Source organism: Zonotrichia leucophrys, chromosome 18 (genome assembly GCF_028769735.1).
Source record: "Zonotrichia leucophrys gambelii isolate GWCS_2022_RI chromosome 18, RI_Zleu_2.0, whole genome shotgun sequence".
Classification (NCBI taxonomy): Eukaryota; Metazoa; Chordata; class Aves; order Passeriformes; family Passerellidae; genus Zonotrichia; species Zonotrichia leucophrys.
The window spans coordinates 5,476,706-5,619,401 of NC_088187.1; the positions used below are offsets into that span (position 1 = coordinate 5,476,706).

The following is a 142,696-nucleotide window of genomic DNA, read 5'->3' on the forward strand; positions in this document are numbered from 1 at the left end:
AAATGTTTACAAGCAACAGCAAAACTTGTTCTGAACAGAGATGGGAGTGTTGTGGGTGAAGCATCTCACCTGTAGAGCAGAACCCAGAGTCTCCTGGAGTTGGGAATGATCAACAGCCAGGTACCTGTGCTGTCCTGTGCTCATGGAAGTGACAAAGAGATACACACTCCACCAAGATAATTGCTGTTCTGGGCAGCTCACATCCCTTAAACATTTCAAATGGACCAAGAACCAGAAGAAGGAAAACTGTCTGGAAATAAAACCATAAAACCAAAAGGGAAAAAAAACCCCAAAACCACCCCCCCTCTCAAAAAAAAAAAACAAAAAAACCTACCAACCAAGAACAACAAACCCTCCAATTAAGAATTCAGAGCAGCATAAATACACCTTAGCAGAGGAACCAAAACACATTACAGTCCCCAGAGAAACCTGTGCTAATGGACAGCATTTCCAGTCCAAAAGAGGTAAAGTAACAAACATCTTTAAAGAAAGAGGAAAAATAAAGTGTAATTTCTAACTTATTTCAGGTATTTATTAAGGAGAATACTGTATAAAGTGCACAACTAGCTTTGTTTTGCAATCCAAACAAGAATGTACTGAGGCATTGTCAAGATTGCTCATTTCAATCTACAACACAGCCAAGAACAGGGGGAAACCTGAAATGCAGCTTTCATGTATTCACATTATTTTGGCCACTGAAGTTTTCAAAGTTCAACCTGCACTTGTGGCTTAACAAACAAAAAAGTGCCTGTCCTCTGAAGTGCAAGGTAAGAGTTAGAAGCACACACTGATATGGCCAAAAATTAGTAAGACAGAGAGTGAATCAGCAGAAACTGAAAAGGAGAGATCATCAATTGCCCTACTTGAGGGAAAAAGGGAAGGAGAAGAGGATTCCAGGGAGGACACTCAGCAAACCAAACCCTTCAGATGGTGCTGCAGTGCTCTGTGCAGGAGCTTAGGAGAGGCTCACAGCACACTGAGCTCTGCCAACACCAAGAATAAAACTGGAGTCCAAATTCCCAAATGTGCAGGGGAAGAGCAGCACAGAAATGTCACACCAGGAGCAGTGACCCTGAGCATGCAGCAGCCATGGCACTCCCACGGCCAACGTGCAAAGGATGCTGAGGGTTTGGAAAGGCTGATGAGGCAGCAGAGGATGGGTTGTGAAGGAATTTGCAAGACAGGAATGAACCTGTACTAGTAAAGAGGCCAACAGAAAAATGCAATAATAATATAGAAATAATAAACCAGAAAAATAACCACTGCAGCAATGTTACAAACATGCTCCAGGTAAGACTTTTCTGTGTCTCAGTTCGTATTTGTAAAGAGGAATATTGACTCCCAATGATTCAATCCCAGCATTTGGAGGATGGTGAACAAAAATCTGGAATAGCAGTAGAACAAAAGAAGGATGCAGTTCTGGGGAGAAAAAGACAGTAACAGTGAGATAAAATGGAGCAAAAGTGGGGATCAAATGAAATAGTGTGGTTTGGGATATTGTAGCTAAGACCACAGTAAACACTGAGTAAAGGCCACAGTGGTGAGAATCAAGATTTCTCCTGGATCTAAAGCAAGAATCTGAAGAATCTTTGCATTGTATGAAATGCTGAAAAAATATATTAACAGCAACACTGAATACTCCATCAGAAATAACAGCAGAAGAAAATAAATAACTTTTCAAAACCAGTCTCCAAACTACATAACACTATTTGCTAAGAGCTGTGTTGAATTTTTGGTGGTTTGCAGTTAAGGGTAACAGAAAAAAACTCAGATGGTACAGAAGTGCTGGGCACCTACATCTACACTGAATGCAATCTAGCATCACATATTCATGGCACCTTTGAAAATCAGGCTCCAAAAAGATAAAAGCCAAAATTTAATGGGACAAACCCAGTAATTAAAAATACCTAAAGTTGGTGATATTCACCTGAAGAAACCAACAAAGGAAATTTAAACCTGAATCCCAAGTAAACTATTAGAGGACTGTTTTTAAGGAGATTCTGTGGAAAAACACCTTGCATGAGCAGGAAAAATTTTAAACATCTCATTTATTCCTTGGAATACGACCTCCTTCTGTCATTGAGGGCACTCTGACAGCTAATGAGGTAGGTATAGTACAACCAAGTCTTTCCTGATTAAAAACTGTGATGGTAACACTTTCAAACTTACCAACTGGCCGACAACAGAAATTGTGAAAATGGGTTTATGTATCCCTGAGAGGGAGTATCAAACAGGAAGAACAGGAATCCTCTCCACAGATTTTGGGAGAAGGGCCATCACTTCACTGCCATGGTGAAAGACTGTTCTATGAAAGCAATGCATCCACACAACATTGCTGCAGGACCCACAGATTTTATAAATTGGGGAGCCAGGAAAGTGAATTGATTTGCCTATGGCCATGAGAGCAGTCAGTGACAGACCTGGGATTGGTGATCAGGACTTCCTTGCCTCCTGCATCATATTCAGTTATCTCCCTGCTGGCCAGAGGCTCTCTGCCTGCTGTTCTAACATACTGGATAGAGATAGTCATGCAAGGGGTGGAGCACAAAGTCACTGGAGAACAGGGCACGTTCTGTGCCAGGAAGCAGATTTCTCCTGGAAGCTGCGTGCAATTGGGAACCTCTGGTGGGAAGCACACATCTGATTTTTTTCACCCTGGAATGTCTGGTGCTTAAGGCTTAGCACAACGAGGACCATTGTAATGACTAAATGGAACAGAGATAGCCCATACAGGCATAAATTACAAGGTGTCTGTCTGGTAGTGAAACAACCTTTTCCCTATGCTCTTTTGACCCTTAAAACAAACGTTAGCCTGCTTAATTCAGTGGACTCATCACATCCAACCACAGATCAGTCTATATTTCCATGTCCACAGGTCGGATATCTCCAGTTTTGTGTTCTTTTACCCACAGTTCCCTGTCTTTGGCAGGATCCACTTTCCGAAGCAACTGATCCACGAGTTCTACTGTCTGAAATGAAGAAAACAAGAATCCAAATGTCAAGGGCACACTTCAGGCAGAGAGTCATTGCTCTGACATGCAGAGCAGCTGTGGGCATGCCTACACTGCATCTGCAGACAAGTGAGAGCTGCACGTACACGAGACTGGATGGACAAGACAGGTTTGGACGTGCAGCCTTGTGAGAGGGAGACTTGAAGAAGCAGAGACAGGTTTCCTGTGCCAGGCAGCAGCCAGGCAGCCTCTGATTCCTGTTCTGCACCTTACACCAAACACAACTGTACTGAGACAGCGTGCATCCCCCATACTTTAATATTTGATAAATGGCCAGTTTTCAATAAGGAAAAAATACATATATACTCCTTTTTCCAACAGTAAAACAATTCAGCATCTTCCCTGCACAAACAGAAGACCTCATGGAGTAGTGCATCATGCTGGGAGAGCTGATAATGGCTCATGCTGGCCAAATGTACCTCAGCTGGTTGTGTCTCCCTCAGGAAAGAGCTGCGTGAAATGTGATCAGAGAGCCCAGGACTGCGGGGAGGCAGCACAGCACTGCTGCAGACACCTCCCCCACATCCTCTGACAAAAGCCACTCAGAGCAGGCCAGGAGGGACCGTTCAGCTCAGCTGGAGGGCAGCGAAGGGCACAGAGAGCAAACAAAAGCACACTTACACTTTGGTTGAACATGTCTGTCTCGTGCCGCAGCTGTGTGTACTGGCACAGATGCTGCCGAATCATCTCCACCCTTTCGACTTCTAGTCTCTCAAGCTCCTGGACATGAAGAAAAACAAGTCCATATTTTTACTGGAACCTGAGCTCGGAGGCCCAGAGAAAGGAGGACACACAAAAGGCTGCCAGGAGGTGCCATACTGCCCCAGGGTCATGCTTTGGAGCTGGACTCTGTGGTTGCACATTCCTCTGCTCTGCAAAGAATAAGAAACAGCAAGCAACAGCAGTCATCTCAGCCTAGCAACAGAAAAGAAGGTCAAACCTTTCCAAAAGGCTCCAAAACTGAGACAACCAAGGCAGAGAGTGGAGGCACTGCCTTCAGAGATGCTGCAAGCAAGAGGGTTTCCTGCAGGAAGTTTTGTGTGCTTTATTGCTAGCTACAGAAATTCCAGTGATTCCCTGGGGCAGCAGAAAGCACACTGGGGGGATGGCTCAGAACACCCCCATTCCAACCAGACACCTGTCAGAGCACAGCTCACCAGATGCTGAGCTGGGACAAGCTTCCACCTTGCTCAGCTGGCAGTAAGCAGAACCCAGCAACACTTAAGTTGGAAATTCAGGCGATTTCTGTCTTTTCTCCTGACATTTCCTGCCTCCCTCTTCTTCTGAATTCTGATATTATACCCCAAAATCTGCATTTAGTCCTTCTGGACTGAATACACTGAGCACTATATGCAGTTTTGGGCACGAAAATACATTAAAAAAAAAAGACCTTAAGCTGTTAAGTGTCCAAAGCAGGGCCACAAAGACAAAAAAGGGGCTGGAGGGCCCTTAGGGAAGGCTCTGGTGAGATCCCACCTGGAGCCAGCTCTGGGCTTGGCAGCACAAGAAGGATGTGCAGCTTCTTTCTGGGTTAGGTCCAGAGGAAGCCAAAGGGATGCTCCAAGGCAGCTTGCAGCAAGCCAGGCTGAGACAAGTGAGGCTGTTAACTCTGCAGAAGAGATGGCTCTGGGGAGACTTCAAAGAAAATTGTGAAATTGTGGAACAGAAAAATTCATGAATGTATAAATGGATTTGGTGATTTATCATGTGTTTTTCTGTGTTTTCCCTGTGCATTACTTCATCCTTTTCAAGGACAATTTGAGTGTTCTGGCCCCTAAGCAGCCCTGAATTGGTTTAATGCCTTCTGCAAAGAAACAATTATTTCTTCTTTCCCCTACTGATGAGCTTTTCTTAAGACTGAGAGTGGGACAAACAATGTGAGATTTATCACCCCATTTTCCCCAGAGCTTTGCACTGAACTAGCTGTGAATGATGAATACTGGAGGCTATGACAATTCTGCAAGGGTAGCTTTAGATGTTACACACCAGAGTGGTGGTCACCATCTCCTCAAACCACTTGGACTGGGCTTGATTGTAAAGATCCACACAGCGCATCAGGTCATCCCCTGAAAGAGAAGAGACAACAACACATCAGTCTGGTCCAGCCAGAGCTCAGAAAGAAAGTGCAGGTCAGGTTTTGTAGACCTCAAGGGTTTGAAGATGAATCCTGGTGGAGCTCAGAGGAGTTCTGCTACATGGACCAACATTGCAACTAAATGCATGCACCTGATGTATGGCAAGAAAGCAGGTGACTAGGGAGAGAATTAATAGATTTTGAAAGAAAAATATAAGTATTAAGAGTAGTATTTTACAAGGTGCCCAGAAATATTAAAAAAATGCAAGTTACTTCAGTTAAAAAAAAAGCCATAGATGGGAAGCTGTATTTGAAAACTAAAGTAATTAAAATGGGAAATTGGCAATGGTGAGTTGTGGAACTGCAGGGCAGCTCTGTGTAGGTGAGACTGCAGTCTAAGGGGTCTCTGTCTCAAAGGAGAGGGATGCAGCAGGCCCCAGCTGTTGGATGAAGGGATGCTGATTTGCAGCCTCATGCATTCTCCAGCCTCTGCAGATGCCCAATTCCAGCTGAGCTCCAGCTCCTGTGATCAGGGCAATAACAGCAGAAGTTGCAGTTCTTTCCATTGTTTTCTTTGTTACAGGACTCTGCACTGATGAAGGGGGAAACACAGGCGGCAAATTTGGAAAACAATTTTCAGAGATTGCTGCTTTGCAGCTAGGAAATTCTCTTTGTTTCTTAAATGAGGCTCAATCTCTCTTTCCCTCTCTGATCTTCAGCTCCTCCTTGCATGTTCAATAAAAATTGATTATAAACAATTTCTAAGGACCCAAGGAACAAAGAGAGACTGTGAATTTTCAGGTGATAAACAACATCTCTTACAGAACCTCCAGTTGTTAAATCATAACTTTTCTTTCCCCTCAAATGATTGCCTGTAGACATGGCCACACTCCCAGAACTCTTCCCAGACTCCTATCCTGAAGTTTTAAAATCCTCGGAACTCTGAAGGACCACTCTGCCAAGGAACAGCCTTTGTTGGAGGGATGAAACATGGGAGGCCTAGCTAAAACTTATTTTCAGCCAAGGTACTGAGCTGCATGTATCAGCTCTGCAGATCTCAAAAAGTTCCTGATGGATCCTGCAGATGTGGCTTGAGCCTCTGCAAAACATGCACAGGTCACAGCAACTGGCTGTATCCTCAGTACAGGACAGCACACACTACTATATCCTCGGTATTCCCAGAAGAGAAATTATTTTAGTCACTGAGTAGCAGAGGGGAAAAAACCGAAAAACATCACTTTCAAGGAAAAAGACAGTAATAGTAAGTGTAATAGGCACCCACCAAGTTGTGGGTGAGTGTGATTTAGGAATGAACCAAGGAAGGAACTGTGATTTATGGAAGAAACACCCTCAGCTAAGCTTCTCTGAATCTGACTTTGGAAGTTCACAAACACTCAGTAATCTAAGGACACCTTCATGAGACAGATAACTCACCCTACTTCTGCTGTTCTCACCTCAATTATCAATAATTTGTGACATCTGAGTCAGAAAAACTAGGCTTGTTTCTTCTGAGGATTTAACATCACACAGATCTGTAACATGGTTCACTTTGACTTTTGTAGCAATCACATTCTCTGAAAAAAATCCCTCTGCCCAGGATTTCTCTCCTGGGAAGCTGAGAAGCCTCAGAGAAAAGGAGAACAATTTTTATCTCATTTGCTTCTCCGGTGTTTTGCTCACATGTGGAATGTGTTTGGAGATTGCTCCATTGGATTCTGCTGTGAGTTGATTTCACTCTTTGGCCAATCAGAGCCAAGCTGTGTCCAGACTCTGGAAAGAGTCAGGAGTTTTCATTATTATCTTTTTAGCATTCTGTATGCATCCTTTCTGTATTCTTTAGTATATTATAGCATTCTTTAATATAATATAGTATCATCAAGTAATAAATTATCCTTCTGAGAACATGGAGTCAGATTCATCATTCCTCCCTGCCATAGGGGGTCTCTGCAAGTACAACAGCCTTTGTTTTTACAACATTAAAACCAAGCACCACGTGGATGGATGGATGGATGGATGGATGGATGGATGGGAGTCCCCCTGGCTCTTGCTGCGTGCTGACAGACACAGGTACTCACCTGCCTGGGTGGACTTCCGTCTGGCCTTCTTGATTTCCTCTTCTGTCTTGTTGCTGAGTTTCACCTCTAGCTGCTGTGTTTTCATTTCCAGATCCTTCTGCCTCTCTGTCAAGGCTTTCCGGGCCTTGGAGGAATGAGGAAGAGTCAGAAGTTACAGAGAAGAAGATCTGGCAGTTGCTTTCAGCCACCTAGGACTCCTTCTCACAAGTGGTTCTCAGCAACTGTGCATGGAACTGGGTCCTAACAGGGATTCAGGCTCTTACAAAACCATGGAGTTCACAAAAGTGTCCTGTGACCACAAAGGGGTCACCACCAACAAATCACAAATGCATCTGAACTCTTCACAGTCTTAGAAAGGCAAAGGACTAATAGCATCATCAGGCTCTCCTGTTTCTTAATAGCTTTCTCATTATTTCTGGAAGAAAAGAGAGCTGGAGCTTCTTTCAAATGTCTTAAACAGCATCATTACCAGGACACCTCTTCCATTCACTTTTCTTAGGATCTGAATTGTTGAAGTAATTTCAAGTATCTTAGAAAATTTGTCTTTAAGTAAGTTTTGGTCTCAGTGTACATCCATCACAACTAACAACAGGAACCTAATTCAGAAAAACTTTCTCAGGTTCATGCCAACAGTAGAAATCAAGAACCTGAGGCCTGGTTACAACTGATGACTTGAACTACTTTACTTAGAAGTTCTTCAAGCTGTTAAAACCTGATTTATCAGTACAAATATATATTATACATGTAAATTAGTAAAGTACCTTAACAAATAAACACTGTTACATGCAGGCTGATAAATAGACAAAAATCACTTGTTTTGCATGGATTTGTTATAAAACATGTCACATTTGTTCTTTATATTGTAGCAGTGTTTCAAACTAATTTGGATGACTGATTTTCTTAGAACTTTGCAGTTTTTTACAGTCACACCAGCCTAAATGCTACAGCTCTGCTGAAACATTCCTGGAATTTTTTCCATGTGCAGTTCTGAGGCCCTGGTGGGTCCTGCAGGTCTGGAGAGGGAGCTGCAGGAGAGCAATCTGTGAGGGCTGAGAGCTCCACAGGCACTGCAGTCACAGCTCTTCCTTCTTCCCAGGGTTATTCCTAATTCACTACTCCCAATGTTGCTACTGAGTTGCTTTGCAGATAGGAGTGTGAAGAACTTGGTGTTCTGCAGAAAAATGCCTTCCTTGCAGACACTCAGCCTAAGGACCTTGTGTATCCTGCCACAGTTCTGTCCCTGGGGAACTCCTGCTGAGCTTTAATGAAAGCACAAACAGCTTTGGGGATGACTGGGAATGGTATTTTCCTCTCCAATTTACACCCAAAAGCAAACTCATGAGGATACAATTTGGCAGCTGAGGCATAAGCATCCCTAATTCTACCAGCTGCTGCTGGGAGATCACATTTTGTGGTCTAACTCCCTCCACCACGACCTCAGCCACCTCCTGGCTGGTGTCACATCAGCCCATTACTGGCTGCTGCTGCTGCTGCTGTGTGGGTTTTTACAGTGAGGATGTTGCTTGGGAAGGGTTTGTGATTTGCCAGGCCAGGGTCCAGCTGCTTTTGGCCACTGAGCCAGGTGAGCCTCTGACCTGACCCTGCTGCCATTCTAAGGCAAGGTGCTCTACATTTTGAGAACAATAGATGCACACTAATAAGAAGTATTTGCATCAATTTTATTGCCCCAAGCTGGCAAGGGGAGGATGAACCAAAAAGCCACTTCAGCAATGTTTGTCCCTCACTTCCCAGATCTCAGTTAAACACCAAACTATTTCTGGGGTTGGGCAAAGCACAGCAAACAGCTGTGGCATTCACATTCCCTGAACAGAGAGACATAATTCCCTCTCGCAGAGTTTTTCCCTGGAGAAGCACAGAGAGAAGAAGAGAAAAACAATTCTTATCTCTACTTGCTGCTCCTGTTGTTTTGCACATGTAGAATGTGTTAGGAAGATTGTTTACCTGAAGTGATTTGTCAATTGGATTCTGCTGAGATTTGTTTTGTTTCCTTGGCCAATCACTCAAAGCTGTGTCCTAGCTTTCTCAGACAGGAGTTTTCTTTAGTATCTTTTAGTATTCTTTAGTATTCTTTGTAGTATACAAAGAATACTAAGAGATACTAAAGTAGTATTGTAGTATACAAAGAATACTAAAGAATAGTAGTCTTTTAAAGAATAGTAAGAATTGTAATCTTCAATATAGTATAGTATAATGTAATATAATATAGTTTAATAAAGCAATTATTCAGCCTTCTGAATCAATAGAGTCAGATATCAATCATTCCCTGCACCAGGGGCACCCTCATTTCAATAAACAGTGAAAGCCCTCAGCAGGAACAGCTGTGACAGAGCTGAAGCTCTCCAAGGCGCAGCTGCTCTGCTCAAAGCAGCAGTTTGGTGTGTCTCAAAGCCTGCAGGCTGCTCCTGCTCCCACCTTCTCCACAGCCGTGTAGCGGCTGGCCAGGTGCTTCCGCAAGTCCGCGATGTGGTGGTCACACTTCTTCATGTCCTTCTTGAAGTTCTCTCTGAAGTTCAGCAGGGGCTTCTCCACCTCACTCTGGAGCTGGAAATGAAAATAAAGGAAGAACTGAGGAGCCAGGCAGCAATTCCTGGCTCTGCACAGAACCACAACTGGAAAAAACCTCCAAGATCATCAAGTCCCATCGTCAACCCAGGTGTGGCATACACCTTCTCTGAAATAATCACTTTGCCCAGGATTTTTCTCCTGGGAAGCTGAAAAGCCTCAGAGAAAAGGAAAACAATTCTTATCTCTTATTTGCTTCTCCTGTGTTTTGCTCATGTGGAATGTGTCTGGAGAGCATTTATCCAACAGGTGATTGTATCATTGGATTCTGCTGTGAGTAGTTTTGATTCATTGGCCAATCAGGGCCAAACTGTGTCAAGACTCTGGAAAGAGTCACAAGCTTTTATGATTATTATTATCATCATAATTATTATTATTTCATTATTTTTATTATTATTTTCATTATTATCTTTTTAGCATTTAGTATGTACCCTTTCTGTATCCTTTAGTATAGTTAGTATAGCATTTTTTAATATAATATAGTATCATAAAGTAATAAATTATTATCTCTCCATCTGAGAACATGGAGTCAGATTCATCATTCCTGCCCTCATCAGGCATTTCCTGGCAAATACAATACCCAGGGCTGCCAGGTCCACCATTAAACCTTGCCCCTAAAGTGCCACATCCACATTGTTGTTTGCACACAAACAGTGGGAAGGATTTGGAGGATGCTACAGGAGTTTCTGTGCAGAGTTTAAGAAGTAAAATAATGGAAAAGCCCCTCTCAACCTGGCCTGCCTACACACACACATCACTCCAAGGTGCATTTCTTCCTTTTGGAAAACAATTCAGGAGGACAATGGGGAGCAAAAAGTGTTTCACTAATTACAGCCCTGATGTCGAAGTTTAAGGCAGAGCAGTGGGTTACCAAGGCAGCAGCTGGTTGCCTGAGTAACCTCTGCTGAATTGCTTACAAATGGTGCAGAGCTATAATTTTCCTCCAGAACATGGCTGTGGTGCTGAGATATCTGCCACTGAATTGAACTTGAACACCCACAGAGGTTAACAGAATGCAACAGGATTCAAGAGCATGTCATATGTGGTGGAAAAAGCCCAGATAAATACCATAATTTGTAAAAGAAATCTCCTTGGGCATCACAGATAAAACCCCAAAATAACGTGATGCTCCCAGCAGACTTTTGAGAAAGGCTAATGGTACAAAAAAAGCCAGAATTCTGGTTCTCTTCCTTTCTGACAGGTAGAGTAGATTCTTGTTGAGAAGCCAAATATTGCTTTTCATTTCTTCCTTTGCAGAAGTGAATTGTACAAGTACTAGTTCAATTTACTGCTGGAACACAGAGTCCAGGTGAACAACATCTAAAATCAGTTTTACTTTTTAATGAAAAATTAAAGCTAGATGTGTTTTGATTTACTCAGCAGGCAGACTAAACTGATTTTGGGAGGAAGATTGGACAGAGTTTCAGCAAGTTTGTTCACCAACTTATTAATTCTCCTAAAATTGTACCACACGCCTGTGTATTTCCCCCACTAACATGCACTGAAGGGAGAGGCCCACCAATACAGGGAAACATATTTGGAAAAGAAAGAACCATTTACCTTAGAAGAAAATTTGAGATGAACCTCTGCTTCATCAGCTAAACTCTTCTTGAGCTGAGCCCAAGCTTCTCCCAGCGTGCTGAAGGAAGAGCAGGACAATGATCAGTCCCTTCCCCACCTCTCCTTGTGGATCTGTCAGGGAAATCTGGCACGACACTTTGTACCATATCTTGATCAGCAAAACCATAGAAAAGGGTAATAGAAATCTGAGAAAATGCCCAACCTTTGTGACCAAGGCAGAATTGTGTTGGCATTGTTTGCAGCAGATCTTTGCAAACCCAGTTCATGACAATCTCCACTGACAGAGACACCAGAGCCTCCCTAAGCAAGACCCTTCAGCATCTCATCTTCATCATAACAAAGTTTCCACCAATGCAGCTTTTTCTACCTCTTCTACTTTACACCCTACTTCAGAGAGCAGATTTTCACTTCAGGTGAAAAGTCGTGGAAAAGCTTTTCAGCACTTGAAAATTTCTCTGTTGTCTTTTTCTTTCAGATTATTTCCAGGACAGTGGCAGCTGAGGCAAACTCCTCCAGATCCTTTACAACAGCCCAGACTGCTCCTAAAGCACCATAACCAAAACTACACTGTCCCCAGTACAGTGCAACTCCAGGGGCTAAACTGGTAACAGATTATTTTGTATCAGACACTCTTTCTTCTACATATTTCAATGTGATTGCCTTTTTAGACAACAGCATGAAGTTGTTGATGAATAAGCTTGTGATTCACTATAGCCAGATCCTTCTCCCACAAAGTGTTATGTAACTGTATCTTTCACATCCTGTAAAAGTATAAAACCCGCTGCTTTGTCCTCATTAAAATGCATCTTAGTTTTTTTTTTTTTTCAGTTAATTTCTCAATTTTAACACAAGAATTCTGAATTGCAACCTTTTCCTCAAGTTACACATACCAACCCTCCTAGCTCTGTCACATCTCTGGATACAGTAAATCCATAATTTCTTCTATTACAGGTTGTTCATTACAAAAACATTTTAAAACGCCCTGGACTTAGGACAAACCCTTTGGGATGTCATTCCTCAGCTACTTTCTGCAGTTTAGTTTCTGTAAGCAGTGGGTTTTTCCTACCTAGTTTTTTGCACATTAAGCTTTATTTAGGCCACCATTTCTCTTGTCTGCCTACGAGAATCTCCCATCACAAAAAGCAACACTAAATAAAGAGCTGTGAGGCTTGACCTACTCTTTTACTCCATCACTGAAGGAATTTAGGTTGGCTTGGCATGGCTCTTTATGCATATACAACAATTGCATCTAATTTTTCCCCTAAGTGGAAGTTTGATGGTTTACTCCACCACTTTGCACAGGTTAAATAAAGCTGAATGATCTACAATTCCTGGCTCCTTCTATCTCTTCCCTATCCCCTTTTCAAGGATAATGAGATTTGACTGTTCCTGATAGCCTGAAAAATCACCTGTCACCTGCAATCTCAAACTAATGATCTGTCACCTCTGATGCTGCTGCAAGGCCTTGAGTCCTCAAATGTGGTGTTCATCAGTTAAACAACTCAGACACACCTACAGAATATTCCTCCTTCCCTGAGGTCCTCTCCCACTGCCCATTTCCCACTGACACTACCCCTGTTATCTGGGAGAGCATCACTGGACAGTGCTCTCAGCTCCATGTCCTTTCCAGCTTTCTACTTCAACATTTCTTAGGCTTGAGTGTTCATTCCCTCTCTTTTCACCTACTTTGTTTCCTTCCCTTTCATTTTTTCAGTCATTCCCTCCTTTTCCCATTGGGGGTAGGAGAAAGTGGAAGGAAGATGTGGGAGGAAGTGGGTTTAGCTTTGCTAGATCAGCTGAGCATCCAGCCCTAAGGAGAAAGGAGGACAGAAACCATTCCCAGTGTACTCAGGGCAGTAACAGCCCAGTTATCCTCTTGGAATTTCTGTCCTTGCCTCCTGGAAGCTGAGCAAAACACCTCATGCAGCTTCAGTGCCAAAGGTGAGGACAGTCATTTCCAGCTTGGCCTTCAGAGCTCAGAGGGTTTGTGGTGAAACACACAGAGCCACCAAGTTCTGATCCCTCAGCAGTGGTGCCTTTGCATTAATACTGAAAAACTGCAATTCAGGCTGAACTGCACTGCCTAATGTCTTCTTAATAACTTCCCAAGTGTGAAAACGTTGGAAATAAGCAGCAGTCTGCTGCCTTTCTTGAAGTGCCAGTACCCTGATGAGAAGAGACTTTTTTATCCTCCCTCTTGTCTGTGCTGCTCTGATTGTACCAGCATTGACCTTACACAGCTACTCTCAGTAGTGTGTATATATAGATATACATATATATTCTGTATGTTCTTCCATTTTCAAAGTATTTTAGTACACATACATGCTAATCCTGGAAGGAACCAGTCCTGCCTACAACAAGGACAGCATATAAACCTGATTGGAAATGCAACTTCTCAGTAACTGTACCGTTACTGTACTGTACTGTACTTCTCAGTAACAACCTAAAAAAAAAAACCCAAACAAACAACTCTGAAGCAATTACATCTTCCCTAACATGCCCAGGGTGCTAATCTAAATAAACCTCTACTCAGAGGGAGAGAGCTGGGGAAAATTACTTGTACCTGTGTGGGAGAAATGCCTTTTATATTAAAATTCGTCTTCTGTGAAATTCACAGAGACACACTTACCCTTCTTCCTGAGCAGCCAAGGAATTCTGAGACAGTTTGGACAGGTTCTTAGCATATTCCTCCTCAATCTTTATCCTACACTCACATACACACAGAGAGAAAATAAAAAGACAGCAGTAAGTAAGCTTTAAGGCAGAAACCCACACACATAATTTCAAGAAATTCTCTGCATTTTAACAGATTTTGCCACAGGAATTTTCCTTTCAGTTTCCAGGGCTTGGCAGCACTGGTTTGATGAGCAGTCTTCTCCCCCCATATGCTAAAAATGCAGAGGCAAGAGCAGGGCTATATGCAGGATGGCATGTGAGACAAAATTAGCTGAAGAAGCTCCAGTTCTGGAGAGCAAGTAACAAGGACAGAGTGTTTCTGCTCTGCTGTCTGCAAAACCAGGAGCACGTGCTTCAGTCTGCTGTGAAATGTGAGGCTGCACATCCTTGAGGCAAAAACGAAGGAGTGCAGCCACCCAGGAAAAACCCAGATGAGATTTGGGGGGATGAAGTGCACCTTCCTTGGGGACAGCAAATGCTTCCTGCTCTCTGTGATGGGTGACAATCATGGCAGGGATGTGGCAGCAGCTTCGGGCACCAGCACATGGCTGGTGCAGCCCCTTCCTCTCACTCACTGCCCTGTGCTGGTCTTCACCCACCTGGAGGCACCAGGACAGGAGCTGAGCTTGCCAGGGGCAAGGGAGCAGAGCAGGAAAGGCGTGACAGTGCTCACAGGGGTCTGAGGATGGGGGAAGAGATGAGGATCTGACTCCGTGTTTCAGAAGGCTGATTTATTATTTTATGAGATATATTAAAACTATACTAAAAGAATAAAGGATTTCATCAGAAGGCTGGCTAAGAATAGAAAAAGAAAGAATGATAACAAAAGCCTGTCTCAGACAGAGTCTCCGAGCCAGCTGACTGTGATTGGCCATTAATTAGAAACAACCACATGAGACCAATCACAGATGCACCTGTTGCATTCCACAGCAGCAGATAATCAATGTTTACATTTTGTTCCTGAGGCCTCTCAGCTCCTCAGGAGGACAAATCCTAAGGAAAGGATTTTCATAGAATGTGTCTGTGACAGAAAGGTGCTGCCACACAGCCCCACAGGGAGGAATGGGCCACTGCTGGTGCAGAGGGATGGGAATCCTGCCTGGAACCCTCTCCTGCTGCCAGTGAAACAACTGCAAGGTGCCCATGCTCCCAGCCACAGCAAACACTTGTCTGTTCACTGGTTTTCAACCCAGCTTGCTCAACAGAACATTTCTGAGAGAACTGTGAAGCCCCCAGATAGAAAAACTCCTGATTCTGCGCCAGCTGTGCACAAAACCCGCTCTGAAGTATCTTTATTTGTCCATGCACACAGCCTCAGAAGGTGGGGTATTTCTGGCAGGCCCCTTTGCAGGAGCTGCTTCAGCAAGTGCCCTTTTGTGGGGCGCATTTGAGATAAAAAGAAGTACTTTTTGTGCCCACACTCAAATAATTTCAGTCATGACATATTATGGTGGATGAAAAAAAACTAGAGAGCTGCAAAGGGAGGCGAAGATGATCTGATGTGACTGCCATGCAAGAAGGAACTAAATAGATTAAGACAACAGGGGGAACAGGGAGAAAAGGTGGTAGAGGATATCTGACAGACAGCTCCATAATTCCCACTAAGGGAAGACTGTGACTGAGTCTTTTTACACTGTTCCTCCAGATTAGGAGGGAACAATGGAATTATCAGACAACAGAAGCATAATTATTTTTCCTGTAGCACAGAGACTGCAGAAATCTTCCATAAATTGCTCAGACAAACAGTGAAAGGTGCATATATGGATCTGCTGAACATGGCAGAAATGAAATAATCTTTCTGTAACTTCCATCCAGACTCTGTTCACACTCAATTCCCAACATTTCTTTTTGTTCCCAGCACACAGTGGGTCTTTTCCTTCCTCTGCTGAGGACAGCCATGCCTCCCCACAGTGTCAGAGCTGCTCTCCTTGCTCTCTCTAATTTCACACCAACTTTCCTTTCCTCTTGAATGCTTCCTGCTTTTATTTCTGTCAAATTTCATTATATACTGCTTCCTTTGAAGAACCTTCCCCCTCTTTTCCCTTGCTATTGTAATTCTGCTTGCCTTCTCATCCTCTCCCTTAGCATTCCTATTTCTCAATTGCACTTTTAATGTTCCAGGTTGTTCTTTTTTCTACCTCTGGTAGAAGAAAGAACAACCTGGAACATTAAAAGGTTCCTTTTGTAGTATTTGTTCATTCCATTGGTCACACTCTAACTGCCTCTTGGATTATCTGATGTCAAAGACTACAGAAACCTCACGTGAGTGTATCTGCCACCATTATTGCCTGTGACACTTTGCATTTTCCCACTGCTGCCACATCCCTAGCATGAAAATAAAGGTGAGAGGGAGAAACAAAACAAATTATAAATGAAACTATCTGCAAGTTCTGCCCAACTGAACTGCACCCTGAGAAGGCTCTGGGGAGAGCTCAGAGCTTCTGACAGTGCTTAAAGGAGAGATGGAGAGGGACTGGGGACAAGGGATGGAGGGACAGGACACAGGGAATGGCTCCCAATGCCAGAGGGCAGGGATGGATGGGATTTTGGGAACTGGGAATTGTTCCCTGGCAGGGTGGGCAGGCCCCGGCACAGGGTGGCTGCCCCTGGATCCCTAGCAGTGCCCAAGGCCAGGCTGGATGGGACTGGGAGCACCTGGGACAGTGGGAGGTGTCCCTGCACTTACAGATGGCAAGGGGCTGGAATGAGATGATCTTTAATGTCCCTGCCATCCCAAACCATCCTTTGGTTCTGTAACCAAGCTCAAAGTGATGTTTTTTTTTTAAATCTTCCTCTAGGAAACTGTGCCTATGCTCCATGTGAACAAATTGCTTCTGTACTTTTCAGACAAAATATTTCCCTTTTAAACATCACCTCCACTCTGCTTCTCTCCTGTTTATACTTTTTCCTTGAATCTGCTGCTTAAAACCTTCTTGGTTCCCTCTGACAGACAGCCTTAGTGCAATACAACTCAGACAAGTGAGAGCTGGAGCAGCCTGGAAAGTGTGGATGAACGCTAAAGAAATATTAAATCTTCAGTAAGAACTTGCAGCAAACCTTTTATGCAGTTTAAGCCTTAACATATTTAAGGAATATCTAAATTGGGGAAAAAACAATTGCAATAAAGATTTAATTTGATAGCCAAGTGCTAATTACCTTTCTCGAACAAACTCTGCCATTTCTTTCTGCATTTGTTTCCCTTTAAGCTGCTTTTGAAGAAGAATTTCAAATCCCGACACTGTGTTGTTCCCTTGTGAGTCCTTCTTGTCTGCCTGAAAGAAATAAAAGGAAGTTCAGCAAAAACCTTTGGAGGCCAAACACCCACAGAGATTTGGCTCCCAGCAGTGGTGCCTGAGGGATCCTGCCCTTAGAGCAGCTGTGGCTACAGCACCTCAGACCCTCTCAAAGAAATACCCCAACTTCCTTCTTGCTCATTTTTTTTAGTTTAAAAAGGGAAGTTTTACAATTATCTTTAGCCAGAAAAGGATGCTGTGGGGGCCAAAGCAGCAACCCTGCTGTCATTCCTGCCCAGCACCTTTCACAGCTGGGTAAGGTGAGCCCCAAGGGCTCAGCCTGCCCAATGCAGGAGCCCTGGAACAAGAGAACACTCCAGGGGCAGAGGGTAGGACAGGGCTGCTCCTCCCAGCCCTAAAACACCTTTAGCAGCCTGCCAACTGTGATTTTTACTGAGGAAAACTGAGCCAGTCTGCATAAATCTACTGTAAAACAAGGCAAACCCATCCCACAGATTGCCACCACACATCCCATTCCTCACTGCCTGTTTCTCACACAGCTCCTTGCTCCACTGGCTTCAAGAACCAACACAGTTTTCTCTCTGCTTCCCTATTTCATTTCTTTCCCTCTTCCAATACCCAAACTCTCAGAGAACATCTCCCCCAGTGCTGCTCTGATCCCCCTCGTGCTGCACAAGCAGCCAGAGGAAAATGCCAGATTAATCAAGGCAGGAGACTGGCAGGGTGCCCTGCCAGGCACCAGCAGGCTGAGACAGTGGGAGAAGTGGAGATGATGGAGGAAGGAGAATTGAGCTGTGGGCAGAGCATGACAAGGCCAAAGAGGAAATTCCTGGAAGCAGAGTTATGAGAGGATAAAAGTCTGCAAGAAATAAGGAGCTGTGAGTAGAGTTTCACTGAAATCAAGATGTGACCAAGCCATGGAACCAAGCACAGGCTGAGCTTGAACAGGGAGGACCAAACAAGGCAGGAACTTCTGTGAGACATGTACAAAATAATCAGTCTGTACACCATTAATGACTTAGGGCCCACTGGGATCAGAAGACTGGAAGGAACTGAAGAAATGTTGTGGTAACGTGACAATTTTCAAACATGTGTATTTTTTTTCAGTGTATTTTAGCATTGCCCTGCCATCAGCACTGAGCAGGCACAAAGGGACATTCTGCTGGGTCTCCAACACTGACACTTTTTATTAAAAGGGAAACACTTCAACAACCAATAACTGAAAACACACATGACATTCCTAAAAGCTTCATTGCTGCTTCCTTTTGTAGTATTTGTTCATTCCATTGTATTTTCCTCTCACTGCCCAGAAAAACATTCAAGTGGAAGGAAAGTTTTCCACTGGAAGACCATTTTCTATCAGCTCCACACTCCAAGGACCACAGCATCATTTTCATGTGACTCAGGAGCCTGAAAACAGACCTGGGCACAAGGGGGCACACACAGAACCAGCCATGGAAGACTCTGCATGCTCCAGGCTGCATTAAAACTACCCAAGCTATAAATTGGCCTGTCCCTCACAAACCTCACCGTACAAAGAAGGCATTCATTGTCTGACCTCTGGGATACCCTGTGGAGGGAGCTGTACAATTTAACAAAGAGTTTTTAACTTGCTTTAGAAGGGGCACCCCCTGCTTCCTTGTGCATCCCTGGCTCTCATGCTCTGGGAACACGGGAATCACATTCCCTGCCAGCCACTCTGCTATCCATGGAGCTGGGGTAAGTCCAGAGGAGGCCACTGAGCTGGAACACATCTGCTCTGAAGACAGGCTGAGAAATGGAGGCTGCTCAGCCTGGAGAGGAGAAGGCTCTGGGGAGAGCTCAGAGCCCCTTGCAGGGCCTCAAGGGGCTCCAGGAGAGATGGAGAGGGACTGGGGACAAGGGATGGAGGGACAGGACACAGGGAATGGCTTCCCACTGCCAGAGGGCAGGGCTGGATGGGATATTGGTAAGGAATTCTTCCCTGTGAGGGTGGGGAGGCCCCAGAGCAGCTGTGGCTGCCCCTGGATCCCTGGAAGTGTCCAAGCCAGGATGGAGCTTGGAGCAGACTGGGACAGTGGGAGGTGTCCCTGCCATGGCAGGGGTGGAACAGGGTGGGTTTTAAGATCCCTTCCAACCCAAACCAGTCTGGGATTGTGGGATTCTATTCCCTTCCTCCTGCACTGCCCTTTTGCCTGTGCTATTTTGAAGTATGTGGCTTCTCCTACATCCTCCCTATTTCCTGAGCAAATCCATCTCCTGGGAACTGCCCTTGCCTTTCCTTCTCTGACGGATCAGTCACATCTCAGACTGGTCAGATGTTTCCAGGAGATCTTCCCTGGCATCCCCAGTCTCTGCGGTACTCCCTGAACACACTGTATCTCAGCCCAAATTCTCCTTTACCTTGTAGCACAAATCAAGCTGTTTATTCCACTTTCTTGGAAGCTCTGGAGCTGCATGTGGCATGTGGCTGGCTGCCCACTTACCCAGAAATAATCACAGTAGCTCCACTCTGAAGGTTTCAGCAACTGCTGCTCTGGCATTACGTCAGGGTGGGGGAAAGTCACACAGTTGATCTGTTAAAAAAAATACAAAAGCGAAAAAAAAGGAGAGTTAGACAGTAATGAAATGTAGCTGTTAATGAGAAATACGTAAATAAAAAGTTATATCCATCAGAAAATCCGCAGTGAAGGCATGCCAGGGCAGAAAAACTGCTTGTTGCATGGAAACAGCCAAGTATTCCCAGAATGCTGCTTTCTGCAGGCAGGAGTGTTGGCTCAGAGGGAAATCAACTACCCATTGCACATGAGGAAAACCTGCTGCATTTGGAAAGCACCACACAGGGAGTTCTCCCAAATCCCTGAAAACTGTGCTAAAAACCCTGATGTGAAACACCCTGAGCACCAGAGAGCACTGTCAGTGCAAAACACCCTTGGCTATGCCATCTCCTACAGGATGCCAAAGAAAAGGAATTATTTTATCAGTGCACAGCCCTCCAATCTGTGTCTAAGACCTTTTCAGATGGAAGTGATGCTCTGGGTAGAAAGGAGCAGGGGCTCTCTGGAGCCATGAACCTTCAGTGTTCACAGAGATCAGTCAGACAGGACTCATCACACGCTCATTAAACAACAGCATCAGAAAATCCAAGCACTCATTAAGCTATCCCAGTGGAACACTGCAGCCTCCTATCAGCACAGTGAAGGCAATGAGCACCACAGCTACAGCAGAACATTCTGCAGAACAACCCTGGACACAGCTGAGCCTCCCAGAGCAAGCACCAGCACGAGTCAGAGCTCAGTGCCAGTTTGTAATGCTCACCCCAAATCCCTGCTGGGCAAGTTCCCCAAAATCAGCCCCTCTCAGGCTCATGGGAACACTAAAAGCACTTGATTCATCAAGGGATCAAGAGGTATTGGGGTTGGGATGTCACAGATGTATCTGTATGGGGGTGGGGGTTTGTTTTGGATCAGTTAACTCACAGGAAATCCACACAAATCTGTGGGTAGGGTTAGCACAGCTGCACAGGCAGACCCAAAGGCATGCAGTGAATCTGCCTCTGGGCTATCCAGAGAGGATCAGAAAGGATGTGGCTGCTGACGCAGCACAAACCCACCACCCCAGAGCACAGCAGACAAAGCCTTCAGCTGATACAAGCTGCTCCTACAAACCCACACTGGTTCTGCTGCCTCTGCCCAGGCTGGAGCTTCAGCAGCTGCCCTGTAACAGTGCAGGAGCTTGCTCTACATAAACCACCCTGCCAGAGCTTGCCAAGCCCATCCCAAAGCAGGCTGAGCACCCTGAACCTGTGCTGTCTTTGGCTGTCACCTCAGCTAGATCCTAAACCATGTGTCTTGCCTTCCAGCTCCCACCAGGCTCCAAACTGACCTGAAAGTCAGAAAATTGGGCTCTGCAGGCAGTGACCATGCACTGGGGATCCTGCACCTCCAACCAGAGCCAGAATCTCCAGCCAGAGGCACAATGTCCAGTCAGAGCTGGCATCTCCAGCCAGAACCAGCATCTCCAGCCAGAGCTGGCATCTTCAGCCAGCCAGAACCAGCATCTCCAGCCAGAGCCAGCACCCTCAACCAGAGCAGGCACCTCCATCCAACTATGGAATTTTTATAGTATTTCTAGAGTTTTGAAAATTTTCACAGCTGGCCTCCACTAGCCACAGGGTGCCAAGCACACCCAGCACTGCAAACATCTTCCCTGTTCCCTTGGATTCCCCAGCAGAAGAGTCATGCACCAGCTCAGTTGAGAGCAGGATGGCCATGCTCTAACCAACTGCATCTCCCAAGTGTGTTCTGCAGCCTTTAACAGAAGTCTGGCAATCACAGAGTCATAGAAATATAGAATATCTTGAGTTGGATCATTGTGTTGTGGCACTGCACACCAGGACAGGGAGGTGATCTGCAGTGAGTGGCACAGGAGTTGTATCCTGCAGCTGAAAAATCTGCAAAGAGAACCAGCATGGGAAATTCCCACTCCCTGCTAAAGGCAGTGCCTGTTTCACAAAAGCTGAATCTGTGTCAGCTGGAAGCTGCTGATTAGAGATGTGACAGTGAGTGTCCATGTCCTGAAGCAATAACCACAGAGTCACTGGAAAGGCCAGGGCTGGACTGGTGACAGTGTCTCACTGCAGTGCACAGAACTCCAGGAATGCAGCACCAAGTGGAACAGTGAGTGTGTACATCAGCAGGTGATGAAAGCAGGGTTAATTCAAGTGTTTCTCAAAGTTTAAGGAATAAATCAAAATATTCTTCACTTCTCTAAAGGCTGAATTGTCTGGAAATGATGCTGAATTGTCCGGGAAGACTCATGAGGCCATTTGGGTCTAGTATCCCTTTTAAAAGGGAATTGGTGCCAGAATCAAAAAATAAACTCAGAAGCTTTTACAATCTTAAAAACAAACAAACACACAAACAAAAATATTATGGTAAACAGAATTTAACAGAATTTACATCTTTTTACACTAAGTCCCAGCAGGGGGCATGAAAATTTTCTAAACTCTAGAAATACTGCTAAAAATTCCATAGGACTACACAGGTAATCCTCTTTCTTTCCTTTCATTACCCCAGATTGCTTACACTCAAACAAGAGCTCTTGGATTGGTATTTCCCAGCATTTCCCAGCAGGAGGGGAACACCAGGCTGGCACTGAGCAGCAGTGGTGTGACAGTGTGGCATTCCCTCCTCTGAAATGCTCCTTTTCTTGCCTCTAAAAGCAAAAAGAGCTGAAAAAACTGCACTCAGCTTCACCAGCTTGGTGCCACTGATGAGCTGAGTGATGTGAGGACAGCCAAAGCACCTGGGATGATGTCCCCATGTTTGACAGCTCCATCAGTCCCATGGACAGTGACACTCCATGCCAAGGAGCACTGCCCTCACTAATTTTGAGAGATCACACTTTGCTCACATTCCTGAGAGCTGTCCGGGCTCCATGCAAGCTCCAAATCCAGACCTGTGGCACTGTGGATATTTGAATAATGCTGACTTGCCAGCAAGGCCTAACAAAAGCTTGCAGAAGGTGACTATTAGAGCTGTAATTGCCAGGAAGAAACAAAACAAATTAAAACAGGTCTCTCAGATAATGATGGAATCACAGAGCATGAAGAGAAAACAAGGTGTGATGACCTGCATTGCATTCCCACAAGCTCCACTGGGACAGGTGAGGTGATAATCAGCCTCACCATGATATTAAGTTCTTATGCAGCCTCTTTGTCAAAATAATGGCTATTGTCAGCTTGCAACAAAGCAAAATTAATAACAAGACAGCAGCAGGGTAAAACCCCAAGGAAGAGCTGAACAAACCTGCCAGGGGACAGCAGCTTGTCTTTCCAGCTGCCATGGGCCAGGAGTGGCACCAGAAAACCTGTCTGGGAGCCACTGGATTAAAGGGGACAGCAGGATCAGAGTCAGAGAAGGAAAAAAACACAGTGACAAACAAAGCTTGGTGGAGGACACACACAGAGGGGATCAAACAAGCAGCACAAATGCATTTCTCTTGACAAGCTGTATGCCAAACTCGATGGATTAAAATACTTTTGCTTGTATACAGATCATGAGCAAATGCAATTATACCCTTAACAGCTGAATATTCCAGCTCCTATTTCCCACAAGGAACTGGCAATAATGACAAAATGAGCTGTTTATGGTGTAGGTGACTCTTAATTATGTCTGAGACACAAAAGGGTGACAGAAGAGGAACAGACCCAGGGAGCCAGGTGAATGCACAGGATTTGCACAGGAACAACAAACTTTGTTGGGCTGGACATGCACATTAATCTCCTGGATTTCAGAGTCTCTACAGGCTTTGAAGTCACTCACCAGTAAATGAGACATTGCCAAGCAACAAGAATAAAACACGAATAATTTGATCAAAGCTTAGATAATCAACTACATGTTTATTACATCAGTCACAACATAAATAAATGAGCAGAGAGCAGGAGAACTTACTGTGCCACACTCACGTGATTAAAGCAGGGCAACATTTTTGCTTATCTCTTCAACTTAAAAATGCACATTACTTTTTGATTTCTACACATTCTCAGCACCTTAAACACAGAGGAGCTGTCCCAGATTGCCTCACTTCAGTATGTTCTTTACAATTTCAGCTGAAACCCAAAAAGTACAACATCCAACATTGAGTTCATATGGCAAATGGAACCATTTGGGTAAAAAAAGCCAAATGCAAAGGCTGGAGAAGAGCTTGGGCAGCCTGAACTCTCCCCAGACAGGGAAGCCCAGAAATGCCTAGGCTGTGTCTGGGCAGCTTCAACACCATGAGTTTGCCCTGGGTTTTAGCTCTGGTAGGGTGATGCTGCAGCTATGGTACCACAGAAGGGAAGAACAGACAATTCAAGTCCTCACTGTTAACAAATCCATTGATTCCTTCCTATTTCAAAGGAAAGATTCTGCCAAAAGTGTGGAGGAGCCCTCTCCACTTGGTCTATCTGTAGAATGGTTCAGAGATAATTCAGGCCCCTGCCCAACCAGGGCTTTTGTGACAGTATCTACCATAGTCAGCCCCAGGGCACAGGGGGAACCTGGGCTGAACCTGTGCTCATCACAGCCCTGTGTGTGTCACACTTGCCAGACACAGAGCAGAGAGCAGGAAATCCCAAGTTCCTGTGCACAGGCTGCCCCTCTTCCCATCTGCAGCACTGTTCACTGACGTGGCCAGCACATGCAATCCAAACACCAGCATTTTCCAGGTCCTGCACTATCCCAACAAGGCACGAGAGAATTTTGAAGAAAAAAACCCACACTCAGAAATACCTTATAATCAGGCAGCTTTCCTGCTCTTCCAAGTAACACACAGCTCTGTTCCTCAGGTGAAATCTCCCTGTACATTCTGCATTTAACTCTCCTTCACCTATTGTAAATATCTCCAGCTTCCACAGACCAGAGGCTTCAGGAATCAGCCAGCAAACCATCCAGCCTTAAAACAGCAAGTGCACCTTGAAATTAATTGTAAAACCAGCAAAGACCACACATCTACAGTTTCATAACTCTGATATACCCAGCTGGAGTTTCTCCTCCAAAGAAGATGGAAGACCATGTCAGTAACATTCACTGACCAAAGAGAAAACACCAGATTATTCTGGTTGGTTGCACACAGATGGGAAATACTCCAGCTCCACCTGCCTTGAGGGTTTCCAGAAGCTGTGCTGCTAAATGCCACTTGGATGCAGAGGAGGCAGATGCATCCTGAGGAAGATGCTCCCACTCCTCTGCTGAAGGCGATGACGCAGCAGCAGCTTGGCTGGACATCACCTGATGTCTGCAGCTTGTGTGCCACAGGATTTCGCTTTGAAGGGAGGTTTCCTGGACCAAAAGCCTCAAAGTAGATCACAGAATTCCCCTCTGCAAGAAGAGGTTGTGCCTGAGCACAGCTACAGAGCAAGGAAAAGCATCTGACAGCAAACTAAGGACATGCCCTGCAGCTCTGCTGAGCAGAACATCAGCTTGAGTGGCACTGAGCACACAGAACCTCCTAGGAGACAGTGAAAAACACTTCCACTGTTTTACAGTTTACACTCCTTATGAGATTCATTTTTCACAATGCTGCCTTGATGGAGGCAATGGCTTGGAGCAAACAGCTGTTAAAATTAGCTTATTTTTGTCTATCTGATTCATCCCACTTGAAAGCTTTGGGCTTCTGCAGGAGAAACGCACAGCCAGTGACCCTGACATAACACACAGTTTGCTTTGCAGATGTTACCTGATGGCACATGGGACAGCAAATATGGAAAACCATCCTGACAGAACAGCCTGAGCCCTCAGCCCTGTAAGGAACAGGGACTGCAGAAAACAAGCTCTCCTCCTCTTGTGCTCATGCACCCCACCCTGTGTGACCATGCCTAGTCCCTCTGGACACAATGCTCAGCCCATGATTTATCTCAACCCCCCAATCTGAGCAGGCAGGAGCTGCTTTCAAGGGCTGGGACATGTCTCCTGCCCCAGCCACTGCAGCCCTGGAACAGCTGATTCTCCCAGACATCTACAAAAATGCCTGAACATCCAGATTTGTACTTGCTTCAAAGCACACCACGCTCTCAAAATACCAATTACCAGTACTAACATTGGTAACAACCTATTTTTATAACTAAAATCACTGATTAAAGTGGGTTTTTTTTTTCAAAAACTGTTGAAGATTTCCCCCTCCTGCCCCAGAACACTGTACCTGCATGGCAGTGGCTGACTCACATCTCAGTCAGAGACACTACTTCTATGTGCTCCTTTTGAGCCCTGGTCTCTGTCACCAGCAACCCAGCCCACTAATGAATAAATCTGCAGGCTGCACGTGACAATGCAGACAACAATCTCCTTCTCATAGTAACACTAACAAGGATGTATAATTTTAAATTATTCCTTTTGTTCTCAGGGACTTGATACCCTGCCAATACTTGCAGCTGCAAGAATTGCCTCTCTTTTATTGCCGAAAATTAATTTATCTGTTCATTTCTTCTGATTTCCATTTGAATAAAACTTTCTATTACTAGCCACTTTCATTCATCTATTTTGATTTCCCTTCTGGTTTTAATCACCTGTCCTGCACTGAAGAGCTCACAAGTGCTAATTGTGTTCCAGATGAGGTCACCAAGCACACTAAAGTTATTAATGTCTGTAAAGTGAGATACATCATACAACTGAGAACATTTCCATTCATAACACAGAATCATAGGATGGCTTAGGCTGGAAGGAACATTAAAGCCCATCTTGTTCACCCCTCTGCCATGGCAAGGACACCTTCCACTATCCCAAATTGCTCCAAGCCCATTCCAACCTGGCCTTGAACACTAGCAGGGATCCAGGGGCAGCCAGAGCTGTACCAGGGCCTCCCCACCCTCACAGGGAAGAATTTCTTCCTACTAGCTAACCTAAATCTTCTTTCTTTCAATTTTAAACTTCTCCCTGTCCTGTCACTACATGTTCTTGTAAAAAGTCTCATCATTGAGCCAGTTATACTTAATTATAAAGACTAAAAGTAAATGTAAGATTAACTTCACACTGAAATATAAAACCTTTGCCTGTACTTTCCATCAGAAATCGTTAATTGGACACTCTGGCACAAGAAACTTCCTAGACACCTCAAATACAGATTGGGAAAAAAAATCTTGCTGTCTGTCTTCCTCTAACTCTTCAGTCCTTCTCCCAGTACACTGTTGTGGAGATGATCAGATGAGGAAGTTTTTTCAGGACACCTGGTCAGAGTGCCAGGCACCTCTTTAGGCACCGCATTACGTCCTGCTCATCCTGGAACCACCACTATTCCACGGAAAACCTTACCTGGACCCCAGCACAGGGCAGCAATCCCAAACCCTCCGTGGGTTTAGCGGCGATTGAACACCAAAACGCTGCGGGGGCAGGATGCTCCAGCACGGGGTGCCCAGCAAGGAATCCCCGCGGTCCCCCCAGCCCCGGTGCCTGATGCTCAGCATGGAATGCCCGCGGTCCCCCATTCCCACTGCCTGGAATCCCCGCGCTTGCCCAGCTCCGGTGCCCATCACGGAATCCCCGCAGCCCCGGTGCTCATCACGGAACCCCCGCGGTCCCCCAGCCTCGGTGCCCAGCATGGAATGCTCGCGGCTCCCCATTCCCACTGCCCAGAATCCCCGCGGTCCCCCAGTCCCAGTGCCCATCACGGAATCTCCGCAGCGCCGGTGCCCATCACGGAATCCCCGCGGTTGCGAAGCCCGGTGCCCAGCATGGGATGCCCGCGGTTCCCCATCCCCACTGCCCGGAATCCCTGCGGCTCCCCTAGTCGCAGAATACCCCCAGCCCCGGTGCCCAGCACGGAATCCCCGCGGTCCCCTAGTCGCGGTATCCGGTGCCCAGCATGGAATCCCCGCAGACCCGGTGCCCATCACAGAATCCCGCGGTCCTGCAGTCCCGGTGCTCTGCACGGAACCCCGCAGCCCCGATGCCCATCACGAACCTTCCGCGGTCCCCCAGTCCCGGTGCCCATCACGGAATCCCCGCGGCCCCGGTGCCCATCCCGAACCCCCCGCGGTTCCCCAGCCCCGGTGCCCACCATGAATCCCCCAGCCCCGTGCCCCGCTCTCACCGTCAGGCTGCTCTCCTTGCTCTGCCGCCGCGGCGCCGCCGGGGAGCCCGGGCTCTGCGGAGGGAAGCGGAGCGCATCATCGCGGCCGCTCTCGGAGCCCAGCATGGCTGCGCGGGGCGGGGAGAGGCGGGTCCCATGGCTCGGCTCGGCTCGGCTCGGCCCGGGAGGCAGGCAGGGACGGAGGGAGGGGGAGCTGCGGGAGGCCCCGGCTCGCTGCTCCGCCTCTCCCGCCCCCGCCGAACCGAGCGCGGCGCCGGGGCTGGGACGGTGGCACCAAGAGTGCCCTGCCACGCCGTGGGATGGTGGCGTGACACCCCCCTGAGGACAGGGACAACAGTCTTGGTGTCCCATGGGTGGCACTTTGCTTTGCTGGGTGCGAGAATGGGGACAGGGATGGGGACAGCCACTGCTGGACACCACCACTGATGGTGACAGTGTCCTGCCATCAGGCAGCTCCTACCTGTCTGTGGAATGGTGGCATCATAACCCCCTGGGGACTGGGACACAAATGTGCCCCAGTGCCCCCTGTCCCTGTCGCAGGTCCCTGGTGGGGCTCAGATGCTGTGACTGCTCCTGGCATCATCTGGAACTCCCACCCCAAATCCCACCCGGTGCTCGTCCTGGGACTCCACACCCAGCAGCAGCAAGGTGCCAGCACCACACACGTGCAGTTCCGCGGCTGTTCTGCTGTCCCCTTGGTGGCAGTTGCGACAACTTGAACGGGCAGCATTTAGCTGCTCTCTAGGAAGCCATAAACAAGGTCTGGCTGAGTGCCCAGCACAGCATAGCTCCGCGTTGTTCTCAGTTGTGGCTTTTCCCCCCACCCCCTGACCTGTTTCCAAGAAATGTGGCTGAGCTTGCTGGAGGGACCTTGCCAGCATTTGTTTGCATGGTGGCTGCTGCCCAGGCCCAAGAAAGCATCCTGGCCAAAGCTTAGGAGCTGCTCCACAGTGGGAGACAGCCCGTGCCAGGAACAGACAAGGAAGCAGTCAAAGCAGAGCAGCTTAGGATGGCCCAAGACACACAAGGAGAGAGAGAGACGGGCCAAAAAGACTTTGAGGGGTATGCAGAACAGCTTCTTGCAACCACAGGTTTATGGTCAGATGCTTTCCTTACTCAGGACTCTTCTGCAGAAGCTGCCTCAGCCCCCAGGAAAAGCAGTTTCCCAAGAGGGCGTAGACACAAGCTGTTCTGAGAATTAATGCCACCAGCAGCCAGTCAGGGATTCACAACTAATTCAAAGCAGGTTCAAAGCGGGGATGAAGCCAGGAGTTCAGTTTGGAAAAACCTGTAATAAAGGAGCAGTGGAAAGAAAGTACCATGGAGGCGATGAAGGGAGTGAGAAAAGCCATGAGAGGGATTTCTGACAGGCTGATGCTTGAGTCAGCCGAGCAAAGACTGCAAAGGCTGAGAGAGCCTGGAGAAGAGAAGGCTCCAGGAAGACCTCAGTGGAAACTTTCAGTACATGAGGTCAGTCTACAAAAAGCTGGAGTGATAGAAAAAGGAGGAATGGCTTCCCACTGACAGAGGGCAGGGTTAGATGGGACAGGAGGAAGAAATTTTCCTGTGAGGCCCTGGCACAGGGTGCCCAGAGCAGCTGTGGCTGCCCCTGGATCCCTGGCAGTGCCCAAGGCTGGGCTGGACAGGGCTTGGAGCAGCCTGGGACAGTAGAAGGTGTCCCTTCCATGGCAGGGGTGACACTGGATGGGCTTCAGAGTCTCTTCCACCTGAACCATTCTGTGACTCCTCATGTATCTCAGATGTAAATTTGAGTATAAAGGTGTCTGTGAATTTGAGTAAGACTCAGCAGTGTAAAAACAGAGGGTGGCAAATGTTGCTACAAAGGAAATTCTGCAGAAGTTAATCTGTGTTCCATGCCAACTACAAAAACATGGGAGTCAGATGCCTTGAGAAATTAATTTTTTTTTTTTTTGCAAAAGGATTCACAAGGGACTTTTTGAAGGAAGTCACAGCCTACAAGTTTCTCTGGGTTCTCTGAGAGAGTCACAGTAGATATGTGGACAGGGGTGTCTGGTAATGCACTACATCAGATTCTAAAATGCTTCTGACCTAGTTTAGGTGCTCACTGCCTCCAGCCCAGGCAAACTGCTCAGAGAAACAGCAGCACAGGGAGTTAGTACAAGATGTTTGATGTAGAAGAAACAGAGAATCCAAAGAGCTGGACTGTATAATGAGAAATGCCATGAATCTAAACCAGGAATACTGACCGAGGTGAAAGGAACCACTTAAGAGTCAGCATGTGAGAAAAGAGGGTCAAGGCAAAGTGGGACCATTGTCAGACAACACAAAACTTAGCCCAAGAAACAGAGAATGTCAGAGACACTGAGAGCACCAGGCAGGCCAGGTCCACATGGCAGCAGCCCACCAACCAACCAGGCATTTCCCCAGGGGTATTTAGCACTGTGAAAGGAATCACCACTTTCATAGAGAAAGGAAACAGAAAAGTCAGGTCTGGGACCACTGGGGGAAACGCCAGAGGGTGGGGAAGTGTGATCCACCAGCTGTGGCAGTCACATGGTCATATGGGGATGTTTTGGCAGGGAGCAAAGAGTTTCATGGGAGGAGCTGGAAGAGGGCCCTGTGCTGCATCTGCATCCCCACATCTGTGGGGAAGAATTTCCCAGGGATATGACGTGTTGCAAGCAAAAGTGCAGAGATATTTATTGGAAATTTGGACAAAGGCAAGGGAGGTGCACAGGTCAGCATCCTGTAGGTTAACTTGGGGTGATGTGCTGGGTGAGGCACTGAGGAGGGGCTGTGAAAGGACAGGCCAGAGTGGATGAAGTCATTGAGAAAAAAGCTTTGGATGAATTCTTTGTGAATACTGTCTTTGGGAGGGAAAGCTGGAGCTGCAGGAAAATACAATGAGATACAGACATGGGCGGATGTGCAAATGTAAAGAGAGGACTGTGCTGGACACAGGCCCAGGGTTCAGGCTGGAGTGGCAGAAAAATTCATAGGGTTGCTAATAGTGACTGAAGTGGCCTGGTGGATTTTTCAGAAAGGAGTGATAGGACAAAAATTCCAAAGGATCTTGGCTTTTTTTACAGTTTTACCAGCTGGACACAAAGCCTAACTATACTACACACAACAAATCTGTCTGATCTGAGAGTTTCTAAAAGAAAATGACCTCTTGACTTCTTGCTCTGGGTGGATTCCTCAACTACTTAGAAACCCATTTATTCTTGGATCCTGCTGTTTGGCTTTTCCCCAAAAGCTTACCTGGGTGTCCCCACTGGGCTTTCGGAGGCTCGCGTGACCCGAGTCGAGCTGGTGCACTGGGGACCCAGAGATGTAGTAGCCATTCACTGCAAGAACAGAGGACAGTTAGCAGGCTTGCTGCTGATAGCCAGGGAAATTTAAGATTTAAATTTAAATTTAAAAATTAATCCCATATGCACAAATTTAAAAATTAATCCCATAACTGAATTTGCAGATATAGATCACAGTGTTTAAGGCTTAGTTGTATTTCTCATTACCCTACTGTGATTTGATGGGTAATAGATTAAACATTTTTCTGAGTGGAGTGTGTTTTGCCCATGACCACAATGAGTGATGTCTCCCTGCCCTTATCCCAACCCTTTTGTTGTAGTTTTCACCCCCATCCACCTGAGGAAAAGAGTGACAGAGTGGCTTGCTGGGCACCTGGCATCCACTAAAAGTACTGGTCCAAGGGAGTTTTCATGTCAAGAAAGCAAGCCTTGCAAGATGTTTCTGGTTCCTGGAACTATAAATTGCGTTTTCTTTTTAATATACTGAGTAATGCTCAAACTAGTGTTGAAACAAGATACTCAACTACATTATAAATCCTTTGGTCACAATGAAATACACAATCTTCACACAAACTACTAGGAGGGAAAGCTCCACCATGTTTGCTCTGCTACACTCTCACAACCATGTAGGCTGGAGAAGAGAAGGGTCTGGGGAGACATTAGAGCCTGACAGGGATACAGGAGAGCCAGAAAGGGACATTAGGCAGGAGTCTGGAGTGACAGGACAAGGAGCAATGGCTTTAAGCTGTGGGACGATAGACTGAGATCAGAGATTAAGAGACAATCTGTGAGGGTGGTGAGGCCCTGGCACAGGGTGCCCAGAGAAGCTGTGGCTGCCCCTGGATGCCTGGAAGTGTCCAAGGCCAGGCTTGGAGCATATTCCATCACCTGGGACAGTGGAAGGTGTCCCTGCAATGGCAGGTGGGTGGAATGAGACGATCTTTAAGGTCCCCTCCAACCTGAACCATTCCATGATTCTATATGTCCATCAAGTCCCTCTCCCACTGTATCACAGCACTCTCCTTTGCTTTGCTGAATGGTGGAGGAGCAGATTCAGCCAGGCACAGCATCAGACAGTACCTGCAGAACTCTTCTGTGACACAGGGCTCTTGGGAGTGCCCGGCACACTGCTCGGCCGCTCCCACGTCGTTTCTGTGAAGGGAAACACCAGTGTCAGGCTGATGGAGGCTTTGGTACACATACCAGAGTTATGACACATAAACCAGTGGTCTGACCCTCACTGCCCTCTGAACCAGGTTCTCACCCTGTGAGGAAGATGCCTGCACCTCCCTGCCCTTCCTCTCTCCCCTCATCTCTTCCTGCCACAGCTGCCAGCTGGGCTGGGTGGAGACAGAGCAGGCTGAAGCTGCATCACTGGTTCTTCCAGGTCACTGCCTGGGAACACTCACCTGGCTGCACTGGCTGCCTTTCCAGCTGCACTGAAGGCCAGCCCAGCCTGGACACTGCCTGCAGCCCACTGTGGGCACTGCCAGGTGCCAGCCTTGGTCCTCAGCCTGGGGACAGAGTGCCTCTGCCCCTGCTCTCTCCATGGAAGGCAGCTGTGAGTGACTCACAGATGTGCTTTCAGTCATACACACAAGACTTAGCACCTTTTTTCCCCCCAAAAAAAATATTTCCCTGGAAAATTTCCTTTTTTCCACTCAAGTCACTTAGCAGCTGGAAGATGCAAGCGTTTGTCACACCAGCTGTGACACTCCAAAGGCTGCTGTTGCTGCTTTCCCCCCTCAGTTGACTCTGTAGTTTTACCTTTCTGCTCCTTTTCTCAGCAAATGGAAAATTGATTTTGACCACATGCTGAAGACAGAAGATTTAAGTGCAAAACTTTTTAGAAGTTGTGAGCAGAAGACAGTGGAGTGAGAGCAGCACCATCCACAGAAGTCCAGCCAGGAAGCCCAAGGAACCATTCCTTTTGAATGCACGTCTCAGTTCCCAATCAACTAAACAAAACTGATTGCCAGATGGTATCAATAAGAAAATTAGCAAGTCATAATAGTCATAATAAGAAAATTAGCAAGTAAAAAAGTCTGGGGACTACTTTGGTTGCTTCATTTGAAACTGCTGTTTCCCAAATCCCAATCAGCAACCATCTAATTCTGCCAAAGCCTGAAACCCTGCACCTGTGTCAATATTCTGGATGAACATGGTCAGGAAGTGATGGAGGAGAGCCCTTGAGGATTTTAGAGCTGGCAGTGAACACCTCTCTCAGGGCAAAAAAGTCTTCCTGTCCTGGGTCAGTGCTTATTTAGGCATCAAGCAGGATGTTAATATGATTCAAGAACCGTAAAAAAACTATTTTTACATATAGATTCATGCACATATGTATATACATATATGTATTTATATGCATATAAATGTCTATGTGTGTATATATATGCACAGAAGTGTCCTCAAGGGTTGTGTGAGGTTCCTTATTTCAGAAAGAACTCAGGATTACAGATCCCAAATGGAAGCAGGTGCCACCCACACACCTGTACATGCCCTGGCCCTCCCCATCCTTCCCCTCTCACCCCCTCCCTAAGCCACAGCATGCTTTTGACTGCAAAGAAAAATACTTTGAGCTTTTTCTTCCATTACAAGTGCAAAACCTGAACTAGAAGCTTTGCTGAATCACAAGGGAATATTTAAATTTTAGCTTGTTTTTGTGAACTGGGTAGTAAGTAAATAAATTCCATGCTAGGTCAATAAAGAAGCACTGAGAAGTGTCTTAACTAAACAGAAGCAAAATCAAATGCAAAGAGTTGTCTTTTATGAGTCAGCTTGTCTTGGCTTACAATCCACAAGTGCATGGTTAAATAAATTCTAATTTCCATTTACTGTAAGGCAAAGGTAAATAACAGTACCCAGGTGTGTGGTGGTGTTCACAGGGGTCCCAGGACGAGAGAAGAGATGAGAATCTTGACTCCATGTTTCAGAAGGCTGATTTATTATTTTATGATAAAAAGAAAATTTTATACTAAAACTATATTAAAAGAATAGAAGAAAGGATTTAATCAGAAAGCTAGCAAGGAAAGGAAAGGAATGATAACATAATCTTGTGACTGACCAGAGAGTCTGAGACACCTGGACTGTGATTGGCCATTAATTAAAAACAACCACATGAGACCAATCAAAGATGCACCTGTTGCATTCCACAGTAGCAGATAATATTTGTTTAAATTTAGTTTCTGAGGCCTCTCAGCTTCTCAGGAGAAAAAATCCTAGTGAAAGGATTTTTCAGAAAATATGTCCGTGACACAGGTGTCTTGTAGATTATTTTTATTTTAAAATGTTGATTAATTAATAATGTGAGTTGAGATTTGTGGGAAGGGACTGTGATGCCCACTAATGCTGAGCCCCAGTGCAGTCAGTGAAGAAATGTTTTTTTGCCAGCACTGACTTTGATGTTAGCAGTAAAACAAGCTACCTTCCTATTTGGCTTGGGGGTTTCACACTTGTCTCCAGCACTTTTGAGACCCTGCAGAGGAATGCACCTAAAAACCCACCAAATATATATGAAATGTAATTAATTGGTTAAAGAGCTGTGGCTCAGTCAGCCAGAGCATGGTGCTAATAAATGAAGGTTGTGGGTTTGATCCCTGTATGGGCCATTCACTCCAGAGCTGGACTCGATGATCCTTGGGGGCCCTTCCAACTCAGAATGTTCTGGGATTCTGTGACAATCACCAGCTGCTCCTTGTAACTGGTCTCTGCTCTGCCTGCTGGCTGTTGTGGAGCTGCTGTGCCTCATTCCTCCCCTGTGCCACACAGAGGACCCAGACACATAACTTCAGGGCAGAAAATTCACACATGAAAGAGCAGTGCCCAGCGGTTAGCAGATTTGTGAATCCAATCCAAAACATTCAGTGTCTTGACAAATTTTCCAAAATAAAATGACTTTGGAGTTAAGCACGTTGAAAAACAAAGAAAAAAACCCAATGCTATAAAATGCATTAAATAGAAAAAACATCTTTAATTAGGTAGGAAATGAACAAGAGTGTTTTAACTCCATTTATTTTGAGCATTAGGAGGAAAAAAAATCTCCTTCTGTGCAGGGATTATTGTGGCAGCTCAAGCAAGGACAGGAACTAATCTGGATCAGGACTGCATGGCTGGAATGCCATCTACTGGAAGCAACTACGTTTACCAAGGTAAAACTGTGACATTACAGATTTCTCTGCAGCTCAGTCATGATTAGAAGTGAGAGTGGGGATTAGAAGTGAGTGGGGGGAGATGGCTTTTTTTTTTACAGAGACACAGAGAAGGCTTGTTGAGAGATAATGCACTGTCTGATCCAGCAAAGGCACAGTCCTGTCTGGGACTACCAGCACAATCCTGGTGCTTGGAAAATCAGAAGGCTGCTTGTAACCCTGTGGTAAAACAGTGATCATGGCTTTAAGGACAGATTCCATACTGGCCCAGATTTTACATCCCACACAGTTTTCCCCAGAGGATGTTCCAGTCAAGCTGCAGCCTTGCACTCTGGGTGCAACTTAGCACTGGCAGACCAACACCAGCAAGTTCTGTCCTCCTTGATCAGCCACATGTTAATTAGACTATTTAGGCAGTGTGGGGAAGGAATAAGCAGCAGTTTCCTTGAGAGAGATGACCCAGCAGACAATTCTTGACTGTGAAGGAGGGCTGTGAACAAAAACAAGTACTGCAGCCCTGCAAGATCCCCAAGGCCAGGGCCAGGAGCCATCTGGTCTGGTGGAACGTGTCCCCTGCAGGGAGCTGGCACAAGGTCCCTTCCAACCCAAGCCACTCTGTGGCTCTGTGGAATTGAGTTAGTGAACAGCAAGGCAGGAGAAAACCACTTGTTAAAACTGCAATGACGTAGTAAAAGGAAAAACAATTATGAGATCCAAGCTCCAGCGGCCAATGGAACCAGAGAGGGTTTTCACAGAAGTGGAGAAACATTTCCTACCAGAGGAAAAGTGGAAACCTTTGTGGTGTTTGGGGGGAGCAAGTTCACTCCTGTTTGGCAGAATGAGAAATGACATGATGTGTCAGAGAGCCACACACTCTGGGAATTGTGTTCTGAGAATATCCTGAAGCAGACAATTTTTGTGATCACACCATGACTGCTGAAGAATGAATTGTTGGTCCCTCTTCCATGAATTCAGCAGCACTCTAAGCTCAAAGGAGCTGCTTTCCAGTTTGAACATACATCAGCCAAAGGTCAGGGCTTTATGTACCAGCAAAACCCCTCACAAATGTGCTTATATTCCTTTCATTTTAGTACCTCAGCTTGGTGTCATGTGTAGTTCCATTTCTGGAGCTAAATGCTCCATAGTTTCATTATGGAGCCATGGAGAAGGCACCATGCAGGAGTTCCTGAATTGTTGTGTCCACGTGGAATGGAGAGGTGCTTGTCACCACCTCCACAGCACAGGAAAAGCTGCTGACAAGAGCTCTCACTTGATCTTTCAAAATGATTACTGGGATATCCACCATGCCCCTCCTTTTGCAAACACCATGTGACAAAAGGGAGCCCTTCACTGCAGGCTTAGCAGGGATAATAATGCTATTTCCAGCACTTTCTGAGACATGCTTTGTTTTTCTAGGTTTTAGGCCACTTTACCAAGGCAGCTTCCTATAACCACCCTTTAGCTGTATCAGAGGGAAATGTTACTGAAACATTTTAACTGTATGAGAAAAAATACGTAATAAAAATGCTTGACATCTCTTTGGTGTCTCCACAGATGACTTAATCTTTGAGCTGCAGTTCATAAGTTTAGCGGGAGCAGGAGCTGACCATAGCTGGTGAGGCATGAATAAAACCCCTCAACTCAGAGAACTTCCAAGAAAATGACCTCTTTCAGCCACACATTTCAGGACTGACCCAGAACTTAATGTTGCAGGTAGCATTTCACTAATGATGCTTGTGAAGATAAGAATATATGGACTTTAATTAGGATCAAGATAACACAAAACCAGAAGTTCTGCTTTCCAGGAAATAAAATGCTGTTTAGTAAATGGGAAGGAGCAGTAAGCCACACAAACACTGGTGTCACAAGTACACAACTCATCTCTAATGTGATGGGCAAGGTAGCTGCAGTGCTATTGTTTGACTAATGCAAGAGGTATTGCAGCTGCAGCCCATCAGAGAATTTCTTCAGCATAATGAAATATTTTCTTGCTGAATCTACCACCCACACACAATTGAAAACCCCTCCTACAGGCACTGAGTAACTCATTAACCACGTAGTGGCTGTGCATTCTGGGCACTTTGTGCTTTGCCATGGCAGGGATGGCTCTGGATGTTGCACAAGGAATTACCCAGCTGTATTTGTCACTGGTGTACACTCATCCCTCCTGTGGCAAGGCCATGCTCAGGAAACCTTGGGTGCACTGAAATTGCCTTGGGTTTCACTGTGCAGGCTGTATCCAGCTCAGAGGTTCTTACAATGGTTTCAGGATTGAACCTGCTTTAAAGGATGATAAATGTGGAGTGTTTGTCTGGTGGGATATCAAGGGGAGACAGACAGGAATGTGCTGTTCGTCACCTCTGCACATCTGTTTGTTCCAGGGTCACCTCAATTCCTTCATTACTGGTCCTCCCAGCATTTTTCTTCCACATAAGAACACTGTCTTATATATTCTATTTATTTCCAGTTAAGAACCAATTCTTTGTGGGTTTGTTTGTTTTTTTTTTTCTGTAAAGACAATGAAAATTAGACCACACAACAACACATGGTGGAAATACTGTTACAGTCAGATAAGATCACAAAATCACGAAATAATCTGAGTTGGAAGGGACCCAGAAGGATGATGGAGTCAGACTCTAAGGTGAGTGGCCCAAATGGGGATCAAAGCCACAACCCTGCCATTATTAGCACCCTGCTCTGACCAACTGAGCAAATCTCAGGGTCAAGATGTACAACAAAGGCAGATCATCCCAGTGTGGAAGGACATTAACCACTGCAAACAATGGTGACAATAATAGTAGTGCCTCACAAGAAGGGAGGCATCTGCTGTATTTTGAAGGCTCAGAAGAATGAAGATTTTACTTGACCCTAAAATCCCACTTCCCCTCCTCAGGAATGTGAATGGATATTTGTGTTACCACTTCTGAATAGTTCAAGCACCAAGAGCAATAAAACAATTTAAGCCAAAAAAAGACTTGTGCACTGAGGCAGAGAAGATGCTGCACCAGGCAAGGTCAGAAAGACAAGCTGTTGAACAGACAGGTGACCCAACACCTCTTTTCTTTAGGAGGAGAGCACAGAATTACACACAGGGCTCATCTGGGGAGCAGCACAGAGCTCCACCACACCAAATCTTGTACACAGATGACCTTCCTCAAAGGCTGTGTCCCTCCCTGCTGCCATCCCAGCAGATGCTGTGGTGTGGAGCCCACCCTCTGCTGCTGCCTGGGGACATTCCTGCCTGATCCTGCCTTTCCCTGGAGAGCTCAGGGCAGGACAGTCCATGGAGGCACAGGACCTGCCCCAAAACACAGCGGGAAGATCCAGCACAGCTGCAAATGAGAAGCACAAATGAAATGCTCCTCTGAACTCATATTAAGATTCTTTGACTCAGACAACCAGAAAAAGCAAACCAGCAGATGAGTGACAAGAGCCTGGTTAAACATGATGATTGTAAAAATTGGGGAAATACAAAGACAACAAATAAAGAACAACTTCCATTGAAGGCATTTGTCAGTTTCTATACTGATAAATATTTTCATGTAGTTGAGGCCTTACAGACTGAAACCAACAGGCCTGGCAGGGATTTCAGGAAGTCCTACTGCCCCTGCACTATACCAGAGAAGGCCAACCATGAATTTTCATGGTTTTGCATAACCTGCTCTGGTGATACAGACTCCCAGGCAACTCTGCACTCCCACACTTCACTCCCAACAGAGCTTGGAAGGGTTAGCTGTCCTGGCTGCAATTGAAATGTGTTCTAGAGATGAAAATTGAAGTGGAAATTGAAATGTTCTGGTGGTGACAGGCATTGCAAACAGCATTCTCCTGAATGGCAATTGATGCACTTTAAGCCTGCTTCCACAACCCTGCCCACATCTTTGCTTTCTAAGGGCAGACATCCCCAATCTCTCAGCATTTACCCACAGGCTATGTTTTCCACATCTTCCATCACTTTTGCTACTCTCTCCTGGGCTTTATCCAGCTGACTCACATATTTCCTGAAGTGTAGAGTCCAAACAAGATAAAATATTCCAGCTGAGGCATTATAATTTCCTTGTAAAGTTGGAGGCTTACTTCATGCCTCACAGACAACACTCCTATTTATACAATGGAAAATGCTGGCTGGTTTGTACTAACACAACACTGCTGGCTCTCACTCAACTTCAGATCCTCCAGAGCCCCAATGTCTTCATCTGTAAACTGTTCCATTGCCTGTCTTTGCCACTTAATTATTTCTGGTGAAATCTCTGATCTTAAATGCATCTTTACTGAACAGCATCCTCCTATTCCAGAGTGATTGTGAATTCTGAGCCTGTTCTGTGCAGGAGAGAACACCGTGTTCCCTCCCAGCTCCAGTTAAAAGTTATATTTTGAATAAGTGCTCTCAATGTCAACATGCCATTCATCACCGGAAATGCTGCCTGGAATGGATTCTCGGGCAGATCACTGCAGGATTCCCTTCAGCACAAACTCCCCCTGGACAAGGGACCATTGATGACCATGCTCTGAGGATGAGCTGGCAAACAGTTTTGCAGCAGCTCATTTTAATTTAACTATGGTTGCTGCTGTGTTTTTCCCTTTAGTCAGCTTTCAAACTGCCTTTGTTGCTTTTAAGACCTGTTTTCCCATCAATGAAATGCCTTCCTTCACACAGGTCTCCTTCCCACAGACCCTGCTTGGATGCTGGGTAAATGTTTAGCCGCAGTCCCACCCCATGAGCAGACCCACACCTCCTCTCACCAGAGCCTTTCAATGATGGAAGTGGCTTTAGGATTAGTCTGGTGAAGAGATTCTCATCTAAACAGAACTTGAATAAGTGATCCCTGCAGCAAGGCTCAGAACACAGAAACAAACCCCACTTCCACCCTCTCTCACACACTGTTATTCTGAGAACCACACAGCACTGCAATGGTTGAGAGCACAACCACAGGTGGGTTGGGCATTCTCCTGAGAAAGACTGGATGGAAGTGACCTCTGGAAGTGTTCAGCCCAGCTTCTCTGAGCAGGATCACTGCTAACAGCAGATCAGCCACAGCTCTGGCCAGCCAGTTTCTGAGATTTTCCAAGGACGGAGATTCCCCCGCCTCCCTGGTCAGCCTGTGCCAAAGTTATCCTCCCTTCCTAAAGGAATCAGAAATCTCCTGATTGCTGGCCTGAGCTCCCAGGCAGGATATGGCAATTGGCCTTTGTTATATTACTTGTAACTTTTCTGAGTGAAATACAAAACTGACTGACATTATGGAGAAATTTAGTCCCAGTCCCCCACCTTTCTGAGACAGGGTCTCTGTGATAAGAGCTCTTATCACAAGAGAAACTGATTCTGCCTCTTACTGATTTTACTGGCCTCAACCCAGTGAGTATGGGTCCATCCCAGTGATGGCTCAGAACTGAGTATAATCATCTCCTGCCCTGCATTTGAACTGCAGTGGGGATGGGTATCTAAAATCCGCTGATCACCCCAGCAGTGCAGGGGATGCTGCCCACCAGCCAGAGCAAACTGTGCTTGGAAATGGAGGCAGAGTTAAATGGAAATGAACTTTCTTGATGGAGAGTCCTGAGATGTGAGTGCATCAAGCTCCAGTAAATAATGACTTAGCAAAGTCCTGGGCCAAAAGCTTCTGCAATGAAACACATCAGCCCCTGAACAGACCATGAAGTGCCCACTGCTCTCCTCTGTGAGATAAAGGAATGCCAGAGGCCACTCCTGATGGCTCCAACTTCCCTGTGAACAAGGTCAGCTCCCACTGTCCTCTCCTTCCTGTCACCCTGGCATTCTCCTTGCTACAGAAATGTGGATTTGCTGGTCACAAGACCCTGTTTTGCAATGCTGCTGTGAGCTCACGATGAGAGGAGCAGGTCGACACAGAGTCTCGGGTGAACTGGAGGTGGTACAAGTTTGACAGGTCTTGAGCAGGTGATAAGATCATGAGTTCAGTCTGCTTCTCAACATGACAGGGAATAGAACACACAAATACAGACTGAAAGCTTTGTCTGTGCTGTCCCAATACATGTGTTTTTTCTTTCCTTGTCTCCATGGACAAGCTGAGTGCGACCTTCATCATTTCTGTTTTGCCCAATGGTGCTTTAGTGGTATCTGATGTTCTATCAAACTATTTTACATGGATGTGTATATATAGACATAAATATCTCCATGCAAAGGAAATAGGGAATGTGGTAAAAACTGTATCGTTAACAGTGTTTCAGATTCTAAAACATTTACGACAGGGGCACTTCTACTCTACACTCTCTGTCTTTTGTCAATGTTTCAGATATCTTCTGATGATCAGAATCAAGATGACAGAGTATCATAATCTTCTTGTATTTTCTTTCAGGTATGGTGTCAGGATCATGTTGCTCTGCAGCTACTTTTGTTATCAAAATCAACTATCAAGATGACTTCCTGAAACAGATCTGGGCTGGTATGGTGAAACATGTACTGGAAAGCTGTGCCATTCACATTTCTGAAAAATCCATTTGCCCAGGATTTTTCTCCTGGGAAGCTGAGAAGCCTCAGAGAAAAAGGAAAACGATTCTTATCTCATTTGCTTCTCCTGTGTTGTGCTCACATGCGGCATGTGTTTGGAGATTGTTTACCAACAGATGATTGTTTCATTGATTTTCTGGTGTCAGTTGTTTTCATTCACTGGCCAATCAAGTCCAAGCTGTGTTGAGAATCTGGGGAGAATCACAACTTTTCGCTATTATCTTTTTAGCCTTCTCTAAGTATCCTTTCTGTATTCTTTAGTATAGTTTAGTATAGCATTCTTTAATATAATATGTATAATAAAATAATAAATTATCCTTCTGAGAATATGGAGTCAGATTCATCATTCCTTCCTTCATCTGGAGGGAACCCAAATCCAATAGGAAGCCACTCCCACTTACCATTTGTGAAGGTGTTCACGTAGTACCTGCGGCCCTGGGGAGACATGTAGCTCTGCCAGCCTGGGGGAAGGTGCCCGTTCAAGGTGTCTTCTCCTGGCTGAGGAGTTGCCTTTCTGGGTTTCTGCTGAGAAAAGAAAAAAAAAAAAGAAAAAAACCTGTTAAGTCAATATCTAGATAACATAAAGTCTAACCAGACACACAGCTGGAAGGAAATGATGTGGTTTGGCATTCTACAGATTCCAATATACCCAAAGAATTTCAGTCCATTTCTCTCTTCATCTGTGCTAGCTTCATACAGAACAGGAAACAACATTGCCCTGGAGAAATCACCCTTTGGGACAGAAATTAACCCCTCTGTATTTCATGTCCCAAGAACACGTGGAGCTGTCCAAGAAAATTACTCTGGTTGAGCAGAAAAATGCAAAACATGAAATGATCAAACGTCTGAGAAAGAGAGGCAGGCATCTGGCCCTCCTTTACCTTCCCATGGATACACCAGTGGGTCACAGCACTGATCATGGAAGTGCTGTCACAATTTATTTCACAGGGGCACCATCACCTGAACCACAAAACCAAACTCTGTCCCAGTAAACTCCTCTGGATGGCACGGAGTACTGGAACAAATGCTGGGACAGCTCCTCCACCATGGCATTATTGGTCCCCTGTTACTGTTTGCAAAAGCACACTGAAGAAAAGTAAACTGCAGTGGGGGAGTGAACCAGCTCCGGAAGGATAGGGCAGCAGGTTGGTTCCATCATATTCCCTTCATGGATATCTGACCTTGAAAACAACAAAGATACTCCAGACTATCTCTGCTGTGCATGAGCACCTCACAAAGAGGAGTCTGGGGTAATCCAGCCCTGGGTTGTGTTTCAGAAGATCCAGATTTCACATATTTCTGCTGCACCCCCACTGTTTCTGTACCCAACACCTTCTTTTCCTTTTGGAACTGAAGTCCCTCCATTCCCACTCCCCCTTTTCCTTAATTTGACCCTACAGTGATTCCATGTGCCAAGCAGGTCACCATTAAGCTCAGATCACTTCAGGGGCCCATGGTGTTCCTCCACTTTGCACAGTAAGCACCAGAGCCCTGCCAGGACAGATATTAGCAGTTTGCTCAAGGGAAGCTCTGAATTGCCCCAAGATCCTTTCAGTCACATTTTCAGAGTGCTCCATGTGTCTCTGCTGCACTGCAGGAAAAGCAGAGCTCTTTCACAGGTCAGTGCCATGGCTGTATTCTTAAACTAAGAGACAGATGGGGATGGTATACAGTAAACACCAGCAAATGTTGGATGGAAACAGTATAAAAAGCAAAGTTAACCCAGTGTTTCAGCTGTAGTCCCTGCCAAAATGTGCATCATTTTAAAAAGCACACAAGCATTACATTTTGCAGTTGCTAATTCTTTTTTTTTGGTTAATAATATTTCTACCTTTGCTTTTGATTTTGCCAATCAAGAAATGCTGTGAGCACAGCAGTCTCTATCAATGACAGACAAGAGGGAATCTCAGCACGGCCAAATGCTGAAGCTCTTGCAAACAATGAGGAAACAGTTTGCTTTTATGTGCATGCATTGTGGTTTAGCTCCAGCCAGCAACTCAGCACTACACAGCCACCCACTCCCTGCCTCCCACCCCTGGGATAGGGAGGAGCACCAGAAAAAAAAGTGAAATTCGTGAGAGGAGAACAGTTTAATCACTGAAATAAAGTAAAAGATAATGATAATAATAACGATAATGATGATAATAACAAAGAAACAGGAGGAAACAAAAAGAGAGAGGAATAAAACCCAGGAAAGACAAGTGATGCACAGTACAATTGAACAGCCATACCCAGCCCTTCCCTGAGCAGCATTCAGCCCCTCCTAGCCAGCTCCCCCAGCTCTGTGGTGTGGAATATCCTTTTGGACAGTCCTGGCCTTGCTCCCTCCTGGCTCCTTCTGCAGCTCCTGCTGGCACAGGACACTGAGCCCTCCATTTAGGGTTGAGCACCAACTAAAACATCAGGGCGTTATCAACGTTATTCTCACACTGAATCCAAACTCAGCACTGTGCCAGCTGCTAGGAAGAAAACTAACTGTACTTCAGCTGAAACCAGGACAGCATGGAGTATGTGTGGATCTCTTCCCTTTGTTTGAGACAGGAATGTGACCCAGCTCACTGTCAGGCAGGACTCATCCCCCCACGGAGGCTGCAGAGGAAAATCCACTCAATGCTGGGACCACTCCTGTGTTAGAGCCCCTAAATGGTCCCAGTGCAATCCCCTCCCAACAACACTTGGACTCCAACTCCTACAGCAGCTTTAGAGGGAAAGAGGAACTGAAAATGCCATAGGGGAGGAACAGAAGAAGAAACAAAACGTGACTTCATACAGGTTTCCTCACAGAATCACAGAATCACCAACTGGTTTGGACTAGAAGGGACCTTAAAGATGATCTCATTCATCCCCCCTGCCATGGGCAGGGACACCTTCTACTATCCCAAGCTCCAGCCTGGTCTGGGACACTTCCAGGGATCCAGGGGCAGCCACAACTTCTCTGGGCAGCCTGAGCCAGGCCCTCAGCACCCCCACAGTAAAGAATTTCTTCTTAATGTCTTAATCTGCACCTACCCTCTCTCAGTTTGAAGCCATTCCCCCTGGCCATATCACTACAAGCCCTATTCTCTTCATGCAGGAGCCCAGGATGCTCTGGCACAGATAGAGTGGGATGATGAGATCTGGGATAGATGCACATGGCCCTGGGCATTATAATTACAATGCATTAGTACATAATTTAGGCACACTCAGCAAGCCATCCTTTCAGCAATGAGAGTGCCACAGAGGCCATCGTGGGTAGCACATTGTCCCTTTTCTGCCAAAACAGGAGATCTGAGGAAAAGGAGAGATTTTCTTGCTCTGTTTTTCTCAGCAGACACAGCCCTGCTCCAGCCAGGCCATCTGCAGCCCCTTCTTTCACCAGCACAGCTAAACCAGGACCCTGTTTGCACACCTCTGTGGGAGAAGCTTTGGTTAGTGTGGCATGGGACAGGGCCATGGGACTGCACAGGTGACTGGCAGGCAGTGTTCCAAGAGGCCAGCTCCACATCTGGCACAGCTCCACATCTGGCACAGCAGCCACAGACAGGCTCCAGAGCTCTCCAAACCCAGCTCCCTGCAGGGCACCCCTGCTCCCAGCCACATGGGCCAAGGAAAGTGCTTAGAGGTACCCATGTGCAGATGCACCTCTTCCTTAGATCAGCAACACTGGGCTGTTACTTTGATTTCTTGTTCCTGTTTTAGGGGAATTATTGCCAGGATAATTTCTGAGAACAGTAAATCACAACAGAGGATGTCTGCATGGAGAGGAGAGGTGTCAGCAGAGAGCATTGCAAACCAGCAAAGAGAGAGCAGCAGGCAGGGACTGGAAAATGAAGAAAAACTCAGCTTGAAAAGAATCTGCCAATCATGAGGATAAGTATCAGGGCTTACCACGGAGCTGTACACTTCTTGTTGTTCCTCCATCAAGATTAAGTGCCTCTTTCTAGAAGTTCTGCTGTATTCCAATAAAGAGAAAAAGGCAGGAGCCTGACACCTCAGGCTGGGTGGGCTTGCAGTCCCTTCTGCTTTCTAAACCTTCCAACTCCCACAGAGCCTTTGAGCTCAGAAACGTTCAGGCCACTCCCCTCACTGTCACTGCTGGAAGTGTCACCAGCTGGTGTCACCATGGTGGTGGACAGGCAGATCTGGACCCAGAAAGGATGTCTGCAACACAGCTCGAGGAAACAGGAAACCTGAACAATGTGAGCAGCAAACGTGTGACCCCAGTGAAATCCTCCTCCATCTGTGCTGGGGGGCTGGAAAAGGGATCAAAGTGTCTCACAGAACATCAAAATCCAACAGCACAAGCACTTCTCTCCCACGAGATTTCCTAGGATGAGAATTGTGTGTAGCAGGGGAATATACAAGAGCCAGCCACCCAACAGGTCTGCTCTGTGGGACAAGGGATGGTTTTTGTCTGCTGCCTACAGAAACACAGGGATGGAATTCTCCTGATAAATGCACAGCAGAGAGCAAACAGAAATGAGCAACAAATGGGCACTGGTGCGATTCAGCACCAAAGAGAGATGAGAGAGAGAGTTAGCAGAGGCAAGCACATGGAATAACAACAGATCTGTGGGTTTAACTCCCCTAATCCAGCACAGCAGCACTGACAAGAGACAGAAGGATTTGCTGTTTAGCTCAGAGCACACAAACCTGACCATTCCTCTGCTTCTTTCCCTGCATCCATGAGCACTGGGCAAGCGATGGCAATGAGAGAACAACCTGTGTGGGCAGAGAGCCACCCCAGAGGGCCACAACCCTGACCAGGAAATAAATAGTGTTCCATCTGTGTGCTGCTGTACACTGATGGTCTAGAAGCATGTCTGAAGAGAAGGACAGAAGGACAACTCAGTCAGACATCCTTGATGCTTCACATGGAGAAGAGCAGCAGCCAGGGGCTGCCTGGCAGAGCTCTGACATTTTTGTCTGGCTGGGCCAGCCCTGAACAAGGCAGCAGGGAGGTGCTGAGTGCCTATCCCACTCCATCTCTTCTGACTTTCTGACTGTTCTCCTTCTCTTTCCTGGAGTTCTTGATCAAGTTAGCAGCAGCACAACTCATTCTGTTCCTTTGGAAAATCCCTTGGCATTGAGATTCTGTTCCAGGGGTGGAAAAAAGCCAAAGAGAGTTTTATGCAGCAAAGTGGGGTAACAGGGAGTTACACACATCAGTTCAATCCATGATGACTTGACCCTGAGGCAAGTTCTGCCTTGCTCAATAGAGGAAAATGACTTCCCATTTTCAAACTGCAGGAAATCCCCATTCTCCTTCAAAGAGGGATCCTAGGGAGGAAACATCTGTGTGTTGACAAGGCTGAGCTCCCTGAAGATGTATGGGCTTGCACAGTGCTCCAGCACAGCTCACACCAGGAGCAATTCCCAACACACAGCTCCAGGGAAAGGAAAGCAAAACAATCCCAAAACCACAAATTCAGGCCTAGAGCAACCTGATCTAACTCTGAACAAGGGGCTGGACTAGAGGCCTCCAAGAGCCCCTTCCAATTTAAATTTTGTGATTTTGTGATCCTATTTCAGCAGAGCATGCAAATGAAGAGGAGCCTCTGGCTGTGGGACAGGGCTGGAGGGCAGCATCAGCACAGCCACCTGCTGCTGCCACCTGTGCAGTCACACTTGCAGGCCCAGCAGCACAAGGAAAGGCCACAGTGCCCAAACAAGCAGTGCTGGAGGATCACTGGTGACAGAAAAATGGGCAAACCATGGAGGGGAAACTTCCTGCAAGGAGCAATGCAAGGATACAGCATGAATGGATGAATCTGCCCCAGAGCAGCCTCTGTGCTATGGGGAATAGCTTGCTCTGCACTGATAACACTGAGCTTATCTTTCTGTCTAACTGCAGTTTGTGTGATCACTGAGCTTTGAAAAGGTGTCTGTCAGTCCTGGTGCAGAAAAGGCAGAACCACAGAATCACAGAATGGTTTGGGCTGGAAAGGACCTCAAAGCTCCTCTCATTCCAGCCCTATGCCATGGACAGGGACAACTTCCACTATCCCAGGCTGCTCCAATCCCTGTCCAACCCAGCCTTGGACACTGCCAGGGATGGGGCAGCCACAGCTCCTCTGGACAACCTGTGCCAGGGCTTGCCCACCCTCAGAGTGAAGAATTTCTCCTTAAAAGCTCATCAAAACCTGCTCTCTGTCACTCCAAAGTCCCTCTCCAACTGTCCTGGAGCCCCTTCAGGTACAGAAGGGTGCTGTATGGTGCAGTTAAAGAAGAGGGGTCTGTGTTTGGCTCCAGCTGAGGCCTGTCCCAGCCTGAGCCCTGGCTCAGGACAAGGCCTGGGGCACCCCCAAACCCCTCCGCCCTACCCACAGCCTCTCTGTGCCTCGTACTTTGAGTCATTCTGTATTTTGTTCATTTTTATGCAATCTTTCTTGCTCAACATTTGGTTTCCATGGAGTCACATACACTGTGTGAAACAGACTTATATATAGAAAGTGGAACGGGTCATATGATCGGTCCTGGTTGCCATGGCAACCAGCACAGCTCCCCTCGGGCTGAATAGGATGGCACATTCTGCTGGGGACAAGTCACCCTCCATGGGTGGCCCTGCCCTGCAGTGCCATCCCTCTGCTCTGGGCACCATCCTCCCGTGCCACCAGAGGCCAGTCCCCCTCCTGGGCTGAGCTGGAGCATCTCAGAGTGCTGAGGTTGAAGCTGTGTGCTGAACCATGCCCAGCACATCCCCACATTCCACTTTAGCTGGGCAGCTCTCACTTCTCCCAGTTTTAAAAACCTCCTTGTGCTAATAAGCTTCCTCTGTGCTATGGCACTCTGCTTCACTCCTTCTTCTTCATAAATAACTCCTGCATCTCCCTGCAGCTGCTGTCTGTGACCTTGTTCACAGAGGTTCTTGGATGAGGGAAGAGAACGTTGACTCTATGTTTCAGAAGGCTTGATTCATTATTTTACTATATATATTACATTATAACTATATATATATATATATATATATATATATATATATAACATTATACTAAAAAGAAATAGAAGAAAAGGTTTCCTCAGAAGGCTAGCTAAGAATAGACTAGAAAAGAATGATAACAAAAGGCAGCTCTCTCGGACTCTATCCGAGATAGCTCGGCCTTGATTGGCCATTAATTATAAACAACTAAGATGGGCCAATCAAAAATCTACCTGCTGCATTCCACAGCAGCAGATAACCATTGTTTACATTTTGTTCCTGAGGCTTCAGCTTCTCAGAAGGGGAAAAAAATATTAAGAAAGGATTTTCACAAAGAGATGTCTATGACAGCTGTCTCCTTGGATGCCATCTCTGTCTCCTTGGATGCCATCTCTGCCACCTTCCCAGCAGCTGCAGGTGGCTGTGACCAGGAGGGAAGGGTGGCCAGCTCTCCCATATCTCTGCACTCCTCTGTCTGGTTTGGCTCTGGAACACAGTGTGCATGCTTCCCAGCCAGCTCTGCCTGGTCCCCAGCCAGACCCACAGCTGCCAAAAGCCTCCCTTGTCACCCACCCAGGTCCCTGGCTGTGGCACAGGCATGTGCCCAGCACTTTGCTGTAATGTAAGGCACATGAAAAGCACTGTGTTAGCAGAGAAGGAGCCTTCTGGGAGTAGGATATTTTTCTCCATCAGTACCATAAATGAGGGAGAAACAAGCTGCTTCTGAAGGTACATGACCCAAGGAGATGGAGTGGGTGATGTTTTCTGCCTCAGCGCTGTGTGAGAGACCAAAATGCGTGGGAAGAGAAATCCTCTGACCTGTGAATCCCATCCTGACCCCTTCAAAATAGGAGCTGTCAAACCAGAAGGGAAAAAATCTGAGTAACTGCAGTGCAGCTCAGCCCTCTCCCTCCCTTCCCAACATGTGCCTGGTGCACAGAGCCATGTGCCAGACTGGGAAGGTCCCAGCAGGGAGCTGCAGCTGAGCCTGGCCCTGGTGGGTGACGTGGGGCTCCTGGCACAGGTCTGCTCCGGATCCTGCCACAGACGATGCTCACTCCCTGGCACAGCAGCACTCAGGGAGTGCCTGGCTACAGCAATCACTGGGCTTGGCTGAGGAGGCAGGCTAGGCAGGTGTAAGGAGTAGGAAGCATAAAAATAATGGCAGGATTGAGATTCAGTGTGGAGAAAGAGCAGTGGGAGTGGGGCCCTGATTTGAAGAGGGTGGTTAGCAAAGAGACAATAAAAAGCCTTTGATAGCAGGGATTTGGGGAGTGGTAAGGGAGCAGGAGGGTGAGAGCAGCCTGCAAAGGACAGCCCGGCTGTCAGCCTCCTCTGCCTCTTGCTCTGCCTGAGCTCTGCTCCCTCTCCTGTGCTCCTTTCTCTGGCTGCTCTCAGGGGGTGACAGCATTCAACACTTTGTGACAAGGGTGCAGAGATCTGGCACTGAAAGAGCAACCAAGAAGGGGGAGATGAAGCACCACGCTCTCACCAGGTGCCAAAGATGATGGACAGCCACATGGGAACATGTCCACAGTGACCATAGGGAGCTCAGGAATCACCCCCAGGAAAACACACAGTTGTTTTTCCCTTCTATGCTAACAGACAAATCATTAATGAACAAATCTGTCCAATTCCCTTTGAGCAGCCCCTCTCCTGTATCCAGCTGAGCCATGCACAGCCAGGTGATGGCCAGACTGACACTGGACAGGAAAAAAGCTGTGGGTGATCACATCAGGCAACCATGAGGATGCAGCTTCTACAGCACGGCCCTGGAAAGCCAGTGAGGGGTCCTGTAGACAGACTGCTGCAATATCAGGAAAAATTTCTTCACCAGAAGGGTTGTGAGGCATTAGGAGAGGCTGCCAAGGCAAGTTGTAGAATCACTGTCCCTGGAAGTGCCCAGACAGTGAGCAGGTGTGGGGTTTAGGGACATGGTTCAGTGCTGGGTTAATGGGGGACTTGATGATCTCAGAGGACTTTTCCATCCTTAGGGGATCTGTGATTCTGTGAAGGGCCCAGCTCCACAAACAACAGAGCAGAGAGAACAGGAACAGAACACAGAGAGCCAGTGATAGGAGCTGAGATAATCTAATCTCACAAACACAGCACTCTGTGCAGTCACCCCTGTGGTGAGAGCCATCAGGGCCTTGCTCTGGGGTGACAATCATCACAGAGAGCCACAGGAAAGGTTCTCCAGACCACTGAGGGACAGAGGGATGCAGGGAAAGAGGTGTTATACAAGACAAGGGATGATGAGGGGTGGGTGGTTAGAGGAAAAAACAAAGATGGGGAAGGGATGAAACCAGTGAAGGGTAGGAGAATTCAAGGGACCAGTTAAATAGGCAGCTGGTGATGACATTTGTCTGTCTATGCCCTGACTGGTGGCTGCAGTCTGTCCTGTCTAAGAAACAGGTACTGAAAAGGGGCAGATGTTGGCATCAACAGCGGCCTTGGACACTCCTGTGGGGAGTCAGCACATGAACCACCCAGAAGTGAAAAGTCCAGTGAAAGAATGCCAGAAGGCCTGGGCTGATGCCTCTTACCCATTCCCAAGCATATCTGTGACCAGCTGCCCCCTGAAACATGGAGCAAACCCTCCCAGCAGCCAGTTCCCCTGAAGGAATCCAGGAGTTTTTCTGAATTAGCTGTAGTCTTTTTCCTTCTTCCCCAAAAGAAATACAGAAGTTAGCACACTCGCATTCTGTTTTCCTTTCAGCACCAATGTTTCTTGCTGTTCAGAGAGTTAACATTTGGAATCTCCTTTGCCAACCAGCAGAGTGGCTATGGGCTCTGGAGGTCCAGGCATGGTTCATCTGCCAGGACACAGCCAGCACACTGAGTGCCCTGCTCTGCTGTTTTTCTGCCATCAGAAAATGAAGCCATGCTGTCTCCCTGCCACAATGTCTCAAAAGAACAGGATGTGGCCAGCTGGGACAAAGCTGATTTCTCAAGAGATCCAGAGCTGCCATGAGCACAGTTTCATGTTTCTATGCAAAAGCTCTGCATGCTGCTGTGCAAACTCAGCCCACTCCGATGTGACAGAGTTTGACATGAAGTACTTTGGTCACAGCCCCATCCCCTCAGTGGGATGGACACCCAGAGCTCTGCCACAGGCTGTCAGAGCTGCCTCTCCTGGACACTAAGGCTTCCCCAAGCAGGAGTTATCACACCATGGCTTGGTAGGGTAGGAATGGGCAGAGGATGAGGCACATGCCAGCCCTCCTAGAGCCCTGTGCTGTGCCAGGGCAGCCCAGGAGCAGCAGGAGCCCTCCTGCCTTCTGTGGAACCCCCAGTGCTCCAGGGGAGCTGAGCTGGGACCTGCAGGCTGTGCCAGGAGGGGGGAATGGCCACTGAGGACACTGACCCTTCCCCTGACCAAGGGCTCAGGGCCCTGCAGGGCTGAGCAGGGCGTGTTTGGTCACCCAGGGATTCTGCAGGAGCCAGAGAACAGCAGGAGATCCTGTACTCAACCACTGCAATGACATGTGGATTGTAAGGCTGTAAAAGCCCAGGGATTCCTTTGTTCAGGGCTGTTTCTAGCACTGTACCACTCAATTATTAAGTTATTATCTTCCCAGAACTGGATGCCTGAGACTCTGCTGTGGGAAACCTGGAGCAGAGAAGTTTTTCAACAAGCTTCACCCTTCTCAGGAGGGATGTGCCACTCTGTCTCTGACACCAGCATCTGGTATGAGGCAGAGCACCAGGGCCAAGTACTCTGAAGGGCTGTGTTGTTCTGCCATCCAGGGACAACAGGGCCATTGTTGAGCAGACCTTGTACTGTCAGAGTCACCCCCAGAAGCACAGAGAGTCACAAGCGCAGACCAAGCCAGCTGCAGCATTACTGCTTGTCTCCAGTTTGGAATGGCCTGCTGTGGGGACAAATCCCTCCCTGGGTGACTGCAGAGCGTGGCACACCAGCGAGATGGTCAGAGGCAAGGGAGGCAGCCAGGGAGCTGGGGGCATGCCGCCTGCTCCAGGTGCTCTGCCCCTGAAGGGTGACTGGAAGCAGTTAAAAAATAAACTCCCCACAGATTAAATTGGCTGTCTGATCCCCCTGCCTGGGCTGTGGCATGAAAAAGGGGGGTAGAAAAGTCACCCTCAGCAGGCTTGAGGGCAAACAAAGAGCTGGGCAGCATGGCTGCCTTCTGGAATTCTTGTGCCTGTGAGTGCAGCTGAGCTTGGAGGAATGGAACATCTGGGAATAAAGCCAAATGTTTTAATGTGGGGCCTCCAGCCTGTGCACTGCAGGCAGCTCAGCCTGGCTGAGTGCTCTGTCTACCTGTGCTGCAATCCTCCTGCTGCATCCTCTGCAAGCCCAGCAGCTGGATGCAATTCCAAACAATGCAGTTCCAGCATCCTCTCTCCCATCTGTGCCAGGGCATCCCTTCATGTGCTTCATTTCTCACACATCACTAGGGTTTTAACAAGCCACACTACTGCTGGGTTCTGCAGCTTCCCAGACACAATAAAATCACTTGATAACAACTAATAATTAGTGTCCTTTCAGGAAGGAAGGGATTCTCCCTTAAAATAGAGACTCCCTCCCACATTCACACACAAGTATGCAGAGCAGAGCTAAGGCACAGCAACCTCAAACCTTGCTGCAGTCATCTGCCAAAAACATGAATTTACAGAAACACTCCGGAGCAAGTAATGCACCTATAAGTTAGAAAAGCAAGTAAAAGCATCATAGATAAGTTTCTGGAGATCTTGTCATGTATTCTTCTCATGGGAAGTTAATAAAAGGACATTCTGAGAGTGTCCAAAGAATAATCCCTGTTAGTTTTCTGTATTTATCACAGAATGCTTTGGGTTGGAAGGGACATCAAAGCTCATCCCACTCCAACTCACTGCCATGGGCAGGGACACCTTCCACCAGACCAGACTGTCCAAGCCCTGCCCAACCTGGCCTTGGACACTTCCAGGGATAGGGCATTAATTTATTTAACCACTTTTAAAAAGCCTTTAACTAATATTCTCGCTGTTAGGAAGAATGTTGGACAACGTGCCTGAGAACCCTATGTTTAATGATCCACATTTCTGATAATTTTATTATAATTACTATCTAAAACCCCATGAAATTAAAACAAAATTGCAATAGTTAGCTCAGATTCTGTTCCTGGCCCCAGGCCATGAGCAATCTTTTGGCATATTATAGTTACACTTTCCTCTACTTTAAAATGAAATTTGCTTCCTCCTGTTGCTGTGGTTGGGCAGTTCCCTGCTTTACTACTTTTTCAAGCAGCAACCTTTTACTTACAAACACCCTCAATTCCTCTTGAATGGTGTTTCCCTGCAGAGGAAATCTGTTCCCTGGATTAAACGGCCCTCCATGACCAAAACTTTGGGAACCTCAGATGCAGAGAAAGCAGCAAAATGGCCAAGACACAAAGTGCTGCCAGATGCACATTCCTGCGCCCTCCCTTGTAATCTCTCTCAGGCGTGGGGAATGTGGCTGTTGTGCCTGTAACCCCGCAGCACAATGCACTCACACAGACACACCACCTCCATTTTTTCATTTCTGCTGCTGCTACAAATGTTAATAAACTAGCAAACAAACAAACAACAAAATAAAGCACGGGAGGGAGGTCATTCTGAGCCCTTGGCATGCCTGAAGGAGGCTGCAGGAGCTGTGGCTCACCCTGCCTGCTGCTGCGGCCAGACAGACAGACAGACAGACAGACAAGCAGCCAGGCAGACAAACAGGCAGCTCTGAGAGCAGGGGATGTGGCCATGCCTGCTGGCAGGACAGGGTGGCACAGGAAGGCCAAGGGGCTCTGGGGGCAGTGCAGAATGCTTGGTGCCCCTCTCAGCGGGGATGCAGGCTCCAGCAGGGCCCAGCAGGCAGGGACAGCCCCACTGACACCAATCCCTGCACCTGCAGCATTTCCAGGGCCCCTCTCTGAGGATGCCAGTGTGGGGCTGCCTCTGTACCCTGACAGGAGACTGAGATGGCCCTCAGAAAAACGAAAATCTTCTCCACCAGGCTCAGCCACTCTGGGGGCTGCTCAGGCAGGACCACAGCTATCTCTGCCTGCCTGCCCCAGTCCTGTCCCACAGCAAGATGTGGGCAGCCACATCAGAGCTGTTTGTTGGCCGAGATCAAGGCCAGCCTGTGTGTGACACCCAGGTAAAGCAGCCCCAGGTGGGCAGAGCAGCAGAGGGTCTCCAGTGCTCTGCTCCCCTCTTCCCTGTGCTCCTGGAAAGAACTGAGCTGGCTCTCATCAACCCAGCAGCACCAGCAGCTCTCTGCAGCTGCTGTCCCCTCTCCAGCACCCCTGCACAGTGGCTCTGCTCCCTCTGGCCTTTCTGATTTGGAGGAGGACACAAGCAGAGGACACCTGTGTGTTTCTCCCACATGCAACCTTCCCAGGGCTTTAATGTGAGCAGCCATTTCACCAGACCAGGCAATGAACTGAATGCCTCTTATCTCTGGCTGAAATTAAAGGGTTTGTTCACATTTACCTTCTAATTAGTGGCCTACCTCTGAGGTAAAAAACCTGTTTCTTGTCCTCACAGCTGCTGCTCCTGGCCCTCTACACACTGAAGGGAGCTCAGATCTCCTTTTCCTGGTTTGGCTCTTTTTAATGAAACTCCATTCATCTGAGAAGAAGAATATCCAGGTCACCACATTTGTGCAGTGGAATTCCTTCAGTCCTGGTCCACATAAAAACAGAATAACACTGAAGGCAGCACATTGCCAGTGATGGGGAGGACTGCAGAGATGAGGGATGGCAAAGGCAAACCTCAGGGAAAGGCTGGGAGTGGCAGCAGTGACAGCTGAGCAGAAAACCTGCTGCTGGGACAGGACCAACTGCACAGGGGTCAGGTGCATGCAGAAAAAAAAATGGAGCAGGCAGAAACACCCAGGAAATATCAATTCAATATTCAGCTTGGAAAAAGCGCAAATAGGAGCAAACAGCCCTGAAAAAAGCCAGCAGGGGGAAATCACGGGGAACAGTTATTGATGGATTTTAATTTTCTCTGTGCAGTAACTGAGCATCCTCAGAAGAGCACAATGAATGTCACTGGGTCCCTCCACCCCCTCTCTTTTCCCAGTCAGTCTCCTATCTCACTGGATAAAGATGCTGAATAAAATGGCCATTTTAAAACTGCCTGGCACCTCAATCCCTGGGCTATCCTGCCAAGAGGACTTCCAAGCATTTCCAACGTGGTCCAGACACTGCTGCATACTCCTGATTCATCAAACCACACACTCAAAGCAGATAAAGAAAATCTATTGTTTTGATAGCTCTACACCTAGCAAGTTAATCTTGTTTATGGAATTGGGGATTTCAATATCTGTCTTCCTCCTATGTCCATTACAGCATATAATTACCTGTTACTGCATCAGTGAATTTGAATAATTGTAATACAGAAACGTCAGAAGTCACTGGGAATGGGAAGCCTTTGTGCATGTAAGAGAAGGAACCCTTTACACTGCTTTTAAATTAAAAAAAGCTGCCAGTTATTCCTATGACAAGCAGAGAAGTGTAGGCGCAGAAGTAGATAAAATCAGCAGAGAAACATTAGCAGCAACAGGAAATAGTTTATAAATGTGTATTAAGAGGAAGGCCAAGTAAAAGAACCAGTGGAAGCTCAGCAGAGGAGAGCTACCCATGAATGACCATGTTCAGGATACTCAACAAAATGTCATTTATTAATAAAGCCCTCCATCATCAAGTTAATACCAGCTACAAAGATTTCATCCTGCAATAGGGTAAGAATAACTTGGAGAACCCTGAGATTGATAGACATTTGAAGAACTGGCTCATAATCTCAGAGCATTTGCTAATTTTCTCTGAGAATCCATGGAAAATCTAGTCCAAAAGAGAGTAAAAACTGGAGATCTAGGAAAAAATGACCTGAACAGAAAGAGAAAAAAAGTAGTTTAATAGAGGGCAGGAATAAAGAATGAAAGGGGAGTGTCTTGGACATGCCAAAAAGAAAAGGGGGGGGGGGGTTTATTTTCCCATCCCTCAAAGGAGAGAGGAAAATGAATTTAACCTGCAGATGGGAAGGTTCAGGATGGAGCTGGTATCAAAGCCACAGTAAAGGTTGAATTTCTTTAAAAAATACCAAATAACTCTTTATAAGAAATGATGTAGGTATTATTCAGCCTTTCTGAAGCAAAGGAGTGAGCCTGTGACTGGAGTATAAGGTACACATATGTATCCTCAGCAGCTGTTCCCAAAGATTACACCATGCTGACATTCCACTGGGACATGGCTTGGAACGGACACGTTTGATATGAAAATAGAAACATTATTTAAAGTATGACATCATGCATTAAAAAGAAAATAAAACCTAATAGAAATAATCTCATGATTTAATAAGAAAATGTTGCTTAAGAAAGATCAACACTTGGAGCTTAAAGTTAAGAATTGGGGTGGGGATGCTACAGTTTTTCTGATTATTTCTGATTATTCTGATTTCTGGTATTATTAAAGGTTTCATTCACAATGAAACCTTTAATAATACCAGCACAGCAAAGGTGCTTTCTGGCCACCCTGCACTACCTGGACACCATCACCTCCAAGAGCCATAAAGAAATCATTCCTAGTCTCTAAACCCTCTCCACATGAACCTCTGCAAGCTTTTGCATGTGAATTACAGTAGTATTTGCAGCTGAGGTATTCTGAAGCCTGGGACTGCAAAAAAAAGATTAAACTAGAGAAAACAAGAAAGTTCTGTTGAGTCTGCCAATTATATTCCACTACTTTAAATGGGATTTTTAAGTCCATGGGGTTTTTAAGTCATCTTTTCTGAAAAAGGTAGAATTCAATTTTTTAATCTACACTTGACATAAAAATAAATGATCACAAATTTCCAGATCACAAGCTGCTACCCTGTGAAGAGCATGAAAAAGCCAGTATTGCAGCACAGCCTCTGGAACAGCTAATCCAGCAGCCATGGAAACACTCTTTGGATGTTACCCAGAGCACCAAGCTCCTACAGGGTCCCTTCTGTCAGGAGCTCCTTCTGCTCAGGGCACCTCCCTGTTTGTGCTACTTCCCTTCTGAGACTTCCAGTGAAGTCCTGGGGAACCTCCCTGTGCCACCTGTGGTGCTGCACCCAGCTGCCTGAACACTTGAACACTTGTGCTGGGCTCAGGCAGATGCAAGGTGGGGGAAAAAAACCAAACTTATGGGAAAATTTAATTCAAACCCAAGAGCTGCTTTCTGGGCTGTAAAAATCATATTTGCACCTTCCTGCTCTGCTGCAGCAGCCTTGTTTGTGGAGGAGGGAATGGGGAGGCTGAGCACAGCCCTGCATTTGCAGCAGGTCCCACCTCCTGGACACCAAACCTTGGCCTCATGCCCGGGAGAAACGCAGGAGGATGCAGAACAGATGCTGAATTCAAGCTCCAGATTGATAACAACACCCTCAGGCTCCTGCTCTCTGACTTAGCAAGAGAAGAACAGCTTGGCAAGACACAAAAACTACATCTCAGTTTGGTTCCTTGTGGGGATTGCCATCCAGCCTGTTTGAGCATATCCACGGGCAGAGCTGCTCCAGCCACGATGCAGAGCTCAGCTGAGCAGGTGCTCACAGCTCTCTGATCACCAGGGAGAAGAAGAACCCAGCTCCTTCAGCCTGGACACCTGAAAAAGCATTGGAGAGTCTGACCTCAGGAGTTTCTCTTCCTCAGCTGGCCAGAAAAATCAGTGTTCTGTCTTTTTGAAATAAGGATGAGCTTGTTCTTGTCTGCAGGATTAAGAAGTTCCTGCCCCAAGGCTTCTCACCTGTCCATGCTGGAACACAGCAGCACAAACAATCCTTGGAGCTTATGAGAACCTGCCATGCCCCTGGACACCCTGTGCTGGCGCTTCTGGTGGCTCCTGGGGCAGCAGGATGGTGACAGCACACACAGCAGCTCCTGAGGAAGTGTCTGGTGCTTGACTCCATGCAGAGAAGAAGAAACTGCAGCCATGTCCATCAGTTTCTGCCCCTGAGCTGCTCACCTGGCACAGGAGGTTGGTTTATTCTCCTCTCCTGGAGGCTGAAAATGATCCAGTGACACCAAACACACACAGCCCCCATCAGGCAGGGAGGAGCCCCTGCTCACCCCATCTCAGATTTCCACTGGTGTGATGGTGTTCACAGGGGTCCAAGGATGAGGGAAGAGATGAGGATCTGACTCCATGTTTCAGAAGGCTGATTTATTATTTTATAATATATATTATATTAAAACTGCACTAAAAGAATAGAAGAAAGGGTTTCATCAGAAGGCTAGCTAAGAATAGAAAAAGAAGGAATGATAACAAAAGCTTGTGTGTCAGACAGAGTCTGAGCCAGCTGACTGTGATTGGCCATTAATTAGAAACAACCACATGAGACCAATCACAGATGCACCTGTTGCATTCCACAGCAGCAATTTTTACATTTTTTTTTCTTGAGGCTTCTCAGCTTCTCAAGAAGAAAAATCCTAAAGAAAGGATTTTCCATAAAAGATGTCTGTGACACACTGGCGAGCTCTGGGCAGCTCCTGCCAGGCATAAACCCACACCAATCCCCCCTGGAGAAATCAGCATCTCCTGCATCACCTGCACAGAAGGGCTGGACTCCTGTGTCAGGAGGTGGGAGCAGCCCTGTCAGTGCCCAGGCTCTGGTGCCACCTGTGCCACCTTCCCCTGTGTGCTCCAGCTGCTCCAGCCCCATCCAGAGCAGCACAGGACACACTCAGCTTTCCTGGAGACCAGGCTGCTGCAGCCACAGGGGATCAGGGCAGGCACTGGCAGCCAGCAGGGTCTGGCCCCTCTGCCCACCCTCAGTGTCCACTCTGGACAGGTCCTGCTGCTCGGTGGCCTCGGGAGCTCACACACACAGAAGCCACCCCCGGAAAACACCAGCCCTGGGAGCTGCACCAGTGCATGGGGGGAGGCTCAAGAGGCCTTCCTGGGGCTGCTGCTTGGTGCAGATGAGGTTAAGGTACCATGAGAGGATTAAAAGGGAGCCCAGAGCATTGCCATGTCTTCACCTGCCCAAACACCCTTCTCACAACTCCCAGTATTTCTGTGCCTGCTGCCGAATTGGAACAAAGCATCCCAGCAGCCTTGGATGTGCAGGATGGCACTGCCTGTGCACATCTGCAGCCCCCAAAAGCAGTGCCTGCCTTTCCCACCCTCACTGGCATTCGGAGGGGTCAGCAGAGCAGGGCTGCTCCTGCTGCAGCAGCTCTGGGCTGCTCATTCCACGTTCCTGTCACTGACTGCATTAAGGGGAAGAAGTTGGTAGGATTACAGAAGGAATGTTTTTTGGTGAATTTTGCACAGCTGCAGGATCTCACCATGTGAAGAAAAATAATACCTGTTTTATTTGAGGGAAATCTGAGAGGTTATCTTGGGTTTGGCCTCCCTCTAGGAGTTGTCTTGCACGCTTAAACGTATTGAATCTAGTGCCTAATTAATCCCACTCTGCTACACAATGGCAGCACATTTCAGTGCATTATATCATTATAATAACACAGAGAACTGAAACTATGCTGTAACTTGTGGTTGCTGTTCCTCAGGCTGGGCTCCTGACAGAGGGAACCTCTGGAGCTGAAGGATATTTTCTCAGCAAGCTCTGAACAAAAGTTGTAAATTTCAAAAGTGGAAATGTTACATTTCAAAAGTTGTAACATTTCATGATCTCCACTGAAAGAGAAAAGTCTTTAGACAGGAAACAGGGCTGAGATCAAAATTAGTGTTACAGGAATAGCTTTCAGATCTGGCCTGCTCTTTTCTGGGGTGGTAAATTTAACTCCTTCCACTGAAGATATTGCCTTACTACTGCTGCCTTACTAGGAGCTGCAGCCTAGCACAGAGAGGGGGAAAATGAACAATAATGAAGAATTTATACATTTATAAACACAGCCATTTTATTTAGTTATAAATAAATAAGAAGAAACTGTGGAAGTTTCTTCTTCTTTCACAGCCTTAAGAAGAAACTGTGGAAGTTGTCAAGGAAGGCAACATCATAAATAAAATAAAAAGCCTATAGGAGACGAAAAAATTGTGTCCTACATTGTGATGAACAGCAATTCAATTGTACTTAGGAATATTCTGATAAGGCAGCTGAAGTAGTTATACATTATGTGATAAAGAGGGACAATTGTTGCTCTCCACAGAGCAGAATGAGACATCCTAGATGTACAGGCTATCAAAAGCCAAGCTGTGACCTTATTTATTAAAACTAGTAAATAAGTTAGTGAAAAAAAAATAGTAAAGGAATAAGTATTTTGAAGGGTTTTAGCTGCCTACATCTCAACCCATAAGAAGCTAGTGGGTGTGTGCCCTTTGAGCTGTGTGCCACCCAGAGTCACAATGACAAACCATGGCCTAAATCCAGCCTGGTGCCATCCCTGGCAGGCAGAACCCCTCTGGCAGCTGTCTGATGGTGCCAGTGCTGCATTTCTGTGGGGTTACAGGTGTGCACCCCAAGCAGGTACCCCCAGAGATACTGAAAGGAGCAGCTCCAAGATCTCCCTGACACAGAGCAAAGCTCAGCAGCCACAATCATTGGGGTTTCAAGTAAAGCACTGATGGCTCAGATTGATTTTGGCTCTTCCAAAGGAGGGGTGTGCCCCAGAGGATGAAGGTGCAGGGTGGTTGAAGTGTGACTCCTCAGAGCTAAGAGCAGAAACCTTTATGAGGCTCTCTCTTGGTGCTGAGGAGCAAACATCCCATCCCTGCACAGGGAGGGATGTGCAGGTCACATCAACCTCCCCAGAACATTTCCCTGCCACAGGGAAAGGAGGAGTGAAAGGTTCTCAAGGTCACTTTCCTCTAACCACAGGCGAACACTGGATGCTCCAGCACTGAAAGCAATAACAAATTCCCTACCACACCAGTGAATGTTGGGATTTGTTCACTCCAGGGCCTGACTCTGGGCTGGAAATAGTCTGTAGCTTCTGAGTGGCTCTTCAGAGGCTGCCAGGGCACAGCTCTGACCCCAGGCAGGGCATTGGAGCTCCTGCTGCAGGAGGCAGCAGAAGGGAGGAGAGGGCTCAGCCCTGCAGCTCTAACACCATTGCATACAGCAGGGACGCACACACAGAGCACTGACAGTGCTAACACAGCCATTCCTGCTCGTGTATTTCTGATTCTAAAATCACAAAAGAGCCATTTCCAGAGACTCACATCTTGCCCAGCAAAAAGCTGCTTCGTTCAGTGCAGCCAGCTTCATTCCATGTGTCACCAAAATCCCTGTGGGCAAGCTTAGAAGACTGTGATACAAAGACCTGAGCATCACTGGGTAGAGATCTGTGATCAAGCTCTCTGACCTAACTGAGTAAAAAAATGCAGTGAGGGCTGAAGCATTCAGCATTCTCAGCTCCTTTCCCCTTTCATGTGCTACTTGAGGTTGGTGGTCTCCATCTGTGGGTTCCCCTTCCCCAGTGTGGGGCTCCAGTGTGGCCAGCACACCTCCTCTCCTCCTCCAGCAGAGTCCCACCTCAGAGATGGGACAGTCCCACCCCCAAACCGACAAGATTCCCAAGGATGGTATCAGAGACATGCTGGAAGATGCCCTGTTCCATGAGCAGGCACACAGAGCACTGGCCAAGGGATCACAGTGTGCTGGGAACACTGATTTGCACCAGCAAAACCTCCTCCCCAGCACTGCCAGCAGAATTTGCCACAGTCCCATCCCTGAGATGAATTATGTTGCTGGCCCATGATTATGTTTTTGGCAAGCACTGAGGGAAAGCTTTGTCCCTCACTGAAGATTCATATTCAGCCTCAGTAAATGGTGCTGGGCAAGAGCAGAGCAGGGAGCTGGGGTGAGGGATCCCCAAACCCTGGGGCAGTGCAGCTCAGAGGAACTGTGCACAGGGGTCCACTGACTCCGGTTCATTGCAAAATTATTGTCCAAAAGATGATTTAAACATGATTTCTTTTTGGAAATACTTGAAGTTCTATTCTCCATTCTGTAACAGACTGAGGTTATTCCCAGTCTTCATTTGGTCTCAGTTATCAATAATCATCAGCAGTCTGCAGTGCAATGAGACAAGTCACAGGCTCTCCTAAATCTTGCTATTGAGAGTGATTACTTGGCCTTGGGTAATGAATTAGTCCTATTATACAGCAGCTGGCACAGTAGAAGCTAATCTGCTGCTCAGGCAGCTCATTACATGGGCAGGGCTGGAAGTGCTCAGCTGTGTGCTGCACACACAGCCCTCAGCAGCATTTTTAAACTGAATTCTGCACACAGTTCTTCAGGACTACAAAACAAACTATGTCTATCAAACCAGTTTCTGTCTGTTCCTTTCTGAGTTAAGCATTTGCTCACTCCTTGGAAATACAATTCTTCTTCTGTGCAATTTCTACATGGCACCTTGCCATATCTGTATCAAATCCAAACTCTGTTAATTCTTCATTCTCTGTCAGCCCTTGCAAACTCTGTCACTCCTCATCTCCATTTTTCTCCTCCAAACTCCTCTGTACCAATTATTCCATCCACCCCACTACCAAATCCTTGCCAGCTCTGCCTCTTTTACAACCAAATTTCACTTCTGTAGCAACTGGAACTGCTCCTGTACTGCAGTAGCTTATCACTGCAGGTCTGGCTTTGTGGTTTTGTGGAAATGGCTCAAGGAGGAACATTTCAGCACACTGCAACTGCAGGGTTTCATTTGGAAACGCGAGCAAAGGGCTAAATAAGTGAATTAGAAAGGATCAGGAAGACAAAGCAGATCCAGGCAGCCAATTTAAAAGAACATTCTGAAAATGCTTATGGATGACCACAGTCAAACTAAGCAGAATGACAGAATAAATTCAATAGCAATGTTGTAGCCATGGTGGCAGGAGCAGCTCTGTGTGGTACTCTTGGGAGTGCTGATACCTGTTGTCAGACCAGGTGTGCTTGTGACAGCATAAACTCCTTTCTATGAAGACCTCCAGGAGAAAAGAAGCAGACAAGGACTGAGAAAACTACTATACAAAATAAGAAATAGATAAGCCAGAAGGCAAAGAGCAGAAACAAAATGAGTCTTCCTCAAACCAAAGGCGAGCCACAAAAGTCTGGTTATGTGGCTGAGGAGTGATGATGCAAGTCACTCAGACAATTCAGGAAGGTGAGAAATGTCTTGTAAATATGTTCAGGTTATACATGATTGTTTACACGAGCTCTGAGCTCAAACAGCAGGCAACAACACAGCAAACAAAACACACAGGGAATAAATGCAAAACATTGCATATGGAGGTAATAACTGAAATCCTATTGTACTTTTCATGTCCCGAACAATGTCAAGCTCAGAGATCCTTGTTCCTTCCCTCAGACTTCCACAAAAGCTGTCTTTTAGCAGGCCAGGGAGCTGCTCCACGTTAACCCCTTCCATGCTTCCATTCCACTGCTGCATTTTTCTCAAGCAGTCTCAGAGCTGCTGGGCCTGTCCCTGGTGAAAGGGCTGTGAGGGTGAACAGAAGCCACAGGCAGGGACACTGCAGGTGCAGTAAACAATGACATTTAACCCTGAGCTAGCAAATTTCAAGGAAGTTGTTACTGTGATTCCAAGTAAAACAAAGGGGAAAGTTTGGGAAGACCACATGAACAGCTTGAGACTCTTATTTTTGTTCCTCTGATCCCTCCCCACTCTCACACCTTTCTCCTTTTTACCCCCTGATGGACTTGCTGAGTGTGTTTTCATATTTTTCAAATATGAAAATTCAGTACTTATGGGACAGTTTGATTATTCCAGGCTCCATTTCCAGCCCAGAGGAGCTCCTGCTTTCTCTTGTCTGTGATGAGCTAAAGCCTTTCAGCTCGCCCCTGCTTTGGCAACGCTGATCCTCTGCAGCTTTCACATCTGCTGTGTCCCTTCTTTCACACACCTTCCTTATGGATTTTGGTCTGTTCCTCTTTACAATACAAAACCCCAGGTCTTCCCAAGACTTATTACATCTAATTTCCTGTTATTGAGGGCTTTTTCCACAGTGTAAAGAGAGGCAAAGAACTGATGGATGTGGGCACGGGAAGTGATAGCCAGCAAAGGAGTTAAAGTTGGGAAGATTTAGTTCCTGGAGACTGTGGCAGCAGAGGCCATTCCAAGTGCCACAGAGCTGGGAAAGCCCTGAGAGATCTGTGCAGTAAACAAACCCAGGGCTCAAACAAACACTGGAAGACCACGGTGCTTTTGCTGCCAGCATCACAGTGGGAATATCTGTGGCTCAAGAACAGCCTGCACAGTCTGCTCTTACCAACCACCAATGTAGGAAAAATGCCAGACAGGTCTCAAAGAAAGGTTTTCAACCTTTGCATCTGCACCTGTTGAGGAGCTCAAAGATTAGTGCCCAAAGTCATCTGTCAGTCAGCCTAAATTAACTCCAAAGTGCCTCATGCTGATGGCTGAGCACTGAGGGGATTGCTCACAAATGCTGACAAAAGTGGATGTTAAAAGATGCTGGCCTGTTCTGCTGCCAGATATACTCTACAAAATGCAGAGTGGCAGCTCCTGAGTAACCCATGGCACCCCTTTCTGGAATGTGCCAGCAAAAAAGCAAACCACAGATGTACTAGCCTAGTACAAAGGCTATTTTGATAGCGTGATGTGGAAAACTGGATTACTAGTACAAGCAAAAAGCTTTCTCTGCTATTCCATATGCCTGTAAAAGCACTGCTCCCCAGGGCAGTCACCACAGCAGGTACTGAGAGCCCACAGCAGGGAGGGAGCCTGGGGAAAATGTACAGCCTGCTGTCCCTCTCCATCACAAGTGCACTTGTGCAGCTATGGCAGGTATGCAAGGGGCTCTGCCATGCCTCACCCCATGCTACAGACTGAGCCTGCTCACCTGCCCTGCAGGTACAGAGCAAACCTGTGAACAGCCCTGCCTCATACCAGCCCTGCACAGCAGCTCCTTCAACAGCTACTGCTTTACACAGTGGAGTGACACAAAAAATTCCAAATACGCTTAAGCACACTTAAATTTTTCAAGACAAACACTAATTGAAGCACAGACTTGGAAAACAGTGGCTGAGCAAACTGTTGGCCCTGGTTTCACACTGTTCTGCATACTCTTGGGCTCATACCAATAAAATGGAGTGTGACAGGTTATTAAATATGGCAAATGACACTTTGAAGTGACATGAACTGGTGACAGTGTGCAAAGCAGAGTGTGGGGACCACCAATTCCATTATGCTGCTCTCGGGTTTCCCCAGGTGTGTCCCTGTCTGCAAAGGCAGAGCTGTGCAGGGTCCTGGGAATGAGCACACAGGGAGCAGCCACTGCCCCCCAGCAAATTGGGAGATTTCAGCAATCTGCCTTGCACAGGGAGCAAGGCACAGTCCACAAGTGCTGGATGCTGAGAAAGCTGCCCACAATGAGGGCTCCCTGGAGGTGTCAGAAATCAGAGAAAGAAACATCAGTGCCTTATGTCAAACACCCCAAACTTAGTAGTGGCTGGCTCCCTTTGCTGTCAATGGAGGGAACAGGAAGAACACACACAAAGTGAGAAACTCCTCCTGCCCTCAGTTGTAGCATGGCCACAATGAAAACAACTGCAACAGACCCAAATATTTTCAAAACAGACACTACCTGCTGCTGTTACTGTGGAGCTTCTCCAAAACAGACAATGTCCTATCTTTGGGATAGCACTTGGCATCAGCAGGCAGAAAAAATAACAAAAACAAAATAACAAAATAACAAAAAACAAGTCCTGAGAACACACTCAGACATTTCAGATTCTGCTAATGAGCATTGGGGCACAATACTGAAAATAATGTGCTTCATGGGCATAAGCAACCATGGAAGATAAGGAATCATGGAGCATAAAACACAGGTTTAATCTGGTTAGTTAAATGACTAGTTAATTCTACCTGGTCATTTATTATCCCACAAGTAAAAGTGAAATAAGTAGAGAAAACTAAATCCTATCAAAGCTGCCAGAATCTTCTGGTCTTGATTACACAGCCAAATTTTCCATTTTGAACATGAAAATAAAGCTTTGTTTTTAGAAAATAAGTATCTGGCATTTTCTCATTATTCCTACTGTGTCTTTTTAAATGACATTCAGTACAGAGTGCTGTGTGGTACATTCAGCACCTCTGTTTGTGGCAAAACACTCAAGGCACTGAAGGTGTAATTTGCACTCAAGCTGGAAAGTGAGACTTGAGCTCCCCATATTTGCTGCTGCAGAAATCACTCTTGTAGTTTTCTACAGGACTTGTGCCCCATTCAGAGCACAGAATGAGCTGGAAATTCTTTAGGGAACAAAGCAATCTTCAAGTGAGTCTTTAAATGATCCACATTTTTCATGGTTGCTCCATATCACCCTTAAATTGCAGGTGCACAGCAACTCATTTAATCCTGCACATCTAGAAGGCAGACATCTGCAGGGAGACTGTTTTTAGACTCTTTTTGTAATCCACAGGCCATAAGAGACATTCCAGTTTAAGCCTTCCATGGCACTTTTTCATCTTTTAGCTAAGGATAAAGGAAAAACATCCTTAAAAAATTCTGTCCAATGCAATTTTTGTAAGGCCAGCAGTGTGATTGTTCTCACCTGCTGCAGAAGCAGCACCCATGAGCCCAGCTTCTGCAACACCCCAACTTCTGCAGGGGACAGAAGGGCTCATAAAAAATACCACAACCATCTTTAAGACCCTTCTCTGCACAAAGTTTGGCTATTTTTGGTACTATTCAGTTTTTACATTTTATCTGTAACTCCAACAGAGCGAGACAGTTATTGCTAGATGGATAACAGGGATTGTGAACTGCAGCCTCACATCCCCTTCACATTCTCCTGGGGCTTTAAATTCCCTCAGAACTTGATTAAAGAGCGATTTTCTGGCAGCAAAACATAATTTCCTCACCCTTTTATATTTGATTTCATTCACATTTGCCAGAAATATCAGTGGTCAGATGATCACAAGCTTCAACTCTCAAAAATACAGAAAGTCAAAGACAGAAAAAAGCCTGTGTGAAACTAAACCACAAGGCAATACCACAGAATTCTCATTGTCACTTCTCTCACAAGCACTCTGAACAACAGTTTGCTGTTGAATCACGCAGAGCAGACCGGCCTCAGCGTCTGTGAGCACTGAACTTTGGGAACTTCACCTTTTCCCTGAGACAACACCCACAGCAGGTCCCATCTACACAAATCTCTACCACAAAAATCTCTCCCTCTGCCCTCATTAGGGAGCCAGCCCTGCACCAAGAGAATGAAAACCAACCTACACCAGGAGAAATGTCATCCCCACCTCAGTTGTGGCTGCTGCCCCAGCACCAGCTCCAGGGGCAGCAGAATGGCCAGAACACTCAGGATGGTGTCACCTGCACCCCTGGGCAGGAGACAGGAGACAGATAGACCAGCCTGGCAGTGATGCCATCCACTCTGGGGGCTCAGCACCCACAGCCTCACCACACCAGATTAAACACCAGATTCCTTCCCCAGCACCCAAGACTACAGACTGGAGCATTACTTGCTCCACAGAATGTCCTCAGAAAAAAGCAGTGGCAGCAGTCACATCTGTGCCTGAGATCATCACATATTCCCTCACAAGAGTTCTTGTGGCTCTTCATGAATTTTATGTTAAGCTGATTTTTGAGTGGGGAGGTGGAAGAATGAGAGAGAGTGAGACAAAAAACTCCAAGGATGTAGAAAAACCTTCTGAGAAAGCAAATCAGCATTTCTGTGTGCAGGAGATAAGGACACCATGCACAAATAGCTCAGGGCTCAGGTACCCACAGCCATCCAGGTGCACACACAACTTTTTTCTCCCCTTTGTGCATCAGGAAAAGCTCTGTTGCAACAGGTACCAACACACTCTCCCTTTTAATATCTATCACTCACATCATACAGCCCCCAGGATGGCAGAGAGCAGTTTAGCACAGAAATCCTCGACACATTTGCTGCTATTACAAAATAAATAAAAAAATAAATAAATAAAAGGCTCTGTATTTAAATTTTATTTTTTTAAAAAGCTCTTAAAAAACAAAATTAAAATAAAATTTTAATTTCTGTGCATTCCTTTTATCCTTTTTTTCTACGACTCCCCAGGCACCACGAAGGAAGCAGTCTGTGCCGTGCCATGCCATGCTTCCTGCAGCTGGATGTGCAACAACCTCCAGGCTCAGCTGCTTGCACATCTCCACCTGTCCCAGGCTGGTTTAGGTGAGGTGAGGATTACACAGCAGTGGAAGCAGTGAACGATCTGTCTGACAGCTGCAGGTGAAGCCTGCACCAGGGAGAAGAAGCACACCATTCCTTCCTTCCTGAGTGCCTCACAGTTCTGGTAAATCAAGCTGTGGAGTGCAGATAAGATCAGTGGCAGCTCGCTCAGTCAGATTCCAGAGCCACCTCCATCCATTCTGGAAGCACACGCTGTGCTTCATACAGAGCCTTACATCTGTGGGATGACTGAAGCTATAAAAAGTGCTGACAATTTCCAGCAAATCTGCATATGTTGCTGCTGCTGCTGCTTATATAAGTGATTTCTAGTTAAGTACAAATACAAAAAAACCAAGGGCCAAAAATAGGTTTTCAAAGAAACCACTTGCAAATGTGACTGAATGATCCATCTCTCCAACACTCCAAAAATCACTTGTCTAGAAAAAGCAGACGCAACAGAGGTTTCTCCAGAGGGTCCCATGCAAAGCACCTCCTGGAACACACACTCCCCCACTTTATCAACATCTGTGCTGCCCTGCACCATGAAGGTTGTCACAAACTGGAGCACCTGAGCCTTGTGCCAGGTTGCTCTTATATCTGGAGCTGTAGAGATCTCTCTACACACATCACCATCCCAAGCACCCTGAAGCAGCTGGGGTGAGGAGGCAGCCAGCCTCAGGGTAAGGAACAGGAGCTGTTGAGAAATCCCTCAGTGCATCACACACCACACTGGCTCTGTGCTCACCACCTCCTCACCTGCATCTGCACAGAGTCCCTCTTGCTCCAGGCTGGGAAGGACAATTGCTTCACCTGGGGCTGTGACAGTCTGGTACTGAGGGGCCCTGTAGGGCTCTGCTCAATGCTCAAAAGGTCAGGCAAAAATATAAAGCACACAGGAGGGAGGAAAGGGTCAGCAAATCCCAGATTTGCAGGTCTCACAGCTGCCATAGCTATTAATCACCAAAAGAGAGGTGAGGGTTGAAGCTGATGGTATCTACTCAATAGGATATGGATCAACAACATCCTCCTTCCCTGAGCCCTTCAGCTTGCAGAAGGATGATGGAAAAGCAAAACCAAACTGACAGCAGTCTTCAGGATTGCTCTAGAGTCCATGGATTCTCACGCTCAGGAAATGGAAATACTGCTTAGGAACCACTTCTCCATTAACCTACTGTCTACAGCAGTGTAAGGAACTGCACTTGGTTTTCCAGCATAAGGAAGGCAAGGACACGCTGGAGAGAGTCCAGCAATGGGCCATGAGGATGATTAAGAGTCTGGAGCATCTGTCATACAAAGACAGGCTGAAAGAACTGGGACTGTTTAGCATCAAGACATGAAGGCTTGAGAGGGATGTTATCAATGTGAATAAAAATCTGTGTGTGGGACAGTAAAAAAATGATATAGACTGTTCTCAGTGATACCCAGGAAAAGGATGAGCTGCAATGGACACAGATTTAAACAGGGAAACTCCCTTGAAAGTGACACAAATTCCTTTAAAGGACACAAGAAAAGACTGTGAGGGTAGTTAGACACTGGAATACACTGTCCAGAACAGTGTGTCCACCCTTGCACACACTGAAAACCCAACAGACACAGCCAGGCAAGCCAGACTAGCTGATCTCCAAAGGTCCTTTCCAACCCAGTGATTCTGTGATTAAAACCACAGCAGCCTCCTCAACTGCTCCCAACCAGCCCAGCCTCAGGGAACCCATCTGGAACCCCCCCACGAAGCCAATACCCTCCCTTTCTCCCTTTGCTCTCTGCTCTTCATCAGTTTTTGGTTTATGCTCCCTCTTTCCTCCCTGACAGCAGCATCCTCTCCAGAGCTCACAGAGACATGCCGTTTCTGGCTTGTCCCTACCATGAGATCCTCCAGCTCTCACTGCTTCCATCACTGCCTTGAGCAGGATGCTTTCCTGCCATCCCTGTTTTCCTCTAACCTTCCACTGTGGGCTTGCAGCAGCCACAGGAGCAGGAATGAAAACAATGCCAGATGTCTTTATCTCTTTACCTCTCTGTGTCTCTCTTGCCCCATATTTACCACATTTTTGGTCCTTTCCTTGATCTTCTGTGATGAATTAATTGAAAAGACATTTTTGCTAGCAAAAGAACACAGGAGGCAGCAAAGGCAACAGTCCCTCAGGAGCACCCATCTCTTTGTTTCCTGGGGCTTTGTTTCCTGGAAGCCACGTTCCAGAAAAGGCTCCAGAGAGAGCATCAGTAGTTGCTGGGGTAAACTGGGCACAGGGAAATGAGGGCAGGACAGAGGGAGAGAGCAACATCTTCCTCTTCAAACAATGTGTGGTAAAGTTCAGCTGAGGACAGAGCACTGAACCTTGCTGAGCTCTGCAGGCCAGGGCCACCCAAAGCCCGTGGAAGGGCTGGCTGGTACAGGAAGGGGACTGATGTCCATGGCCCCACCTGGACAGGCACTGTCACCACCTCCCTGACACCAGTTCCCATGTCAGTGTGGCTGGGCAGGGACTCAGATCAGAGAGCAGAGAAGGACAGAATTCCTGTTGTGGTGTCTTTCAGTTAGATCAAGTCCCTGAGCACGCTGCACACAAGGGATAAGCTACCTATAGAGAAGGGAAAGGCTACCTGAACAGAGAGACAGAGCCATGAGAGACAGACACACACAGAGCTTCCTTCTCACACATCTACCCTGATGTGTGCCAAGTACCTGTGGTCCCATGGATTTGGTTCATTGGCTCTCATTTGATGTATTTTTTAACTCCAGCTCATAGTCCTTATTAGGTACCATCTCTGGAGAAAAGGAAAACATGATCTAGAGTGAACACAATCAGCCCTTGCCATTTTTCTTTTCCTTTCTTCCCTTCTTCCTTTCTTTCTTTTTTTGCCCAAGAAAAAGGGGGTCAGGCTGTGTGGACAAGTAGTCTCCACCTAAGCTATCAGTGATACACAAGCCAAGGGTCAGAAAAGCACATTTTGGGGCTGTGGGCACTGATCTGAGCATGGTGAAACTTGCTCAAACTTAAGCAGAGAAACAAGAGTTTCTGACAGGAAAGCAAAATTTTGGTATTTTGATGCAGTTCCCCACTGCCTCTGCTGAGCAGAATCTTCCACATCTCATGATACATTTTTCCTCAAGCAACTCCCAGATTCCTAGATGTGTAAACATTTAGCAATTTGTGAAACCACAAACATTCACGTTTCTCAATAAATGATTTTGTAGGTGGCGAAACTGACAAACAATAGGACTCTCAATTCTGAAACTAACGAAAGAAATCCCAAGTGTGTCAGTTGCACGGGAAAGTCCACGACCTCACTCCTGTAGCACTACGTGGGCAAGTCTTACTTCTACTTTCCTATCTTTCCAGGAAAAAGAATAAGAAACAGGAAATCAATGGAAGCATCATGGATTTGGACAAGAGAAATGAAAAGTCAGCACCAGATTTGTGGGCAAAATGTCCTTTTGCACAGCATCTTTTGCTCACAGAGCATTGCTCTAGATGCAGCTGCTGGGCAGGTTTTGCTCAGGACTCTGCTTCCTGCTTCTCTGGATTCCCTGGGAGGTGTGCATGGAAAACTGGGGATGGGCATTGCCTGCCTTGCATATAAGCAAAGCAGGCTGGCTGATTCCCCTTGGAAGGGGAGGACAAGCAGAGGCTGACCTGAGAAATGAGCTGTGAATGGCTTCAGCCCAGTCAATGAAGGGAAATGCTTCCCAACACCACTGCCATGCCCACAGCCTCGGAGTAAGTTCCAAATGACAACAGGGCATGGCCAGCAAGGAGAGGACTGATGGGATCATGGCAAATTCCTGCTTTAGTGCACGAGATGTTTCAGAATTCACACGCAGAAATTGTGAAGGAACTCTTCATGGACATATTTTTTACCCTCACATGGAGTCTTGTTTGCACGGACTGAAAGCCATAAACACATTCAGGCACAAGCAGTCCCGAGGTGGGAATCCAACTGTCATCCCAGCTGTCAGGGCCCTGAAAATGAATGAAGCTGACAGAACTTTTCAGTATCCTACAGAAAGTCCATGGGTCTGCACAAGCAGCCTTAACCCTGAGCCATGCCAAAGGTGGGGCAGTGAGGTTCTGCAGCTGGCTGGGGAACTCCTGGAACAGAGGGAGAGAAGAGATGGCTCCAGGGAGAATTTAGAGAATCTTCCACTACCTACAGGTACTGGGGAAGGACATTGGAGAGGGGCATGGAGTGAAGGGGGAATGGCTTCAAGCTGAAGAAGGGCAGATTTACATTAGACATTAGGAAGAAATTCTCCTTTGCAAGGGTGGTGATGCCCAGAAAACCTGTGGCTTCTCCTGGAAGTGTCCAAGGCCACGTTGGACGGGACTTGGAGCAGCCTGGTCTAGTGGAAGGTGATGCTCATGTGAGAGTGGGTGTAATGGGACGATCTTTAAGGTCCCTTCCAACCCAACCCATTCTGTGATTCCATCATTCTAGACCTGAATCACCTCTTCCACAGCATAAAGGCATCACATGTTCAGTGAAAGGAAATGAGAATTGCCCAGCATCCGACCCTTGTGAGGGACGGGCAGGGGCTGCATCACCGCAGCCTCTGACTCCTGCTGCTGTTCAGCCACTGTGAAAAGCCAAGCGTCCGGAGCGCCCGCAGCTCGTCACACACCTCAGCTCTGCTCTCCATGGCTACAGCCACAAGCACCGAACGCTCCGGCTGCCGGAGCGAGGCCGGGCAAGCGGATTCCTACAGCACCCGGCAGCCTCAGTTCGGGGTGCCGGGGCTCAGCGATGCTGAGGGGATCCGACAGCAGCACGGGCATGGCCCCGTGTGGCCTCGGGACACCTGTCTGGGGCACAGCGACGCTGAAGGGGGATCCGACAGCAGCACCGCCATGGCCCCGTGTGCCCCCGGGGCAGGAGAACAGCGATGCTGAGGGGGGGTCCAACAGCAGCACGGCCATGATCCCGTGTGCCGGGACACCTGCCCGGGGCAGGGGAACAGCGATGCCGAAGGGGAATCCAACGGCAGGACCTCCATGGCCCCGTGTGCCCCCGGGACCGCCGGTTCCCCCGCGGGACATCCCCGGGCCGGCCCCTCCCGCCCGGCGCAGCCCCGGCCCCGGTCCTACCTCCAGCAGCTGGACGTAGCTGGCCGGGAACCATCCGCGCAGCCCGTCCTCCTTCTGCCCTTCCCACCAGCCGCCGTCTGGCACCTGCAGCACCGTGATCAGCTCGCCCGCCGCGAAGCGCAGCCCCTGCCGGTGCCGCTCCCCGGAGAAGGGGTACAGCGCCTGGCAGCGGGTCCCCGACATCCCTGCGGGACGCGCCCGCCGCCGCCGCCGCCGCTCCGCGCCCGCCCCGCTCGGCTGAAGGGGCCCCGCTCCGGCCCGGCGGGCGCCAGGCGCGGGCAGCGCGGGCAGCGGCAGCCGAGCAGCCCCGGCGCCGGGCGCCCACGGGCACCGCCGGCTCGGGGTGGGGCGGGAGAGGCGGGACGGGCTGGGCGAGGGGAGGAGGGCGAGGGAGGGAGGAGGAGTGCCGGGAGGAGGGGGAGAGCGGGAGAGGGGAGGGAGGGAGCGGCGGGAGGAGCGGTGCGCGCTGCGCGGGGCGGGCGGTGCGTGCGGCGCCGGTGTCGGCGGGACGGGACAGCGAGAGGGAGCGCGAGTGAGTGACCCGAGGGGCGAGGCGGGGGGACGGCGTGGCGGAGAGGGCACGGGGAGCACCGCTGTGTGCGACAGGGACCGTTCCGAGGGACTCTGTGTGCTCCACACCCCTCTGTGTATCCGTGTGACGGACACTGTTCCGAGGGACTGTGTGTGCTCCGCACCTCTCTGTGTATCCGTGTGACAGACACTGTTCCGAGGGACTGTGTGTGCTCCACACCCCTCTGTGTATCCGTGTGACGGACACTGTTCCGAGGGACTGTGTGTGCTCCACACCTCTCTGTGTATTTGTGTGACACACTGTTCCGACGGACTCTCTGTGTTCTGCCTGTGCTCTCCACACCTCTTCTGTATGGCTGTGTGCGACAGACACTGTTCCGAGGGATGCTCTGTGTGCTCCACACCCCTCTGTGTGCGACAGACACTGTTCCGAGGGATGCTCTGTGTGCTCCACACCCCTCTGTGTGACTGTGTGCGACAGACACTGTTCTGAGGGACTCTGTTCTGCCTGTGTGCTCCACACCCCTCTGTATGGCTGTGTGTGACGCTGTTTCGACAGACTCTCTGTGTTCTGGCTGTGTGCTCCACACCCCTCTGTATGGCTGTGTGTGACAGGCACCGTTCCGAGGGATGCTCTGTGTGCTCCACACCCTTCTGTGTATCTGTGTGTGACAGACACTGCTCTGAGGGACTCTCTGCTTGTGTGCCCCACACCCCTCTGTGTGTGTCTCTGTTTGTGTGTGTGTGGGACAAATGCTGTGTCACCCCGTGGGTGCGTTAGTGATGTCCACCTGTAGGTCTGTGAGAGGCAGCCGTGTTTGTTACAACAAACACCTGTGTGTGTCAGTGGCAGGCAGCAAATGTGACACTGAGTGTGCCTGAAGCGTGTGTGACGCTGTGTGTTTGTCACCTGTTTGTGTGTGCAGCGCCTGTGTGAGATGGTGGGTGAAGCACCATGCATGTCCAACACCTACTCTATGACCCTGAATCAGACACTGTGTGTGTTTGGAGAGAATGATGTCTGTGTGAGTGTGAGACACCTCTGATGTGGGACACTCACTGTGCGTGTGCGTTTGTCACACACGATCCAGGGTGTCAGATAAAGACCTTATGTGACACACCTGAGCACGTGTGAAGTGCGTGTGTGACACATCCTCAAGTGCAGCACCTGTGTGAGTGCACACCTTGCTTCATGTGTGTGTGACTGCAGCTCGTGTGTGAATTTCACATGTGTGAGCACCTCTGTGTGGCAGTCTGGTTTGTGGCCTTTCTCCTGGACCTTTCAGAAGGTGGCTTTCCATGTAGCTGTCCTTCATTTAGCACAGATGGGAGCTGAGCTCTGCAGGGTGTTTTATTAGGATTCTTTCAAAAATTTTCAGCCTTTTTTCACAGTTCTATTTTTGATTCTCTGGATTGTGATGAATTGCTTAAAATCATCCCCTTTTGATATGTATTTAAACTGATAACTACTGATCTATGATCCATTATGTGGTATTATCACAGCAGCTGTGCCTTGCTTGGCAAAACTGCACAGACCTGATATCATGGCACACATCCAGGTACATCTATTAGCAGTATTCTCTAACAATGCCATTTATAGATGGCAAGAACTGAAATCAAAACAAAATCCTCTCTTTTTCTAAAGCATATACAAACCCAGCTTTGCTATGTTGCAACTCATATCCACATAGTTTAAAGCATTCACGTAAAATAATTTATTTTGGTTTGAATATTGCATTTCTTATGTTTGATGTTGACAGAATGGTTCAGTATTTTCTTTGGTTTATTCTTTGATATTTTCTTCCTCTACTTTCAACTTGGTTTTTTCTCACTATCTCCCTTTCTAATATTTTTGCAGGCTCCTGTTCTTCTTTGCAGGACCTCTCTTGATGGGAAGGCCTCTAGCAGTCAGTCCTAGGGTTGTCTCCTCCCTGAAGCCTTTACAAACTTTAGCTTTTTAGCAGGCAAACCCAAATGTAAACACTTGCCTAATTTTTATTTTAAATTTTCTTTCTAATCCTGTTACTATGGCTTGCCTTTGGCTTGTGTACGAAGTCTGTAAGCTGAAAACCTTTTAGTCACTGGAGGTAAATATCTCTTGAACAGTTCCATAAATAATCCTCATTTTATGTTGGAGATAATGACCAGGTTGGGCTCTCTTGAGCTGTGTCTAGTTCTTCTCCTCAGCTTGCAGGATGGCTTTGCTTCCTGAGCAGAGAGCAGCTCTTGCCAAAGGCTTGGCTGGACCTGTGCTTGCTTCTGCATCATGTAATATCTGTGTTGTGAAGGATGTTAAATGGGGACAAGCTTGGTGTGTGAGGAGAATTATTTCTGAGCATAGGCATCTTTTTATCTAGCATATCAGAGCCAGGGTTATGATGAGGTACAGAAGCCATCCCAGAACAAATCCTAGTGTAAAGAAATGCTGTCTGGGAATGAGAAAGAGCCAACTTCATATAACACTGCAGAAAACCTCCACTGTGGTCGTCCAGTCAGAGAGAGAGAGCTCATACCATGATTTCACTGCTTGTTCTTGGGCCTTAAAATGCCACCACTGGAACAAGTCCTGTGCAGATGGGCAGATTTCCTGAAGAGGGCCCTAAGAACATCCTGGGAGTACCAGAAGAAGGCTCACACCTGACACCTGTAGGAGCAGCATGGTCAATTTTTTTTTTTTTTGTTGTTCAAAGCAGTGTTTGATAATCTGTCTAGCCTGTGAAAAAGATCTAAATGACTCCAGCTGTCTTCTCAGAACAGATCCTGCAGAGCTCCGATGAGAATGGGTTAGCACAGGTGTATGGGAGAGCTTGATAACCAAGATGGATTGGAAATTCATATGAATGATGGATTGGACATTTTCATGAATAATTGATTTGCCATACCTGCTTTCAAGAGGCAGCACCACCACATCTTCTGAGGCCGGGAACCAGGAAAGAAAGAGACTAAAAAGAAGCCACATGCAGCACTGGATCTTTAAATGACCTTTGATATCTAAGAGACTACAGAAATTAATTCTGGTTTTGGAGAGCAAATGTTCTGAGCGTGTACACAGAAGATACTTTCAGTTGTTAAAAGGCTTAAAAGTTTTTGGTGGAAGGGGCCATTCTCAGTGCTTTAAACAGTCAAAATACAGAACAGATCCAGGAGCTCAGAACAAAACTTCATCTGGTCTACAGTCTCGTTTTGGTCATTGACTCACAGAGAATGAATGTCCTAGACCAGACACTCATGAGAATCACATTTGGAAGTTTAGGCATCCAGGACTTCAAACATTCTCAGCAGAGGACTTGGATTTATGAGTCATGTTCATCTGATCAAATATGTGATTCAAACATGAATTTTTTAAAAAGCGCCAAAGGCTACAGCTTGGCTTTACCTTTGGTTTCTGCTTTTAGAAGTTTTTCAGATGGCTCTGCTGACCTTGGAATTCCCTTTGTACAAGTTCAACCCTGAAAATGAAGTCAGATTTGCAGTGCCCTGCCTGGCTGTGGTTGTAGTAAAATTTTGTGATGTTCCAAGGCAGGTTTAGTCATCTTTGTCTAAGTAGTGCCCAGAGCTGTATCTACTATTTTAGAATCAGACATAAACAAGTGTATTCTCTGTCTATAAATGGACAGGGGTATTACATGAACAACAGCTTGTGGTGATTCACATGGGAATCAACTGGATGTTTCTGCCAGAATAATTCACCTGGAGAGATGACTGCTTCCATTCACTTCCTTTCTTGGAAGCAGGCTGAGAATAACAAACTGTTCCGATAACATCAGCCTAATTCCAGTCAACATATTTCCTACTGAGAGGCAGGGCAGGCCCCACCCTGCTGCATGACAGGCAGTAATTGGGCCTAGAAATGTGACTCATAACTCTGACACTTTGCCTCGGAGTTAGGTGTCAGCAGCCGCCAGTTGTCACAAACCCCTCTTTGAAACAGTGATGCCAAACCTTCTCTCCAGCAGTTCAGTGTTCACCTCTCACTTCTTGGGGCTCTGAAAAACCTCAGTCTCTGCTGTGTGTTTCTATTAGATGGCTGCAGGATTTAAAATCAGAGTTTCCCTCTGTCTTGCAGCTGTTTCTCTTGCTGCAAACTAAATATTTGGGGCATCCAGGGCACTTCATGGTGGTCAGGGTGCCCACAAAGAGAGGACAGCCTCATTTTAGACCACCTCAATGATTTCTAGGCATTTATATTTGTTGAAGCAGATACTGCTGTAGCCTTGTCCTCTCTTCTTCCAGCTCTATAAACACTAGGCCATTAAATGTTTAATGGTTTTGGGTTTATTGAATGTTCAACTATTTCATGCTAAATGGAAAAGTCATTGAAAGGAAGAAAGGCATTGTCTATCAGTCATATAATCGCAGTATTAATAACAATAAGCTGTGACTACATGGATCTCAGCTTCTAAGTTAGACAACAACATTAGACAAATAACTCTGGATCTGTCTGGTTTATTATCTTGTCTCCAGCAATATCATACAGCAGAAATCTAGGGAAAAGGACAGGTAGAGAGAGACCTTTCTGAAAACACCCTCTTCATTTCCAGAAAATGGTAGCTCATGTCTTCCCCAGTTAGAGGTAGTATCACATCATTCCACATTCATCTCCATTATTGAGGCTAGTCATTTTTTTTTAGGCCATGCAAACTCTTGGCATGCATAACATTCTGTAGCAAGGGTTTCCAGTGCAGGCATGGTATTTTGGAGCCTGTCCCTTGTTTGTTTCATCTGAGGATTGTGCTGGCCCACAGTCATAGGCTCAAACCACCCACAGTGACCTTCATCCCCTAAGAGCTGCACTGGAGTCCAAACCTGAACCATGACTCTGAAATTTACCTGCACATGGACATGTGGGTGTGAAGGGACTGAGGGGCTTGTCCAAGATTACATGGAGAACCACTGGAAAAAAAGGAAAACATCTCAAGAGGACTCTGATGAAAGCACCCAAACTTTCCTTCAAATGTCTTTCTCTCTGGCTTGGTATCAGTCTTAGTGCTACAATTTGGGCTTGCCAGATAATCTGCAGCAGCTTGCTGGATCCCAGAGTGTCTGATCTTCTCTTTTGAGCCCATGGAGAGCTAGGCTTCTGGCCAGCTAAGGAGAACAATCCAGGCAGGCAGCCCTCTGGCCAAACTCCCTCTGGGTGTGCTAGCTTGGACATTGATATTTCCCTGACACTAAGCTTTCCTCTTCAGCATGAATTGTTCATTACTTGAATTCCATCAGGGATTTCTTGTGTCATGAAGGAGTGGAGATTCTGCCTGAACACACTGAGCAGGACTGACTGCTTTCTGTGGATGAAGCTGTTGATGTGTGTGTGTGTGCCTGTATCTGCAGGACATAGATGTCTCAGTGTTTGCCTCTCAATGGTGCCTCTGTTCTACAGCCATCTGTGGATAAAGCTGCTATTCTGCCATGAACAATGACTCATACAGGAAAGTCTTGAAGAATTAGGCAAGAACTGTGTTCGTCCTGAGGACTATTGAAGATGAGGATCCAATCCCATAAATCCTTGGAAAAACTCAGCCTTAGTTTTCCCTTGACAGCTTTAATCTTTAAAACCTGCTCTTGCTGATACACATTTGCCAACAGCAGGTTGGCAGCAAACTGTCTCTGTCAGTGGGCATCACACATCCACTGCTTGCCTCTGAGCCCTGCTCACTGTGACCAGCTTCTCCTCACTCCATTTTCCAAAGAGGATTTTACTGGTGACTCTTCCATCTCCTGTATTCTCCTGAGCCCCCACAGATTATTGTCTCCAGTCCCTTTTCTTGTAGGGTCACTATTCCTGACTTTCTGCAAGCTTCACCTGGACCTGGAGCTGCCCAAAAGCTCTGTGAAGGCTGTAGGGACTATCTGGGTATCAAAAAATCACAACAATCTCTGCTTCAAATATCTAGCCAGGTTTGGGTACTCAGGAAAGAGGTGAAAGGAAGGAAACATCCAGAGGGTTTTATCAGGCTGTCTCCTGTAGGCAGAATGAAAGCAGAAGGAAGAGTTTCTGAAGATCAATTGTGCTTCTCCAACTAGTGGGGAAGGTTCTAGTTTGTGGCACCACTGTAGAAAGAAAAGATTGCAGGGTTCTTATGTTGCAGAAAGGAAACTGTCTGAGGAATGAAGATTAAAATGATCAAGAAAGTTTAGAACAAATGGACATATCCTCATAATGTAATTATAAGGAAATTCCAGGTGTGTAAACCATACATACAAAAAATAAACACAATAAACACAAGTTTTCAATTGGGCTAGAAGTTATTTAGGAATTTTATTCCCAGATTTTGAAATTTCTCTAGGTACCAGGCCTGTGCTTCTCGACCTTTCCAGTGAATTGATCAGTCCTCAAGCTGCAGAGTGCAACTTCCTTCCTGCTAGATTAGTGAGTTCAGCTGGGTCAGTGAAGAATGTGCATTGAAATCCCATCTCCTGCTCCAAGCAGGGCTAACTTCCAAGCTGGCTAAAGTCACTCCAGGGTCTTGACCACATGTATCCTGGAAATCCCATGGAGATTCTAAAACCTCCTTGGGCAGCTTGTCCCAAGGCTGCAGCACTCTCCTGGTAAATGAGGTGCTCCCTTTGTTGGGAAAAGAATTTTCTAGCAGGCAACATGAGCCCATTGCCTCTTGTCCTTTCACTGTGCACTTGCAGGAAAAGCTTGGATGTGTTGGAATTTTATCCCCCCCCTTGCAGCAGCATCTCTGCAGTGCGATCCCCCAGCCTTCCCTAAATTCCCACCTCCTCTCCTCACCCAGCACAGGCTCCTGCTGGTCCTGGGGCTGTGCTGGAGCCTCTCCAGTGAGTCAGCATCCCCCTCACAATGGGCTGTGTGTGTGTGAGAGCTGCACAGAGTGCTGCAGATGCAGCTCCCCCGGGGCAGGCAGAGGGAGTGACCACATCCCTGCACTCTCTGACCACTCGCTGACCACTTGCTGGTGCAGTCCCGTGACTGGTGGGTGTTGCTGCTGCAGGGGTAGCACTGCTGACACAGGTCCAGCTTGTTTTCCACCAGAATCCCAAGGCCTTTACTGCATGGCTGCACTCTGCTGTCAGTCCTCACTCTGTCCTAATGCATGGAGTTGTTTTGTCCCAGGTTAAAAAAAAATAAAGAGGTTGTATTTTTCACAGAACAAATATATGTGGTGAATTAAACCAGATTTATCATGGGATTGGAAAGGGTCAAACCCTGAGTCCTCTTGTGCTGATGCACAAGTACAAATCAAGAGTGGCACATGGGAGCAGCATTTCAACCTGAAAATTGGGGTTTTCTGCAGAAAGTTCTGATGTCAGTCACAGATTTAAGCAAAGGGGCTGTTAACTCTCAGCACGAGTTACTCTTTTCCTACAGGCTTGAAAGAGAATCTTGTAGGCCCCTGGAATGAATCCCACTTCTCTCCATTCCCCCAGGACCTCAAAGGAGGAGCAGGCACCATGCCTAGAGGGGATGAGCTCCGTGTGTGCATGGTGTGGTTTTAAATCAGCATTTTAATCCTTCTTTTGATTAAAAATCCTCCTTTGCAGATAGGCAAACTTGCAAGAATTATCCAGGCAAACTAGCAAGAATTATCCTTCAGATACATTGAGATAGGACACAGCTCCATCTCCCTTAATCAGCTACTTTGTTACTGTTCTAAAATAAAGAGTCCTTTTTTAATTTCCTAGTAGAGGAGATATTTATATTTCGTGTCACTTCTGGTTTGACTAAATGAAAAATAGTACATTACTTGTTCTTAAAGAAATAAATAAAGTTCATTTTATAAACTTAGCAGTTATCTCATTTCAACTTCCTTCCAGCTTTCCACACTTTTTTTGAGGGACAAGCAAAGGACTCAGAGGGCTCTGGAAGTCTTATGAGGACTACGAAGCACATCAGGAAACTTCTGGGAATGCAAAGCATTACTCAGACAAAGGCTTTATAAATATGTTTTCAGCCTTCATCACAGCAGAGCAAAAAATAGCCCCAAGAACACTCTTGCAGAACCAAACTCCCATGCAGGAGCTGTTTCTCCTTCCTGCAGTTTTTTCTTCCTTTATGCACAAACAGGTTTGTGTTTAACAAAAGGCTAAACCCTGCTAATCTGCTGATTTGCCAGCCAGCCCTGTGCTTATCACAGCAGTGTTTGTTGGCCGGGGCAGAGGCAGTGCTAACGTGCCCAGCTGTGCTGTGAGAGCATCATCGTGTGTGTGTCATGTGAGACAGCGAGGGCAGGACCTGCACCCGGGGCTGGACACAGGGAATGCTGTTTGTGAGCAGCTGAGCACGCCCATCCACCCCAGGATGGACACAGGGAATGCTGTTTGTGAGCAGGCTGAGCATCTCTGACAGCAGCTCCTGCCACACTGCAGGATGGGCCAGCCAGAGCTGGGGATGGCTGGAACCAGTTGTGGGTGTCTCTGGGTCTGTATTGAAGGCACTTGAGACAGTAATTCATGTTCAGACTCAGGTGTTTGTTATTTCTTATCAGTAAAACGGCCTCACAACCATGAGTTCAACAGCTTTACATTAGAAGGCACAAAATGGCCAACAATCCCTTGGTACAAGGTCTTTTAACCCTAAACTATCCAATTAAGAACTGACACCTGGATTATTTTCACTTTTAACCCAAAAACTGATCCCAAAGAGCTGCAATATGGACTTTTCCACCCAATTACAAAATGCCTCCCAAACCCATGGAGAAGGAAGGAGAAGCATGAAGAAGAAACCCAGGATGACACCCTGTGCCCTCCATCTTGCTTCCATCCACACCACACTAAAAATCCCAAAACCTCAATTTCTCACCAAGTGATGCACCTACACTGCTCTCTATAATCTATTTCACACTTTTGTGGGTTCCAATCTATTCTGGAGTTTAGGAAACTTTCTCCATGGATGAGGGTCAAAGTCAGTGCTGGCCTGGAGGTCAGGGCACCCCAGAGCAGACACAGAAATATTCCCTGTGCTGCCCTGGGTTTGCACAGATGGCAGGTAGCCATGGAGCTGGGGAATGAAACAATGGGATGATTTTTGTCAGCTTGACAAACAGATCATTGCTTAATGGCAGGGCCCTGTCCAAGGGGCAGCAGCAAACAACTGCCAGGGAGTTCTGACTGGCACAAAGGAGCCCAAATGTGGATGGGAGGATGAATGGCCAGTCAGGAGGCATGGGTGACAGCCAGCTGTGATGACAGGGTATAAAACACAGGACAGAAGATGACAGAAACCTAAATGGTAAACAACGTATGGGAGCAATTTAACAGATAAATACACAGAAGAAGAGAAAGGAATGATGTGAGAGGAAGGGACACAGAGTGCTGCATGTGCATGGGAGGAGGCAGGAGCCTTGGCTGGGGTGACCAGCAGGTGTGGGTGATGGCACTGGTGCCTGGAGACAACAATGGGAGTGAGGAGAGCAGCCAGAGCCACTGCTGCTGTGGCTGTCACTTGGGCCACCGGGCTGAGCACGGGGCACAGCCCAGCATGGGCACGGCCAGGAGCCAGCACTGCCTGTGCCCTGGCACTACCCTGGCACTACCCTGGCACACCTGCCAGCAGCGTGGGATCCTGTCCCTGTGCAGGAGCCATTCAGAGACACCGCGGGGAGCCCCTGGGGCTGGCGGTGCGCTCCCAGCACGGGGGATGCTCTGTCCTCTCCGGGACAAGGAGCGGCTCAGCAACCGCGTGTCTGGGGCATCCCGCACAAACCGCACCTCGCATCCCCCGCACCCTGCACACCGCACCTCTTGCACCCCGAACCCTTCAGTATGCACAACCCGAACTCCTCAGTCCTCACATCCTGTATCCCCTGCACCCCGCACACCCTGTACCCTCCGCACCTCTCACGTTCTGTACCCCCCGTAAACCCTGTACCCCTGTACACCCCGCATCCCCCGTATCCCCCGTAGTCCCCCGGACCCCGCACCCCCCGCGGGCCGGCGGTTCCACAGCGCCCCCTCGCGCCGCACCGGGGCAGCTGCGCCTGGCTGCGCTCCCGCCCGCCCGCTGGCACACAGACAGACACACGGACACGGACACACGGACAGAAGGACACACGGACAGCAGGACACGGACAGACAGACACGGACAGAAGGGCACACGGACAGCGGGACACAGGCGCACGGACACATAGACACACGGACGAATAGGGACACACAGACGGACACACGGACACATGGACACAGACACATGGACGCAGAGGGACACACATAAGGACACACGGACAGCAGGAAACGGACACACGTACACACGGAAACAGAGGGACAGACGGACGCGGACAGCAAGACACAGACACGCGGACAAAGGTGTGCACGGACATCAGAGGGACACACGGACACATCACATGGACACACATCAGAAGGACACACTAGGATACAGGCACAGATGCTGAGACATGGACAGACGAGGACAGACAGACACAGATGGACAGACACAGGGACACACAGACACACACAGATAGACAGACACAGACACTTGTCAATCTTGTTCTCATAGTGAATCAACAGTCCATATAGTCACTAAAGCATCACCCAGGTTTATTTTATATATATATATATATATATATTTATATTTTTTGATATATATATATATATAAGTATATATATATATATATATAAGTATATATATAAATAAATAAGATTTCTCACAGCTTCACCTTAACACTGGCTAAATATATCAGTTACACACAAGCACGCCGGGTTACTTGAAGAAAGTAATGGATATCTGCTGGATCCACAGAAGTCTTTATCAGGAGGGAGCGTGCCGCAGCTCAGGTCAGGAACCTCATTTCTCTGATTTCTAAGTACAGAAAAAGGAAGATAATGTAGAGGGTACTGGAGAAACTGAGTTATTTGTGGTCTTGTTTCAAGTCTGTGGCTGTTGCAATTGTTCTGCCATTTTATAATGAAGAAGTAATATCTCCCAGTTGTGCTGAAAGACCTGGATTCTTAGGGTTGATTGTATCTGGTCTGATTCCAAAAGAACTTGCAAAATGCAGTGGCTTTGAGTAAGTGACTGTCCCAGATTGCAAGACAAGATGTATTCTATTTGTATGGCATCTGTATGGCAGCTGTCTTCTGTTCAGTGGGCAGTTTTCCTTATCTCTTCCACACCCAATCCTGCCTCAGGGGAGACATCTGCTGATAACAGCAATTGAATGTCCCTGCATGGCTGATAAGAACTACAGCATCCCATTGGGAGATGCTCCACCCAGGGGGAGGAGCCAAGAATTCCTACCTGGATATAATCTGGAGATTATGGAACACCAGCACAGCTTCTCCACTGGATTCCCCAGAGGAACAGCAGCTGCCTCTGCCCCTGGATCTTCAGAGGAAGAATACATCCTTCTCTCCAGGATCCCTGCTCCAGCAGAACCAGCCCTGACACTGCAGGAGGGCTGAGCCACAATTCCAATGGGACTGCTGCCAACATCCTGACCCACAGGGTGTCAGGTTGGGTTCTGACTCTGGCAGTGTTGGTCTGGTTTACTGCATTGTTTATTTTCTCTTTTTATTTCCTTCCCTAATAAAGAACTGTTATTCCCACTCCCATATTTTTGCCTGAGAGCCCCTAATTTCAAATTTATAGCAATTTGGAGGGAAGGGGTTTACATTTTCCATTTCAGGGGAGGCTCCTGACTTCCTTAGCACACACCTGTCTTTGAAAACCAAGACAGTGACAATTCCTGGCCTTTCTTTGTGAGGACACTCCAGTGAAAGAGTGGGAGGAACGCAGCTGTGGCTGTTTGGACAGTGACCAGCAGCACAGGAAGGTCCCTCTCTGCAGCCTCCAACTCACCTGGCCTTCCATGTCCCTGCTTTTGGCTCTCAACTTGTTCACCTGCCCTTCAGCAATGTCAGCTCGTTCCTTCGCCTCCTCCAGCTCGTGCTGCGCCTTGCGGCACCGCGAGAGATTGAGGTTTGCCTGCTCCTCCTGAAAATCAGACAGCATTGGCACAAATCACACTGTCCTGCTGTAGGAATCCCTGAGAATCCATAAAATTGGAGGGCTTTGGGAAAGCTGCAAAAGGCAGGCCTCAGAGACAGCAGAACTGTGACTAGAGCTAAGCAGCAGACATGAGATTGGTCAGCAGAAAAATTATGTAAGAAGTAGAAAAGTAAGGACGAATAGAACAATGGTCTGTGTATCAATGCTTGTCTAGAATAACTCCCTAAGCTGCAGAAAAGTTTATCTAGTGAGATAATAGGAATTTCTAAGCTTAATAATGGAGCTCTGTGCATTGTGTTTTAAGGCTCACAAGCAGATACTGTATTTGAAATAAGCAAGCATTGTTTAACCAGAGGTACCTGTGCTTATGGTGGTGGGATAGAGCTACTGTCAATGTGCTTTTGCTTTGTGTGATTGGTCGAAAGACTTTTTAAGTGAGTTGTAACATTAAGTTCTTTGTCTGCTGCCTGGGATGTGTGCTGATGGCATCTTCCCATTGTCACAACCATGTAATGAGACTGATGCTGGAAAATGAAACAGCTCAAGGCACGTTCCCAGCAGTCCTGTCCCATTGGTGATTTGTACAGAGACCCCAGGCAGTGATACCCTGCCACCACTGACACCTGTGCTGGCCTCACAGTTATAGCCCTGCATTGCCAGTACTCTGTGTTTATACCCAGTACCATCCACAGCATGGCCACCTTGGGGGCAGAACAATTACCCCACTCTGTTCCAGATGGGAAAATTTGCTTGTGCAGCTCCAAAAGTGCACCAGTTCCAGGAGAACTACAGCTACACCCGCTCTGCTGTGAGCCATAATTGAGAATATTCTAAGGCAGTGTGGCCTTGGCTGCCCTGTCAAATTCAGTATTCAATAATTTAATGATCTAGGGAGCCCAGCTTTCAAAAATCTCCCCACAGGCGCCACTGAAAAGAGTCCTCCACTCACAGCTTCCTCAGCCTGTTTCTTGTAGGCTTTCACTTTCAACTGCAGCTTGTCCACCAGGTCCTGGAGCCGAAGAATATTTTTCTTATCTTCCTCAGACTGTAGGAAGTGAAAAAGGAGTCAGCCTTGCCAGCTGAAATGAGGTGGCCCACGTGGGAGGGGGGAGGATGTACCTGGTAGGTGAGCTCCTTCAGCCTCCGTTCGTACTTGCGAGCTCCTTTCAGGGATTCTATTCCTCGTTTCTGCTCAGAGTGAAGCTCATTTTCCAACTCGTTAATCTGGAACACAGGATCATGGTGAAGATGGCAAGAATGGCTGCTGATCCTGCTGTCCTGCAGCTGCTTCTTGGGTCTAGATTAGCTAAAATGTCCTCCCTGTGTTATGTTGGTGATGACAAACTGTGTGAATCCATAGTTGTTCATAAAAGGAACTTAGCTGTGCACATCTAGAGCATTTGTAATCAAAATCAGGCTTAAATCTGCCAGAGAAGAGGAAATTGAAACAGGGGAGGGGGGGTTCTACGAATGCTCACCAGGTAAATGGGAAAAATCTGTTTTATTTTGTTATCTTTGGGAGTGGCAGTGGTAAATACTGTTTAGGGACAGCATGGAAACCTGGCTGCTGTCTATTCCCTTTCCAGTTGTCCAGCTTCCGCAGGCATTGAACTAGAGATGTAAGGTGGAATATCTATGCCTGTGCCCCTCTGTAAATCTGCTGATTTCTACTCCTTTTTTGTACCTTTTACCAGCTGCCTCTACAGCCTTCCATGGTGGCAGGTTTCCAAATTTCACTGCCCACTCTGTAAAGTATTTATTTTTATTTATTTTAAAGGTGAAGATGGGCTGGTCTCTACCAATGTTAAAGTCCTAGCCTTGTCAATTCTCATAAAGCTTTATCTTGCAGATCCTTCTTGAGCTGCAGAGACCAGAACTGCACGTGATATACTTAATATAGTGGCAAGAATGTGTTGCCATACAGCTCTGTCTGGTTTTCCTTGCCTTTCCTAATGAAGCCCACATTTTTTTCTGTTTTAGGTTTTCATTTGTATTGCACATTCAACAGCTTCTGAAGTGCATCCATTACCAGTTCCAATTTCATCCCCAAGTAAATACAACATAAATTATTTTTCCCTAGACAAAATCAACATCTATGTCTCCCTGATGTGCATCTGCCCCCATTTTTGCCCACTCAGTTGTTTTGAGGTCACTCTCAGATTCATCACCCACAGTGCAATATTTGTCTACTCAGCACAGCTCTCACCCAACCTGCTGGGAATATCTGGAGCTCTCCCTGTTTCCACCCTTCCAAGAGGTTCCACCAACCAAGGGCCCAGTCAGAAACTTCACCTTAATCTACTCAAATCTTCACCATACCCTGGCCTCCAGCTTCTGGAGTTGTTTCTTCCCTCCCTTCAGTGCCAACTGCTCAGCCTCATCCAGACGGTGCTGCAGGTCCTTCACTGTCTGTTCCAGGTTCTTCTTCATCCTCTCCAGGTGGGCACTGGTGTCCTGCTCCTTCTTCAGCTCTTCTGCCATCATGGCTGCCTGGTTGTGGACAGTTGTGTTACAAATATTTCCATCCCAGCAGTTCTGGGTGCCTGAGAAAAACCCCCAGCTTCACACTGGTGAGGGACTCTGCGCATTCTCAGTGCCCATGGCTGTGACAAACAGGATCACTCTTTCTCAAAGTCTGTGTTTTTAAAACTGCTTCACCTCAGAGAACAGACATCCTTGATAAAAAGGAAAATAATAATCAAGGCATTCAAATGGATTGGTACCAATGTTCTAAGTCAGTCAAAATTGAGGTGTTACCAGCTAGCACTCTGCATCTCTGGGTTTCCTCATGACTTTGAGTTTCTGGCTATCTGAAATTTGCCAGAGTCAGACTTTTAAGCAGTTTTTGCCAGTACTTCAAACTGCACTGAAAAGCTTTTGCCTGCTGAGGAGCTCAGAAGCTGGGATTTATAGATGTCACCCATGTGACAGAGCAGAGAGGTCAGGGATCCTGCAGCACTGCTGCTGGTGGGCAGGCAGGACCAAACACTGGTGCACCAGGGCTTAATGCAATAGTGTCACCATTCTTCTCTGTTTAATTTTCCTATACCTTTCCTAGATGGTCCAAGGTGCTGTTATTTCTGATAATGTGGAACCTGTAGCCTCATTTAAGTGAAACATTTCTTTTTCTTTCTTTCTTTTCACTTCTCTCTTTTTCTTTCTTACATCTAGCATTTGTATAGAATTGTGTATGATTTTATTCTTAATTTCTGCTTTTCTGTACTGTGTCTGGACAGGCCTTGGTTTAAAACTACTCTTTTTCTATTACACTTTTGCCACCATCTGTTCTATCCTGCCTACTACATTTACTCTGGAAGCAAAAGTGAATGGGTATGGAGAAGGGGAGAGAGAATTCCTCTTCAATACAGACAGCTAGCAGGACATGAGGACCCTTTATGGAGGGGTCTTCTGTGACCCCTGGTAGGGCAAGGTCTGCATGAGGCAGGGACTGTGTGTCACAGATATTTTCTGCTGAAGAATTGGTTCTCCTCCCATCTGACTGCTGCCTTCCTAAAGCGTAAAAGTGACTGTGGTAGCACAAAATGGAAGAGCAAGAGGACTCACATCTGTGATTGCTTTCTTTGCTTTCTCCTCTGCATTCCTGGCTTCCTGAATGCTGTCTTCAACTTCAGTCTGTAAGTGAGTTATGTCCACTTCCAGTCTCTTCTTGGTGTTGATGAGGCTCGTGTTCTGTTGGGGCAATCAGCAGACAGGTCATTCCCTCCCTCTTTACTAATTAGTGTGGGATGAGCTGCTGTCTAAAAATTCAGCATCCTAGAATATTTAATTGATCCTAGTGCCTGTGAATTCCACAATATTTAATTGATCCTAGTCCCTATGCATTCCACATTTGAGGGAATCAGAAGCAGAGAGCCACGTGAGCATGGCTCATACAGGGGCTGCATTTCTGGTGCCCCCCTGAGCCAAGGAGCCCAGAGTGGGGTTGGGAGCCCTGCCAGGCACATGCTGGTCCCTGCCCCAGCTGATCCAGCCCCACCTCATCCTCCAGTTCCCAGTGTCCTCTCCTGTCAGAACTCAGTGCATCCCTCTGGGTGTCCAGAGTTGCTGAAGACCCCGCTGGGGGGCTCAGAGACCCTGGCACACAGCCCAGAGCACCTGGGGATTTGATTTTGACCCCTGGAGCAAGTTACCACCTTTGCATGAGGACCTGAAAGTCACAAAAGTTTAAATAGTATAATAATAAAATTATCACAGGGTGAAAATGTAGATTTTAGGATTTTTGGTATGGGGGTTATGGGGACAAGATGGAGGAACTTGGGCGTGTCCAGCCTTTCTTCTTCTTGGTTTCCATCTTCTGCTGTGATGTTGGCACTTTGGGATTGGTTTAGAGTAGAAGGGCACTGTTTAGGTGATAGGTATTGGGAATTAAGTGTAAATATGTTACACATAGTTTGTAGTATAAAAGGACAACACAGAGTGCCTGTGGCTGCCCTGCTGAGCAGATCTCTGCTGGGCAGAAAGAAAATTTTATAGATAAGAATGAATAAACAACTTCAAGACCAAAAAACTGAAGAGCTCTGACTCTTTCTTCAGATGCGCAGGCTGAAACAGAGACATCCTGCACATCTCAGGGCAGCAATTAACAACTACGCTCTGAGACTCACACAGCAGGTGAGTGTGTTTGTGCCACTCCCATTTGTGAGTGTGTGTTTGTGCCACTCCCACAGCCTGTAGAAATCTCCTGTGGTGCCAGGAGGTGCCAAATACCTGTGAGTGCAGCAGCTGCACCCTCTCACTGGCATCTGTGAGCTCCTGCTCCGACACCTTACGGGCTCGCTCCGTCTGCTCCATGGCAGCTCTCATCTCCTCCATCTCGGTTGTCATCAGACCATTCCTGCGCTCCACTATAGCCAGCTGCTCCTTCAGGTCATCGTTCTCCCTCAGGGCATCGTCTAAATGGAGCTGGGAGTCCTTGAAAGGTGACAGCACCAAATGTGAGACCCAGAGGCGAGCAGAGGGAATGGGAAAGGCTCGGAGGCAGCAGCCTTGTGGTGCCTACCTTGAGCTGCCCTTGCAGAGCTTTGAGGTGCTTCTGTGTCTCTGCTACCTGACAGTTGGCATGGCTCAGCTGGATTTCCATGTCGTTCAGGTCTCCTTCCATCTTCTTTTTCAGCCTCAGAGCATCATTTCTGCTCCTGACCTCAGCATCCAGCATGGTTTGCATGGACTCTAATACCCTCTGGTGATTCCTCTTCAGCTGTTGAATTTCCTCATCTTTCTCTGCAGTCCTTCTGTCAACATCTGACTTCACCTGGTTCAGCTCCAGCTGAACACGTAAGATTTTCCCCTCTTCATGCTCTAAAGAGCCCTGTGAGGGTTGAAATATTACAATTTGTTTCTGTAGTTTCCATTGCTGGGAAATGCCCATGCAGAAATGTGACCCTTTGCAGCTGGAAGAACCCTAACATGGACCTTTAAAGGCCAAGCACTGAAAAGTCTGACTCCTATTCCATACTCACTGTACCCCAGCTAGATATCAAATGGTAATTTAGGAATAATATTCCTTAGGAAAATGCCTCAGATACCACAAGGTCTGGGCACTGAAGGCTTTGGTGATACTGGAGAGACAACAGATCACGAGGAAATATAAAATAGTACAGCCAAGCCTCCTGCTCAGAAGCAGCTTGCCTTCTCTTACATCTCCATGCTGATTTCTGCCTTGTCCCACCCCAGTGACTGTGTGGGCAATTGCCCTTTCACACAACCTTTCCCTCTGGAACTCATTTCCTTCCCTCTGGTGCCATCAAGCTTCAGTTGCAGTAGCAGTGAAAGGCCTGAGGCTGGGTTTTTCTACCCACTGGACAGAAATAAGCACATGGAGAGAATAAAACAGCTGATGCAGCCCTGGCATCCCTTTTAAGAACATATTTTCCAGAGGTGCCTGACTCTCCTTTTGGATTCTAGAATGAGCCAATGTTGATTAATTCAGGATTAGACTGATGATATTTAGATGCATAAATTGGAGTAGATGGATTACATGACCGCAATAACTCTTGCTCCTGCTGCCCACCCATTTAGCGAGACCTAGAGATTGTTTTATACTTCTTTTTCTACCTAAGAGGATTTAAAGAGAAAATAAAGTGAAGCTCTTCTTGATGGTGAACAACAAAAAGACAAAAGGTCTGTTAAAAGTCAATACAAGGGAAATCCTGTCTGCAAACAGGGATAAAAATGTTTAACCCCGAGAATGATGTTGTACTGGAAAAGGTTGTCCAGCAATACTCTGAAATCTCCATCCTTGAAAATTATGAAAACCAATTAGACAAGGCTTTGAGCAACCTAATGTAAGGTCAAAGTTGCCCTTCTTTGACCAGGAGGTTGGCTAAAGGCTTCTAGGGATCCTTTACAAGCCAAGGTAATTCTGTGTGTCTGTGTCTGAGGTATGCTCTAGGTATATCATGGGCAGCTCATGAAGTGCCCACAAAGATATTTTATGGAGAATCAGATGTGGTAATACAGAAGTAATAAAATCTTTTCCAAGAGGCAGTCAGAGAGGACACAGAACAGAAGGCTAGGAACAAATCTGCTAGAGTTTTTAAATTTTAGTGACTTTTCTTCAGCCTTCCATGGAAGAAAATTTAAAGAAATGGTGCAAAATTAGCTCAATTTTAGACTGGGACTGAGGGAGTTTTGTGCATGATAGCACAGCAAAGAATGCCCCTTTGGTATGGCAGGGGAGCAGCCCCTGTGCTTTTTGGTCTGTCTGTGCTGTCTCACTGCACTTCTGGGACAGTTTCAGGATAAGCAGGAATATAAAATATATCCCCAAATTTTCTCTGTTCTCAATTTCTTTAAAAGCAAGCCCCTGACTGAGGACACTTGCCTCTGCTTCTTCTAATGCTGCTTGTAGGTCACACTTTTCTTGCTCAATTTGCTTCTTTGCTTTCTCCAGCCCATGATTTGCTTTTCCAGACTCAGCAATCTGTTCAGTCAGGTCAGAAATTTCCTCTGCAACCAGAAAACACATACTCAGCTCCTCTCAGACAGTGTGATCAGTGGCACCTGCAATTGCTCTTTGGCAATGGGAGTGACAAGAGAGACTCTGGTGCAATGGGATGTATCAGTGAGAAAAATAATACATCTTATGTGCAATCTTTATTTCTGATAACCTGCGCATTCCAGCTCAGTGTGCAATTTGAAAATGAGAGGGACCAACTGAGTGAGCTCAGAAAACAATGTCAACTTCCTCTGGGTAGTGAAATTACATCTCCAGAGACAGTCATGTTTGATTGATCTCTTTATGCTCAGATAATTCCCAGTGATCATTCAGTTCACAAAAAGGATCTGAGTTGTATTTCCTTTCTGTAATTAGTTTGCTTATTAAATGCCAACCCGTTGTGCCACAGCTGCATGATCCTCCAATAATCAGGAGACAGACAACAGCCTGCCAGATTTTTTCTAGCAGCAGTGAGTGAAGCAATCTGAAAAAAAACTGAGTATCATCATAATTTCTGTCTATTCAGTTAAGTTGGTCCTTGTCCATGCATAGGATGACCATGGTGTGAAGAAGGGGGAACATCCTGAGGAAGCAGGATGTTGTAGAAGTGGAAGTGTGTGCTTGCAGGTGACTTTATGATCAGCTGAACAGGAAAGGAAGTAACCACCTTTGTGGGAAAATGCTAAAGAACAAAACCCTGGGAAGAGGCAGAGCTCTGGCAGTCCAGAAATTCACAGTGAATCCAGGTGACAGACACATGAACTCACGCTGGAGGTTCTTGTTCTCCCTCCTGACAGTCTCGGCCTGGTCGAGCATCTCCTCGTAGGCATTCTTCATGCGGAAGATCTCGGTGCTGAGGGAGCGCGACTCCTTCTGGGCAGCCTCCAGCTCAGTCTGGCTCTCCTGGTACTTCTGCTTCCATTCAGCCAGGATCTGGAGGGACAGGAGGAGAATGACCCATTCTGACACACTCCATCTCTGCACCCTTATGTGACAAGAACCCAAGAGGCCTGGCCTATCTTAACAGTCTTGTGCTTTAGACTGTTCTCTGCCTGTGACAATAGCTCCCTGTGATGCATACTCTGGTTGTTTTGGTAAGATTTACTTAAATTTGCCTCTTCAACCAAGACTAGTGCATGCCCCAAGCTTTCAGGAAGGAGTTTGGTTTGACACCAGCCTGAATATAATGTATTTGGTCTGAATAAGGATGTGTGAGGCTTGGTTGTTTTGCAGGAGTCAGTCCCGGACCAAGCCCATCAAGAAAGGTCATTCTCTACCAATTCTCTCCTCAATTTGCTACCATAGACCTGTAAGATCCTTTTTAGCACAGTGTTCTCACTCACACAAGGGTATGCCAAGACACAGGGTTGTGCAGCATCACTTGGTCCAACAGTGCAGATTCTTTTAAATGTTAGTAAGGGAACTTTCCATGAGTCTGAGGCTGGCAGACTAGCACCAGGGTTTCTTAGCTTGCACGGGAGTACTCAGTCTGCTTGACCAGTCTCTCTTGTGAAGACTTCATGTTTTTAAAATTATCAGAAGGCTGATTTATTATTTGCTGTAGTCACTTGGGGTTATTTACACAGTGACTTTGCCATATGTCCCTCTATGAGGTCCTTATAATTTTGCTTTGGGTAAGATGCAATTTATTTTACTGTGAGTGCAGAACTTTGATAATTTCAACATTTGTCTTGTCCTATCAAATATCTAATGGTGTTTTGATCTGGCATGGTCTTTTGAACGAACCTTATCAAAATTCCTCTGCTTTTTATCGAATGCTGCACAGACTGCATGTGACCTCTCCACGTCAATCATGAGATCATCCACTTCCCCCTGCAGCTTCTGCTTTGTCTTCTCCAGTGAAGCACACTTTGCATTGACAGCCTCAATCTGCTCCTCTGATTCCTGCAGGCGCTGGGCCAGCTTCTTCCTGCAGGATGGGACATTCAGCACTGAGGAAAAGAAAATTCTGACCTTCTCAGAAAACGGACATGGAAGGAGTTTGGAATGGGGAAGATGGGCACAGAGAGCAATATATAATGCTGTGGTGCCAGGAGCCTGGGGGTGGCACAGCAGTCTGAAGTGGTGCATAGATTGAGAGGATAAGAGCTGTACCAATGTGGAGAGGGACCAAAAATATGCTTTCAATACAGACAGGGTAAAGAATGTGCTCTTTCAACTACTATGATTAACTCAATGCACTGGAGTTCTTTATGTAGGCACCCCTAAGCCTCCATCCCTACTTCTCCTTTAAAAATCCACTCACCCCCCTTTTCACTTTCAATACATTAAAAAGCATACTGCTCTGCATATTACCACTACAAACATATTCTGGTTTCCTTCAACTCTGCCTTCATTATGCTTAAATATCCTTCTACTTGCTCCAAGCCACCCCTCCACGTACTTGGCCTCCTCGAGCTCCTCCGTGCGCTGAATCGCGTCTGTCTCGTATTTGGTTCTCCACTGGGCCACTTCACTGTTGGCCTTGGACAGGGCTCGCTGCAGCTCCCCCTTGGCCTCCTGCTCCTCCTCATATTGTTCCCGGAGCAAGTCACAGTCGTGGCGAGCGGACTGGAGGGCGTGGGCCAGGGCATTCTTGGCCTTGGCAGTAAAAATGAAACAAGTCGTCAGAATGCGAATAATTTGTGACTGGGTATTTTTCCTCTAGTCTGATTAAATATTCATATCTCCCTGTCCATGTGCTGCAGTTGCTAGAGAGACAGAAGGAGCAAAATGAATAACATTAGGGATTCTGTGTCTCAGGCTTGATGTTGTTAAACAGGGTCAGGTGCTTGCCTGTGGTGGTGTTTGAGGGTCCCCAGGATGAGGGGAGAGACAAGAATCTTGACTCCATCTTTCAGAAGGTTGATTTATTACTTTATATATTATATTGAAAGAAAATTATATACTAAAGAAAGAGAAAGGAGGCATCAGAAGGCTACACAAGAAAATGATAATAAAATCTTGTGACTGACCAGAGAGTCCGAGACGGCCGGGCTGTGATTGGTCATCAAGTAAAAACAACTACATGAGACCAATCACAGATGCACCTGTTGCATTCCACAACAGCAGATAATCATTGTTTGCATTTAGTTTCTGAGGTCTCTCATCTTCTCAGGAGAAAAAATCCTGGGAAAAGGATTTTTCATAAAAGATGTCTGTGACACTTGCCCATCTTGTCTGGGGGGATAACAACTTTCAACCACATCTGCACCAGGTGTTTTAAGCAGAGGCAAAATAAATCCACCCACAGACAAATTGCAAGCACTCCTGCTCTGTTTCCTTTTTTTGGCTGCTGCTGTTTGCTTTGCCTATAGGCACAGAGCTGCTTTCTTTCACTTCTCTCATGTTTTTGATCTTCAGAATGCATGATGAGAAGGGCTTAAACTGTCTTGCTTATTTAATTTTTAATGTCTCCTCACTGTGTTGTATTCCAAGGCAAAGTTCAAAATTTTCACTACTCTGATGTCCCTTCTCTGAGGAGAAATCTCATTTCTTTTAAAATAAATTTAAAATAAATATTATGTTGGCTCAAATGAAAGAAAGTCACCTTATTTTCTTCCTCTAGTTGTCTCTTCAGCTCTTCACTCTGCTGAGTGAAAGTATGTTTGCCTCGAGTTAACTGAGAAATCAAGGCCTCCTTCTCCTCCAGCTGCCGAGTAAGTTCGCCTAACAAGAAAAAGGTTATTTTTTTTACACAGAGATATGAGACATAAAACAAATTAATGAGAGCAGCTAGCCATGTGGGATTGCAAGATATAACATAGTAAATTGAAGGGAGAGTAGTCATTGCATTCCCATTGATGGGAAAAGCTGTGCTGACATCAAAGAAAAGATGAACTGGCCACAAACTCGCATGTTCATTTTGACTGTCAGTACTGCTTCTGGTTTGGTTTTGTGTTTCCTTGGGCAGGTTTCTATGACTGCCACCAGGAGGAGATTCTACATTCTGAGTTTTGTTCAGATCCCCGAATGTTGAATGATGAATATGTCACAAAACACACGGGCATTCAGGCAGTGGAGTGACACTGGAATATTGCATTTGATCAAGGGACCTACCATTCTCAGTCTGTAGGCGTGTTTTCTGTGTGTTCAGATCATTGATGAGCCGCACATGTTCATCATCTTTGGCTCTGACTTCACTGAACTGGTCTTCAAGAGCTCGGCACATCTTCTCCAGGTTACTCTGCAAAGAGGCAGAAAACAAATCTCTCAGTTCACCCATTTGTTCAGAAGAACAATGCTAACAAGGACAAATACTCCTTCCCATGCAGCAACCTTGGCTTTGGAGACAGACTCCACATTGCTGGCCAAGTCATCAATCTCCATCTTCAGCTCACTCTTCTCCTTCTCCAGCTTCTGCTTCACGCGTTGCAGGTTGTCGATCTGCTCGCCCAGCTCAGCTGTGCTGTCCGCGTGCTTCTTGCGCAGGGCGGCAGCCGTGGCTTCGTGCTGCAGCGTGGCCTCTTCCAGGTCACGGCGCATCTTCTGGAACTCTGCCTCACGCTTCTTGTTCATCTCCACCTGAGCTGCTGTGGCCCCTCCTGCTTCTTCCAGGCGCTCGCTGATCTCCTCCAGCTCCCTGGACAGGTCGACTCTCTGCTTCTCGGACTTGGCGCGGATGGCGCGTTCAGCCTCAATTTCCTCCTCCAGTTCCTCTATCCGAGCCTATGAGAGTTAATTGGTTAAAAGAGGACTTTTGGATGGACAGATGTAAAATTATCACTCAGGAATAAAGAGGAAACATTCACTTCCATTTATACTTCTCTTTCTAAAGAGAAGTACTGTGGTATTTTTTGGCGTATTTTACATCAGGAATCATAAATCTAACTCTATGTTTTTAGAATGTTAATTTAATATTTTATGTTACTACATTAGATAAAAGAATGCTATACTAAAATGATACTAAAGAATAGAGAAAGGATACAGACAGAATGCTACAAAGAATGATCATGAAAACTCATGACCCTCTCCAGACTCTTGGCGCAGCTGGACCATGATTGGTCACAGACATATTTTATGAAAAACCTTTTTGCCAGGATTTTTCCTCCTGAGAAGCCTCAGAGGAAAAGAAAAACAATAATTATCTGCTGCTGTGGAATGCAACAGGTACATCTTTGATTGGTCCATGTGAGTCGTTTCTACTTGATGATCAATCACAGGTCCAGCTGTGTTGGGACTCTGGTCAGTCACAAGATTTTATTACCATTCCTTTCTTTGCTGGCCTTCTGATAAAATCCTTTCTTCTATTCTTTTACTATAGGATGCTGAGATGGGAACAGCACCCAGAGTCCCATATTAATGGTTTTACTCATGTGAGGGATAATATTTTTGTAGAATGGTCTAAGAATAAATACCAGTTAATTCTAAGAAACTTGTGCTTGCTACTAAAATTATTAATACCTCCTCCACTTTACCTGAATCTCCTTAATTTTCTTTTGCAGCTGAGAACTTTGAGCCTGCTCATCTTCAATTTTACTTTGCAATTGGCTAATTTCAAAATCCTTTCTATTAAAGAACAAGAAGGCAAATTCAGTGTGGTGAAGATAAAACATGAATTTCAGAATTCAGAGTACAATAAGTCAGAGTAATACTTTTTTAGCCTTTCATCCATTTGTTGCTTATCATTTTCCAGATCCATTATGGAATCCTGAGACATTTTCAGATCACCCTCCAGTTTTCTCTTTGCTCTCTCAAGGTCCATTCGCAGCTTCTTCTCTTGTTCCAGAGATGCTTCAAGCTAAAACACATAAAACATACTTTGACATACATAAATTATACTTTAAAGTAACTATGCTTGATTTAAAAATCTAACTAAGCTGGAAATTGATGAATAGAGAAAATAATCAGGACAATAACCAGGACATCTCCACTTGTGCTGCATTCTCAGCATGAGAGAGGTGTTGACAACTTGACTGTGCACATATGAAATATTGAAACACCAGTTTTTGAAAAAACAGAAGTTAAATTTTCCCAGTAGCTGCAGTTCCTAGCATATAGACTGCTAAATATACACAAATTCCCAGTATTTATAACTTCCTGTAGTATATGTGCACATAAATAACTGCAGCAACCTCAAACTGTCACAGGTCTCCTGCTTCAGCTAATGAGTTAAATCAGATCACAAAAGTCTACAGTGCTGAAATACCCTGTGATTAACATGAAAGTTGTGCTGGATTCCACAATTTCCTGTAAATTAGCAGTGGTTTATTGGCTGAAATTATTAGAACTGACTTGTCTGCTTTAGATGTTGCATATACTCCAAACTACAGATTTCTAGTGTACTGTAATCTGTCACAGCGTTTATAGTTATAGTTAGTTATAGTTATATTTAACCCAAAACCTTCTACTTACATCATCCACTTGCTGCTCCAGTTTGGTCTTGGCTTTGGTGAGGGTGCTGACTTTGTCTTCCTCAACTTGCAAATCATCCAGTGTCTGCTGGTGGGCTTCCTGGAGGGCCTTCTTCTCCTTGGTGAGTTTGGAAATGTTTTCATCCAGAGCTGCCATCTCCTCAGTGAGGTTCTTTACCTGTCAGACAGCCAGAATCCATCCCATGAGGGGATGCCTTGAGAAGTGGCAGACTGAGAACACAGTGACTGCATCCTTGCATGGATGTAGTAAAAATGTTCTCTGCAAAATGTTTCTATTGATTGCCATGAGGGCAGCAGCATATCTCATACCTGAGAGTCTCATCTCTCTGGTCCTGCAGTGATAGGAATTCTTGCTTTAGTTGTTTTTGATCCCCACCCCTATCCTACAAAATTTATAGTGAAACCTGCTAGATCTTTCCTTGCCTCTGGAAGTTTTTCCCATTGGGATTTACAAAAGCCCTCTGAGTTGCTCTTGCACAAGGAATCTCTTTCCTGCATGTATTTGCTGTGAAAACAGCTGTGATTTTTCAGCATGTCATGTTCTTTAAAAAGAGATGATCAAGTGTTAAGCACAGCCAAAAATATGTTAAGTTTTCCCTAAAACTGAAACAAACCATGATAACATGATAAAGAAACTTAATAGAAAAAATTCTGTCAGCTGATTAAGTGAAAATACCTCTCTCCTATGCATTGGACACATCTCACTTCTATTCATAGAACTTATTCTATGAATAAGTGGCTACATTTTTCCACAAAACTGACAAGCTGAATGGGAGCACATTCTGGGGAAGAATAATTCCCTGATTCCTCTGTCACCTTATTCTCTGTTGCATGCTTCTCCTTTTCCACTTTGGCCAGAGTCATTTCAAGATCATCAATATCTTTTTTCAGCTCTGAGCACTCATCTTCAAGTTTCCTCTTCTTTGCTGTCAGTTCAGCATTTGTCTCCTCTTCATCCTCCAGTCTTTCATTTAGCTCTTTAATTTTAGCTTCTAGCTGTATTTTACTTTTAATGAGTCCTTCACATCTCTCTTCAGCATCAGCTAGATTTTCACTCTCCTATCAGAACACATTGAAGGCACATTATATTTATCATAAAAATGACAAAAGACATGAAAGACTCTTGGTGAGTGAAACAATACTTGGCTTTTTTTTTTTTTTGAAACTGAACTGATTTGAAAGCACATGGCAACAAGTGACAAGTCCACTTGCACCAAACTGCTCTTGGCTATGTAATATTTTATTACCTTTTAGAACCTGACAAGTGCAATTTCAGTCTGTTCAGGAGTATTCCAGAGAAAAGCAGTTTCCACAGTTTAAGTCCTGCCTCTGACAGAAAAGCTCCATATTGTAGTGGCAGCAGATGTGGAAACAGCCTGTATTTCATCCAGAATCAGACACCACATTGTATACACTGTGGAATGTCTGATTCTTCCACTGGTGATAGCATTGGAACCTCCTGTATTTTTACTAGTGTTAGTGTTTGGTGTATGCTTTGCAGCTTGCTTAGGTGTAAGGGACAAGACCAGACACAAAGCAGTGGAGGCTTTGTCCCCATGACGTGCTTGTTTACAGAGGACAATGGAAAAGAGGAGAAGAAGAAGAGCAGAGTGAGAGGAAGTGGGGTAAATCTGGAAATAGAGTTTACTCACAGACTGAACCTGGAGCTGCAGGTCATTTTTCTCCTGCAACAGGGTCACCATCTTCTCCTCCAGCTCCTTCCTCTTTGCCTCAGACTTTGCAAGCTCCTCCTTGGTTTTCTCAAATTCTTCCTTCATGTTGGCCATTTCCTTCTCAGACTCTGCACTCTTCAGCAAGGGTTTGATCTTGAAGTACAACTTCATCCATGGCCAGTGTTTGACATTCATGAATGCACGAATGTTGTACTGGATGATATAAATAGATTCTCTGAAAACATATGAAACCAGTTAATAAGGGTGGTGAGACTCAATCTGAAAACATATTCTGATTATTTTCCACACATCATCAGGATTTACCCCAAGAAGTTTTTTCCCTCATCTCCCTTGTTCTTATTAAAGAGTCATTTCTTGGCCCTTACTGCAGAATGACTTGTTCAGTATCTTGAATAATATCTATTGTCTGAATATACAAGGAAGAAATACTACAAAACAGACAGACTTCTCTGCCATATTGACTGGGAGTCTCTGAGGCTTTCCTCAGTCTCAGGGAAAACAGGAGTGGTCAGGTAAATACCAGAGTGAAAACTTGTATGGCTGAAGTACTGCTGCTACGACTGCAAATCTGGCAGTTACTGTCAATTGTGGAAACAGCTGCTTGATGCTTTTTGGGTCACTCAAAATAGCAAATACCATATTAGAAATTTTTAAGACAGAGACTGAAAAAGAGTTTCTGAAAAATAAGGAAGCATTTTTATGGAACTGAATGCTAAACAGCTCCTGCCAGAATCTGTGAGACTGTCAGGAGGAAGCTGATTGTTTGTACTTGCCCTGCTCCCCAATAATTTCTAAGGTTCTTCCCCAAGGACAGCTTTTTGCCTGAGACAATATATTACATTGATGCACCTTTGGTCTGACACAGTACAATTGCTGACATTTTCTTACATTACCTTCTTTCATTCATCTTTTTAAATTCAGTTCTCATGAGGTACCCTCTGCACATAGCTTGTGTATGAGTGATGAGGCTCACAAGCTTCTCATCTCTCATCTCTTCTAGCAGTCCCAGGAGACCTGCCTTGAAGAACACCTGGAACATAAAAAAAAGGGTCAAGCAGCTTGAGGCTTGGGCAGATGCATGTCCATTGACAGCTGATGCAGGGCAGTGCAAGGTGTTTTCAGAAAAATGTCTGCAGGGAAGGGTTTAAGTGCTAGAGAAATTTTCTGTCAGTGTTCCTGTGATTCATGACAAGTCACTCTGTGTATGAGCTAATCATATTATTGCAGTGTTAGTTGATGTCTGCTCCACTGTAGTTTATGGAAAATTTATCTCATCTCTGGAAGTGTCCAAGGCCAGGTTGGACAGGGCTTGGAGAAACCTGGGATAGTGGAAAGTGTCCCTGCCCAGGGCAGAATGGTTGGTCTGTTTAAAATCATCATGAAGGCTGATTTAGTATGCAAGAAATACTTGCATACAGTCAACAAACAAAATATTTTGCTTAATTATACCTACTCTTCCACAAGGACCTTACCTTGGTGTGGCCAAATTTATACTGGTTGTGGTCAACATCAATGGAGGAAAGAAGCTTTTCTGAAGCCTTTTTGCTGTCGATGAATTGGCCTTCTGGAATGGCTGAGGCATTAAGGATCTTGTACCTGTGGTGAGAGAGGTTGCAAGAACTGGTTGCAAAGAGGGTGAGGAAAATAGGAATAATTGTATATCATGGATCAGTTTCACACCAGTGCAGCATGGAAGATGCTGTATTTAACTATAACAGCAGACAGCTCTGATTTAGCAGTCTATGGCAACTGAGCCCCAATGAACCATTTTAGTTGTCTCCATTTTAAAGACAATGGAAAGGCACACAATGCAGAGACAGAGCACTGTGAGGAGGATCTTGTGGATTGACTTTGTATCTGTACTCTGGAAGACTTCAAGAGTAGTCTATAATGGCACCTTACTCATTACACTGAAAGTGTTTGGCATCTCTTTGAGTCATCAGGCAGTGGCTTCAGTTTAGAAATTATCCTAGTTCTGATGTTTAGAGAAATCTCTGGTCTGGTCAGAGAGGGAAACACTGGGGTGACCTCAGAAGAGAATTAATGCCTTGGTTCCCTCCAGTGCCACTAATCTGGTCTGGCTGGGGAAGTGTCATCAGACATGTCACCTGAGCTGTCTGCTGAGGACCTACCTTTGCTTAAAATCTGCATAAAGTATTCTGCTTGGAAACCCCTTCCTGCAAATTCGGATTCCTTCCAGAACCCCATTGCAGCGCAGCTGATGCATCACCAGGTAATGGTCCATTGCACCTTAAACAAAATACATCCATCATGATCCCTTTTTTATCCCAGGGAATCTTCATGTGTATTGGCATTTCAGAATTATCTCCTATCTTTTTTTTTTTTTTTTCTTTTTAATTCAAGCAGCTCTCAAAGATGCAGGAAGTGCAGACAGAACACGCCTTCAATTCATATATGTTGTAGAGAGTTGCATCAGTGAATTTTACTAAGAACACAAGGGCTAGCAATGCTTGTGCAAAGCCATTAGGCCACATTTCTCAAAAAAATGGCAGGATGGTGCTTTAGGAGACCAACTGAAAAATCTTCAACAGCATCAGCCTCCTCACTGGATGCAGGCAAAGATGGAACAGTGTAGTGCCATCCAGACAAGGGATTTTCTAATGCTGTTGCCCACAACAGGCAATTTTATCAGCTGTAATCAAACCTGTCTTTTTCACCCTCAGTTCTGTACACATATTAATGTGTACAGAGATGCAGATACACACATAAGCAAAACTGAGTAAATTGTCCACGTAATGCTCAAATTTTTTTAGTCACAGTAGACAACACATAAAAAGCTCCCCTCTTTACTGTCTTGCAGGCCAACTCCCAAAAGGATTCGCATGCAGAAGGAGCTGTTTGGGAAGTTGGTGTGGAAGCTTAACAGGCCAATCCCTGCCAGTCCCATGTCTTCAGAACATGAGGGTGGACTTACCAGGTGTCTTGGTCTCGTTGGGAATCAGACAACGCACAAAGTGAGGATGGGTGCTTCTCAGGTTAGTCATCAACTTGTTCAGGTTCTCCTGGGATAGAACAAAACAAGGGCTTCAGCTTCAAGTTACAAAGCTTTTGCATCCTTATTTAAATTCAGAGAGTTATGGAATCACAGAATGGCTTGTTTTGGAAGAGGCCTTCAAAGGTCATCAAGCCCAGCATCTCTGTCCCACTATCCCAGGTTGCTCCAAGCCCCATCCAACCTGGCCATGAACACTTCCAGGGATGGGGCAACCACAGCTTCTCTGGGAACCCTGTGCCAGGGCCTCCCCACCCTCAGAGTGATTTTTTTTTTCAATTATATTCAGTTTAAATCTTCCTTCTTCCAGTTTGAAATCATTGCCTTTTGTCCTGTCACTACAGGCCCTGATAAAAGGTAATTTTCTGTCTTTCTGATAAGCCCCCTTTTATATATTGAAAAACCAGAATAAGATGTGACTGGAATCTTCTCTTCCCCAGGCTGAGCAGCCCCAGCTCTCTCAGCTGTTTTTCTAGGATAGGTATTCCAGCCCCGAGATCATTTTGAGGAAGCATGCTCTTGTAAAAAGAAATTCACATACCCTGAACACAGCAGACACTGTCTGGAAAGAGCCCCCCTTCTTCTTAGCACCCTTCTTGCCACCACCACCAGCACTGTCACCTTGGAAGAAGTAGATGGGAGGTGAACAGTTAGAATATGCAGTACATTTCGTAGGCCGCATCTTCCTTTGGCCATGGACCAATAAAATATTTCATTTTAAATACTGACACGCTGCTCCCTGAGAGTTTAGTGAACTGTTGCTAGGTAGTTGTTGATCAGTGTGTGGGATACTTGATTTATAAATATAAATATATATTTAAATGCAGGATGTATATAGATAGATATAGACATAGACATAGACATAGATATAGATATATAAATGCAAGATTTAGGTTGCTGGTATGGAACAGTATGGCCTGACCTAAGTTTCCTAACAGTGTACTCTGTGCTTCTGGTCACATATTGCTTTCACTATTACAAAATCCCTTTAATTTTTATAAATTAGGTGAAAGACCTCAAAAATGTGAGACTGAGCACTGGGCATCCACTTAGTGCAGGGAGGTCTTGTATAGAAAAATCTCCTAATCCAATATTCCCAGTGAAGAATACAGTTCTATTCTGAGTTACAGCAGGAAGCAAATTTTAGTCTCAGAAATGCAAGTCCAAGCAGCTCAGTGTCTTTCCATGGTTGCTATACTGTGAAGCCAATTAAATTGAGATTTATAGAGGACTTCTAAATTTATTCTGTTTCTTTTTCCATTACAACACCAGAACTGCCCAGCTGGATATGAAATCATGCCATGGTCTCCATTCTGTTCTTCCAGTTCCCCTCAAGAAACGAAACTCTAAGAAGTGAGAAGACTAAAGTGCTTGCACTTTGCACATTTATTTGGCCCCTATCTAGTGGCTGAGTAAGCATGCAGGTGATTCACAGCACAGTCAGGAAACATACACCTCCTGTCACTTGGTTGGACTTGCTGTGCTTTACTTCTCTGCAGCACTTAAATGTGGTGTTTCCAACAGTTCTGCATGCTGGTGTCCTAGCTTTGGTATATCTGGATGCACACAAGGTCACCTTAGGGGCTGGTAGCCTTGAGTATACCACTGAGAAGAGAAGCAGAAGGAGCCTTTAGTTGATTTTTGTCTAATTGGCCATTGCTGAAAAAGCACTTACCTGCTTCTGCACCAGCGTAGTTAGAAAAGAGGAAGGACAGCAGCTTCAAGGATGATTTCTGGTACAACCCCACAACAGTTTCATTCAGAGGGTCCTTGTTCTTGTCAAGCCACCCAGAGATATTGTAATCCACTGTGCCAGCATAGTGCACCAGGGAGAAATGGGCCTCAGCCTTGCCTTTGCCTGGCTTGGGCTTCTGGAAGCTGCTGCACTTGCCCAGGTGCTGGTCATAGAGCTTGTTCTTGAAAGAGGTGTCAGTTGCCTTGGGGAACATGCACTCCTCTTCCAGGATGGAGAAAATGCCCATGGGCTGGGAGAAATATGAACACATAAAGGAGGTAAGTGGTGGGGAGGGGAGCCATTACTGCTCCTCACTGTTCACCTCACTGTTTAAAGGCAGTTGTTAAAGTCATCAATTGAACATTGTGTAGGCATTCTCCCTTCCACCCCAGCCACATTGTTCAGGAAATCATTGTTTGTGCAGAGGCAACTGTTGTACCAAAAGCTTTGGTTTCATAAGCTGCCTATTTTGATGTGAAAAGGTAATTCAAGAGTAATGCATCATTTTGTCAAGAATGACTGAAGTAAAATCAATTATCATAAAACAAATGTATTCTCCTACAATGAAAATATTTTTTCCACCTTCTCAATGAGCTCAATGCAGGCAGCCAGGTCCATGCCAAAGTCAATGAACTCCCATTCAATGCCCTCCTTCTTGTACTCCTCCTGCTCCAGCACGAACATGTGGTGGTTGAAGAACTGTTGCAGTTTCTCATTGGTGAAGTTGATGCACAGCTGCTCCAGGCTGTTGAACTAAAAATTCAAAATACCAAAAAAGTAAGAGCCATTTAGTTTCAAGCAGCCCTCAGTGGGCAAGCGTACCTGCAGTAACTCACATCAAAGATCTCAAAGCCAGCAATGTCCAGGACACCAATGAAATGCTGTCTGGGCTGTTTTGTGTCCAGCTGTTGGTTGATGCGAACAACCATCCACAGGAACATCTTCTCATAGACTGATTTAGCCAATGCACCCACTGAATTGTACACCTGTAAGAGGCACAGCCATGGCAGTAACTAATGTTGAGTCAGCTTTAAATTTGAAAGAACACTCTGAAGAAATTGAAAAGCTGATGGGCTGTTTATATACCTGTTGGACATTTTGTCCTTTGGTTACATATTCATTCCCGACTTTCACCCTGGGATAGCAGAGAGCCTTGAGCAAATCAGCAGAATTCAGACCCATCAGGTAGCCAGCCTTGTCAGCCACTAGGACCAGAAATAGCAAATGAGGTCAGAAGGGACAAAAAAAAATGTCCTGGTCCTCCGGGATGTTTCTGTTAAAAGGAGTCTACTTTTGGCACAAATCAAGTGCATGTGTTATCAAGAGAAGCTTCTCTCCAGTGTCATGGAGAATTTTCCCCTTGCTCCAAAGGCAACATCTCAGCTGCAACACAATCCTGTGTCCATGCCTAAAGGGCTGCAGCAATGCTTAAGTTGTATGTCTGTTTCCTTGTAGAACATAAATTAAAGTGCAGACTTGGTGAAACTTGAAACAATCTTTATAAAAATTAATTTCTGGAAGGGAAAATAATTTTCAGAGAGTTGGGCACTCTGTGGGGTTGGGTTGCTGGCTCTCTGCTGGTGCAGTTCACAAGCAAACTCAGCAATCAGCCCTACCTTCTGTGCCGTCCGGCTCCGCCTGCTCCTCCCGCTGCTTCTGCTTGAATTTCATGTTCCCATAGTGCATGACAGCCCCTGTCAGCTTGTATATCCCCACCTTCTCATCAGGGCTGAAGCCCAGGATGTCCACAGCATTCTGCAGGGGCAAGAGGCAGGTTGGGAAAGCACAAAGGCCGAAGCACAAGGGGCAGGTGGGGTTTGTGTCCCTGCCTGTGCTCTGTCCAGCACCATCCCAGTCCCATGGCACTGGGCCAGCAGTGCTGGGTCTGGCTGGCCAGGCCCCCCTGGCTGCAGCTGGGCTGGCTGCAGGGCTGCTCTGCTCTGCTCTGCTCAGCTATGCTGTGCTCTGTGATTTATTAAGAAAATATGGATATTGATCTAGTACTGATATCCAACTGTGATGGACAAAAATTCTCTAACAGTTTAATGTTAGAAGGTGTATGTTTATTGTGGGATAACTCCCAATTACACACTGCAGTTTACAGGTGATCACAGAGTCCTTTTATCTATACAAGTATTGAGTACCCAAAATACAAATACATATTCATCACTTTGGTACATCCCATTCCCTGCTTTGTACGGTAATTAGTTCAAAAGCTATTAAGCATGTGTAGTTTTTTCCTTGAAATGGATCCGTGGTCCCTTTCTATTGGAATTAAATCCAACACCTTTCATGGGGAGGGGTCCCAAAATGAGGCAGTAAATAAAGTCTTCCTCATTCTGACCTTTCGACCTTTTCAATGCAAATCTGATAAATGAAGCCTTGGTAAAACTCCCATTCCCATCTTCAATTGGTTTCAGAACAGAGGAGGCCACAATTATGTTCCTAAAAGCTATTTATCAGTTTCTATATTCTTCATTATAAACCCAGCTAACCAAGCATTGTGTTGACAAGCCATCATTTATTAGTTAACTACCAACTCTTAACTTCATCAAGGCGTACCCATTTATTTTAATTAATTCCAATAAAGCTTATCTCTAACTAAAATCTTAGCTCCTCTAAAATATCTAAATTCCTTAAAGTTTATGTCTCATCTGCTCTACTCACATCTGTGGCCAGCAGCTCCTCGCTGTCATCAATGCTGGCAACCGTGACTTCTCCTTGGCTCACGTAGAGGAAGTCATAGGGGTTGGTGGAGATGAGGAGGAGATCTGCAGGTATGTGGGTGACCTTTAGTGGCACTGGGGAGGTCACAGTGCCAAGAGAAAGCACTCCCTGGGCCAAGCCCAGCACTGCTGGCACTCACCAATGAGCTCCGGCTTCTTGTTGGACATTATCTGGTAGAAAATGTGATAGCTCCTTTCGCTGGACAGCTGAAAAGTGACTCTGGATTTCTCCAGGAGATCTAACCAAAAGAGAGGTGCTGTTAGTCTCCTGATAAATTTGAGGCAGCAAATGCATCAATTCTGCTTGCACTGAGTTGCTCCAACTCACAGGTTTCGATATCTGCTGAGGCCAGCTTGCCAGTTGGTCCGAAGTGAATCCGGATGAATTTTCCCTATCAAGCAGAGCAGATCAAACCATTGGTTATGACAATCAATGAATGAGACTTGCATTAAATGTCTTCCTTCCAACAAATCTGAAATGAACTCACAAAGCGTGAGGAGTTGTCGTTCCTCACAGTCTTAGCATTGCCAAAAGCCTCCAGCAGTGGGTTGGCCTGGATGATCTGATCCTCCAGAGTTCCCTAGTCACAGAAGAAAATGCTTCTTTATCACTTTAGTAATTTAAAAATATTGCAAAAAGGATATTACAGATAATTTTTACATATCACATGGTTTAAACCTAAAAATTATAGAGTTCTTAATCAGCCAACACTCATGGATATTGCCATGGGTTTCAAAGGGAAGAGTGCTGAAAGACAGATCTGTGTTTTCCTTGTTTCTTGTATCTGATACCACACGTTGGGTATCACATACAAAGTCACTGCAGTGGAGTTCAGGGCATTTGAAACCTGTATGCAAGGTGTTTCTGCATTCCTGTTCACAAAAGTCTTGACAGTTGAAGAAAATGTGAGAGATCTGGAAAGTTTTTTGAAGGTTGCTCAAGCCTGAGAAGTACAGACTTTGGTAGGAAACACCTGCCAAGGGAGAATGTAAAATTCTGCAGTTGCATTCAAACAACAGCAGCCTTCTTGGATGCAGGAATACAGCTCTTGACGTTCTTTGGAAACTGAGACATGGACAAAGCCTGACACTCAAATAGCAGACTTAGATAAGCACAGAACAGAGACTCTTCTCCTTTTTTTCCCTGCTGCATTACTGCAGAAAGAATGATCAACAGGTAAATTTTGATATTGTGCTGTATCTCTCTTGGTAAGAACAAAAATGTGGAAGGAAAAAAGCTTCTGTGATATTTTTCTCTCCTCTTTGGTGCAATACAGTGCAGGAAGCAGAGTCACTAGTGTGACTTTAGGAAAGTCATGACTGATCCTACATAACCTGGAATAAAAGTGTTGCCAGGGATAATTTCCAAGAGAGATGGAAAACCAAGAATAAGAAGGGGAAAAAGATAAATTTGTTTATGTCAGATGAAAGGTGAGCAGCACTGTTTCAGCTACTGCATCTCTGTGCATGCAGTGATTGCATCTCTCTGCAGCCCTGAGCGCAAGGCAGAGGCACTGCCGTTCCCAGCACTGTCTGCAGATGGCACAGCAGGTTTAAATTAGGTTTTGTTAATCCACCGTGAAGATGGACCTCTAAAATTAAAGCAACACAGTAGAATAGGAAGCTCTGTATATTTTTTTAAATAAAATATTTTATCTATAGAATAATGCCATCTCACATGTATCTTTCAGCGAGGAGAGGAGAGGAGAGGAGAGGAGAGGAGAGGAGAGGAGAGGAGAGGAGAGGAGAGGAGAGGAGAGGAGAGGAGAGGAGAGGAGAGGAGAGGAGAGGAGAGGAGAGGAGAGGAGAGGAGAGGAGAGGAGAGGAGAGGAGAGGAGAGGAGAGGAGAGGAGAGGAGAGGAGAGGAGAGGAGAGGAGAGGAGAGGAGAGGAGAGGAGAGGAGAGGAGAGGGATGTGTGTGTCAGTGCAGCTGACTACACCAACACCGAGCCTCTTTTGAATGCACAGCTGTAACCAGGGAACTAAAACAGGAGCACTGTACATGGATAACAGTATGGAAGAACATGGCAATTCTTTCCATAAGTTGATTCTGGAGTCCTGTTTACAGGCTGGGTGACAAAGTGCTGGAGGCTGAGACCATGTTTTGAGGAAATGCTGTTACACACGTCCCTTACTCCTGTACCATTGCCTGGCATCTGGTTTCAGCTTGTATCTGCCACTGAAAGCTGTGCTACACAGAACCATAACCTGTTTTATTTAATGTTCTTGTAATAGTCTCTGTGACTATTGTCACAGAGATTGGAATGCTAAAAAATATTCTGTGAATACTCAGAAGAGGGCAGAACAGATTACTGCCAGTCTGAGAGCCAGGTGATTTTCCTTCTATCACACATGGCCTGTACATGTCTCAGCTGTCTTGAAGATTTTCTGAGATCAGTCTGGCATAGTGAGCAGCTGATGAAAGCTGAGCCCAGGAGATTCTAACATGGTGCTGATGGAAAGAGTGCCTGTGATGAACTTGCCTTGGCCACAACAACCCATCAATCACAGACACCTGCCTCTGAGTGAAAGAATATTCAGCCTTGGAATCTCCTTAAGCTCCACTATGCCCTTGGGGACTCAAATAACATGCTGACACATGTCACACGCTTTGATGAGCATCTCAGAGGCTGTGTTGGCACACACTTGTGCCACAAGGGTGTTTGCTGCTTGTTCTGTGATGGGGAATGAAGTTTGTGCCTTGCAAATGCAGCAGTGGGCTCAGATTGCAACAGCTGTGCTGCTCAGCAAAGGGACAGCGAGGCATGCACTTTCTTTCCTGCAAGGATCCTTTCTGAGGTTACTTTCTGACTGTCAGGGAAGTGGTTCCAGCTGTCCCAAATCCAGCCCTTTTCCCATGCTGTCCCTCTGGGCCATTCTGTTGACCACAGACAGAGAAAACAGCCAGTGGAAGCTACAGCCTGATGCAAGTGAAATTATTCTTAACTTCAGCACAACCACTCTGCAGTGCAGAGCTCCTGCACTTCCCTGCCAACAGGAATGAGCCAAGGGCCAGGAATGGCACAGCCATGTGCCAGTGGGAACTGACTGCTTGTCACAGCAGGTGTGGTAGTTGAGATGGCCACGATACACAGAGTGTCACCATTCAATTTCAGAAGCATTTGTCCATGCAGAGTGACATCAAATCATTTCAGAAGGCTTCAAGTATTTGCCCTTCCTGTTCTTTAGCCTTGTGTTCATGCACTGCCCCTGTGTGCCCTCTGCTCCCTTGGGTGGTTGCTCAGCACCCCTGGGCACTCCCTGGCTCATTGCAGTCAGTGCTGCTCTCCTGCTGCTCACAGTGCACCCACTGGGGATGAGGCTGGGCCACAGCCCCACTGCCAGCGACCCCAAACTGTGCCACACACAGCCCCAACTCCAATTCCCACAATCTGTGTACCTACAGCTGCTCTCTTTCCACCTGCAGCACTCAGGTGCTGTGGATCTCAGAGGACACTGAAGAATAGACATGTAGATGGACAACCAGCACAGAGAAAGCTGCTGTCTAACATTATCTCCCCTTCCCTGGTAAAGACTCCCCTGTGTAAATAGATGCTTTTCTACACTGACAAAATGGTTTTATAAGAATTCAGCAGATTTGAGGCTGGGCATCAGGGATAAATGAGCATAGGTGTGCTTGGGTTGTGCATCCTGACTGTCATCTCAGCTGCACAGCACTTCCTGCCTTTCGATATTCCTGCAGCCCCAAAATGCACATTGGTACTTCCTCCTCAGTGTTGGCAAATACTAGAAGGGGGAGCTGATGTCATACCTGCATTTTGCCGGGCTGTGGATCTTTCTTCTTCTCACCAGTGACTGCAATTGTTGCAAAGTACTGGATGACACGCTTGGTGTTCACAGTCTTCCCTGCACCGGATTCTCCGCTGTTGGAACAAAACTATTAATTATTACAGGAGACAGGAAACATCATCACTTTTCTGTGAGCTCTGTCACTCATACCAAAACATACTCACGTGATAAGGATTGACTGGTTGTGACGATCTGAAAACAAAATCACAGAAAGAGATGTGAAGGATATCAGTTCCCCAGACTCAATTGACTTCAAGGGAAAGAACTGTGTTATACCAGTATTTATCACCTTCATACAAACTAAGGTAAGTGATGCATTAATACACATTAGTTTGGATCTGGACTTTTTTTTTTGGGTACAGACAGGGATGAAGTAGCCCAAAATTTAACTTCAAGCAGTGATTCTTTACAAGGCTTCCACTTACTATTTCTTTTATTTTACGTATAGATTGTGGCTTAAATACTGTTTAATTATAATCAGATTATTTGCTGTGTTCCTCTTTTAAATTCCTTACGAAGAGAGGAGGCACAAAGCCATGGAGCCAGCTACAGCTTTTCCTTTATTATCTGATGATTTGAAACCATCAAGATTTTCACGGTGTGATCTTGCGTTGTGCTGTAGGACTATGGGACCACTAAGAAGAACCAAAAATTCCTTGACCAAATAGCCAGCCCTATTTATATCAGAGTTTTCCACTCTTGCCAAGTAACTCACCAGTCAGCATGAACTGATAGGCATTGTCAGAGATGGAGAAGATGTGTGGAGGGGCCTCCTGGCGCTTCTTGCCGCGGTAGCCAGTGACCACCTCGGGGTTGTACACCGGCAGCCACTTGTAGGGGTTGACAGTGACGCAGAAGAGACCCGAGTAGGTCTGCAAGGAAGGGACACAGCACGTTGCCTTGCCCTGAGCCTGGCCCAGCAGCTCCTGAGGCTGCCCAGAGGAAGCTGCTGCTGCCACTTACGTAGATCATCCAGGCTGCGTAACGCTCTTTGAGGTTGTACAGCACAGCGGGTTCGTGCAGGTGGGTCATCATGGCCATGTCCTCGATTTTGTCAAATTTGGGAGGGTTCATGGGAAAGACTTCATCATCCTTTACAGTCACAGTCTAGCAAGAAAATGAGAAGGGAACAACAAGAAATCTATAATGGGGAACTGTCTGTACTGGATGATCCCATAGGAGTAACAACGGTATCACTTACTGTGTCATCATATTTTTTAACGGTGACTTTGTCACCTTCTTTGCTCTGTATGGTGCCCTTCACATACATTTGCTTGTCATCTACTACAAAACAGGCTGTCTTTGCATCAAATGGGCGATTCTGGGCTTCAATTCTCTCCTTCTCTGGCTTCCTTAGGTAGGGAGCAGCTTCTCCAAAGATTGCCATCTCTGCATCTGAGCTCATGGCTGCAGCTGCTCTGGAGGAATGCAGAAAAGTTGCAGTAAGTTTGTGCATTTGTAATTTACATTTATCCAGACAGTGGTCATGCTCAATGACTAATAGGAAGAGGAGGCACTTAACTTCTGCCTCAATTTTTTTATCCACTGAAAAAGTGCTAATAAAGAAAATTCCTCTTGTATCCAGATTGTCTTTGAAGACATCATCCTTAAATAGGCCTATGTGACCACGTGAAGGCAGAGAAAATATCAAGCTAGAAGTCTTCAAAAGCTGGTCCTGCTCTATCTTCACCTTCTACTCACAGAGCTGCACAGCCACATCCTTCTCAAAGCCACATACACAAAGCCACTGAGATTATGCCCAAAATTTAGACGACAGTAAGCTCTGTGAGTCACGTAGAGTGGCTCTCACATGTGATTTCCAGGTGGAGGTATGTTAGCACCCTTTGGTTTTGATGTTTTAAAACCAAGCAGGGGAAGTTCAATTAGTTTCTGTCCATACCAAGCACTGGAACAAATTGGGGATGTCAGTCCTCACCTATCTTAAGCCAAACCTGATTATTGGGTGAACCAAATATAAAACCTCAGGAGAGGTTTTTTTGTCAGGAGACAAAATCTTTCTGAACTTCATCTGGATTTCATTACCTGTGTGATAAACCAAAGTCAGTATATAATTTTCTGGACTTCATCCCAGAGAAAACTAACCCTTGAGTGTTACTTTGAGCCTCCTCTCTGAACACAACCTCAGATTTCCAGCAGCTGTGCAGATGGCAGGGGATGAATTTTAATAATCTATAAATCCCAGAATTCAAGATTACACCACAAAAACCATTCCTGTCTCTGTCTACCATGCCCTCTTGACTAAGTTTGAGCATCTGTAACTTTTCTTTCCCGATACATGGAGTATTCCTGCCAAGAACTGTGACTATTGCTCATGTTGATTAAAATACCGTACATCCTTCCCAGTGATCCTAGTTCTACTGTCTTTTGCATCTCCCCTTTCCACTGTTTGGGTGAGCTTTACTTATTGCTCAGGATCAGTCAGGATCAGTATTTTTGTTATTTGTTAATCCCCTACCTTCAGAGATCCCACGAGGAAATCTGTTTTCAGAACCTGTGTGGAATGGTTAAAGAAAGAAGAGAGTTACATCAAAACCAGTCTATTGTCCATCAAAACCAGTCCATTGTCCTGAGCTTATGCCATATCAAACATTCCTACACCCTGTGCAGCCTCTCCAGACAGCTGAACTGCACACAGTGCCTTAAAACTCCTGACCTAGAGCAAAATTCCACAGGCTTGTGTTCCTTCCCACATTTCTGTGAGCTGATTGAAACAAATCTGATGTCCAGGAAAAAATTAGCTGCTTTAAATATTTAATCCCATTCAATTTCAACTGCCCTCAGAGTTAGTCTTCCTGTGCCTTCCACGGGACTTGGAGGTAGCAACATTGGTAGAAGGCCCTTCCAAGGGCTGGCATGCTGTGACTCTCCTGCTTCCGCTTGTGCACCACTTTGGAGTGGTTTGGGTGGTATCACCTTGACTCTGCATGTAAAGCATGACCTGGAATGTTAGAGGTGGGGAATGAGAAGAAAACCCATATTCCACCTTTTTGGGATCTGTGGAGATGGTCATGGTCAGAGCATGAAGCAAGTGGATGGCACTTACCGTGAGATGCTGAGGTAGCAAATCACAAAGTTGCCTTCAGCTGCAGCTCTTTATACCTTATCTCCTGCCCACACAGCACTCCAGAGCTCTATTTTTGGTCAATAATAATTTACTCTTTAGTTGTAAACGTGTTGTAGCTCTGATCTCTCTGCTAATTACTCAGGGACAGGATTGGTTTAAGGTTGTATGGAGTCAGCTGTACTGACCTGTCCTTTTCACATTGATCTGTGCCAGGATGGAGGATGGAGGAACCCAAAGACAGCTCTGATAAAGCCAAATGAGGCAACACTTGGCTCTGCACTGCAAGGGTTTGCCTTAGTCAGCAGGATGGGGTTTTTATAATTGTGCACAATTCCTTCATTAAGGATATAACATTAATGGATGCCCTCCTATCCTCCCTGTTCATCTACATATGCTGCTAGATAAAAAGAGGGATTTATTGAGGCAAATTTTTTATACTTTTCTGTGGGTCTGCAAGGCATGCTCAAGGTCAGCCTGCAGAAAGGCGCCTGATTTTTGTGCCACCCCACTGTCCTGCACATCCAGGCTGTCATGGAGCAGTCTGGATGTCAAACCACAAAGACTGTAAATTTCTCTGTAAAGGAAGGTGGAAGGCAATTTTCTGCTTCTTTCAGATTAGCTGCTTAAGGACTGGTTTTGACACTACAAGGGGCAATAAGAAAGGGAGGAATAATTGAGAACATGCTGGGACAAAACCCTGCCTGGCAAATGGTAAGGAAGGAGGTGGTTTGAACCAAACCTGCTCAGCCACACTGCTTGGTGAAGGCCTTTGAAAGTGTAAAAAGTAACAGTCTTGAGGGTCCCTCACATCTTTGGAAAATAATCTTACCACAAGATGATTTTGCACAGGAGAGGCAGTGGCAAAGTAGATTTGTCATCATTACCTCGTTTTTCTTTATTTTAAGGCAGAAGAAACTTTCATCAGAAAATTACTTCAACTTTAGAAGCCATGAAATCTAACCACCTCTTTGTGGAATGACTCAGCTTCCCCTGTGGGAAGAGACGGATTTTCAGATGGATTGTTGTCTTTGCTTCACATTGACTCAGTCTGAGGAACATCTTTGATGCATTTACACAGCTCTGCTGGCTGTTTGCTTTGGGTTATCTTCAGGGTGTCCATGATTTAGTTACACTGGGAACAAAAGGCATCTGTACTGGATTCTGCAAGAGAAAATGGATTCCTGCAGTGTTGAGAGGAATCCTACTTAGGCCTTTTCCCTTGATTTTTTTGAGTCCTTTCTAGAATGTCTTTCAGTGTTTTTATTACTTTTTTTTTTAAACCAGAGTCTTTGCCAGTCTGACCTGAAGTGTGAGCACAGATGCTTTCTGAAATGGCAATGACACCACGCAGATGTGGAGATAATATTATTATTGTATTTTTCTTCAGCCAAGTGCTGTGTATCAAACATTTAAATTAGCTTTTAAATTTGCTTGCGACAGCAGAATTGCAGGCACTTTTTACATTTTAATAATGTCAAGACCTGCTTTGGGTCCCTCACATTACAGCAATTTATCTCTTGAAGAAAGGACCACACATTTATTTTGTCAGTCTCTAAACATGTGTTGTACCAGCAGATTCATCTGCATGGTTTCTGTAAATTGTTATTCCTGGAATTAGATATATTCTCCTATTTGCTAAAGTTCATCAGTCACAAACATCTTCAGGAGCTCTCATAATTCTGGCTTTTTCAAACTGTGTGCTCCATAAATGTCAGCCTGTCTTGGGAGCTGGAAGGTTGGGTAGCAAGCCAAGCACAATCTGACAGATTAGTTCATTTGGCTATCTCAGGAATTCTTTGCTTTTTGTGGATGGCAGCGTGTTTGTCTTCTGGCAAGACTGAGGCTACACACCACACCTGTTCCATCACTAAAAACTTTGATCCTGTGACAGTTACCCAGCAGCTTTTCCAGTGGATGCTCATGAAGAGATAATTTAGCTAATTTTCCCAGTACAAGTGGCCAGGGAAGCAAGGCTTCCATATGAGGTGCCCAAACCCCTGACAGATCAGCTGCTGTATCTGCAACTATCTGATACTTTGGGGACAGATGGACATTTTGGTCTAAACTAGTACAGCTCTTCTCACATTTCATACCCAACCCCCTTTCCCTGGGCTTCAGGCACACATGTATCTGTTCCTGAACCTAACATCTTTCAGACCTTTTATCACTCCATCTTAACAGGCTATTGTGTTGATTTTGCTACAGCACACCAGGTAGACTGAAAGGGGAAGAGGGCCAACTATCTTCTTGTGTCCCCCATCAATTCAAAAAGCTTCAGAAAATGTAATTTTTTTTTGGTGTAGGAGCCTTCCATCACATCTGCTGCAAAGTTGCCTGGCCTTTAAAATAATTAATCTGCATTAGAAATTCTGTAAATTTGAATTTCATCCTTCACTGTTCATGCAGGTCTCTGAAAACCACAAAAATATTTAATGATGAGCATTCTTAGTGCACATTCATGGGATAAAGCCTTTTCCCTGTGATTTGAATTTTGTGTTTGCAAAGTTGTAGGGGAAACAACTTTTGGTTTTGGAGAAAAGGAGGAGAAGAGAAACCATTCTCAAGGTGCATAACATGAGTCACTGAGATTTACTGCCATGGTAACCCCACAGTTTATTTTGGTGGTGTCCTGTTTTATTGAGAGCTTTTTGGTCTTCAGTCCAAATGGACAAAGAACAAGAATTCCTCCACAGCTCTTCTCAGGTTGGATCTGATGACTTTTAGGCTCAAATGATTGGTGTTGCCAGAAAAACTGCATATGCACAGAGATGTACATCTTCCTGCATTTAATAGAAACAAATGTATTGAAGTTTGAAAACATTTACTTTGATTTTTTGAGCCTGTCTGTAAATGATACTCTTTTCTAATGAAAGTACGAAGATTAATTTGTGTAAAGGGAACAGAAAGATAACCCAAACTTGTCAAAAGTGTGTATTTCATGCTGATTTCTGCACCTCTGAACATGAGTTTGACACTGCACCAAGGCCAAATTGAATTAATGACAATCTTTGAGGGATTCCTTTCTAAAAATATATTTGCAAGCTTCTTTTTTTCACAGCTGTCACTTACTCCCAGCCTAGAAAAGCTTACTTTATAACACTGGAACATGGGCACTGAAGATATCTTTCAGCTAACTACTGAACACTGCAAAATAGCCAATGATTTATACTGTATATTTTAGGGGAAAGGGGATGTCGATCCTAAATTTCTCTCTTTTTCCTCCCCCAGCATAAAGCAGTGGCATGATCACATCTTGAGGTTGTTTCAGCAGTTGCAAAGTTGGCAGCAATCCATATTCAGTGCAAGTTACTGACAAGAACTATTTATTATCCTGTGGATTGCAGGGCAATTTCACCTTAAATGATAGATCTTCTTCTTCCTTATGCCCTTTTGGAGGCAACCAAACTGAAAAAAATTAATTACCAGGCTATTATTTTTACCTTGCCATTCTGAAACCAACAAACCACTTCTTACATTTTTTTAATCCAAGCCATTCTGGTAGCAAAAACAGAAGTAGAGGCAGAAGCAATTGAAATAAAACATATTGTTTGTCCCCTCTTACAGCTGATTTCATATCTGTACTGTCTCCTTGCACAAGAGCAAATTATACTGCATATTTGGGATTTTTATCTAGTAGTAGCAGAAAAAAATCGGTGTTGAGATAAAAATGGCTTGATTTCCATGCCAGAATTTTTCAGCTAATAAAATGATGAGGATTGTACATCCTGCCAGTTGCCAAATAGACAACAAAAATAGTCATTTACAGGTGTCCAAGAGTGCAGGGTACCCAAAGTTTCCCTAAAAGCATGGAAATGCAAGATCTGGGCTGTTGGCTGCAGTGTGTGAGCTCTTGCTAAAGCTGCCTTGCTTTTGGAGATCTGGAAGTTGTCTAGTAAAATTCTGATTTTTGAAAAGTGTTTCAGGGAATGGTGGCCCGCTAGACCTAGCGCCAATACTAGGAAAAAGTAGAAGCTAATAATGATTGGAATTTGAGGACACAGTGATAAATAAACATAATGAGCACAAGAGCATTTGTAAAGGGATGTAGCATTCCACAAACCTATTGGGAAATCAAAAAATATGTGTATAGGTGGGAGAAGCAGATGGTACTCTCTTAATGAATATCTGTGAGGCATGTGAGAAGGTATATCTAAGTCTGTGTCTGTGATGTTATTTAAGATAATTTTGAGAAGTGATCCTGGACAAGGACAGGCTGATAATCCTGCTGCAGAAATGTAAGTCTCCCAGGGGATGGTGTCTGTGTGTCCAAAGTGGCTTGATCTAAAGCAAATCCCAGGACCTTCCCAGGGGAAGCTCAGTGCAGCCGCTCTATTTATGTATTTAATCCATTAGGGCCATACCTCCTGGGATGCTCTTTGTCCTTGATGAACCTCACAGCCCTACTCAGTAATGTCCCCTAAACCCTTCTGTCCTTCTGCACAGAGCCTGATAGCAGGTTATGAAACATCCTTCAGCAGGGATTACCAGGGCATCAGGAGGGCCTTGCCTGCTGCTAAGGACCCCTCTGCTTTTTGTGAAATATATTCTGTGTCTGGGACATCAACACTGTGCTTTGCTGGAGCTGTCTGGCAGTAAACCCAGTGTGGAGGAGTGAACTTCTGTCACAGCAAGGCTGCTTCTCCCTGCTGCCTTCTGAGGGCCCACACCAGCCTCGCCTTTCCCCTGCCGTCCTGCCAGCAGCCAGGGGCAGAGCTGGGTCACTGGGCATGCATAAATACGTATATTTGTATTTGTATGTATATGTACACACGTGAATGCATTAACTGCCTGCCCAGGCACATCTACAGGCTGGGGGAGGAATGAATCAACAGCAGCCCTGAGGAGAAGGACTTGGGAGTATTTGTTGACAAGAAGCCAAACATGGCCATGGGTACTGGAGCCCAGAAATCCCCTCTGTGCTGGGCTGAGCCCCCAGCATGGGCAGCAGGGAGGGGAGGTGGATTCTGCCCCTCTGCCCCTGTGCTCAGGTCAGACCCCACCTGCAGAGCTGCCCCAGTCCTGGGGCCCAGCACAGGGAGGAGCTGGAGCTGCTGGAGAGAGCCCAGAGGAGGCCATGGAGGTGCCCCAAGGGCTGGGGCCAGGCTGGGAGAGCTGGGGGTGCTCACCTGGAGAAGGGGAGGCTCCAGGGAAACCTGAGAGTTCCTTGCAGGGCCTAAAGGGGCTCCAGGAGAGCTGGAGAGGGACTGGGGACAAGGGACAGAGGGACAGGACACAGGGCAATGGCTTGCCACAGAAAGAGAGTAGGTTTAGATGGGATATTAGGAAGCACCTGTGTGAGTGCTGAGGCCTTGGCACAGGCTGCCCAGAGAAACTGTGGCTGTCCCATCCCTGCAAGTGTTCAAGGCCAGGTTGGATGAGTCTTGGACCAATCTGGTCAAGTGGAAGGTGTCCCTGATGGTACAGCCCATGCCAGGAGATGAGAGTAACCCAGGCTCTTGTTAATAGATCACTTTGGGCTGCATTAACAGGAAACAACACTGAACCATCAATGTGGTTCTTAAGAGGTAACCATGGATTTCTCTGATGTTTGCTGATATCCACAAAGGATGAAAATCCACATTTTGAGTGAGGCCATGTTGGGCAAAATTATTACACTGGAGACTTCATAGGAGGTAAGTGTCTGCCTGACCAGTTTAGAAAGTTCAGGGTAGTTTTGGAAACAGAATATAGACAATGACCAACTGACTATGAGGTTGCTGGCTATGCTGCCCTGGGAATGTTGGTTTGCACATCACTTTCATGAACAAAAGCTGAAAGTAGATCTCATTTTAGCATGAAATGTCTTCTAAATTATGTTCCAAAGTGGCTAGAAGGATTGAAGAAATTTAACTTGAAGTATGATCTTCTAAAGAAGACACAAGAATTAAAAGAATAATCAAAAATTAAGTGGGAGTAGGAAGGAAGGTGTAATAAGTTCTTATTGTTTGGCCAGAACACTTAAGATATCTATTTTATTCCTAAAGCAACATTTATAAGGGATAATTACATTCTGTTCCAGAGAAAAAATTATTTTCTCATCTAAGGAAGTATTAGATGAAATTTCCTGCTGAGAACAAAGCATGATGTCTGATTGGACCACTTTAAAAGTGGCTGAAACACTTTGAAATACCTGAAGCAAGATTTTTAATTGAATAAATAAGTTTAAAATAAGCAAGGAAAAATGTAAACCTTAGTAGAATTCAGGGTAATGATGAAAATGCAACACTCAACTTCTCATTATTTACATGGCATAAGCTCTACAATTTTTATTATGTAGGCATTATTCATCTACAGATTAATGAAGGACAAAGCAGTGACTACAAATAAAAGTGATAGAATGGCACATTTTGTGCAATTCTCTCACTTAACAGCACTGGAGACATTTACTCTTCACTTTCTGCCTTCTTGCTGATCTCGCGGCTCTTGGCTCGGAGCTTGTTGACCTGTGACTCTGCAATGTCAGCCCGCTCCTCGGCCTCCTCCAGCTCGTGCTGGATCTTGCGGAACTTGGACAGGTTCACATTGGACAGCTCCTCCTGATGAGAGGAGGAAGCATCAAACAGGTGTTAAAATAATTCCACTGTAAAACTGATAGGTGAAAATATGACATAAAGAAAGCAAAGCGAAGCAGAGACCTACTACCACAATGTTGAGCTAGGTTCAAACAGAGCTACACAGGGGAAAACATCAACACGGAATCCCATTTCCACCTGGATAAGGACTGACTGAACACAGTGATACTTACAGCCTCCTCAGCTTGTCTCTTGTAAGCTTTCACCTTAGTTTGCAGTTTGTCCACCAGATCCTGCAGCCTGAGAACATTTTTCCTGTCTTCCTCAGACTAAAGAGAATGACAAGACAGAGAAGCATCTCTTTTAGCCTCCTCTACATGAAATAAAGAGTAATATTTCTATTTGATTTTGCTGCCCAGTAAGACAGACATGATAAGCTGTATATTGTTAAAATGACTGGAAAGGTAGTAATCTTTGGGTGCTATCATTATTCTCCTTTTTGTATGTGAGACTCAGGACAGAGGGAAATCTTTCAGGGATACGTTTTGGGATCCAGGAATAAGAGTGTACCAACACGAAGAAGATTCCTGCCTTACCTGGTAGGTGAGTTCCTTCACCCTGCGCTCGTACTTGCGCACGCCCTTCACGGCTTCAGCGCTGCGCTTCTGCTCAGCATCAACCTCCCCTTCCAGCTCCCGCACCTGCAAGGACAAGCCCAGCCCTGCAGCTGCCCTGCCAATGTCTCTCCAACGAGGGACACGCTCACTCAGGCACAGCCCCAGCCCTACACACCCTGGCCTCCAGCTTCTGGATCTGCTTCTTCCCTCCCTTCAGTGCCAGCTGCTCGGCCTCATCAAGACGGTGCTGCAGGTCCTTCACTGTCTGGTCCAGGTTCTTCTTCATCCTCTCCAGGTGGGCACTGGTGTCCTGCTCCTTCTTCAGCTCTTCTGCCATCATGGCCGCCTGATCAGAGCAAAAGGTCAGAGCCATTTTGGGACGGGAGATATTTTGGGGAGAGTGCATTCACCATCAGCAATGCCAGGAGTGTCCAACTCACGTCTGTGATGGCCTTCTTGGCCTTCTCCTCAGCATTGCGGGCTTCCTGGATGGTATCCTCCATTTCACTCTGGATCTGGGAAATGTCTGTTTCCAGCTTCTTCTTGGTGTTGATCAGGCTGGTGTTCTGTTGAGCAGCATCAGAGGTTTGTTTTTGTGAGTTCATTATTTGAAATCAAGAACATTACAGGATTTTCAATAAATGAAGACATAAATAAGTGGAAAAGCAATACCAGAAATTTTCTAGTAAAATTTCTTTTCATTGGGGAAAAGACATTTTGGTTTCTTTCTTTCTCCATGTTTCATGAATTTGAAAATGTCTTAGAAATATACTCTGTGCCACATCTCATTCACCAAGGCTAGCACAGGAAAGTAATAAAAGCAGAGTAAGGGAAATGTCACCAGTGCACACATTTTTTTTCAGCAAAGATTTTTTTAGTAACATAATGAATACTCCAGAAAAGAGATCTGTCTTCCTCCAAGTTGATCATCAGTGGTGACTGAAATAAAGCATAGAACTGTTCACTAAATGACCTCACCTGGCTGTGGAGGAGCTGCACACGCTCACTGGCGTCCATTAATTCCTGCTCAGCCATTTTCCTCGACCGCTCCGTCTGCTCCAGGGCTGCCCGGAGCTCCTCAACTTCAGCCTGCAGCAGGTTTGCTCTGCGCTCCACCATGGCCACCTGCTCCTTCAGGTCCTCCTGAGACCTGAGAGCATCGTCCAAGTGTATCTGGGTGTCCTATAGAGCCAATGAAAGAAATTATAAGAAGATTTAGAGCTTCTGTGGACTGAAAGTATTAACGGAGATATTTCTCTGTAGGCAATTTCTGTTGAACAGACCTTGAGCACTCCCTGAGTGTTCCTCAGGTTCTTCTGTGCCTCTGCAGCCTGGCGGTTGGCATGGCTCAGCTGAATTTCTATTTCGTTCAGGTCTCCCTCCATCTTCTTCTTCAGCCTCAGGGCTTCATTCCTGCTCCTGATCTCAGCATCCAGAGTGCTCTGCATGGACTCCACAACTCTCTGGTGGTTTCTCTTCATTTGTTCGATCTCCTCATCCTTCTCTGCTATCTTCCTGTCAATCTCAGCTTTCACCTGGTTGAGCTCAAGCTGCAGGCGCAGGATCTTCCCCTCCTCATGTTCCAGGGAGGCCTGGTCAAGAAAAAAAAAGAATACTTTTCATGTAACAAGTGTTGAACCTGAAGCTCTGAGTAAAAAGAGTGCTATGCTTAGATAATATCTTTATTTTTATAAGATCACTTCTCTACTTTTGTCTCGGAATGAGATAAGCAAGATAAGGATCCAAGACACATAAGACAGCAAGAAATCCTGCTGTGTACCTCAGCTTCCTCCAGAGCAGCCTGGATTTCAGATTTCTCCTGCTCAATCTGCTTCTTCACTTTCTCCAGCTCATGAATGGCCTTTCCTCCCTCCGCAATCTGCTCCGTGAGGTCGGAAATCTCCTCTGTGGGCACAAAGATCAATGGCATGGTCAGGCACAGAGCAGAATGCGAAGGGCCCTGTCCCACCAAGGTGACAGGCATCTCTGCAGACCTGCAGGCACAGAGCCATGAACAATGGTGGGAATGGCTGATAGTGAGAAAGGCCAGGGAGGAGCAGAGGGCCAGGGACTTACGCTGCAGGTTCTTGTTCTCCCGCTTCATTGTTTCCAGGTGGTCCAAGGACTCCTCATAGGCATTCTTCATCTTGAACAGCTCCGTGCTCAGAGAGCGCGACTCCTTCTGCGAGGCCTCCAGCTCAGCCTGCGTTTCCTCATACTTCTGCTTCCATTCTGCCAGGATCTGAAGAGAAACAGGGGGTGAGTAGGGCTGTGGCAATCACGGGGCCCTGCTCTGGCCAGGAGTGGTGGTGCTGGAGGCCAAAAGACCTTGTCAAAGTTCTTCTGCTTCTTATCCAGAGCAGCACAGGCAGCATTGGATCTCTCCACATCAATCATCAGGTCCTCCACTTCATTCTGCAGCCTCTGCTTTGTCTTTTCCAGGGAGGCACATTTGGCATTGACAGCCTCAACATGCTCCTCTGCATCCTGTAGGCGCTGGGCCAGCTTCTTCCTGGGAGCAGACAAGCACAATTGCACATTAGAGCTTGGAATGATGTCAGTTCTTTACTGTCATGAGTTTTTCACTTTGGAGGTTTTGTTCCAAATGCTTTCCACAATGTTTTTTATTGTCCATGCGTGCATGCAGCCAACAAGATTTATCACTTCTGTGTCTTTTCACTTATGGAGGATTAGGCCTGTCTTAGTACGTCTAGTCCTAAAGCCTATGTTTTCCCTTCCAATCTCTCTCTTTTTCTCTTCCTCCCTCTCTCCCCTTTTTTTACAAAGACAATATATCCTGGCTTCCCTCCCATTCTTATCTTAACCCACTCTCAGAGATCGAAATTTCTCGTGACCATTTTCAGTCTTCTCCCATCATTTCCCATTCTGCTTCCCCACGTACTTGGCCTCCTCGAGCTCCTCCGTGCGCTGAATCGCGTCCGTCTCGTATTTGGTTCTCCACTGGGCCACTTCACTGTTGGCCTTGGACAGGGCTCGCTGCAGCTCCCCCTTGGCCTCCTGCTCCTCCTCATATTGTTCCCGGAGCAAGTCACAGTCGTGGCGAGCAGACTGCAGGGCGTGGGCCAGGGCGTTCTTGGCCTGTGGGAAGAACATCAGTGTGGACCATGAATGGAAATATCCTGGAGATCTCCTGGCAGAAATACACAGATTCTGCCATGAGTAATGGCAAGCTACTGAATGGAAATCGGAGGTCTGGGAATCTGCAAAACAATTAACATATAAACTGCAAGGAAGAAGGAACAAAACTAGTATGGCAAGGCTTGCTCTGTATTACTTCAGTGGTTTTTTCCCTCCCTTTCATCTTGCTGATTCTGTAATTTCATTCATATCCAAAGCTCCTCCTAGACAGAAGGAGTCCAATGGACAACTCAGAATTTGGAGAGCCTTCTTACCTTTATTTCTTCCTCTAGATGCCTCTTCAGTTCCTCAATCTGTTGGGTGAAAGCCTGTTTTCCTCTTGAGAGTTGAGAAATCAGAGCATCTTTCTCATCTACCTGGCGTGAAAATTCACCTGGGAGTGTTCAGATGAGTAAAAAAAATTGTTATGACTTAGGTAAAAATTTTAATTTTGATAATAAATGCCCATATACAAATATTTTGAGTTAAACAAACTTTTACTTCTTTCCTGGATTCCTAATCACTGATACTCACATCTCTTAGAGGCTAGAAATGACACATCATGTAAACTACCACCAGCCTTACTCTTTGTTTGCATTAAGCCTTGAGTTTACAGAATGAGTATTCCAGTGCCATCCAGAGGGATTATGGCCCATGGGAATCTCAGGAGGTTTAACAAGGCCAAGCAATCCCAGCAAGGCCTCATGTGATGAGTAGGGGGAATGATTACTCTCTGCTAACCCGTTGGCAATTCTCTCTTAACGCAACTCAGGATTCACTCAGGGTTCTATTGGCCAGCTTCATCACAAACCACATTTTTGGCTCAGGTTCAACTTAGTGCATGTCCAATCCTCCAAGACTCCAGGTAAGTTTTACTCTTTTTTTTAAGAACCCAGATAATATACAGTATTCTCTTAAAAACAGGAATGTCTTACCAGATTCTGTTTGTAGCCGAGCTCTTTGAGCACTAATGTCATTAATTATGCGCTGCTGTTCCTCCTCCTTTGTCTTAATTTCACTGAGTTGATCTTCCAGGGAACGACACATCTTCTCCAGATTTGCCTGTTTGCATGAGGAACAGAAGGAAAGATATTTAATGGTTCAACCCATAATTTGTGAGAAAATGAAGTCTTATAAAGGAAGAAAGAATGATTCAGAAGCCCAAATTTGTCAGTTAACTGATATATATATTTTGATGAAGTTTGTGTCCCCAGTTCTAACACCTGTATATTCCATGCCCATTGCAGGGAAATGGTATGATCAAATGATTTAAATAATACTGAAATGTTTAAACACACATTGAAGTTGCAAAGTGCAATAGTTTATTCTAAATATGGCTAACTAAAATTTCTATGTTAAAATGTAAATATCTGATTTTGTTCAGATTAATGAGAAGAAATATTTATGTACCTTGGCTTTGGAGACAGACTCCATGTTGCTGGCCAAGTCATCAATCTCCATCTTCAGCTCACTCTTCTCCTTCTCCAGCTTCTGCTTCACGCGTTGCAGGTTGTCGATCTGCTCGCCCAGCTCAGCTGTGCTGTCCGCGTGCTTCTTGCGCAGGGCGGCAGCCGTGGCTTCGTGCTGCAGCGTGGCCTCTTCCAGGTCACGGCGCATCTTCTGGAACTCTGCCTCACGCTTCTTGTTCATCTCCACCTGAGCTGCTGTGGCCCCTCCTGCTTCTTCCAGGCGCTCACTGATCTCCTCCAGCTCCCTGGACAGGTCAGCGCGATGCTTCTCCGCTTTAGCGCGAGAGGTTCGCTCTGCCTCAATTTCCTCCTCCAGCTCCTCAATGCGGGCCTGCAGAACAGCAGGGACCCTTCACAGCCATGCCCTCCTCCTGCCTGAGCTGAGCCTGAGCAAGGCAGGGCAAGGCACCGAGACTTGCCTGCAGCTCCTTGATCTTCTTCTGAAGTTGCATGCCCAGGGCCTGTTCATCCTCGATCTTGCCCTGGATCTGGCTGATTTCAAAGTCTTTCCTTTGGGACAAGTGAACCGTGTTAGAGCACAAAGAAACAAGACAAGTGCTGCAGCCCAGCACTCACGGGCCCCAGAGCCACACTTACTTCTTCAGTTTCTCATCCAGCTGCTGCTTGTCATTCTCCAAATCCATGATGCTGTCCTGGGCCATCTTCAGGTCTCCTTCCAGTTTCCTCTTTGCTCTCTCCAGGTCCATGCGCAGTTTCTTCTCTTGCTCCAGGGACCCTTCCAGCTAAACACAACAAGACCATCAGGGCTCTGCCAGACAGCTTGGACTCCATACCTGTCCTGTTCCTGCTCTGTATCTGTGTGCTTACATCATCCACTTGCTGTTCCAGCTTGGTCTTGGCTTTGGTCAGAGTATTGACTTTGTCTTCCTCTGCCTGCAGGTCATCCAGGGTCTGCTGATGCGCCTCTTGGAGGGCTTTCTTCTCCTTTGTCAGCTTGGCAATGGTCTCGTCCAGGGCTGCCATCTCCTCAGTCAGGTTTTTCACCTTTGAGAAGAAGGAAGCAAGCACAGACAGAAAATGGTGCTTAGCATTTTCTAACAAGACAAGTCTTTTCCATAGTGCGAGTGACAGGTTCTACCTCATACCTTGTTTTCAGTGGCATGTTTTTCCTTCTCCACCTTGGCCAGTGTTAGCTCAAGGTCATCAATATCTTTCTTCAGCTCTGAACATTCATCTTCCAGTTTCCTCTTCTTGGCTGTCAGCTCAGCATTCATCTCTTCTTCTTCTTCTGCTCTTTCTGTCAGCTCCTTAATTTTGGCTTCCAGCTGGATTTTGGTTTTGATGAGCTGGTCGCACCTTTCCTCTGCATCGGCCAAACCATCAGCTTCCTACATGATTCATTTAAATAAATCAGGTTTTTAATCTGGGGCTGATGGCTCTGTTGCACTTTTAGGCTGTAGACATCTAAATGCCATCAGATTAATCCAACTACTTGCTTGTAATTACAGTTTTAAGGACATTCTTGTTGCTACATTCTTATTTTCAAGGAAGAAGGGAAGCAGTGAACTTTCATCACCATTTTCTTGAAGAGACAGGGACCATAAATGCCTGATAAATACCTGACACTCTCAGCTCTTCCTACTCCATCTGAATTCACTTGGGATTCTCCAAACAAAATGTGTTAATTGGACCTCCAGACAACCTTATCTGGTCAGTTCATAACATATCAAAATTGTAAAGTATATAAAGCTCTATAAAGATTAAGGTAGCAATTGTATGTGGTTTTTCTTCCCATTTCATAAATATGTGTATGTTTTAAAAATAGTTGCTCTTTAGGGATAATGTGTCTTTACTGTGATATTTGGGATGATTTCATATAGGACATCACAAGTCAAAAAACTTTAGCAATACTCACAGCCTGTACTTGGAGCTGCAGGTCATTTTTTTCCTGCACCAGGGCCACCATCTTCTCCTCCAGCTCCTTCCTCTTTGCCTCAGACTTTGCAAGCTCCTCCTTGGTTTTCTCAAACTCTTCCTTCATGTTGGCCATTTCTTTCTCAGACTCTGCACTCTTCAGCAAGGGCTTGATCTTGAAGAACAGCTTCATCCATGGCCAGTGTTTGACATTCATGAATGAGCGAACGTTGTACTGGATGCAGAAGATTGACTCCCTGAAAAGTAATAACAAAATATATTTTGGTAAATATTTGAAAGTCTATAAAACGTATATATTAGTATGTATATCAGGAAGTTTGACACAAAATACTTTTTAGTTATATATATATATATAATATGTGTATAGTATATATGTATCATATATAGTTCTTTATATCTCTATGTATAAAATATTTATCATGTATTATTCCATATACATTTTTAATAATATTTAGATCACATTTTATATACTATATATATAGATTTCCACTGAAAATCTTCTCGTTTTATGTAGAGTATCAACCAGTATGGATGGTTTTGGAGTCTAAGTGTTTGGCTCATTTTTATGGCCAATGACAAGGAACACTTCTGTAAGTTGACTCAGTCACTTCTATGAAATTTATCAAAGGGAAGAGGATGCTTCTCTTATGATAGAAATATGTCCTTCTCTCATTTTCTTTAGCAGTGACCTACAATATTTAGCTTAGACTCGATATTGCTTTGTTTGACATACGTATAATAGAGCCATTTAAAAACTTCAGCAACAAAGTATTAAAAAAATTGTTTCCCCAAGCTGGGATTTTATACTACTTCCTCTGTTTTCAGGATATACTTTCATATTGACAAACCGAATTAATGAGAAATAAATGAGATTATTTGTGAAGCAGCTTATTTTCAGTTTTGTTCATGCCATTAGTATCTAATAAGGATTGGCTCAGCAAGCCAAGTCAATATCTACCTCCTCTCCATCATTTTCTTGAACTCCACCCTCATCAGGTAACCCCTGCACATGGCCTGGGTGCGGGTGATGAGCTCTGCCAGCTTCTCATCCCTCATCTCCTCCAGGAGCCCCAGCAGCCCAGCTTTGAAGAACACCTTGAGAGAGGGAATATTGCAGCACATCACTGTCAGATGGAGAGAGCAAAGCCCAGGCAGGCAGTGAATGGGGGAGTTTGTACCTTGGTGTGTCCAAATTTGTACTGGGTGTGATCCACATCGATTGACCCAAGGAGCTTCTCAGAAGCCTTCTTGCTATCGATGAACTGTCCCTCAGGGATGGCACTGGCATTAAGCACCTTGTATCTGTGGAATCAGAGGACAATAAGGAATAAATAATAGCCCTTTGAAAATGTCTGGTTTTTTTTCTCAATAGCTACAGAAAGAACCTGGATGATTCCCTTGGGCAAATGACTTTTGTATACCTAAAGATAACTTCCACAGTACTTTAAACATTTAGGAAAATCAAATGATTCAGCATTTTTAGATATGGTGGAGGGTGATGAAATATAATCTGACCTCTGTTTGAAGTCAGCATAGAGGATTCTGCTGGGGAACCCTTTCCTGCAGATCCTGATCCCTTCCAGCACGCCGTTACAGCGCAGCTGGTGCAGCACTAGCTCGTGCTCCATGGCACCTAATAAATCACAGAATGAAATTGTATATCATTTTACTGAACAGAGAAGATCAGATATATCACACCTCTGAACTTTAACAACTTACCAGGTGTTTTTGTTTCATTAGGAATAAGGCACCGCACAAAATGGGGATGTGTGCTTCTCAAATTGCTCATCAGCTTGTTTAAATTTTCCTTAGGAGCAAGAACAAAGCCTTGGGTTTAGAAGTGTCACTTACACAATCTCAATACTAGGTGGAAATAAAAACACTGCAATAAAAACATGATCAATATTTTTTTTACAGAACTTTTGGGCAGTTCTGAAAGAATACTTCCCAAGATTCAATAAGAATCCCTCTTTACTAGAAGCAAGTTTTTTTATCCTTTCTGAACACGAAGATATATTAGATAAATCTAAAGCATTTCTGAATGGAATGTTTTGATTTTTTTTTAATGAAAAGAATGTGGTAAGTTTAGAATGATTATTATACAATACCCGGAAGAGAGCTGAGACAGTCTGGAAGGAAGAACCCTTCTTCTTGGCGCCCTTCTTGCCACCACCACCACTGCTCTCTAAAAAGTAATAAATTTTTTATAAAGAAGTGAACAACTTCTGAAAAAAGCACACAATCTGAAAAACCTTTATCTTTAAAACTCTATCAAAAATAATAATATGATCAAAAATTGCAAACTCAGACTGTGGTTAAAGTTACAAAAAGATACTTGAACTTTTCAAATGACTGTGGAAGGAAATCTAATGACTTCAAGTGAAATTTAGAAAATGAATTTGGGAAACAAAACATAACATTTTACATAGAAAGATGTTTGAGGTAATAAACGAATAACTAGTAATTACACCAAATGCAGTGTTTATGTAGCCTTACATCTAAGGGTATGCATAAATTTAACAGCATGTTCATAAATTTGATTGTATTCACTGAATTATTTGAGAATGGTCCATATTGCAGAAATCTGATTTCTCAGCTGGACTGGGTTAATGTGCTAGTACAGCTGTCTCATTCTAAAACCTACAGATCTATTAAGGTCTCTAGGGGGTAGTAATATCCTTTATTAGACTAGATTATGAGGTTTGGGTTTTCAATTTTAGAAATGTAAATATCATTGCGAAATATTATTACAACATTTTAATTTCGTTTTCTCTAAATTCTAGTAGAACTGATTTCAAAGAAATCACCTGCTTCTGCCCCACCAGCAGATGCAAAGAGCAAGGCCAGGGTCTTCAGGGATGACTTCTGATACAGCCCCACAACAGTTTCATTCAGAGGGTCCTTGTTCTTCTCCAGCCACCCTGTGATGTTGTAATCCACTGTGCCAGCATAGTGCACCAGGGAGAAATGGGCCTCAGCCTTGCCTTTGCCTGGCTTGGGCTTCTGGAAATTGTTGGACTTGCCCAGGTGCTGGTCATAGAGCTTGTTCTTGAAAGAGGTGTCAGTTGCCTTGGGGAACATGCACTCCTCTTCCAGGATGGAGAAAATGCCCATGGGCTAGGAGGAATAGCAACATGTGAAGAAAGTGTGGAAGGAAGAAACAGAGGCAATGTATGTAAGAAGGAGGAATGGAAGATGCAAATTACACAAAAAAATCCTCCTCAGTATGTGTAATCTTATGTTTCTCCAGAAAGTGCAGTTTGTTAGTGGCTATCCCATCAGTTATACTAAAACAAGCTCCCCTATAAGATTCAGGGTTGGGATGTAATAAAGATCTAGCATGTAGAAAATAATTTTGTACTTGTTTGGTGAAAGTGGAAAGCAAAATGAATAAAAGTAGTAGCATTCAGATACAAGGAAGAGTTTAAATTTCCTATATTCTCTTTCTTTAAAACGAGACAGAAAATTTCTCAAGAAACGTTAAAATAGAGATTTTATAACAGAAAAGCTATGAAGTATGTGGGGGTCAATAACCTTCTCAATGAGCTCAATGCAGGCAGCCAGGTCCATGCCAAAGTCAATGAACTCCCATTCAATGCCCTCCTTCTTGTACTCCTCCTGCTCCAGCACGAACATGTGGTGGTTGAAAAACTGTTGCAGTTTCTCATTGGTGAAGTTGATGCACAGCTGCTCCAGGCTATTGAACTGCAGAAGGCAAAGATTTCCTTTCTTATGAATTTCAGTTCCAATTTCAGTTCACTTCTGTCTTCCAATAGGCTTTATTCTTATCCCACTAATGTCTCCATGACTGGAATCTTGAATGTCAAGTGCTAGGACTGGACAGGCTATTGGCATATTGCATTCTTTAATAAATCTAACCTCTTAGGCCCTGGCACTGTCTCAACATATTTCTGAGCTCTGAATAGATCTGCAGAGCGTAGTCCAAGTCCAGTTTTTAATTTCAATTTCTGTGCATTACCTCTCTATTCCCAAGTATTCAGAGGGAATCTGCCTTCAGTATTAACAAATTCTTCCTTTAAAAAGGCATATTTTAACTCCCTCAAAGCCTCTCTCTGTTATTATTTATCAATTGTTCAGCAGTTTTCAATGCAATTCTCACTTCTGTATGCAATAGCAAACATCTACAAATAAATACAGCCCTGTACATGCAATGAGAACCAGAAGGGTACTGCTCTCCAATAAATAGAAATAATCCATAACTGAAATGAAGCACATCCCAACCCCCAAATTATTCCAATTTCCTAATGCCTCTTCCAGGAAAGCTTGATGGAGATTGTCCTCTTACATCAAAGATCTCAAAGCCAGCAATGTCCAGGACACCAATGAAGTACTGCCTGGGCTGCTTCGTGTCCAGCTGTTGGTTGATACGAACAACCATCCACAGGAACATCTTCTCAAACACAGATTTAGCCAGGGCACCCACTGAGTTGTATACCTAAGAAAAGATTAAATGAAAGCCACCATATGCAGCAGAAGAGCAAAATTTTTAATTCAAGTAATTTTTTTTTCTATTTTCACTTGTCTCTTACCTGCTGCACAGTTTGGCCCTTGGTCACGTATTCATTCCCCACCTTGACTCGGGGGTAGCAGAGGGCCTTGAGCAGGTCTGCTGAGTTCAGACCCATCAGGTAGGCAGCCTTGTCAGCAACTAAGAAAACAAGCATAGAGCAGGATCAGATATTAGCTCTCTAGTGAAAGGGTCTTACAGTAATTCAGATTTCTACAGGAGCCTCATATACGTTACCATGTCTTTTAAAATATTTTAGTTTTTCTTGACTTGCTAATTTTTTCTGATTTGATCTATATGATTAATAAAGGTAAATATTATTTCAATACTTCTACAGGGAACATGCAAGAGACTAGACAGATAAAAGGACCAAGGGCCATGAAAATGGCAGATCAAACAGTCGCAATTTCTGAATAAACAGAATAGGAAAGTGGTTGATATTCAAGTACACTGCACTGAAAATTGTAGCCAGTGAAACTCTCCTGTCATTGGAGAGACAGAGGTGGATTAGTGAGGCATAATGCCAAAAGTATGAATAGGATATCCTGTGCAACTTCCATAGTGGAATTATATTGTCCCTAAGGATAAATATCAAACACATTAAGTCTTCCCCAGCTCCTATTTTATCTGCACCTAGGTTAACAAACACAAGCACCAGAGCACAGCATATACTCTGTCATCACTTTCCAATTTACTGCCTGTCTTGTCCCACAGTGAAGCTGATAGCAAACACCAGTACTATTTACAGAGTTCTTCAACGTGAGAAGGCCAAAACTCATTATGTAAGATTTATACACAGATGCTAATTTTGAGCTGCTTTTATGTGTTATTTCCAACAAGACATTTAAGGCACATTCATAACTAGAAAGATGAAACAAGAAGAAAATTTCAGTTTTGTAGATATATATGTATGTATATGGACACTGTGGTTGTATATAGGCTACTCTGCTGTAATTATATATTTATTCATTAGTACTTGAGAGCTGTTCCAGGTTCTACGCCAAGTCTGGGAAGCTTCCATTCAAGACAGCGGCAAAGTTTGCTTTACTGTTGCCTGACTCCTACTCTGACAGAAGACAGAAGCATGCTTTAGGAGTCACTAGACATAATTTTTACTTTGTTCAAAATATTCTACAGGTTCCACTGAGTCGTATTCCTCCAGCGAAGTCCTCTAGCTATTCTACAGTACTGGCACTGGGGAAATGCACAGGCTGAGTCAATCATTCTGACCCTCACATGCTGCCTTCAACTCAGTGAGTGTTCACTATCTCCCATGCTCTGGGATGGGTTGTACTGGTACCTTCGGTGCCATCAGGCTCTGCCTGCTCCTCTCGTTGCTTCTGCTTGAACTTCAGGTTCCCATAGTGCATGACAGCCCCTGTCAGCTTGTAGATGGCTGTTTTCTCATCAGCACTGAAGCCCAGGATGTCAATGGCACTCTGACAAAAGAGTTGTTAAGGTGAGTACCCCAGCTGTTAAAGGTCAGAGAAATGAAACTTCACATGAGAAAACTTCTGCTACTCACATCAGTGGCCATCAGCTCTTCCTGGTCATTAATGCTGGGAACTGTGATCTCACCTTGACTCACGTACAGGTAGTCATAGGGGTTGGTGGTGATCAGTAACATCTCTGAAAAGAAGAACAAAACCAAGCCAGGTCAAATGCAATTGGCACAGAAAAGAATTCAAAGTTGTTCCATGACATTTGCATGGAGGAGTTAGTGATCTTTCCTACCAATTAGCTCTGGCTTTTGTTGGACATGATCTGATAAAAGATGTGGTAGCTCCTTTCCGCCTTGAGCTGGAAAGTGACTCTGGACTTCTCCAGCAGATCTGGCAAGGAAGGTAGGACACAGTCAAGCACAAGAAGTGGGGAAGGCTGGAGGGAAGGGGGATCAGGCCAGAAGGGTGTCTTACATGTTTCAATATCAGCAGAAGCCAGTTTGCCTGTGGCACCAAAATGGATTCTGATGAATTTACCCTGAAAGCAGCAGGAAAGTCAAATGAGATTTATTTTACCAATCTGGACAGCAAGAATATTCCAATTGGTGTTGACAGTTGTGCCGAGTAACAACTCACAAAGCGTGAGGAGTTGTCGTTCCTCACGGTCTTGGCATTTCCAAAGGCCTCCAGCAGTGGGTTGGCACTGATGATTTGATCCTCAAGTGTCCCCTAGAATAGAAGTCTTCTTGTCATGATCTAGTTCATCAAGAAATTGGATAGTTGCAGGCTTCTATCCCTGAGACCTCACCTGCATTTTGCCTGAGGTCTGCTCCTCCTTTTTCTTGTCTCCACTGGCTGCAATTGTTGCAAAGTACTGGATGACACGCTTGGTGTTCACAGTCTTCCCGGCCCCGGATTCTCCGCTGCCAAAGCCAAGAGAGAAGCAGAGGGTGCGTGGTCAGGCAGGAGGGCCCCTGGCACTGGGCAGCCCCGCAGGGACCCGCACAGGAGGGGTACCTACGTGATCAGGATGGACTGGTTCTCACGATCTGTGAACAAGGCAGAAACACGGTACTTAAAACTCAGTGAACAACAGAAAAAGAATGAAATATAGTCAGGTAAGTCTGATGTTTAGCCTGATGTCAGCTACAATCAAACAAGCAAACCTTTCCAAAGCACATCACTGAGTACAGAGATATCTTTCATTTAAAAGAGTAGAAACAATGCTATAAAGATAGTAAACTCCAACAAATGTGTGTGTCAGATCCAAGAAAGCTTTGAAAAATTCTCTTTACTTTGCTGAGACAGGGGATCCCTTCAAACAATTTAGTGGCCCAGGGCCCCTGCGGCACACAGAGCCACTCACCAGTCAGCATGAACTGATAGGCGTTGTCAGAGATGGAGAAGATGTGTGGAGGGGCCTCCTGGCGCTTCTTGCCTCGGTAGGCCAACACCACCTCGGGGTTGTACACCGGCAGCCACTTGTAGGGGTTGACAGTGACGCAGAAGAGACCCGAGTAGGTCTGCAAGGAAGGGACACAGCACGTTGCCTTGCCCTGAGCCTGGCCCAGCAGCTCCTGAGGCTGCCCAGAGGAAGCTGCTGCTGCCACTTACGTAGATCATCCAGGCTGCGTAACGCTCTTTGAGGTTGTACAGCACAGCGGGTTCGTGCAGGTGGGTCATCATGGCCATGTCCTCGATTTTGTCATACTTGGGGGGGTTCATGGAGAAGATTTGATCTTCTTTCACAGTCAGGGTCTGTCAGAGGGCAGGAAGGTACATGCATGTCAGCAGAGAGCCAGAGTGAGAACAAACTGCTGTTCACAAATTTTGTATTTTACGCACCTCTCCCCCTTCAGTCTTGACTGTGATTTTTCCTGGTTCCCTGCTCTGGATTGTGCTCTTCACATAGGACTCCTTTGCGTGTACCACAAAGACAGATGACTTGGCATCAAAAGGTTTGTTCTGGGCCTCAATTCTCTCCTTCTCTGACTTTCGGAGGTAAGGAGCTGCCTCCCCAAAGATGGCCATCTCCGCGTCCGTAGACATGGCTGCTGCTTACAACACGTAATGCAGCAAGTGTCTGTGAGGATAGAGAATGTATTAAAATAGTGTCTGATGGAACAAACACTCCTATAGCACACTTGTTTGCTCTTCTTTAGATGTCAACTAAATTGCCTTCTCTTTTTCTGCTAATTTAGAATTCTCTTCTACAATTTTTTTTTCTATTACTATTATTTTTCTCTTGTCAGATTGTTATTCTTACTGGACAATTGCATTTACAGAAGAATGCTTTCTGTGTTTTTGTATTTGGGGTCCCAGCAGAGGAGAGACATGGAGCTCTTGGAGTGAATCCAGAGGAGGCCATGGAGATGCTCCAAGGGATAAAGCCCCTCTGCTCTGGAAATAGGCTGGGAGAGCTGGGGTAGTTCAGTCTGGAGAAGAGAAGACTCCAAGGAGACCTTTCAGCAACCTTTCATTACCTAAAGGATTTCCAAGAGACTTGAAGGGGAACTTTAGACAAGGGCTTAGAGCAGCAGAACAAAGGGGAATGGCTCACAACTGAAATAGGATGAATTTAGATTAGATATTAGGATGAATAATCTTTACAACAACAACAAAAAATTACTTTGCCTTCTTGGCCAAAGACAAACTTCATCACACAAATTTTTGTTGTCAATTCAAGTGAATGGGTGCAATTTCCTGGCTGGTTTTGTCTCTAACATGCTTTTCCACTTGATTAATATTTTATAACTCAAATGAGACCATTCCACAAAATAATCACAGAAGGTTGAAAAATGGTGCCAGATTTTCACCAGCAATTTTAACACTTCTTATATTATCTCACATTTTCTTACAAGATTCCTAACAGGGATAATGCCAACTATTCCTTGGAGGAATAAGATTGCTATAATATATATCTTAGTATATACTATGTCAGTATATATATAATGTTATTATGTATTACAACATATTAGTTTATATTTGTACATAATACCTATATTGTACATTGTGTTATTTCATAGACATTGGATTCTTTTCTCATAATATATCCTTATGATACTATCAAAAATGATAATATATATTTTAGGTTAATATACATTAATATATATATATATATAATATGTATACTGAATATACTAAATATACTGACATATGTAATATGTCAGTAGTTTGACTTTCTAAAGTACTTAACTATTTTCTTTTGCTTGTTTTGTTTGACATTTCCTGAAATTAATGCTATGCTAATTGTCCTTCACTGATTCAAAGCATGCTGGTTATATTCCTTGCAGGATTGCTTGTTGACATTTTATAATTTTGAGGGATATATTCTAGTCACAATATTTGACAAAATTAACATAAATTACTGTAGAAAGTAAACACAAATAATTTCTTTTCCTCAGTGTAAATATTTAAAACTGAATTTAGATGCAGTTCCATATCTCTTTTTCCAGTGATCCAAGTAGGTATCATCATTTATTCAGTTCTTTATGATTACAAATATTTGCTTATATAATTTTGTCACAATTATGCAATATTTTCAGAGGCAGAAACAAGCCTATAAGGAAGCTCAGACTGAAATGCTTGCTTTTAGCACTTGGATGTTTTGATACACAAAATTCTAACCACATTCCTCAAGCTTCCATGTGAAAAAAGAACATACTAACATTATTCAAATATATATTTCTTTTCCTGTTTCTTCACAGTCAGTGCCAGTGACCTTTGATATTTGAGATAAATGCAAAAAAACACCCCAAATACTTGGAAAGTACTTTCTGATGTGGTTTTTTTTTGTAAGTTTTTTTCCCGTCAGGACAGTTTCTCCAGGATCTGGTATCTGCTGGAGATCCCTGGAGAGAGTGTAGGCAATGCTACAGTGATCAGTACTTTAAAGATCACACTCTTTAAGAATCTTGTGACAAAAGTAACATCAATCCAGCCCAATTCTCATACTGTATTTCTGCAATGGACACAAATACAGTGACAACCAGAATTTCCATCATACCTGCATAGAAACCCTGCCTTACAGCAGCTCTACCTGTCCCTAAAAAATGAATAAATCAAGATCTTACCTTTTGTGAGGCAAAGGTTTGCGGATTGGAAGAGGAACAGTGTTAAGAAACAGAATAAGTAACTTTCTTCTTACTGCTGCACCCCAGACAACATTTATAGACTGAAAACAAATGGATGGTTGGAAAGCACACTGAAAATCCCAGCTGACACTGGCAGACCCTCATTGAACGAGTGTGAGCATCCGTAGGAATGCACTGGAACTTGTGGAATGCAGAGCAAGTTTCCCTTCATTCCCAACCTCCCTAGTCCCAAGCCCTGAAACTCTTACCTTAGAGATTTCTGAGAAAGGACAAGACACACAGATCCCAGTGTACTTTTATAGGATCTGATCTGCATATGTAGCCACCACCTCCTCTTTCTTAGGTCAAAACATTTCTGGCAATCTTAACTCCTAACAGAATTGCGATTCAGATTAGAAGTGAATGGATATAATTAGACATAACAGGTCTGTGAATCAATGTCCTATAAATAATTTGACAAGAAAGCATGAGAAGGGGGGGGAAGTGGGAGGGTGTGCTAAAGGAGATGAAAGGGGCTTCATTGGCTCTGTAATCCATCAGATGCTGACTCGCACAGAAAAAGTGAAGAGTAAGAGGCAGTGTGTCTCGTAGGAAACATGTAGGGATGGAGAGAAGTCACAGGCTCCTGCCTGCTGCAAGCACTTGGAGTCCTCAGAGTGGAAAAGCAGGAGGGGTCCTACTGAGAGGCAGGGATTCTGCTAGAGGAAGAAAATTCCAGTACAGGAGGAAGCCCCTGAAAAGGGACAGAAGTCGCAGAAGTGAGAATCAGGAGAAGATAAGAATGACCAAGGACTAGAACGGAGCAAAGCCAAAGCAAGTGAAGGGGGGAAGAATAAGTCTGAATGTAGTGATAAGGAAGAATATTTGAATTAAGAAGAGGAAGTCCCTGGAGCTGTTAAAAAAAGACAATGTGGCACTCAGTTCTATGGTTTAGTTGATAAGGTGGTGTTAGGTCAGGTTGTATTCAATGATCCCAAAGGAGAGGTCTTTTCCAACATAGCTGATTCTGTGATTCTGTGAAATAAATCAGGATGTGATTCCAGTGGGATAACATCAAGCCACCATGGACAAAAGAAGCAATAAAAGAGCGGAACTAGTTTAGCCTAAAGGTAAAAGCTTCAAAGCCCGAGGTCATCAAGTTAAATCCAGACAAAAAGCACAGGAATCAAATTCTTGTTTTTGGAGCTGAAGGTTTTCAAAGATCATGTGAACAGCACTATGGAAGTGTTGTACTGAACTTAAGACATATGCCCCATTGGAATGAGGAGAGACAGCTGCTATCTCAACATAGGATAGTCATTCAGCATTACTTTTGCAAGATAAGTGTGCCAGGAAAGATTTAATAAACTCATCCTCTAAACTAGAGTCAGTCATACCCTATGCTGCTCTGGAAGACAGGCAATTATTTTAAGAGAGATTTGAACCTCATGATAGTTTGTGTAAAAAACCAATCTACTGTTCTGATGTCTGGGATATTCCTCACCCAGATTAAGAGGGCTCATGTTCTATGTTCACAAGGATCAGAGTGGTGAAGAGAGCACTGGAACCATGCACTTTACTGAGAAGCAATTTCCTTCTCATGCAACAGATCTGGATTTTTTCAGGGTTTGCGCGGGGGGGGGTTGATTTTGGGTTGGTTTTTTTATAGTGTGATGTTTTTGGCTGGTTGGTTTGCTGGGGTTTTTTGTTTGTATTTTGGGGTTTTTGTTTGATTGTTTTTTTGTGAGTTTCTTTTCATGTATTGGTCTTCACTTTCCAAACTACAGTTCCTACCACAAACAAGGAAATCTGAAGTGAGTCACATCTCAGCAGCTTCACCTGCCCCACAGCATATTGCCTCCCCAATTACTGTACCAGTTGTGCTCTTGTCTCTCTTAGCATCTCCTACTCAGAGGTCTGGATAAGAAAGTGAGGTAATTCCTTCCTCCTCTTCTCTCAGCTGTCTGTGTCTCTGTGATGGCACTGTAATCCTGGGTGTGGGAAGGAGATTGACAGACATCAGTTTCATGTTTGGAGTAAATTGCTTGAATAGGCCTGGCTTTAGCAATAAACAGATTCCTTTTGCACCTGCCTGGAAGGTCCATAATGCTCTGCATAGTTACAATTCAAGGCCCTGGTGGAGGCTTCCCGTCTCTCCTGTTGTACCCAATCAGTGTCTTGCTCCCACTATTCCCCGCCCTGCCTCCCACAGCTCCCCTCCCATGCCCTGCTTTTGCAGCAGAAGGAGCTGGATGTAGGTAAGGAGCCACATGGGGAAATACAAATAGTAATAATAATAATCCTATTATTATTGTTATTATTATTGTTATTATTATTATTATTATTATTAGTATTAGTATTAGAATTAGTATTATTAGTATTATTCGTATTATCAGTATTATTAGTATCTGCATTAGCAGAACAAAGTTCTGCCTCCTGTGCTGTGTTGGCAGAGGCCCCTTTGGTTCCTGCAGCTCCTGAAGCTGGCTCCAGGAGCATTTCCACCTGTTTTGTGGCATTTGTGGTGGGCAGGAGTGTTGTGGGGCCCCACCTCCAGCCAAGATCTGTCCACACAAGGGTTCTGGCACAGCAAAAAACAATGGATGGAGGAGAAATGCAACGTGCTAGAAGAGTGGAAGAGAGCTTTTTGCAGCCCAGCTCAAGTGCAGTTCCCTCGTTTGCCCTGCCACCCTTTCTGAAACACAGTGGGAACAAACCAGAGATGTGTTAGTGGAGGTCTCTGATGAGCCCTTAGAAGAGCAGGGCACTTAGAATCACACTGACACATCCTGTGCTGGGCCATGCAGCTGGGCAGTGTTTGACATCCCCAGAGTCACAGGGAAGACAGGTCCTGCTCATACAGAGTGTGCAGCAGGGGCCCAAAGACTTCGGGGGAGCATCAAAAACCCCAGAGATAGTGGTGGATCCTAAACTGTCATTTCTACAATGGATGGAGTAGTGTCCCTTCCCAGCTCCAGCTGTCATCTGCTGCTCAAATGTTATTTTCATATTTAATTATGAATGTTTATAATATTAAAGCAGTGGTTTTACTGCACTTTTAGACTGGGTAAATATTAGAAAGGATATCCAAAAGGGACATATGAAGGTCAGTTGGAACTGACAGTTCTGGTGGGATGCCCAAAGATGTTTAGGACTGGCTTTAAATAAACAGCAAGTTTGAGAGAGCTGCTAAAGCTTGACACAAAATACCAACCATGTCAGTATCCCACTCTGTGTCTGGCAAAAACAAGCAGGAGAACCTATCCAGCTTTGCTTCTAATTTACCAGATCCTTAGACACATTTAATGTGTTCCTAAACTATCTAATTTACTTACCTATCTGTAAAGTGTGCTCAATATTTAGATACCTTACCCA

The 142,696-nt window shown here is 45.5% G+C and overlaps 3 protein-coding genes and 1 long non-coding RNA gene across 5 annotated transcripts; 1 reads left to right on the forward strand and 3 right to left on the reverse strand.

The window, feature by feature from the left end:
- Nucleotides 1-2,030: 2,030 nt before the first annotated feature.
- On the reverse strand, nt 2,031-74,089 carry GAS7 (growth arrest specific 7). 2 transcript variants are annotated; one of them, XM_064728340.1, is made up of 14 exons: nt 73,813-74,089; nt 42,132-42,252; nt 32,176-32,247; nt 31,046-31,131; nt 27,803-27,856; nt 19,720-19,809; nt 17,157-17,272; nt 13,954-14,028; nt 11,304-11,382; nt 9,594-9,722; nt 7,161-7,284; nt 4,998-5,077; nt 3,633-3,731; nt 2,031-2,969 (listed from the first exon to the last, which is right to left on the reverse strand). In XM_064728340.1, the coding sequence occupies exons 1-14, from the start codon at nt 73,993-73,995 to the stop codon at nt 2,856-2,858; spliced, it is 1,422 nt and encodes a 473-aa protein (XP_064584410.1). In that variant the 5' UTR covers nt 73,996-74,089; the 3' UTR covers nt 2,031-2,855. The 2 variants fall into 2 exon arrangements, with proteins under 2 accessions (XP_064584410.1, XP_064584409.1); XM_064728339.1 differs by having other exon boundaries at nt 42,132-42,255.
- Nucleotides 74,090-74,274: 185 nt separating this feature from the next.
- On the forward strand, nt 74,275-82,096 carry LOC135455211 (uncharacterized). The gene is made up of 2 exons (XR_010442288.1): nt 74,275-76,430; nt 77,037-82,096. It is a non-coding gene; the product is annotated as an uncharacterized LOC135455211 (long non-coding RNA).
- A 2,051-nt stretch (nt 82,097-84,147) lies between these two features.
- Nucleotides 84,148-113,966, reverse strand: LOC135455562 (myosin-13). Its single transcript, XM_064728891.1, has 39 exons — nt 113,763-113,966; nt 113,525-113,668; nt 113,277-113,433; nt 112,726-112,753; nt 112,524-112,635; nt 109,240-109,332; nt 109,080-109,143; nt 108,892-108,990; nt 108,693-108,796; nt 107,642-107,780; nt 107,112-107,230; nt 106,862-107,011; nt 106,608-106,778; nt 105,966-106,275; nt 104,832-104,911; nt 104,213-104,300; nt 103,410-103,527; nt 102,750-102,873; nt 102,171-102,307; nt 101,236-101,491; nt 100,400-100,642; nt 99,564-99,740; nt 98,804-98,949; nt 98,627-98,717; nt 97,488-97,877; nt 97,269-97,395; nt 96,760-96,878; nt 95,614-95,810; nt 94,956-95,139; nt 93,977-94,142; nt 93,096-93,220; nt 91,272-91,580; nt 90,980-91,183; nt 89,816-89,941; nt 88,571-88,741; nt 87,371-87,475; nt 87,201-87,296; nt 86,070-86,236; nt 84,148-84,310 (listed from the first exon to the last, which is right to left on the reverse strand). The coding sequence occupies exons 1-39, from the start codon at nt 113,964-113,966 to the stop codon at nt 84,148-84,150; spliced, it is 6,003 nt and encodes a 2,000-aa protein (XP_064584961.1).
- Nucleotides 113,967-122,029: 8,063 nt separating this feature from the next.
- LOC135455206 (myosin-1B-like) lies at nt 122,030-137,297 on the reverse strand. Its single transcript, XM_064728205.1, is given in 39 exon segments — nt 122,030-122,182; nt 122,392-122,487; nt 122,755-122,859; nt 122,951-123,121; nt 123,216-123,341; nt 123,754-123,957; nt 124,059-124,367; nt 124,556-124,680; nt 124,852-125,017; nt 125,104-125,287; nt 125,678-125,874; nt 126,189-126,307; nt 126,849-126,975; nt 127,324-127,713; nt 127,802-127,892; nt 127,980-128,125; nt 128,211-128,387; nt 128,489-128,731; nt 129,259-129,514; nt 130,237-130,373; nt 130,457-130,580; nt 130,794-130,911; nt 130,998-131,085; nt 131,387-131,463; nt 132,086-132,395; nt 132,813-132,983; nt 133,585-133,734; nt 133,829-133,947; nt 135,107-135,245; nt 135,332-135,435; nt 135,541-135,558; nt 135,561-135,638; nt 135,723-135,786; nt 135,885-135,977; nt 136,057-136,171; nt 136,270-136,297; nt 136,615-136,771; nt 136,863-137,006; nt 137,094-137,297. Coding segments are annotated over 39 exon segments (5,823 nt in total).
- Between the last annotated feature and the right edge of the window lie 5,399 nt (nt 137,298-142,696).

Excerpts from the sequence above, each read along its gene's own strand:
- GAS7 (XM_064728339.1), bottom strand. The coding sequence starts at position 73,995 with ATGTCGGGGACCCGCTGCCAGGCGCTGTACCCCTTCTCCGGGGAGCGG. Across the intron at positions 14,029-17,156 it reads GCAGAGTTTGTTCGAGAAAG|GATAAAGATTGAGGAGGAAT; the intron begins GTAATTAGCACT and ends ATGTGAGTGTAG. Across the intron at positions 3,732-4,997 it reads AGATGGTGACCACCACTCTG|GAGCTTGAGAGACTAGAAGT; the intron begins GTGTGTAACATC and ends CTTCATGTCCAG.
- LOC135455562 (XM_064728891.1), bottom strand. The coding sequence starts at position 113,966 with ATGAGCTCAGATGCAGAGATGGCAATCTTTGGAGAAGCTGCTCCCTAC. Across the intron at positions 95,811-96,759 it reads AACTAGAGGAAGAAAATAAG|GCCAAGAATGCCCTGGCCCA; the intron begins GTGACTTTCTTT and ends TTTACTGCCAAG. Across the intron at positions 95,140-95,613 it reads GAGGAGCTCGAGGAGGCCAA|GAAGAAGCTGGCCCAGCGCC; the intron begins GTACGTGGAGGG and ends CCCATCCTGCAG.